Below are 134647 nucleotides of genomic sequence, written 5' to 3'. Positions count from 1 at the left end.
TCGACGGCCGACGTTTGCCCTTGAGCTGGTGCAATCTGGCACGAACATCAAAAGAAGGGAAACGAATTGTTACGATGCTGGATGCGGCTTCTTATGTTTCAACTTCTATGCTCGACCTTTCCGATCATCATTCTGCACCAGACTTTACGGTCTTAAGCTTCTACAAGATATTCGGCTTTCCGGACGTGGGGGCTTTGGTCGTCAAGCGAGAATGTGCAGACGTTCTGATGAAACGAAGGTATTTCGGTGGAGGTACGGTGGACTCAGTTATCAGTGGACCGGAAGCTTGGCACGCTCTGAAGACACGGAGTATTCATCAACTCCTCGAGGACGGCACTCTCCCTATACACAACATACTCGCTCTAAACACTGCTATGAATACACATTCCCGACTGTTCGGCACTATGAACGATATATCGACACATACTTCTTACCTGTCCAAGAGACTGAAGCGCCGCCTGCGAGCACTTCGACATGGCAACGGGACGCCTGCGTGTGCAGTTTATTCAATCGAGCCGGAGCATCACAATGATGTCGGATGTGGGCCAATAGTAGCGTTCAATCTCAAGAACGAGCACGGTTCCTGGATTTCTCTTGCCGACTTTCAGAAACTAGCGAGCCTGCAGAACCTGCATCTCCGAACAGGCACTGTTTGCAACCCCGGAGGGTCGTCTGAAATACTCGGATTGTCATCTGCCCAAGTTAAGAAGAACTACGCGGACGGCTTTCGATGCGGAGACGACAACGATCTCATAAATGGCCAGCCAACGGGAGTCATTCGAGCCAGTCTTGGGGCGATGAGTACGGAGTCAGATGTCGACAGATTCATCAACTTCGTCCAAGAGTTTTACGTAACGAGGAGTGACATTACGGCAAAACCAGACGAGATTCGGTATGGTCAAGACATCACTACTGGCACCATACAAGACATAATTGTATACCCGATCAAGAGCTGCAAAGGCTTTCATATCCCGAAAAACATATCCTGGCAAGTGCGGCCTGAAGGACTCATGTGGGATAGAGAATGGTGCCTCGTGCATCGCGGCACTGGCCGAGCTTTGAGCCAGAAGAGGTACCCTCGCATGGCTTTACTACAGCCAAGTATCGATCTCAAAAATGGGACGTTGAGCGTTGTTTACTTGGGCTTCACACCTCACGGCACACCAGACTCTGTCTCAATCCCCCTGACGGAGGACTCAGACATGAGTGATTCACGAGGCCTGCTTGAATGGACGGTCTCCAGAGTATGTGGTGAGACTGTTAACGTGGAAAGATACATCTCTCATCATATCAGCGAGTTCTTCTCCAATGCACTTGATGTACCTTGCGACCTCGCTCGTTGCTCGCCCAAGATCTACAAAGCAGCTATGAGGCTAGGGAAAGTCCGTCGGCTCCCGAAAATGTGCCCTCAAAGCGCATGGGATCAGACATGGAGTGGCCCCTCGGCGCCTGCATGCACGACACTGGGGACGACTCAGCATAATACAAAAGGCCACCAAATTCTTCTTTCCAACGAAAGCCCAATACTGGCGGTCACAACATCCAGCCTTGAAGCTCTGAATGCCGCGATTCGAGCCAGCGGTGGTCGAGATGTATCAGCGGACGTGTTCCGTGCGAATATTGTCATTGCATCTTCACCAGAAGCATCCGCATACGCCGAGGATGGCTGGTCGGACATTCGAATCGGCAAGTTGAAATTCAGTGTTCTCGGCCCTTGTCAGAGATGTCACATGGTCTGCATCGACCCTGAGACAGGGGTCAAGGGCGCCGAGCCTTTTGTGTCACTTTCGAGGACAAGGCGATTTGATGGCAAGGTCTGGTTCGGCGTTCACATGACCATGGACCGGCATGTTACCACTGAGGATTCGTCGGAGGAAGCCCACGTAGTCAGCGTGGGACAACGCATTCTGGGTAACCCGGCAAAGTCTCCGAACTTGCCGGAGTTAACTTGAGAGAGCGTTGGTGCCACTTGTGGTCCTTGGAAAACCCCACGATCGGAACCTGTATCCGGATGCGATTGTCTGAATGTCTCGAAACTGATAAGAGTCAAAGATAGAGGCCGATAGTGCAACGCCAGCATTTTCGTGGCTACCAAGACTCAGGCTTCTGGGGTGGGTTCAAGAGTGGGGGATAAGAGTGGGAGCAAACACCGGTTGATGAGGTCTTAGGTTTCTCGCCTTGGGACGATCACACCCTGGCCTCAATTATTGGAGATTCTTCAGATGCAGGTAAATGTTTTGGTGATTGGCTCTTCAATCGCGGGGAAGTGCTGTGCATGTGACGCTGCAGCATCTATTCCTACGGGCACATATGGATGACAACACCTGCTTAGCGAAGCATGCATGCACCACGGCCTGTAGACCTCGACGGCACACCAAACTCCTCTATACGTTATTGTGGTATCCAAGAAAAGAGGAATAGTGCATACGACGCTACAAAGAACGACAATCAAAGATCTTGGGACTGGACGTCGAAGACAGCTTGTCATAAAACATTGAGGTTGCCTTCTCGTTCATGCAGGGCGAACCTCTTTAAGGAACCGAGCGTTTCGCCCCCTGATTATTCATATCTCCGGCTTAGGCTGGCGGAGCTTTCTTCCCGATACCCCTGGATCTGGTTGAGTAATGATATCGATTTCCAAGAGTGGGGGGCATCTAGCTTTCAGCACCCACTTCTGTGCCCCACCCTCAGGGTGAAATTTGGCGATAGCTTCAATTTTGAAGCTGCTTCTGACGGCTGATGCAAGTGTCAATGAAGAGTTGCTCACAGTGTATCATATGATCACTAGTCGCAATTACTTTACTTTCATCGAGTGATTATGAAGTTGCTGCTTAGCCCGGCCGGCTCTTAGGAAGCAGCGCCCTTGATCTTCAACTTGTCAATGAGATCGCTTTGAACATAGGTGTGAAAGCTCGGTGTTACCATTTTGAGCGTGGGATGCAGATGAGATTGTTGTGGCGAAAGACTTAGCTCAAGAGCTACCTGCCGACCCATCAGATCCCCCATTCTCCTCCTTATATACATCATACTTGTACGACGATCCGGGGTGGTCGCTCCGCAGCTCCTTCTGGCCCTGCCCATAAACCTTCTCTCTCGCAGTAAGCTGCACATTCTCCGCCGGCGCCTCGGGATACAGACCGCGACGTCGCAGTTCGGGAATGAGAAGATCAACAACATCCACAAAAGAGCCGGGCGTAGTGACGTATCCAATGTTGAACCCATCCAAGTCACCCTCGCGGATCCAGTGCTCCATGTCGTCCGCCACCTTCTCCGGACTACCGACCGAGACCGGGCCGAGGCCACCGATAGCCGCCCGCTCGGCAATCACGCGGGGCGTCCACTTCGGGACGTGCTCGCTTGTGGTCGTGAACGCGTCCAGGATACTCCGCACCTTGTGCGCCTCCAATGAGTCGGCCGCAGTGACCTCCTGGTCGACCGGGATCTTGGAGAGGTCGATACCTGTCCAGCCGCTGACCAGGACAAGACCTCCAACGACGGATGCGTACTTCTTGAGCTCTTCGTGCTTGGCCTTGGCTTCCTCGTCGGTACGGCCGACAATTGGGGTGAAAGTAGCGAAGAACTTCACAGATTGAGGGTCTCGGCCGAGAGCTGCAGCCCTGTCTCTGATCTCCTTGACCTTGGGCCTCAGAAGCTTGGGCGAGTGGGAGGATACGAAGATACCCTCGGCATGTGTTGCCGCAAACTCTGAGCCTGCTGCTGACGTGCCTGCCTGGAAGAGAAATGGGGTTCTTTGCGGCGAGGGATCGACAATGTGACGAGTATCAAGGTCGAAAAACTTTCCGTGGTGGTGAATCGTGCGGATCTTATCGGGGTCGGCATAGCTGTCGTTCTCGGGGTCTGGCGAGATGGCATCGTCTGCCCATGAACCCTCCCACAGCCTGAAGTTCTCAAATTAGTTGGGGGCCATCGTCAAAATTTCGCTGAACAAACATACTTGTAAAGAACGCGCAAGTACTCGTCCGCCTGTGCGTATCGCTCGTCGTGAGGGATCGGGCTGTCTAGACCAATGGCCTTGAACGCTGCCTTCTTCCATGAAGTCACAATGTTCCACCCAATGCGACCTCTAGTAAAGTGATCCAAGGTAGAGAACCTCTTCGCAAGTAGGAATGGCGGCTCGAATGAGGTTGATGCTGTGATGGCGAATGAAAGGTTCCTCGTCACGGCAGCCATGGCACTAATGGGCTATCATCTAGTCAGGAATTCCCTTTTTCACTTTCAGGAGTTGACATACGATTGTGGGATCCGTCATGGGCCATTGAGCCGCACGGCGAATGCAGTTGTCGAGACTTCCCTCGTACGTATCGTATCCGCCGTAGGTGTCGGCAAGGAAGAGCGAGTTGATGCCACCCCTCTCCAGGAGCTTCGCGAGTTCGATCCAATAGTTGAGGTCGCGCTTCGTCGCGGACTTATCTTCTGGGTTCTGCGATCCTCCCCGTCAGTCCATCGAATTCCTGAAAACCGTCAATCAGCTGCACTTACCTTCCATTGCCCGGGTGACAGGTGGCCAATGGTGGACATGTCAAAAGCATTCAGCAAAATCTGTTTCTTGCCCTCACCCTTAACGCCATTCTCGCCATTGGTTGCGCTGTGAATCGGGACTGAAGTCATTTTCACCCGCTTTCTCTCCGGTGATTCAGACATTGGTTCAACCTCTCGTCAATCAGCAACGAAACTGTCTAGGTCTCATCCCAGTCCCCAAACCCGCGGGGCTTGAAGGCGCCTTTATCATCTCTTCATGATCCTGAAGTCGCTTCCTTGGCCGGACGGCGCGCGATGCATGGAACTGGATAAAAATCCCACATTTCGTCATCGCCGTTGTCGCCCGCCGCGTGGGACTCGCGCGGGATATTATCTGCAAGAATCTCCAATTGCGACGGCCCCAAATGCAGGGCGAGGCTCTGGCGTGATTGCAGGTGTGGATGGTGCCATGAGCACACACCAAACGGATTCGAAGCAGTTACGTTTAGAGCCCAGTCTTCGGTCGGCTATTTTAGTTCCTGGCGGGCGTTAAACCCGTTTAAATTGGCGAGCCATGCGATATCTTATTCAACAAGCCGGAGGGATCCCGACGCTTGCCTTGCTGTGGCGGGGATACCGCAGGTCGAGACTTGTCGATGAGCGGGTCGCAACTGCGTTGAATGTCACGATAATTGGCTTCAACACTCAGCTAATAGGGTATAGTAATGAAGACGATTTTCACTTGAGCATCTCATGTCTGATGGGTTGATGAGCCGACCGGCTGCGGAAGACGGGAGGCCCCCGCTATTGACGGTACCGCCGACATCTAGGTTTCGCCATCACCCGACTGTGGACTCATCGTGACAAGGACTTTGCAAGTAGGATAATTGTGAAAAACACACAAGTCATATTGATCGCGTATATGAGTGAACATAAGTCAGGTTACGAGCTGGAAGTCTTTCCCAGGTGAGACTTAAAGGGAAAGACCTGATCAAGCCCGAGCGATTATGGTTCGTTCACTCATGGCTGCGACATACTCTCAGCCAGATTTTTGTTGAAAGGGAAATAAAGCATCATCGGCTACCATCGGAACAATATCTATATTTGCGATTCTTCTCAACCTTCTTGGCCATAACTCTGCAGAAACTTGAATATGATATTTTTCAATGGCGTATGCCGTGCGACCATAGCCCCCACGCCTTCCAAGGATCACCGTCTTCTTCCAGGGAAGACATGTTAGTCGCTTCTATCATCCCTGCCACTGACCACAACAGGTGGTCTCTTTCCATCCTCTACCGTGGCCCCGTCGTCGCTGTGAGTGTCAGGGAAGCCTGTGGAATTCTCGACCTGGGGGCTGTTCAAGTTAGTTGATGATCAGATGTTGGCGCTTCGCTGACTACTTACTCTCGTCTCTTGACATATAATCGCAGAATGTGCGTCGCAATGATGAGCAAAATAGAGGAACCGAGTGTGAACGCGAAACCTTTGCGGTAGCGCGGTGCCTCGACTGTGGGAAACACCAGCAGTGGGGTCCACGCGGTTGATGACTGCGAGATGGCGTTGATGAGCACCAGAGTAAACGATCGTTCTGCGGGCGATGCGCGCAACTGCGTGTTAACCCAACCATGAAGAACGCTCGACATCGCGACTGAGGAGTAGATGGTCGAGAAGGCGAACCACTTCGCAAGCTCGGGGACATCCCAGATTGTCAGAATGATCAGGCCGATACTGTTCCAGGAGATCGACATCGTTATCGCCCAAGCCGGGCCCATGACGAGGTCGGAAGCGAAGCAGACAAAGAGGGTATAGAATATCCCCAACGCGGGTGCGATGGTACCAAGTTCGTTCACCTTGGCCGCGGAATACCGCGCAAGACTCTTGATCCAGAGCAAGAAGCTGCCGGAACTGGTGTGGATGCCCGCGTTCCAGAAGAGCACGTCGACAATGACGATGCCCCAGAATTGCGGCGATAGGATAATCTTCTTAAGAGCTGGAAACTTGAACCTCCCGTGGGACGCGTGGCCTGCGCGCTTCAGTCTCTCGACGCTGAGTTCGATGTTTTCTCTCTTCAACACCAGACGGTTGGGCTGCTCCGGTGTGCCGGGTATCACGAAGTAGCCCAGCACGCCAATCGGGATGGTGATGAGGGCGCAGATGATGTACATCCAGCGCCAGCCTGCAAGGCCGTTCACGCCATCCAGACGGGCTGATGCACCTGCTTGAATCAAGCCTGCGGTAAGCGTGCCCAAGGAGAGACCGACGTAGAAGATGCCTCCGCGCCGGGCGATCTCGTCACCACGGTACCACGAACCTGCCACCAGTCAGTTTTCCCTTGCAATGAATCTGCTTTAAAGGGGTTCTTTGAAGGGGTTCTTGCCAAAGAGATAGTGCATAGCCGGGAAGAAAGCAGCCTGTATCATGTCAGACGGTCCGAGATGGGTCACAGGCTCAACTCAAACTGACCTCAAACCATCCAACAAGGAAGCGGTATGCAGCCAGCTCAGCGAAACCAGTAACGCGGAACTGAAGAAGCGTGAAGACGCCCCAGCAGATATCAAGACACGGTATCAACCAGTGCATTGGGATGTAGGTAAGCAGGAACATGATCGGGATCTGTCCCGTGACGGCGCCGATGATGTAGAAGGTCTGGAGCTGGACAAGCTCATTGCCCTTGAACCCAAGATCTTCTTTGAGACCTGCGACGTAGGCATTGTCTTCTACTGTTAGATTCTGCTATCGAATGTAAAGCTTTGAGATATTGAACATACTCAAGTTTGACTGATCGATGTACCTGTGTTGCAGTTAGCACATCGCCATTCATCGAGGCCAAGGTAGGCACACTCACTTGATCCAGTAGCTGAGCACAGCGTAAGGCACGATCAAAAGATCCAATTTGCCAATGAGCTTTCGCTCCTCGGGCGTGTCGGTGTCGGCATACCACTGGATGTGCCACCACTTGCGGCGCGCTTGAACAACCATGGCGGACGTCGATGAACGGGGTCTTGCTCGGCAGTGAGCAAACAAAATGCCCGAATAGTAAATGGTTCTGCGAACTTCCTAATCCTACCAAGACATACATGAACTCGCAGGACCCTCCATCCTTTAGTATCATCCCATCATCCCATCACCTTACCACCGCATCCCATGTCCAAAATCTCTTTCCTATCCCTTGTCGTCGGGTTGCGTGCGCGCGAACGCCACAAGTTCTAATGGAACCAGACTTGCAATCAGGCCCGACTCGTCGCCCACGCGAAACAAGACCTTGGCGCGGGAGACGCAGCGCAGGTCCAACACACAGAAGACGGCCAGAAGAACCCGAGAGACGGGGACATCAGGGGGAGAGAGACTACTGCGTAATAGCACCGCACAGAACTCAGATCTGGAGGGGGCGGGAGTCATCCGCACGCAGGCGAGAATCTTCAAGCTCGTCTTTGGGCAGTCCATTGCACCATCCCAGGGCACATTGATGTGACACCCAGACCAGCTGTGACAGGCTGCGCTCCCGAGGCGATGCGTCCTGGCATTTCGATAAAGCGACGCATCCCTGTCCAAGATCCGCTTACACATGCCAAGCTCCAAAGCCCCAAATCCTCTCGCCGGATTGGAGACCCTTTTTTCCCTCGTTGTAACTTCCAAAAAGATGCGGATCCGACGCGCCGGACGGAAACTTCAAACGGGGCCCCGAGGTGTCTTGGGAGAGGTCCGATCTATGGAAACGTTCTGACAGGGGGTAGGGGAGACGAAGCTATTCCCCAAGAAAGTGGGGATATGGCGTGCTCCCCAACATTCGCGCACCTCATCTCCAGCGCGGCAACCCGCGAAGATAATACCCGCCCTCCTCGGCAGCGGGGTTGGAGGGATCCATTGGCAAAGCTTCCGTGGTGGAGTGGGTTCATTCGCTCTCGGGGTGAATAAGCTGGCTGCGTCGAGATAACAATGGCTTAGCTGTGATAGGACGACGGCGGCTGAGGCTGGGTTGTGCCGTCGAGGAGGTGCGCGAAAGCCCGCTTCATGTGTGTGTAACGCGTTCGAGGGCATCTCTGACGTGATTCCGATGGCCGGGCCGGCGAGGGGTCGGAGGGGTCGTCGGTCAAAATGGTGGCTTTCTCAAATGGGACAGCGATTCAGTGAAGCTGTCTTGGACTTGGTGAAAGCTAAGCATCACATCTCAGTGCCAATTTCTGGAGTCTAGACTGCCATCATGGGTGACTATCACACTGAGAACACGACACCACCAAACGAGGCCAATGGCTTTGACAAGACCAAGGGTGCCGTGCCCGAGACACCAGCCAAGCAAACACTCATCGACAGGACAGTCGACGCGCTGCTCACGCCGCCAAAGTCGGTCTATGAAGATGTTTCGCTTGAGCTTCCTGACAGATATATCGACGAGCCACGGTCTCTGCGCGTAACCGTCATTGGCGCAGGCCTCTCTGGAGTTCTCGCTGGCATCTTGCTGCCTGCTAAGGTCCCTGGCGTTAAGCTCACAATATTTGAAAAGAACGCCGACGTGGTATGTCTAATGGATGTTCTTATCAACTCTGAATTACTAACAGATTATCTCAGGGAGGCACTTGGTTCGAGAACGTGTATCCCGGCGTGCGCTGCGACGTGCCCGCCCACGTCTACCAAGCAACCTTCGACCCAAACACCCAATGGACAGAGCAATTCGCGCAGGGCGCGGAGATCCGCGACTACTGGAAGGGCCTGTCGAGAAAGTACGACGTCTACAAGTACCTCCAGCTCTCCCAGCAGGTCGAGGGTCTGAACTGGGTCGACTCCCAAGCCGTATGGCAAATCACCGTCCGCGACCTCAAGACGGACGCGATCCGCATAGAAGAGGCCGACTTCGTTCTCACAGCCATCGGCCGCTTCAACGCCTGGAAGCTCCCAAACTACCCCGGCATCCACGACTTCAAGGGCGTCCTCCGCCACGCCTCCAACTGGGACCCCAGCTTCGAACCCCGCGATAAGAAGGTCGCCGTCATTGGCAACGGCGCCAGCGGCATCCAGCTCACGTCAAACCTGCACAAGGTCGTCTCGCGGCTGGACCACTATGCCCGCAACAAGACCTGGATCACGGCCTCCTTCGCCGGCGACGAGACCTCCATCGAGCCCATCCCCGTTTCCGAAGATCTGCGCGCCAAGTTCCGCGAGGACCCGGAGGCGTACCTCGCGTACCGCAAGGACATGGAGAGCAAGTACTTCCGCCACTTCACCGGCTGGCTCAAGGGGTCTGCCGACAACGAGGAGGCGCGCGAGAAGTTCCGCACGTTCATGAACGACCGGCTGGCTAAGAAGCCTGAGCTCATCGACGCCCTCATCCCCGACTTCAGCCCGCACTGCCGCCGGTTGACACCGGGCCCGGGGTACCTGGAGGCCATCACCGCCGAGAAGACAAACTACATCCAGACCCCCATCCGGCGGTTCACCGAGACGGGCATCGAGACGGAAGACGGCACGCACCGCGAGGTCGACGCCATCTTCTGCGCAACAGGCGCCAACGTCGACATGGTCCCGCCCTTCCCCATCACCGCGCGCGGCGAGGACCTGTCCAAGCTGTGGCGGTCCGACGGCAAGTACGGCTTCCCCTACACGTACCTCGGCTCCGCCACCCCGGGGTTCCCGAACCTGCTCTTCATCCACGGGCCCAACGGCTCGGGGCGCTCCGGGACGGTCCCGCACAACGTGGAGAACCAGATCACGTACTTCGCGCGGATCCTGCGCAAGTCGGCGCGCGAGGGCATCAAGTCGCTGCAGGTGTCGAAGCGGGCGGCGGACTGGTTCACAGAGTACTCGGACGCGTTCTTCGCGACGACGGTGCTCTCGGAGAACTGCAGCTCGTGGTACAACAGCGGCAAGCCGGGCTCGCGGGTGCACGGGCTGTGGCCGGGGTCGGCGTCGCTGGCGACGATTGTGCAGCGGGAGCCGCGGTGGGAGGACTTTGAGTATGAGTACCTTGGGGATGCGGAGAACCCGTTCTTGTGGTACTTTGGGAAGGGGTGCACGAAGAAGGAGCTGGATGAGAATGCTGATGTGACGCCGTATTTGAAGGCTGGGGTTGTTGATCCGAAGGATGTGCATGAGAGTTGGCATACTGTTCCATAGATGACAGTCATCGAATGGCATTCTGAAATGAGTAAAGATGAAATCATGAGCTTTTTGATATTTTTGAATATCACTCTCTTAGTCAAGGTCACGTTCTACCAGATGGCGATAATCCTCGTCTTCCAGAGGTAAGCCGTCTCAAGGACCTGCTACCATATTTCGATCTCAACGACAGGTAACCCGAAAGAATATCTCGGTCATACCTCCCAATGTGACTTCATCGATCATCTCACGTCGCTGACCCGAGGCTATGGTTCTTCGAGGCAATGACATGCCAAGACCTCACATCAAACCCTGACACTATGCCCATCATCCAAACCACCATCACATCTTCCGGAAGCTCTTCCACGTGCGCTCGAGACAGTTTTCTAGCCCCCGAATCGTCCCACAGCTCTGGTTCAACGCTTGTTCAAGTTGGGGGTGATACTCCGGCACGGTGCATCAGTGCGCCGGCGACGGAATGGCGTGCTGTCCCCGGCTGATTTCGCAACCCCCCAACGCCGAGCGAACCCCCGTCGCCGGAAATTTTAGACTGCAAACCTGGACGCAGGTTAGCTTCAAACGCGCAGTTATTGGATCAGCGCTTTGTCAAAGAGGCCGAGGAGACAAGAAGCACAGGAAAAAAAAGTTTGTTCTGGACCCTGTCTGACAGGGCCATCTGTTCGCCTGTCCGGCACATGGTGAAGAACCCTGGAACGATGTCTCGCAATGACATCCATCCCTGCATGGTTTCTGATGTGCTTGCGGTGAATGATAAGACGAAGGATTCCCGTTCCCGTGGGTCTTGGTCCATCATTGTAGACGGAAGTCAAACTTGGGCTGTAGCCATCATCAGCATCAAAGCGTGTCTGTCTTTTTTCCAACATTGGTTCACGACACTCAGTCAAGATGGCTGAATACGCAGACGCCAGCAAGGGCGATGTCATCCCTCCAAAGGAGGAGAGACACCCAGGTATGCTCAACTCTGAGGCTTCTCAATTGGCTCGATTACACGCTGACATGCGGCGGAACAGTAAAATGGTACCGCTCAACCTTCTACAACATGACGATCCTCGGCCTCTGCAACCTCGCCGCGCCCGGCATCTGGGGCGCCATGAACTCCCTCGGCGCAGGCGGCGCCGCCTCGCCCAAGGTGGTCAACGCCGCCAACGCGCTGACTTTCTGCCTCATGGTCGTTTCGTGCTACTTCTCGTCCGTCCTTGTAAAATATATCGGCATCAAGGGAGCCTTGATCTTTGGAACGTACGTCTCTTAGCTTCTCAGATTCGCATTACACGGTCACTCTGTCGGATTTCATCTCGACTAACACTGCGAACAACAGCATGGGCTACGCCCCCTTCGCCGCCGGCCTCTACACCAACAACCGCTACGGCGTCGAGTGGCTCATGCTCCTCGGCGCCGCCCTCTGCGGTATGTCTTGGCAGATACTTTGCGTGAGGTACTGAGACTGACTGAACTCCAGGTATATCTGCTGGCGTTTTTTGGGCCGCGGAGGCCGCAATCGCGATCGCCTACCCGGAGCCCTGGAACCGCGGCAAGGCCCTCGGCTACTGGCTGACCTACCGCCTCTGCGGACAGATCCTCGGCGGCGCCATCAACCTGGGCCTGAACGCCGACAACGACCAGGCCGGCAAGGTCTCGTACACCGTCTTCATCGTCTTCATCGCCATCCAGGCCGCCGGCCCGTTTGTCGGGCTGCTGCTGAACAAGCCGGACCAGGTGCAGCGGCAGGACGGGCGCAAGGTCAGCCTGGAGATTGTGGAGAACCCGTGGTTCGAGATCCAGGCGACGACGCGGAGCTTTTTCAATGTCAAGTTTCTGCTGGTGGTGCTGTGGATTGGGCAGGCGGTGTTTTCGGAGGCGGTGTTTTTCACGTATCTTGCGAGTAAGTGCGCCGTGAGTATGGATGGGTGGATGAGTGCTGACGTTTTGAAGCTTGGTTCTCGGTCCGCTCTCGTGCGTTGGGATCTTTCCTGTCCGGCATCGTGGCCGTCATCTCCGGCAACCTCCTTGGTGTAAGTAACCCCTCCCGTCCTGCTTTCTACGCCTTTAGTTGCTAATGATATCTCGTCCTGCAGCACTGGCTCGATCGCGCTCAAATCTCCCTCAAAACCCGCACCCGCACCACCTTCTGGGGCCTCGTCGTGACCCAAGGCGCCTGGTGGACCTGGGCCACGATCCTCGCGACGCGCTACCGCACCACGCGCCCGACGCATGATTGGGCAGACGGCGACTTCGGCGCCGCCTTCGCCGTCTACATCTTCCTCACGATCGGCTTCCAGCTGAACTACCTCTTCCTCTACTTCATCGTCACGAACCTCGCGAAGGGCGAGGAGGAGGTGATCCGGTACGCGTCGCTGCTGAGAGGCACCGAGAGCGCGTGGCAGGCGGTGAGCTACGGGCTCACGAGCCTGACGCTGTTTGGCGAGGTGGGCGGGATCTACTTCAACTTTGCGCTGTGGGCGATGGCGATTGGGCCGGCGTGGCTTGTGTTGAAGCATTTTGGAACTGGGGAGAGGGGGGTGGAGGAGGTGGGTGGGAGTGGTGTTGTGGAGAGCGAGGATGGGGATTCGCAGACGAAGCATTAGATGCGGAGGGTCAATAGGTTCATCGTGGTAGATCCAGATTTTCAGTGTTGTGCTGTGAAGCTATTCACAGCTTGGCTGTTAAGATTATAATTCAATTATCGTTGCACGTAATCACATAATGCTGGGCCTCATCACATCGTAAACATGGAAGCTCCTCCAAGTCGGCACTGAGCGCATGTGAGATTCAACAAGCGACGACATTATCCAGAGCATCATGCACCAGCGTATCCACAGCGCCGGGACACATGCCATCCAGGATCGCAATCATCTCCAAACCTTCAGCATCGCATTCGACCAAAGCCAGCGCTTCCAATTACCCCTCACAGAACCCCACACCCTGCGGTCCTCCGTCGTCCGCAGAACGCGTCCCTCCGGGTGGTAGCATTGCAATTCGCGACGCTCCGGTTGGGCCAGCTCGCCTTCGGGGCTAACATGACGTGATGGCCTCACGTTGAAACCTTGAGCTCCATTACACGCGGTCGCGGCGTGCGGAGTGGGGGCCGCGAGCTCTTATTGCTTGACCGGCTGGCTGCTTAACGGCTAAAATGGCAAAGTCGTACGGCAATGCAGTAAACATGCATCGAGATAAGAAGATTGCCCTCGCTGAAGATCTATCCGAGGTTGTTCAGTGTGGGGTCCGCGTCTTGCGCCACCGCGCCGTCCGGTGGTGTCATCGCCCCGGCTCCACGGTGCCGGACCCACGCCGAACATCGGGAGGGGCAGCGCTATGCGTTGGAGAAGTTGCCCCGAATGCGCGTCACAACCGGCTGAGGGCACCTTGATTACCCCGCGCTCGCGTCGCTGGTGGGAAGAAGACGGTCTCCGAGAATTTTTGCGGTTGAGGAAAATATTTACCCTTTTCCAGTTGTTGTCCCGCTTGGAAAATCTGTTGTTTTTGAAGATTCACGATACCGAAGCACGTGAGAGACGCGAGACGAGAGAAGCAATCATGGCCGACGCGAACGGAACAAAGCCGAAGACGAGCTTGGTGCTCAATGCCTTCGTTGAGATGTGTAAGTCCCCAATTCATTGCTGTAAGCTGGGTGACAATCGAAGAAGCTGACCAGGACGCAACACAGGCAGTGGACATCAGTCCCCTGGACTCTGGAGACATCCCGACGACGAGTCCTGGCGATTTAACGAGATCAGCCACTGGGTCGAGCTGGCGAAGCTTCTCGAGGAAGCCAAGTTTCACGGCATCTTCATCGCAGACGTTCTCGGTAAGACGCGCTTGCTCTACCTCGGTTTGCTCAACGCGACGGCTGACATCTGGGAGGCGGCTACGACGTGTATTCGCAGTCGCTTGACCCTGCAAAGATCTCCGGCGCGCAATGGCCCGTCAACGAGCCTCTTGCCCCCATTGCAGCCATGGCTGCTGTGACCAAGAGCATCGGCTTCGGAGTGACGGTGTCGACGACGTACGAGCAGCCATACCACTTGGCTAGGCGTCTGTCCACGGTTGATCACCTCAGTGGTGGGCGGTAGGCCCCCCTATCATGAATTATGAAGTTAAGAAGCTAACACGATGTCAGTCTTGGATGGAACGTAAGTTTAAGCCGAAGAAGGAGGACACCGAGGAAACAAGCTGACCAAGACAGATCGTGACGAGCTACCTCGATTCCGCAGCCAAGAACATGGGCCTCGCCCAACAACCCCAGGTAAGCCGCCACCGACTGCTCTCAACACCGTCAAACATACTCACAAACCCAGCATGACGACAGATACGCCCAAGCCGAGGAGTACATTAAGGTCATGTACAAGCTCTTCGAGTCCTCATGGCGCGACGACGCCGTCAAGCTCGACCGCGCGAAAGGCATCTACACCCAGCCCGACCTCGTGCGCAAGATCAACCACGAAGGGCGCTTCTTCAACGTCCCCGGCCCTCACATCGTGCAGCCCTCGCCGCAACGCACGCCGCTCCTCCTGCAGGCCGGCACGTCCAAGGCGGGCAAGCAGTTCGCGGCGCAGCACGCCGAAGCCATCTTCGTGTCGGCGCACGCGCCGGCGGTGTGCGCGAAGAGCATCGCCGAGATCCGCGAGCTCGCGCGCACGGAGTACGGCCGCGACGGCAACAGCATCAAAGTGCTGGCGCTGGTGACGCCGATCCTGGGCGCGACGGAGGCGGAGGCGCAGGCGAAGCTGGCGGAGTACCGCAAGTACGCGTCGCACGAGGGCGCGCTGGCGCTGTTTGGCGGGTGGACGGGGATGGATTTGAGCAAGTACGGCGACGAGGAGGAGCTGCGCGAGGTGGAGAGCAATGCGGTGCGATCGACGGTCGAGGGCTACGCGCGGTTCTCGCCGGGTACGGCGAAGTGGACGAAGCATACCATTGCGGAGCATGTTAGCGTTGGTGGTAACGGACCAATCTTTGTCGGCACGGCGGCGCAGGTTGCGGACGGGTTGGAGACGTGGATTGCGGAGGCCGATGTGGATGGCTTCAACTTTGTGAGTGGACTTGATGTCTTGGATGAGATGAGTGCTGACAGCGATTGCAGGCGTATGCGCTCTTCCCCCAGTCGTTCAAAGACATCATCGACCTGCTTCTTCCGGAGCTGCGCCGTCGCGGGCTGTTCTGGGATGACTATGCCGTTCCGGGCGGCACGTACAGAGAGAACTTTTACCGCAAAAAGGGACAGTCGGGACCGTTGGATGAGCACGTTGCTTCGTCGTACCGGTGGAAGGCTGGTGTGTCGGCGGAGGAGGCCAAGATTCCCGAGTAAAGTGTCTGGCTAGGGCAGCATGAGAAAGAGAGAAAATAAAATGAAGCTATTCACAAGACCAAAATGGCAAGATCGTGTCTCTTTCCAGGTCATGGAAGTGTGGGGGCCCAAATGGCATTCTTGCGTTATGACTGGATGCTCGAGCGGGAAGGGTGGACCTCGCAGGTACGTACCGTTGGCTAAAGCCGAGATTCGTCCGGCCGAGCTGTGCCGAAGGAAGAGCTCGCATCTACGGAAGTTTGGGACGGGCTCCATTTTACTTTGCGGCGTCGTTTCGATGGGCCCCGGTTAAGTCATGGTGACCACGCCTAGCATTCGGTGGAGATGGCCTTCAAAGATAAGAGGCTCCCTATGATTTCGCGATGCAGAGATGAGCAGACTGTCAGTAATAAGTAAATAATCCAAAGGCCAATTCCAAAGAGTGGAAAATCTCCTGACGGCCTCAGCCCAGAATTGCTTGGAATAAAGCGGAATTGCGCGCTGCTGATTGGCCAATTGCTGTCGGGTGCTCGTCTGTCGGCTCTCACCGAAGGAAGGTTTCCAGTGGTGCGGTGCCTGGCTCAGCGTGCTACGAAGCTGCCCTGCGGCGTCCCTCACCCGCTGTGCCTTACTCCAGTGACACCTAAATTCAGTCAATTCACGGCCTAGCGGGCATGCGGCTGTCTGGGCAGGGGTGTTACCGACCGTTGCCGAGCCGCCTGGCCACTCAGCCCACGCATCCCACGCTGCCAGCACCCTGTTGGCCGCCTTACCTAAGCCGCGCTTTGCCCAATCGGGGAGCTATCGCTATCAAAAGCCATAGCTTCCCTGGCCGCAGCTGCGTCATTCCCCACCGAGGGGCTCAAGGAGTGACCTGATCTTCCACAGTCCATCTTTTTTTTCTCTTTGGCTCGTCCTCAAGGTCTGGACTGGAGCCTCTCCTGTGGCCCAAGACGCGAGAAATAGCCCGGATATAAAATCTACCTGGAGCCCACTTTCTCTCCTCAAAAGTCACCCCATCGTGTCTTCTTTCCCTTGACCGGTGTGCTTGTTTGTTGTACTCTCCCCCATCATCTCCCCTCCTCTCCCCGGGCTTTGACCCTCTGAGAACCTCTCCTCTCCACTCCTCTCATCGTCCTCGTCTTCGCCAGACTTCACGCTCCAAAATGGCGTCGCCAGTTGCTTCGGCCGCCCTCAAGGCCCGCGTTCGCCGCCCGACCATGCTGAACAAGCTCACCCGTCCTCAGGACCTGCTCCAGCACTTCCCCAACGGCGCCTACATCGGCTGGTCCGGCTTCACCGGCGTCGGCTACCCCAAGAAGATGCCCACCTTCCTCGCCGACCACGTCGAGCAGAACAACCTGCAGGGCAAGATGAAGTACAGCCTCTTCGTCGGCGCCTCCTCCGGCGCGGAGACCGAGAACCGCTGGGCCGGCCTCGACATGATTGACCGCCGCAGCCCCCACCAGGTCGGCAAGGCCATCTCCAAGGGCATCAACGAGGGCCGCATCAACTTCTTCGACAAGCACCTGTCCCAGTTCCCCGTCGACCTCGTCTACGGCTTCTACACAAAGGACCGCCCCAACAAGGGCATCGACGTTGCCATCGTCGAGGCCACCGACATCAAGGAGGACGGCAGCATCGTCCCCGGCGCCTCCGTCGGCGCCACCCCCGAGCTCGTCCAGCTCGCCGACAAGATCATCATCGAGGTCAACACCTCCCTCCCCAGCTTCGAGGGCCTCCACGACATCACCATGACCGACCTGCCCCCGCGCCGCAAGCCCTACCTCATCATGGGCGTCGAGGACCGCATCGGCACCACCTCCATCCCCATCGACCCCGAGAAGGTCGTCGGCATCATCGAGTCCGACTACCAGGACCAGACCTCCCCCAACACCCCCGAGGACGCCAGCTCCCAGGCCATCGCCCGCCACCTCATCGAGTTCTTCGAGCACGAGGTCAAGCACGGCCGCCTGCCCAAGAACCTCCTCCCCCTGCAGTCCGGCATCGGCAACATCGCCAACGCCGTCATCGGCGGCCTCAAGGACTCCAACTTCTGGAACCTCAAGGTCTGGACCGAGGTCATCCAGGACACCTTCCTCGACCTCTTCGACTCGGGCCACCTCGACTTCGCCACCGCCACCTCCGTCCGCTTCTCCCCCGACGGCTTCAAGCGCTTCTACGACAACTGGGAGTCCTACCACGACAAGCTCCTCCTGCGCTCCCAGCAGGTCTCCAACTCCCCCGAGATCATCCGCCGCCTCGGCGTCATCGGCATGAACACCCCCGTCGAGGTCGACATCTACGCCCACGCAAACAGCACCTGCGTCATGGGCTCCCGCATGCTCAACGGCCTCGGCGGCAGCGCCGACTTCCTCCGCAACGCAAAGTACAGCATCATGCACACCCCGTCCACCCGCCCCTCTAAGACCGACCCCCACGGCGTCTCCTGCATCGTGCCCATGTGCACCCACATCGACCAGACCGAGCACGACCTCGACGTCATCGTCACCGAGCAAGGGCTCGCCGACGTCCGCGGCCTCAGCCCCCGCGAGCGCGCCCGCCTCATCATCAAGAAGTGCGCCCACCCCGTCTACCAGCCCATCCTGCAGAGCTACTTCGACAAGGCCGAGTTCGAGTGCCTGCGCAAGGGCATGGGCCACGAGCCCCACCTGCTCTTCAACTCGTTCGACCTCCACCGCGCCCTGGTCGAGGAGGGCAGCATGCAGAAGGTCAAGAGCTTCTAGACGAGACCCGAGACTAAACAAATGAGAGAGTGATACTAAAAAGAGATTTACACGTGGTTGAGACTTGGCATTGGCGCATTCAGGGGCGGCGGGCTGGCGCGGTCCTGCGATTTCGGAGCATAGACATCATAGCTTTTGTGGTTTTTTACTTTTGTTGATAGAGAAATGATACCTCGCTGGATAATGCTACAACACACACTTTTCTTCCCAAGTTTATTCCCGAGCGCCAAGGTGTCACGGTCCACGATGTATCCACCGCCTTCCTACCAAACCCACCGTTTCCGACGAGCTACCCACCCTCCCGAGTCACGCTCTCGGATTTCAGATAGACGGAGGTCGAATCGCCGGAGGGATGGGATGTTCGGGCGGCGTCCGAAGGGTTGGTGGCTGCTCCGGCCGCCGATAGCGTGCGGCGATACGACGGGCGATAGGGTGATACGGCGAGAGAGGTCTGGGCGTTTTAGGGGGGCCTGGTGCGGTATTTGTGGTCTCGCCAATCGCGAAAATTGGGAGCCCACAGTGAGGCTTAAAAATGGGTGAGGGTGATAGGGCCGAGCCTTGGCGGTGTTGGGAATCGGGTCTTTGGGTATCGCGGTAGGTTGTCGTCGCTATCGGCGAGGGCCTCTCGGCTTTCGAGAGAAGCTTTCGAGAGAAAATGGCGCAGGCGTTGGGCGCGCCGGAGGGGAAGTCGGAGATGCAGGACTCGTGCACCGGTCCGCATGACGTTGCCACCCATGCCCGAACATAAGAACGGCGTTCCGTTTGAAAGAGGCATCCCCGTCGCTCTGCTCTCCCGGTAAGCCGGCCCGGCGCATCGGAGTGGGGCCGGTTCGAAAGCGATAATGCCCCGTCGCTGGGGCAAAGTCCGGTCAGTTCTGAAATAGGGATAAAAGCGTATATCTTGTTGTGATGAAAGAAAGAGCTGGACCGATGATAATTTTCGACTTGGCTGTGAATGAAGCACATCTAAAGTCAATGGCGTCCGCAAAGCCGTTCGCAAGTGCATTTTTTGGACAGGTCCAATGCAGTGGCCGAGGCGAAGCCTGACGAGTTGCCTGGTTCATCCCATGAGACAAGTGTTGGCAGCCTGATGGCAGCCTCGTTGACCGTATGTAATCGCTTGCTCCAGAAATGGCTCTCTTCCGCCCTTGGTACATATGCTATTGGACACATCCACTTGAGGGATCAGGCTCGCAGGAGCTGAACGGAGCTGGATCGAGAGAAGGTGTCCAGGATCACGATTGCCGCCAATGAGGCTTCCTGCAAAAGTGATCCCTAGATGCAGCTGATGTTCATGGTGTTCTGACGGAGTCGTTGATTGGGTGAATGAACACGGTACGATATGTGCCAAGGTGATTTGTACAACCTGAGTGTTCAGCAAGGGGCGAAAGGCCAGCCACGCGGGTTCAGCGAGGCTTCGAATATCGTAATTGAAATTGATGACTGGCTTGGGTCTGCTGGACCAGCTGTATGTCTCGCTTGTTATGGCGTGTTCGTTTGGCGCTTGGCGTCGAGGTTTTATGTATTTTAGTAAAAGCCATCCAACATCCAAGCCAGAGCCTTTTCTGCGAATCCACTGTTCGCAACGTCTTCCACTAACTTCTGCGCCAATTATCGTCTTCAACTGACATTGAATTCAATCCACACGACGCTAGTATGGCTGTGGGCTTCCGATTTTATCATTCCCTCCTCGGGGTGTACCTCATCTTCATCGCCCGTGTCCAGGCGGCTAGCGACGGTAGCAATACGCCGGATGAGGAGATGGCCGGTTGGAGGGAGGTCCCTACTAGTCGAGGCACACTCAACCTAGTCTGGAGTTGCATTATCACCATATTCGCCTGCACTTGGACGGTTACACATCTTAACCTGCCGGGCCCCAACGATACTGCAATACGGAAGTTTATTCGTCGGCTCAAATGGATGTCGATTAACATCATGTTCCCCGAGTTCATTCTTTCCAAGGCCATCTGCGATCTCCGACAGGCCCTTGATGAACTCCGACAATTCGGGCAGACTTTACCCAACATTACAGACAGCACAACATGGTCTGCCCACCTTGGAACTTTGAGATCTGGTGAACGTACATCTCAGATATTGGTTGATCGCATGCGGTATTGGGAGGTTGAATACCCACCCTGCTACAAAATACTCTAAAGAGTGCTTGGCCTCAAGGTTCCAGAGCCATCAGATGTTGAAAGGGGAGATTCGGGTAAGTCTGGACTGATTAAAAAAGGCTCTGTAACTCAGCATGGCGACCCCAGTTCTTCGACAAGTGGCGTTGCCAACGCGAAACCTACTGGATCGATCGAGATGCAAGATCTCAGCCGGCCCAATGACAATAGTTCGAATGCCAAAAGCCCAGCCCCGGAAGCTCCACAGTCCCAGCACGACGCTAACAGTCCTACTGGAGACCACTTACGCTCGGAGCCCTCCATTGAGAATGCACCTCAGAAATGGACGATTTCTCACTCATACTATACCCAGATGGGCGGTATCATGATCCCGTCAGACTACACCTCGGATACTGTGCGCTACGAAGTTCTCACTGCAACAAAACTCACTCCACAATATCAATGGGATGAGGACCATCCCCTCAAGCGATTGGAACTGAGTGAACAGGATATCCAAGACAAGAGCAAAGCGGGCTGGTTACTTAAGAGTCTTGCCATCCTTCAGATTGTATGGCTCGTTCTCAATGTGATCGTTCGCGGCGTTACAGGTTTGGCTGTTACTCAGCTCGAGATTGCCACTGCTGCGTTCGCTCTCATGGCAGTTTTGACTTACTTGGCCAGCTGGTGGAAACCCAAGGATATCTCCGAGCCTACCTACACCCGTCATTCGTCCACGGGTGAGTGGAAATCTACGCCTCAGATGGTACAGCCTTCGCTATGGTTCAAATCACCCGCCACGGCAGCCAATTCAGAGGTGTCTAAAAGATTACACAGTGGAGAGCGGGTTCCGAACGACGTTGCATGGATGGGAGGTCGCACGTCCCTGATGACGTCTTTCTTAGCCGTTTCGTCTCTACTTTTTGGTGGAATTCATTGCTTGGCTTGGAATTTCGAGTTCCCATCTCGAACAGAACTCATCCTTTGGAGAAGCGCATGTGTCGTTGCTGCCATATTGCCTACAATCACACTGGGTGTTAGCACTTTGCTAAGCCATCTGTCGGCCAAGCGTTTCAACACACAACGCCAGAGGATTCTTGTTGCGGCGTTCAATGGCCTACCTATGAGGTCATCAGCATGGTGGGATGCTCTCTTGGATCCTGGAGTTGACGGTTTGACTCGCCACAACTTTCAGTCACGCTCAATCCCAGATGTGGCAAGGGAATGGAATAAGCGATTCAGAGGAGGAGTTTCAGCTCACCTTAAAGGCCCCTTCTTCGGTTTGTTTCTTTATGCCTTCATAAATATTCGGAAGTCTTATGAGAAAGCTCTCCGGTCCAGGGAGCTTGATAGAGCCGATCTGGAGGCTTGGCTTTCAGGATGTACAAACTTCAAGCGATATTGGAGATTGTTGGGGGAAGCTCGAAACGAGTGGTATAAGATCGAAGCTGAGGTCAGCCACTTGCACTACAACAGCATTGCGAACCAAAAGGAGCCGTCCTATACCGATAGACTATGGTCTGTGATTGATGTCGCCGAAACAAGGTTGGACAGAGAACTTTCGCAGTTGGAGAATGGGATATCAAAGACATCAAAGGTTCTCTCAATTACGAGTTATATGGTTTACTCAGTTGCCCGTCTGCTGATTATGGTTCAACTCTTCACAAGCCTAAGATCCACACCGGCAGATGTGTATGAAGTGACCCCATGGGTCAACCTCCTACCCAAAATATCTTAATGGACCCGCATGGCGTAACTTCAATACGGGGACTGCATCGGGCGTGAGACAGCCTTTGTTGGAAAGGAAGGGAAAACAGCAGAGGTTCAAAAATCTTAATTACATGCAATTGGGCAGATCCAGGAGTCTAATTCAGCTGCTTGTCATTGCATGAACACAATGAAAATCCAGCTTGTCTTTGGCTCCGGGAACATTGAATTCCCTTCGATGTATAATAGCTCGGGCAGGCAGCGTGCACGATCCGGCCTTCAATAATATCCCCATGTGCAACGACTGATTGGTCGTCTTGGCGGTGTCACTGATATCGTAGGGCTCTCCGCTGTCAGCTTCCTGTTAGCTGTTGCTTTGCTCTTTTCAGCCGATCAAAATCTACCTCCCTTAAGCTTTCATGGTAGCGAGGCTTCAAGATGAACTGTGAGCCAGCGAGGTCTCAGGCACGACAGCCACAAAATGGTAGCAATTGGCTTTGATATATGTCTACGGCGAAACATGTTTTAAATCAGCCCAATGCAATTCTTTAATTCTTCGAAAGCATCAGAGATACCTATCAACTTTGTTTACCAACAACGAAACTCTGGGCACAGCTTGTTCGTGCTTAAGCGTCCTGGAATGATATGACTTAGAGACTACCACAACGACGATAAGGGCAAGAGAAGGATGGTTGGAATGACGGCTTTCACGCAAGTTGACCTTTTGATCTCAGAACACATCTTCCGCTTACCAAAGGTCCTCTGGACTGTCATGTAGATCTTGATACACCTGACCTAAGGGACTGGGCCACTGCCTGTATCCCAGAGGAACTGGCGACCGGGACACTCCAGATTTCATGTGACTATTCCATTATTGCCTTGATAACCATAACATACTCCGACACGATGCATTCAGAAATCATAGACAGTAGACAGAGATGAAAGACGCAGAGAAAGGTGCAGTCCATTTAAACATTACCTGATGCGTCCGTCGGATTCTTGTTAGCGCGTCCTCGAGCCAGCCTCTTGCGGAAACTTTTGTTCGCTTCATCAATTCTATCTCGGCTCCCTTTATTCAACAAGTAAAGTGAATAAGGATCTCGACCTTTCACATGCCCGTTGGCGGCATGAAGAAATGGCAGAGGCACAACGACTAGGCGATGATGTGAGAATCCCACAGTTGACAGAAATGCAGAGACACTTACAGATTACTACCAGAGACCACCAAGGTGCTTCCAGAAACGAATTCACATCCAAGGCAAACAGAGAGCTGAGGAACGAAAGGGGTAACTGGCAGCCTAGTTTAGTGATGAAATCGAAAGACAGCAAAAGTGCGTGTAATGATAAACAGGAGACTTACAAAGAAGACAGTTACAAGAGTAAACACCATTACTCTTTTGCCCTGTTCCGCAGCCTCCTTTGCCTGCAGGTTCCCAATCTCGCTCTCGTAGATTGTGATTGTTGTATTCAACTACGGATCATACATATTAGCAATTGCTACCATCAGTGTCGTACGTTTTGGACATACAGCCTCTTCGGTTTTCTTGGCAAGCCTATCGAGCTCTTCGATATCGTTTGCAACGTACTTGGCTGTCTCATCCTCATCCCAATCGACGCTGTTAGCGAAGGCGATACCTGGAACGATACCATTCAAGCCTAGCTGCATCATTTGTTGATACTCGGGCACGATACCATTCAAGCCTAGCTGCACCTTCTGTTGATATTCGACAATGGTTCTGAGAATGTTCAGCTCGTCGCGGACGTCTTTGATTTCGAACAGAAGCCTGGCGGCTTTCATCGTATCTGTTTCGAAACTGGGGAGGCGTGTGTTGTTGGGGTCTTGCCGCTTCGACCCTAACGTCTCATGTTTCTGGTATTTCGAGCTGCTTTGCTGACCAGTCAGATTACGGAATAAATCCGCTTCTTATCTTCCCTGCATGACTAGTTAATAAACAAATTCCAGCCTCATTACACTTGGTGCCACGAACAATGTCATTGATAGAATCGGAAAACATTTGACGAATTGGCCGTTCTGGCCGCTCCAGGTCCCCAGAATGCTTGCCGTCAACACCCTGCTGCTGGCTTGCATCTTTTCGTTGTTTCCTGTACGCTCCGATGCACCATTCGACAATGACTTTGCTCAACTCGGTAGGAGTGCGTGGTCCACTGTCGGGGTTCTTCTCAGCTCGATCGGCTAGATTTCCAAGGATGTGTTCGACAAATGCGTTGTTTCCTACTTGGACGTTCTCCTCCGAATCTGCAAAAGAAGTGGATGTAATCAACCACTCTTTATCCGTTGTTAACGTAATCCTGTATTCAATCAATTGTTACTTTTACAACTCACTCTCGTTAATAGTCCAAGCCCATAGCTGGTTCACTCGGAGGACTTTCCAAGATACTTGTTTGTCTAAACCCTTCCGATACAAGTACTTGGTGATTACTTGATTTTCGTTTCGCAAATCCCTGTCTTCTTGAGATGCTGCATCACCCATCGCGAAATGATAGTAGTGCTCGTCCAGCGTAGGCGAAAAATGCACTGGAGGGGCTATAGGTTTCGTCCCAGAACCGGACACATTGGCGGTGGGTTTGGCCTGGTTGTCGACGGCAGGGGATCTGTGGGTTGCTGTAGTGATTGCATCGCCATTGGTGTTGAGTCTAATGGCGGCGTCGTTCAGCCTAGTGGCAGCAGCGTTGAGTTTGCTCGCAGCAGCGTTAAGTATGTTTGCGGCAGTAGCCCGTGTTTTGATCGCGCTAGGTGTAGAGCCAGTGACCTTGCTTTGAGCACCCTCAACAGGTGGTCTTTTGTAGCTTCCCACTGCTAAGAATGGCATCTGATCATGGCATTAGACGCTTGTTCGGGGGGTGGAGGGGATCGAGACACTGTCTTCTTACATAAAGTGCCGAAGCCGTAGAATCAGAGACGCCATTCTGTCCGTCTTTGTGTTCATCATCCCACCCCACACTATCTGCTTCGGTCGCCGCTGGCGAACCTTTTATTTTTGGCTTCTTGACATATCGAGGCTGCATGTATCGTGAAGGGGATGTTTTGTCGGGGACTTGGACCCCACTAGTGCGCAAAAAGGAAGCAATTTGATCATCTTCCTTGTTGACATCTAAGTTGTCGGATTGGTTAGGGTTCAAGATCTTGTTCATGGTGTCCTATGCATAGAGAACGATCATCAGTATTAGATGTTGTATCTTAGACCCGAGAAGTGGAAGTCAAAACCCATTTCTGAAACGCTTACAATCATCCAAGTCATCTTTTGTCGGTCAGTTCAGGGAATGCAGCACAAAATTGAGTAGATTACTTACGTTGGTTGCTGGGAGATGGATCCATGTGAAATTGCTTTCTGTCTCAGAAGCCCGGAGTTGGCTGAATGCTTTCGTGTGGTGAGATGTCGGTTCGGATTTTTTGATCTCGTCGATTGTATCGCTTATTGTCTTGATAGGCGAAGATCCGTAGACAGTCTCAGCTACACTTCGAAACTTCGTGTATCTACTGAACTGAGAATTGTCCCGGCAGATGGAGATGACAGCCGCTTGAAAGTCCGCCCGGCTTCCCTGCATTTCGTCTACCAGCTTTGAAACCTTGAGAGGATCTCTGACTCTTCGCGTCTTCTCAACATAGCTATAGTCAAGAAGATCCTCCATCTGGTCGAGGATCCTGAATCTTCTTTCTGTGTCGGTTTGGGTCTTTGCGTTGTGTTGACCTTGGGTGCCGCTTTGTTTCGTCGCGCTTGATTTCTTCGTCTCATTCTTCCTAACTTGTTGAGGAGGGCTTGGTTCTTTCAACGTGCTCGAGACCTCATTTTGGAGCTCTTTCCTGCGATTGGCAATCAGCCTTTTACCATCCTCCTTCGCCTCCTTCGCGATAATTTTACACGCCCAAAGTACTCGAGGCAATTCATGATGTATGGCTAGCTCAACCAGACTGCATTCCGTGCCGGATTTGCGGCCCTTTGGGATTCCCAAATCCGAAAGAATGTCTTTGGCAGTATCTTGACAATCTTCTCGTGATGCAAGGAAGCAGAGGAGATTTTCTCTGTCATTTCCGTCTTCTCTTAGTCTTTTGACTATAGCTTCTAAGAAATTGCGAAGCGGTGTCTCTGAAAGATTGTTGCTGGATTCATTATCGAGACTGTCCTCGAGTGCTGTCTGGCCTCCAATGTTTCGCAGGAGGAGGATATCTTTAGGCGCCTTGCCGATGACCAGCTGCGCCATTTGGCGGATTTCGTGTTCGTCTGGAAATCTTCTAGGCGAACGGATGATGTAATGAAGTGCCGTTCGACCATAATAGTCTCTCGCATCAAAATCGAGATCAGGTGTTGCATTAAGGAACTTGTCCAATGATGAACGGGCTCTGAAAGCGGTTTCTGGCACGACATCACACAGCGCCATAAGAACTGTCATTCTGGTGTTGTCTGCTTGATTGACGAGTTTTTCCTGAGTTTGGTCGTCATTTGTACCGATGTGATTGAGAAGGTTGTCGAAAATGTGGAAGAAGTTATTTTTTACAGCCGTCATCAACGGCGTCCAACCAACAACATCCGGGATACCAATATCCGCCCCCATCTCCACTAAGACATTGACCGCGTTGTAGCTACCAAAGTAAGTGGCGACATTGAGTGGGGTCCAAGATTCATTTCCCTCTTGTTCATTGAGACATCCAGGGGCATTTTGGAACAAAAGTCGGAATATCTCTGGGTTTGAATCTTCTCGGCTCGCACAATGCATGGGACACCACCCAGCCGTGTCTCTGCAATCAGCTGAAGCTCCGCTGTCCAATAAGAGTCTCGCTATCTCAACATTGCCTTCATTGCAAGCTGTGTGAAGAGGACGCGCGCTGCTACCGATGTTGGCATCAGCGCCGCAGTCGATAAGCCGCTTGGCAACCTTCGGGAAATTTCGCTCGACAGCCATATGCAAAGGTGTAAGGTGAGGGGGCTCCGAAGACTGAATGTTGATCATGCCCTTCCATTCACTACCCAGCTTTTCGAGTTTTGGCGAACTATCGTCGTCCAAACCGAGGTCTTTCAGGGCGCGATGCAGGGCTGTTTCCTCGTGTGGAGGGTCCGTGTCATCTATCACTTCTTTCTCGTCTTCTGACGATGGTGTGACGGGTCGGGTCTCGCCAATGGGCTCTTCAAGTGGAACCGTTGGAGGGGCATTCTGAGCACTCTTCTCGCCCGTGGTCCCTTCACGTTGATCAGTTGAAGGGGCATCTTGGGCATTCTCGTCGCCCGTGGCCTCTTCACGTTGAACAGATGGAGGGGTATCCCGGGAATCCTCGTCCAGTGGCTGGCTGTTTGAGTCCTCAGCCGCAGCACTGGGAACCGGTTGGTCGCTCATGTTAGCGTCAAGGATTGATCTGAAAGTCGTTCGCAAATGTGGTGTCTGGTGTCGGGACAGCCAGCGATTGAGGTTGTGAATCTCTTGAAAAGAAAATGAGCAAGAAACCAATATCTAGCCAAGGTAATCGACAAAGGAAGTTGGAAGTTTTGACAGCCTAAATTGATTACTGTCAAGGGGTAAACAGAAAATCAGGCTCCCAGACCCTTGCCCAATTTTCGTCCCGTTCGGGACGCAGGATAAGTGTTTCGTGGTTTTATTGGTCGCCTGATTCTTCGATGCTACTTGACATCCCGTGAAAGGTCAGCGCATATGCAGGCTACAGGAAGTGGCAAGGGCAAAGGCTGGATTCTCGGCCCCGTATTCTATTCTAGGGAATTGATGTATTGCTTGCTCACAGAGTCAGCCTACATATATGCACGCATATTCAAATACGGAAGCAGGCTGGGCGCAGCCAAGACCTCATCTCCGATAAGACAGATTTCTCGGAAACTGATTGCATCCTCGCAGTAAATTATTCTTTCGGTCTACAAGTGAAACGTTGCACTCAAATCCAAGTGTGTGTGTACCTAGTCCAAGGAAGTCTGCACCGGCCGAAGAACATTCGTATGCTCCTTTTGGGCTTACTGCGATTCAAGGTTGCGTTAGGATAGTGTCGTAGTACTTATTTTTGAACAATTTCTTCCAGAGCGTCAACTGCCTGCTTCGGACCATCATGCTTTTCAAAATCAGCCCGAATTATATCAGCGGCCTTGCGGTATCTCTCATCTCGAATGACCTTAGCCACCGCATCCCTGATAGCTTTCATACTCGGCGTATCTGTGCCCAGATCGATCCCGGCCCCGCTCCAAGCAACCCTAGAACTGACATCCGCCTTGTCCTCCGTCCGGCCGGCGCAGACCAACGGGACTCCGCAATTTAAGGCTACGAGAACCCCGTTGTAGCCTGCGTTTGTGACCATCACGCCGACGTGTGGTAGGAGCTTTGCGTGAGGTACGAATGATGCCACTCGCGCATTCCTGGGTAACGAAGATACTGGCAAGGCTTTTTCCGCGTCTGGCGTGGTGGCGATGACTAGCAGATCAGAGCGGTCGCGTAGAGCTGCGAGTGTCGGGAGTATGAGGTTTGTTGCGGTGGTAGCCCAGGTTCCTTGCGTGACATGAACGACTTTCTCTTTCGGATGTGCCAGCATCTCATTCCACCAGATCGGCGGGGAAGTAAATGATTCTTCGTTGAATAGGGGGAGTAGCGGTCCAACCCACTTGATGGATGGATGAAAGTCGCGAGGGAATTCGAAGGCAGGTGTTGTTGGCATAATGTGCAGGACATCAGACCTTGTCGTGTCATAAAATCCCGTCGGCGGAAGGGGAGGAAGATCAAGTTTGGCCCGGTGCGTGTTCAATATTGCTGTGAGCTTCGGATACAATAGCCAAGTTGCGACTTTGTGAGCCACCGAATTCACCCACCGCCCGAAAATGGTTGAAGGCGGCTGCCATCCGGTGCCCCAGGGCGGGACTTCGGGGTCGAATGTGACGAGCGGATTGATCCCCAACGTCGCGTATGGAGTTCCGGTAAGATCGCGAAAGCAGCGCGCACCGTATGCTGTCAGATCCACCAGGATGATGTCTGCCGGGAAGGTCAATAAAACCTCCCGGTAGGCAGCAACTTGATCCGGAATGCGATCGAGAAAGAGCTTCCGCAGCGTCGAAACCACAGCGGCAAGGCCTGACGTTCCCGCATCTGGCACCAACACACGTTCGTCATGACGCGCGAGAGCTGGAGGAGAGGGGATGAAGGTTGCGCCGGTTGGGCGGACGAGGTGTTCGTGAGATGCGGATGTGAGCCACGCGACGGTGTGGCCGCGGCGGATTAGGGCGAGGGCGATTGGCTGCATCGGATGGATGTGGCCCGCGAAGGGCATCGTCGCGATGAGAACCTTCATCTTTGAAAGCCTGCGTCTCGACCGCTTTTTCGATGCCAATTATCGTGAGTCTTACTCCATGAAAGGAGTTAAGGCAGGTCGGAAAGTTGAAGTTCAGCGTACGATGTCCCCGGATTCGCCGGTCAACCGTGGGGAGACAGAGTTACATTGCTAAAATTAGACTCTCAAATAAGGTTAAATGAGCGAAACTTGACAAGCATTGGACCATCTGCTGGTAAAACGCCTGCTTACTCAGTCCCGTGAACTTAGAAGACCTGGAAATAACCATTTGACCGATATATGAAGGTTCCGGGTCGTCGCTTTGCCGTATGGCCAGCGATTCATTGGGGGCGGGCTGTTGTCAGTTGTGCCTCACCGAACAACACGAGGGTGTTGATGCCCCACCGGGGCTTACCGAGCTCACCGAGTCCGAAGGATCTCACACCGAAGGATAGCGCTTCCTTCAACGCAATGGTGTCCTTTGTCTGTGCAGACACAAATGCCAAGGCTCATTCATCCTGTTGGTCCCAAATTGTGTGGTTGCCTAGAGAGGTGCAGGGGTTGTTTCGGTCGCTTGCTCAATCAAGGTCGTCGATGTTGAGATTTCGCAACGTCAAGTCAACACGTCTCTCAATTACAGCCCACCATTAGGCATGTTAGTGATGGGAAACCGTGTCATTTCATCACTGCTACATATATGGTTCCACCATAGAATGCGCGAGTTGCAATTTTCCTCCTTCGCTACGACATAGTCTGGGTAGCCCAGGCAGCGTCATCACGTCGCCATCATGCACTCAACCTTCCGCAGATTACTCACCTTTGCCGTCTTCTTCCTCGCCGCATCATCCGCCGCATCATTGACCGAGCGACCGCCCTTCAAATGCCCCACATACATTGACACCGTCGTACCCTCAGGCCAGACCGATTGGTACGGTAAACGCGAGCCTGGCGACCCCTTCCTCGACTCCATGAGCGAAGTCCACAACGCCCTCACCAAGTGCTCATCAATCAGAAGTCTGAAACTCCGCGTCACGAGTCTGGGATGTTCCGAACATCCTGACCGATACAATTTCCCACTCGAGCACCCTTCGGGCTCACGCTACCCTTCGACACTCGAGTCTCTGGATTTGGAAGGTTACGCTTTCAATGACAGGCCATGGGAGGAGGTACGAAACCTGCATAGATGGGGCAATACGTTCGATAGGTATGCAGACTGGATCTATGAAGGAAAGGCGTGGGCATGGTTGAAGGGTCTTTCCATGTCGGAAGCGCAAAAAAACATGACGAACCTTGACCTCTGGCTTGAGGCAATGGACTTCTCCCAAATCAAGCATCTGGCAATCAGAGACGGTCAGACACCAAATGTTACGACTCTCGTCCCGCACCTCAAATCTCTGAATTCCTTCTCGACGTATGGCTCTTGGGCTAAGGAGTTGATCGCCGCCCTCCCGCGAAATTCCCTCAAACATCTCTCCTGGAAAAACAGCGGCCAGACGGGGGCTTCTGTCGAAACACTCCTCCGCCACCACGCAGAGTCCCTGACAAGTCTCGACTGGCATGAGCCTGAGAGCACATATCGACAGCGGAAAGTGATGAGTCCCGCTCAGCTGACCGCCTTGGGCGCCATGCTTCCCAACCTCAAGTCCCTCACCATCGACATCAACCAGAACAGAACATGGCCCGTGGACCACCTCGAAGCCATCGCCACCAAATTTCCCAACCTCGAAAACGCGACAATCTTCTTCGAGATGGCGAGCGAATGCCGCCGACAACTCGATATTGAAAAGATGGGGCTGGGGAGATTGCATGAGATGATGGTGATGGAGGATCAGTCCGACTGCAGCAAGGGTACGATTTCCAATGCGGAGCCTGCACTGGGTATCTACAGCGCCGGCTGGCCGTTCGAGTTCTTGGTGAAGAAGAACGGCGGCGGGAAGTTGAAGAGGGTGAATTTCTACGCCGGAAGCTGGGAGAGGGGCTGGGATGGAGCCATGCTTATCGGCGAGGATTGGTTGGATGATCGCCGGGCATTCGTCGCTTGCGAGGTAATCGAAGGCGACGGTAGTGTGGTTGATGATGTCGGTGGTGGGCTCAAAGTTGAGAAGCAGGATCAACTGCTAGTTTGCCAGAATGATTGGACGAAGAGGTACAAGGTAGTGTCTGAGGTGAAGAAACGGAGGACCACGTGGGAAACTGAGAGATACGCGGAGGAGAACGAAGACATCATGGAGAGGGCCTGGCGCATGGGACTATGAGACAGCAGCGTGCAAGAACATTTCATTAAAATTGGACCCTGACACTCAGGCAGTCAGAGCCTCTCGCCGCTTAAACTCGTTCACCCAGCTCCCGATGCCCACCGAAGCAAACACCGAGCTCCATCGTGGTCCGTCGCCGAAGCAAATGTAGTTCTGCGCCAACCAAGTGATAAGAGCCCGCAGCATCACCGCATCCTCCTTCGTCCCCTTCCCATCAATGACAGCCTGGAACCTAGCCTTTTGGCTCTCATCCATCACGTCAAGAACAGAGTTCGCGACCTCTTCGGGGCGTTTCCACCATTTACTCGGCTGCCCCTGCTTGTCGTAGTCCTCCTTGATGCGCTTGAAAAGGCCGCTCATGGCGTTGCGCTCGAACTGCTCAGTGAGCTTTCGATACATGAAACCCTTCTCTTTGTAATCGACCCTCGCTTGTGCTAGAGACAAGAGGAACTGACGATCCCGGAGATGCTCGGAGTGGTTGAACATGCGGTCGAGGTGTCTTGTGGATAGAGGTTCCGAGCGGGAGTTCCACAGATCGATGGTGTAGTTCATGGTCGCCCAGAAGATGCAACCTGCAAGGGTGTTCATGCGGCTTCCCAAGTACGGGATGATGTCTGCGGGCGGCTCCAGTATGCGGACCAATCGGTCCGGGTCGAGCCAGAGGCCGTAGTCTAGGCGAGGGCTCACACGACGATCAGGGACGAGAGAGGATGCTAGCCGGGGGTCGATTCGGATAACTTTCTCAAGGGCGGGGTCCGGCGGCGAGGTTTGCTCTATGGACTGCATGATATGCGGATCACCTTGGTCCGGAGAAGTCTCCGGCTCTTCCGTTGTGATACCCGCAATCTCGCGGGCTTCTGACATGGCGGCTCTCAGGTCATCCGATAGTGCCCCCTGCCGGCGAAGAATCCTATCGATATTCCCAATGACATCTTTCAACTTCTTGTTTTCATCTTGGAGCTTCTGGACTTTGGACGCATGACGCTTGCGATATTCGCGCTGAGCGAGAACACCGCGCTCACGTCTGGTCTTCTTGTTGATGAATTAGTAATCCAGCCAGATGGTGATTTCGGACTCGGTAGGGTCTCACGTTGGTATCGGATGGGCTCATGTTGATTTTTTCGCTGTCTCAACAAGTCGCAAAGCCAAACAATTGAGGTCTTAGACAGAGAAAAGACCTCAACGTTATCGGGATAAAGCAAACGTTGTGGTGAGGGAAGAACTTGGGTCTTCAGTGGTGATTGACAGGTTTGATTAATCAGCCAATAACGTTATCGACTTTGTCTGACACAGTCCAAGCACAGTGCACTGACTGTACGCCCTTCACCTTCATTGGAGCGTGATCGTGATACCGACTTTCTTTCAACTACCTGCAACGAGATTATGGCCACAAACACGACGCATACTCGGGATACTTCCCCGGCGTCCCATAAATCTGACTCAACTCATCGCTCAACATCTGCGGCCCCTTCAGGAACCCTTCCTTCTCCTCCGAGAAAATGTGCCTCTTCAGCGCCACGTTCCAAGCAAAGCTCGAGTGCCCCACGCCTCCAAACTGCGCCGCGCCCAACATGACCAGAAAGTCGATCATGCCCTTCTGATCCCACGTCAACGCATCCAGCATCTTGCGGTTCTTCCCCATCAGCAGGTTTTGCTTCGTCACGACCCGCACCCCGCGCGGCTCCGCATCTGCCTCAACCATGTCCACCTGCGTCTCATTGTCGGACGCGACGTACATGACCGACAGGTCCCACCGGCCCGCCTGGTCGAAGAAGGCGTCCGTCTGCTTGCTGTACTCGGACCACTCCCACGTCGGATCCGCCGAGTTCCAGCTATCGAGCGCGTCCTTCTCGGTGCGCAGGTGCGCGCCGAAGAAGTGCCGGTCGATGCTGAGGATCGTGGCGGTCGCAAGCTGCCGCACGTCCGCGCGGAACTTGAGGATGTTGCCGAATGTCGTCGCGAAGAGCTCGCCGTCGCTGTTGATCGGGAACGTGAGGTACGACCGCCCGAGATCCACCATCATCGGACCCTCGGTGGGCAGCCCCGTCGGCGCGATGTCGGTGGTGTTGTCGATGTCGTCGAGCCAGCGGTGCAGCTGCGCCTGCCACCTTTCCGGGTGCTCGATGCCTGTGCTGGGGATGTTGTCCTCGTCGACGAGGGATTCCGGGAAGAGCCCGAGGGACCATGTGCGCGCGGGGCCGAGGGATTCGTAGACCTCGTCCGTGTCGTTGTAGAGCCGCAGCTGCGGGCACGAGAGGTGCAGCGAGTCGATGAAATGTTGCCTGTCGAAGAGGTACTCCATCTCCTGCCGCCGCCCCGTCCGGATGTGAGAGATGTCGGAGTCGTTGCGCTTGAAGATGCGCGGCATGACCAGCGAGCCCCCGGCCAGCATCGTGTATCGCACGCAGTTCAGGATCGAGTTGCGGATGCTCCCGATCCCGCCGACGTTGTTGTCGCATGTGAACACGACCTGCATCGCCTTCCCCGCATCCCACTCAGTCTTGTCGCAAACCGCCCGAATGACCTCCGAATTGACCGGCTCAAAGTCGAAGATGTCCTGATGCGACATGCGCGGGATCCACGGCACAATGCTCGAATCCATACCAACGCGGTCGAGGCGCAGCTGCTCACGGAACACCCATATGAACAGGAAAAAGACGCCTACCGCGGCGGCATTGGTGAAGCGGCCGAAGCGCCGCGCCGGGTACACTCCGATGATGCCCATGTTGTGGTTGGCGAGCGTAGGGCTGCGACTGAAGCGGCCTCTCGAGCGAATCCCCATGGCGAAAACAGAGAAAGGAAAACGAAGGACTGCGGGTGAGGGTGAATGAATTTTTAGAGTTTTCCCACGCGGGAGGGTTCATCCCTTATGTGCCAACGCTGCATTCCAGAGCATCGCAGAGGGGTTGTGGCCGGGCCCCCCTTTCATGACTAGACAAGACGCGTTTGGTGGTATCTTTTCGCGTGTATTTAAATGAGGATGGAAGGTTAGCTCAGTTGTCACCGTCGTAGATCCCACCGTCACATCAATAGTTCGGCCCAAGGCGGAAGCTAAATCAGGCCGCTCGGATGCTGCGTGGTTCGGCATCCCCACCCGCGCACGGATGGCTCTTCAGGAGAAATTCGGAAGATGGAAGCAAAGAAAAAGAATGTCCATGGTTGAGTTTTTCGAGGAGTTTCTTTTTGGAATGCAAAGTGTAGGTGTGGTCACCGGAATGTCACCCCTTGCATGCATTTGGAGCTGGTCTCGCCGCTGAGGACCGATCGCCAGGGGTAGGGATCTTGAAATGCGGGGGCCGTTCCGGGGTGTTCCAAGACTGTTCGTCGCAACGAGGAATCCGCAGGAAAACGGTCGCATTTATCCCTTTTGTCCCATAAATGCTGTCGAACCAGTTCGCACCTGATTCTCAGAGCCATTTCGCTCATGATCGCAAATGTCATCGGCCGAATAGTCAGCCGCTTCACCCAGCCATCTTACGAGTGACTCGTAAGCCAGATTAACAAACGGAACCCCTTTCGTAAGCGCGGAAGCTAGAGACATGCTGCGTAAGCATTTCTAGCGGCTAACGTTGCGCCCCTGAGCCGGCCGGCCTGATCCCAAGCCGGATAACGTTATCGGCGGAATGGGGCCGGGTCGGGTGCTTGGCGTCTCCTGAAGTGGAGTCGGCGCAACATCGACCGGATCCCGTCTTCCAACGTTATCGGACCATCGTGTCTTGCCATGTTCGTAATGGGATTTGCTTTGCAATCCACGAAGCAATCCATCAGCCGTTGAAAGGATTACATGATTTTGTAAAGAGGATAACGGTGTTGTCAAGCTGCCGATGTTATTTCTATCAACCTGTCTTTCGGCGATGGGCAACAAAGACAGGATTAAAGACGTTGTATCTGCTCGTCGTTCTCAACAAAGTAACAACATGAAAACCCACGAACTGCCTTGACTAAAAGCAATTGAAACAATACGAGTCATGTCTTTCCCATCTCCCACAAAGACGTACCACCAGAAGCCCTACGCGGATATCTCCCCTTTCCTCCCATCCCTCTCGACCGCAGGCAAACACGCCTTCATCTCTGGTGGCGGCGCAGGCATTGGAGCTTCCATAGCTCAGTCTCTCGCCAAGTCCAACATCGCGACTCTCGGTCTCCTTGGTCGCAGCACCGCCTCTCTTGAGACCACCAAGTCCGCCATCGAAGCTCTCAACCCCTCCGTCAAAGTCCATCTCTACGCCGCCGACATCACCTCCGTCGAAGCCACGCACTCCGCCCTGCAGTCCTTCCACGATGCCATCAACTCCAAGATTGACATCCTGGTCGCCAACGCAGGCTACATGTCCGACCTCAAAACCATCCCAGACTCCGACGCTACCGACTGGTGGCGCGCCTTCGAAGTTACCGTCAAGGGCAACTTCAACCTCCTGCGCGCATTCCACCCGCTCGCCGCCCCCAACGCCAGCGTAATCCACATCTCGACTGCCGCGATCCACCTGCCGTACATGCCCGGCTTCTCCTCCTACCGCGCGTCCAAGAGCGCCGCGACCAAGATGTTTGAGTACTTCCACGACGAAAACCCCGGCATGTTCGTCCTGCAGGTGCACCCGGGTCTGATTGGCGGCACCGCCATGTCGGAGAAGTTTGCGCCGCGCGTGGAGGAGCTGGGGCTGGTGTACGACGACATTGCGCTGCCGGGCGACTTTGTGGTCTGGGCGGTGAGCGAGGAGGCTAGATTCCTGAATGGGCGGTTCGTGCATGCGAACTGGGATGTGGAAGAGTTGAAGGCGATGAGGGGAGAGTTGGAGAGGGATGCGCAGAAGTTTACGATTGGGTTGCAGGGCTGGCTTTAGGAAACCACTCCCGCAGTTGCTTCGGACTGGATGTTGTCGGTCTGGATGTTGTAGCGGCAGCCTTTCAGCCGGGTGTGGTGGGTCAGCTCAACTACGACTTCCTATATAGTAGCAGTAGTGACTGCAGCTGGCAGTCTCCCACAGGATGGGAGCCAAGTATAATCGACCGCCTTAGCCGAGCGGGTTAATACAACCGAGCAGGAAATCTTTCGTATGGGTGCGAACCTCACAAGTTCGAGTCCTGAGCTTTTGCTATTTTTAAAGCACTTTTCTCGCTTCATTTCTTCCGCCGATCTGTCGTTCTGCCTCTTGCATTCGACTTGAACGTCCATTGATGAGGGAAGTGTACTGATATAAATACGTTACGATTCTTTTGAGCTGATCGCAACCTCTTGCATACAAGTCTTAAAATCCTGCGACCTGGGTATGGCCGTGCCTTCTGCCTTTTAGATGAAAATCCATTTCGCTTCCTGCTCGCGGTGTCAAATGTAACGCAACGTAAGGTACCCTGCCAGTCCAAGCCCGCCTTCCACCCTCTTACGATTCACAATCCTCCGCTACCGTTGTCCCGTGTCCCTCGTCACCACTCCTCCATCACGACACTCGCTCTCGCCTAAAGTCCCCTCCCTTTCCCATCACCACACAATGGCTCGAGTAGGCGCACGAAAGCGCAAGCGCGAACAAGAGCGCGGGAGGCCCTTGCAGCAGCAACCTATTATTAACAATGACGGCGGGAACAAGGAAGACGGCGGCGACAGCAACGAAGACAAGGGCGACGGCGAAGACGGAAATATCAGCTGCGGCCTCAAGGCCTCTGGTAGTAACAACGGAGAGCATCCTGCGAAGCGATTCAAGGTCCAAGATGGCGCCGACTTCGACAACCTAATTGCTGACGTCGTGGGCCCTTGAGGTGATAATTGTGTTGAATTAGTAAAACTGGGTGCACCTAACCGACACTTTCAATATGGTCGCGAAGACCGCAGGACCTTCCCGTTCTCACGAGCATTCCACGCAAGAGCGACCGCAGTAGCCTAGCGGTATAAAATATAGAGCATGAAAATCTTTCGTAAGGACTCAAACCTCGCAAGTTCGAGTCCTAAGCTTTTGTTTCTTCTGTTTTTCCTCATTTTACTTAAACCTTTAACATAAGAGTAACTAGTAGTATATTCCTTCTCTAATAATACTTAGCTTTGCTTCTAAGTCTAGAATTCTAATGAAACGCTTATTTACTTAGGTTAGTAGGTATTTAACATCTTTTTACGCCTAAGTGAGCTGCAGCTATAAAGAAAATATCTGCTCCTCTTTTAATTGTCTAAAGCCTAGGTGAAGTGAAGTTAGGGAAGTCAGGGAGGTAGGAAGCGCTAAGCCCCACCCTCTCCTTTTGTTCCTCACTCCGTTTTCCCACCTTCTTCTAACATTTGTCTAGACCGTCAGTCTTCCCGCTTTCCACGATTTTGATATCACGTCCTTCTTGCCCGACATTACCGCACAATTCTTACGCGTAGTTTACTATGCAATGCATTCATTGCCAGGCCATGTCTTGAGGAAAGTCATAGAAGCAAAGCGAAACTATGCAAGGAAGCCGCGGCAGAAGCAAGAGCTTAACAGTGTTAGAAGTCATTACAACATTAACGTAGAATAATGGGAAGAGGTTTACTATCAGACAATGTGGATGCTGAAGTCACAGTCCAGCGAAACTCCCGGAGTGAAACCCGGCGTCTGCTGCCGCCGCCGTTACCACTACCCGCGCCCACTCTCCTTTCTCTTCTTTTCCCACACTGCGTCCACCAATTGCTGAAGGGGCACAGACGTGCATGGAGCTGAGCCTGGTATTTGTCTCCCGTGGCGTAAACGGATCTTGTTCCCTCCGCTTCAGTGCCTTCGCCTGCACGTCAGGAGCTCGACCCAGACCAGATACAGGGTCAGTGACAGAACTCGGGTCCCAGAGCGCAGGCCGTTAGCTTGATGTATTACAAGGCGCATTACAGAAATATCATCTGCACATTTAATATTCTAGAGACATGTTTGTTTTGTATTTGCATTTGTGCAATCCACGTCTGCGACTGTGTTGAACGATCCAGTGGTCAGAGGGGAGCATGTGTGGTGGGTCACCACCTTTGTTCCTATATAGTTGGAACAACTGCGGTGGTCTCCCGTTCCAGGGTCTGACCCAACGAGCAGAGTCTTGCACCTAGTCTGCGAGCACCGCAGTAGCCGAGCGGTTCTAAACAACCAGGTAGAAATCCGCTTTCGTAAGGGCTCGAACCTCGCAAGTTCGAGTCCCGAGCTTTTGCTCTTTTTTTTAAAATCTTACCTTGTTCTGTGTACTACTCCCTTCCCATCCTAGAATCCCGTCACCTCTGATAATACCTTTTTGGTGACAAAGTTGATCACCTGGCTATCGTGGCACGCAGGCTATGCGTGTTGAAGCGTGCTGCGTGACCGATAGTTGCAGGCTCATGTGAAAATCCTGTTCCTACCTCATTTGTCTGCAGGCCAGGCGAAAGCAAGTAACTTGGGAAGGCATGATACGCCAAGCCCCACCCATTCCTTCCTCCTCGTCTTCACCTCTGCCTTTTGACCAACTGCAGCTCATTACGCCAGTACCTTGCCGAGGTCGTCTGCTTCTTCTTTTCCCCTTCTGCCTCACCTCCCCAAACCATCGCACCATCCCGACCACAACCGCCGCCCCCAACGTTCCTTCCGCATCCCAAGATGGCTGGACCAAACCAACGAAAGCGAAAGCGCGATCGTCAGAGGCGCTTGCAGCAGCAGCAGATCATTGACGACAGCAAGAGTGACGACAAGAGCGATGTCAAGAATGACGGCAAGAACGATGACAAGAACGACAGCAAGAGCGGCAGCAAGAACGACAGCAAGAAAGAAGGCGGCGAGTACAAGCAGGACCGCTATGGCAAGGACGATGACGATATCGCAGGACATTCATCGAAGCGTCTCAAGTCTCAGCATCCCAACGACCACGACAGCTCACAAATCTCCTTCACAACCTCACCCGCATCGGATGCCCCTGCCACAAAGGCAGTCAAGAATTGGACCCCCATCACTACAAACCCTGCCGGCGCGGAGATCAACGCCAAAGATTATTGGCTGTACCGGCAACTAGGCCATCAAACTGGTTCACTTGACCTTCGGTCCATCCAGCACCAGACCCCAGATCGCACATCAATTTCTTCCACCGCCGGCTTCGAAGTGGTGACGTCTTACAATTGGCTGAACAAGAATACGATCATGGTTCCTGGTCAGCATCTCACTTCTCACCTACCTTAACGCCTTCGCTGACCTTTTCAGGGGCCGCTCCCGCCTTGATTCAGCGCAACCTTCCACTCCAGATAAATCCCGACAAGGGCACCTACCATATCGATATCAATGCTTTTATGAATTCGAACATGCCCTTTGAACCGATGTTCAGGGCTATTGAGGCCGACGTTTCCCCTCCAACGTTTCGCTCGGTGGATGTGGTCGTGAACCGGAACAGCTTGAGACAATTGTTCGATTTCGTCAAGGGCGGGAAGAAGGACTCATTCAGGGTCCAGTTACACATGGTCAGAAACACACTCTTCATCACCCGCCAAGAGAAGAACAACCAATACAGCATGGGCTATCGGAAGTTCTACTCTTTCGGTCACTCGTTCGAGGAGGAATTTACGGAGCACGCCAAGGACATGAAGGGCAGCCTCTCGCACCATCGCGCAATTCGATACCAGTTCGGTGACCTCAGCCTCGTCGTTCGCCATGAGGTCGACGCAGCCCAGCCCGCTCCGGCCGCTTCGCCTACGCTTTCCGGGGATTCGACAGCTGTGGAGGCAAAGGTTGTGAAGGAAGTCGACGTCTCATCAGTCAATGATGCCCGCGAATTTGAGCCCGCTCGCGACCACAGATCCTTCATCGGCACTAGCAAGAAGAAAAGACAGAAGACTACAGTTTTACAGTGTGGCACCGGAAACCCTCCTTCCGATCTGGTCGAGATGAAAGCGAGACCTAAATTGAGGCTGTCTGAAGTCATCGACCAGATGTGGTTCGGAAGGACAATGCACCTCGTCAACGGCATCCATAAAGGCGGCGAGTTTTCGGCAATCAAGCGTGTCAACTGCGAGCCTCTCTTCCAGCAATGGGAGCAACAGCGTCAGAATGATCTCTCAAGGTTCGAGAGTCTGCTTTCCTTACTTCGACGAGAAGTCAGTGCCGGGAAGGGCAACAGTCTGGTCGCTGTCTGTCGACAAGATAATAATTCGGTTCTTGAGTTCTGGACATCAAGCTTTCCGGAGACGCCCCTTCTCAGTGAGCTGATTGACAAATTTTGGTCAACTGAGACAAGAGACGCAGTAGAAAAAGTCGTCTCAGACCCAATGAGTCTGATTCATCAAGATTTGGAAGTTGAACTAGGCAAGAGCGCTGTGTCGGATGAAAGCACCAAGATTGATGATACCCCAAAGGTATGCCAGCTGCAGCCAAAGCGGAGACGGCGTCTACCTTGGCAGCGTGTCTAAGCGTAGGAAGGTCAAGTGGCGGAAACAGGATGCGGGAGTTGCTGTGATAAAGGCAAAGTGACGGCCGCGAGTAGGGAAGAATCTGCTTGTCACAATTTGACGACGCCAGGTGTAATTAGTCAAGGATAGAATACTACAAATGCGGTACAACAAGGATTCCTTTGGCTGTGTTCTCCATTGTGTTTCATGTTTTATACATGGTCCGCGTTCTTTCAATGCTCCTTGCCCGCTTTGTCCTGCTCCTATTCTTCCAGTCTTGTTCATATTGAGGAATGAACAAGGATACTCATCGTAAGGGCAAAGACTTTTCATAATGCCAAATACTTGACACAGTTCTCACCGGCGGTTCTACAAGAATCATGCCCACTCAAGTTGTCTCGCTGAAGCAAAATCCGGATGAGCCTTAGCAAACTCCTCCCAAGTAGTCAGGGGATCCTCCACGAGCTGACGCGTCCATTCAAGAGATTCTCCGCCATAGTACCCAAACTCGTCCAGCAGGCGCATGTTCTGATGCATCTCGTCAATGACATACTCCGGGCTATTCTGAGCCTTCATGGCACCGCGGAACTGGTCCTCTGAAAGCTGGTAGTAGCGAGCCGTCTTGCCGCTCTCGGGAAACACCCGCTTGAACCCGTCCACGATCTCCTGACCCGTCATATACGCAGTCGCACCCAGAATACGCTTTCCGAGGACTTCCTTCTCATGTAAAACTGCTCCCTTGATGTACTTGCCCGTATCGCCGGTGTAGTACATGGGGAAGATGGCGGTGGGAGGGATGGGGAGAGCGAATATCCAAGCGCCGTCCTCCGCTGATGGCCGGAACATGCCACCAGGGATGTTGGACATGTAGAAACCCGGCAGGAAAAAAGTTGCCGTGATGCCGAGCTCCCGAATGTACTCTTCCACGATGGCCTTGCTGTCAAAATGGTAAAGGTCAGACAGCACGCCGATGGAAAGCTTCTTGATGTTGAGCTGCGAGCTCCAGATGAGGAACTTTACGTTCGTTTCCTGTTGGTATCAGCATCACCGTCCGTTTCGTGTAAGTATCCTGTTGCTTGTACCTTTGAAGCGTCGGCAATGTTCTTGCCCTGCTGGATCTCCACCTGCATGTCCAGCGACTCCCAGTAGTTGGTCACGGCGAACACGGCGTATGAACCCTTGAAAGCCTTCACGAGTGAATCTTTGTTGTTCAGATCCGCCTTTGTCATGGTCAGCAATTCGATGCATCGCTGCAATGTCTCGAGACGGCTGCTTTACCGAAACCATCTCGACTCCCAAACCCGACAGGCGCTGAGAGGCTTCCTTGCTGGTGTCGCGAGTGACGCCGCGGACCGTCCAGTCGCAATTCAGCTTGGGGTCGTTGAGGAAGGTCTCAACAACTGAGCCTCCCTGCTTTCCGGTGGCACCAAGAACAGTGATGATCTTCTTTTGCGACATGATTCCGTTTCTCTTTGCTGCTGTGGTTTGAAGATTGCCAACATTGGTTTCCCTCTTCCGTTGCTCGTTGGTTTTATAATCCCCGCGACCTACCAACCACTCACTGCAGTACTAACCATCTTGACAAATCCATATCAGATTAGTCACAGCCCATGTCAAGGGCAGACTTCGTGTTGGTTGATGTCGGCGATACGATTACACCGGAGCGAACTTTCTGACGTCACCGGAGAGCGAAATGGCCGACTGTGGGGCACTCGGACCCCGAACAGTGCCGTCCGTTGAGGTGCCGGCCCGGACATCAGGCCTGCCGACCATCCGGCTTGAACTTGGAGAAAAGCAAAATGTCGGGAGACATAGACGCCGATCACGGGATACAATGCAGCTTATTGCCGACGGCTCCAGATTCGACCTCGGATTATCGAGCTACGAACTGGGAGAGCTGAGAGCTCGGCGCCGTGTTGGAGATGTGCGCTTCCTGTGATAAGGCAGTACATCCGTTTAATATGGATACAAAGCCGAGACTTCGTGTATATAAGGTAGCAAGGTGTCTATGGAATACAAGACGATTGATAGTAGGAAGATCAGAAGAGTGCTGGTCGTCACAGTCTAGATCAGCGAAGTCATCCCCCCCCTTCTAGATATGGCATTCGATAAGAAGATCGTTCTTGTGACTGGAGGTACGTCGTTGAATCTTGTTAATGGACTAAATTCTGACATATGCAGGCAACACTGGCCTCGGTCTTGAGGTGGTCAAGGCCCTTTACGCATCCCCCTGGCCTCATCAAATCATCATCGGCTGCCGCACCGTCGTCAAGGGTGAGAATGCTACCGCGAGCCTCATTGGCCAGATCTCTGAGAGCAACTCTCATCTGAGCACTGTCCAACTTGATATATCCGAAGACTCATCCATCGAGACCGCGGTCCAGGACATCAAGTCCCGATTTGGTCGGCTGGACGTGTTGGTCAACAACGCCGGCGTCCTCCACGATGCCGACATTGCTGCCGGAAAGATGAGCATCCGCGAGGGCTTCAACGCCAGCTGGGATGTGAACGTCACGGGGACGCATGTTCTGACTACTCAAGCTATGCCTTTGCTCCTCAAGTCGCCCGACCCGCGTCTCATATTTATCACCAGCGGGACCAGCTCCTTGACCGAGAGCGGGCTGGTCAATGTTCCGGTCCCCAAGCTCCGGGCGCTCAATGCCAGTCCGTCGAAGGGCTGGCCCAAGAACACCCCGGAGGCAATCCCGCTGTATCGATCGGTGAAGACGGGGCTGAACATGCTCATGCGTGAGTGGCATCGGACTCTTCTGAATGATGGGGTCAAGGTCTGGGGTATCAACCCAGGCTATGTAGCCACAGGTATTGGTGGTGTTGGCGCAGAAGAGATGAAGAAGGTTAGGAAGCTTCGTGCACTTTTCCAAGGGAGCCTACTAACGGTGCGGTAGATGGGCGCAAGAGACCCGGCCGAAGCTGGAAGATTCATCAAGGATGTGGTCGAGGGTAGCAGAGACGAAGATGTTGGGAAAGTCGTCAGGGCCAATGGGGTCCAACCGTGGTAGACGACATTAGTACGCGTTTTGGGAGGTGCAGATGCATTCAGACGATCGAGATTGTGTTTTGAAGAGACCTCTGCGAGATTCAATAAACATAGATGATTTATTCTCGTGATATTTCAACATCGTGGACGTTCTGCGTGCACCCCCTGGAAATCTCTATTGACTGACGGAATATATACGGCCTGAGACTTCCGAAATCCAGATCATCAACACACTATATCACTGATTCGTCAGTGACTTTGCAACGGCGCCACGAAGTAGCATCCCTGGGAGCAAACCTTGCTTTTTCGACTTGTTCCCTCCTTACTTGCCGTCCGAGCCAAGGGGTCAATACACCAGTATCGGGCCTACATTTGAGAGTGGCACTCCATAATCCGGCCCTTTTCCGGGTTGTCTCAGCCACGTCAACGGTCAGCATCCCGGGTGTCGGTTACTTGGTTCAGCCTCCATACACCGATTCTGAGTGCACCGCCGTAGCTAGGGCTGTGAACTGAATTCTGGTGGCTGCAAAATCTCCACAGCCGTTTGAAGAACGTCTGCTTAAGGTCAATTCCTTTGCCAAGAGGGGCCTTGCGACTGCCGAGCGACATTCCCTCGCCGATAAGACATGACTTGGGCTAATGCTGTCTCGGCCGTTTATCAAGATAGCATTGCCAGGCAAGAGGCCCTTCGCAATTTTTTCAACCGATCTGTGACATATAACTTCGTGCTCGCACCGTAACTCGACAAGCCATTCTATTTCAAGTCTCCTTGTCATCAGTTCCCCTTTCGTTGGCCATCATCCCATCCGACGTTTTCTTTCAGTATTGTTCCAATGAGATCAACCATCATCTTCTTCGCAGCCTTGGCGGCGTTCGCTATTGCGGCTCCGGCTGGAAACAAAGTACCAAGGCAAACCGGCGAAAGCACCAGCGAGCCAGATGTCTGCGAAGGAGACTCGGGAGCTGAGCTCTGCACCTTGGGCACCCCACTTTGCTGCCGTACTGATGCGGACGGCCTCACCACCATGGACTGTGCTCCTCGTAAGCTCGCAACTCACTTCATCATCTTACACTTGCGCCATGGACTAATTGCCGAGTATAGCTACCTCGAATCTCACAACCGTGCCTGACACGTCTTCTCTGACCGCTCTCAACACGGCTTGCCTCATTCATGGTTCACGTCGGCCAAGATGCTGCACACTCAATGTGGTATGAGTTATCATTTAATTGTCCGGTCTCACGAATGTGCACTGACTGTGGCAATAACCAGGCTGGCCAGGCTACTTTTTGTCAGGACCTTACTTCACCGGCGTGAACAAACGTTCAATGTTGAGACCACCCGGTAGTGTGTCGATGTGGGAAAACATCTTTTCCGATTTTGTTTTCCTCAGGGGCGGTCGCAATCATTTCTACCGGAGGCTGAAAGAAAAAAAAATGAATCATATGATTAGGGCATTTGCATATATGGATGTGTCATTAGGCCGAAAATAATACTAGTAATGGAGAATCGAATATGTACACTTCTGCATGCAATTGTTCCTACCAACTTGCGTGTACCCACCACTTTCTGCAGCCATCCAATGGCGCTTCCCATGAGCTATCAGGCAAAGCCTCTTGCATGGAAATTGCTCGGTCTTTGTATCTCCTCCGTTTAGGTGCGTGCGTAGACACAGTCATAATCCTTATTCGCCTTCCTGCTCGAGTATCAGTACTCCATGCGACACGTAAAACGGCCTTGTGAGTGACTTACGGAATGCAAACGGGGAAGTTACTGCTCGGGCACTATATGAAAACTCGTAACAATGGATCACTACGCTCAAAGGTTCATGAGCTGCTTACACGCTTGCCGCACCACATCTCGCATCCACCTGCCTGATTGTCGTCACATCCTCCCTTCAACTGTTATTGAACGTTGTGGTTAGTTGCCTGATGATTTTCGCTGAATTGAAGATCAGCGTGAGTACAGGGAAGGGGCTGACCTGGTCGTTTGAGGGCGTTCCGCACTTGACGAAAGCAGCTGCGGCGCCGGCAAACATGAGAATGGTGAACTTCATTGTGAGTAGTATCTGTGTAGATGGAAGTGATGAACAGTCTGTCACGGGAGTAAGTAGTTGGATTTCAGTTCGTTGGGAAGCTATAAATCCGTCCTTTATAGTAAACACTTGCCTCGCCAGATGCTCGAACTTAGAGTAGGGGGAACCGAGTGCGTGAGTAAGAAGTATCCACGGCAATATCAACAAACGAATTGTGCGTTCAGGAAATTGATGTCCAATTTCAAAAGTAGGTCGATTCGTGTGTGGGAGCCGATCCTGTCAAGACTCAACTACACGAGTATCCTTTGCACCCTTGCTCATTGGTTGCGCGTCAGGGTGATTGATAGGCTCCCTTCGCAAGTCATGACTCTTGAACCATGAACATGGGCATAGATCATTCTGGTTTTCTTGGTGTTTGAACATATGGTCGAAGTCGCGGCTTAGACTTTGGCCAATGTTCGTAAGTCAGCCATTCACTCCGATATTCTGTGTACTCGAGTGAACTCCGTTATCACCGCATTTGGTTGTGTCTGCCTAGAGATTTGTATTATGGTGTGAATCTAGTTGGCGTTTGTCGGTCGACGCGGTAGTCCATGGGCGGCATGGTTCTAACAGACGTTCCTCCATAACAGTCAAGCTGTCAATTAGGTTTACATCCTTCTGAGAAATTAGCCAAGTGGCATAGTGCGAAGGTGGTCGGATGCTGAAAGCCCTGGCAAACCGATTTCGGGAACTCACGTTCCCACGCGGCCACATATGTCGGTATCGAATGGGTCTTACGGTACTGGTCACGAGATGCAATCCCTGGATTGGGCTTTGGTCTATCACGAGTCATGGATCCGACTGTGGTCTACCATGGAGTCCTCTATCAGAGTTTGGCATCGACTGGGGCAGCCCTTTTCACGCTGATTAGACGGCCTAGAAGTTCACCGCTGCTGCTACTGCAAGGGTATGTGGGGAATGGCTTGACAAAGTGCTTGGAAACATGACCGAGAGCCTCGGGAACCTCGCTGAGTCCGAAGTAAGTACGACGGCCTCGGAATCGAGCCTCAGAAGCACTGGCATATGGCCCATAAGTAGCATCGTCGACTGTGAGAGAAGAATCAACTTCAATCTGGATTTTGCCGGATTTTGCCTCTCGGTCCACCGCTCAAGGAAGTGCTATCATTGACTCCGTAGTTTGGCAGGTCGCCCAAAGTCCAAGAGTATTCTACTGAAACTTACTGGGACAATTGTCACTAATTTGTGTTCAGTAGTAGCATGTGAACTCATCACAGATGTCAATTCCACGCATATGCTGTAAAGTACTACTGAGGTTGAGTCACCTCCTATGCAGTAGTAAAAATACGGCTGCAAGACAGTCAGAGCCTACGGGACGAACTCTGACACTGCTCTCAGAAACGTCATGGCCATAGTGAGACTAGTATAGGTTCCGCTTTTGGAGGCGGAAGCCATCGATGTCATGGACATTGTCTCGTCGGTGAACTAGCTCATTTCGATTTAACTCGTCTCTGTCCCCGCCATTCGCAGATTACCCTTTCGGAGTGGTTGAAAGAGTATTTTGCCTCCTATTTTCTAAACCCCAGCACAAAACTTAGATCTCCGCTAAGAGCGGCCAGGAACTGTGTTAGATTCCCGACGATGTGTTCCCCGCCAGTCTGTCCTCTCCTGCAGAAGGACAGCATGGCTGGCAGCTATACGACGGATTTCGAACAGCTTCTTTCTATAACCTTGTTAAGCCCCTGTCGAAACGAAACCATCCCATATGCTCGCGCTCGGAGAGGCTGGTCATATATCTTTGCCACCGTCAATCCAGGATGTCACACGGATAGAATATGTCCATTTGGAGTCGCAAACAGTGTGGTGATCTCCTTAGAAGTCATTGGGCAATGTCGAACAACACAAGAGTAATGTAAATCGAATTAAGCCGGTAGATGTGCTTGTGGTTGACGTCGCACGTGTAAGGACATGGGTGGGCCACTCCATGTAACAAACGTGTCACGACGAAATTGAACCGCCATGGTCGCCAACCACGACGCATATTCGTCAACAGGTGCGGCGGGAACATAGTGTTTATGCCTGCCTCAATCCGTTGTTGACTTTCTTCCTTCGGGGACGTCGTGGACTCACGTCCTGTGGCGTTGAAACAGTTCGCGCTATCAAACAAAACAGAGTCTTCCCGCCGAAATATTTCACTGTGAGCGTGTACCAGCGAGAGTATCTATATGTGTAGTGGTGGCATGCTGGGCGAGTTGACATGGTCGTTTCGTGGAGGGCTTGCGTCATAGCTTCGAAGTCAGGGCCTTTGTCCTTGCAATTTTCAAATTCAGTCGTCGCGATCTAGTGTTAGTCCACTGTAAGCTTGCAAAATGAAGTTTGGTAGAAGATGGATGATCACTAGCGGCATCGGAGAAGATCACATGGTGTCATCTATGTCACGACGTTAAGTACATGGAACCGGGGCTCTGACGATTGCAATCTTTGTTGTGCCCTAATCCAGAAGCCATGTATGTTTTGCCCGGGTGCGGCGGTGATGCAAGAAACCGGGTCTAGTTCCATGTGCTTTCCGGCAGGCAATCGCAGTCATGTTCATTGTGTGGATGAGTTGATGTTGGATTAATAAGATCAATAATATCCAGAGTTCAGCCACGACGACTCTGAGGCGTTCTTCGGATGAAAATCAACAAAGTAAACCGCTCCATGAGCGTTTCAAAGCAAAGGCCCTTTAATCTCGGCGACGAATTCCGTTATGTGGGTACTCGGCTCGGCTGTAGCCAAGGAGCATACCGCAACGGAGTGGACGCTGGCTGTGGGGCCGGACGAAATCGGCCGGAGGATCACGTTCACGGACCCCATACTGAGGACTCCTGCTGTCAGATTACCATATTTGGACATCAATGATGTTGAAATAAACTCGGAGAGCACTTTCCGCGCTTTCTTTTCCATCATCACAGGCCGCCCTGACACCTTAAATCTTCCTCCTGACACATGCGGACTTATCCCGGCAAAAGAAGAGCTGTGGGGGTCGCCATCCGCTTTGTTGATGTCGCCATCGCACCCTTGTAAGCACGTCGCGATGTCGGCCCCAAGCCGACCCCATCAATTCCACGTTTTTTTAAGCGTTTTCCACCCAAAGCCCGCCGGTCATCCACGCCGCCGGCCCAACACCGCGGTCTTCTTCAGGGATGGAAGACATTGGCCAGGCGCGCCGCCCAGGATTGTCTCATAGCGATTTCCAATAACGTCACGCAAACCAAACCTTTCACAGGCATCCCGAAGCGCTGGCGACCAATCCCGCACCGAGCCGGTATCTAATGGGGAGCGGAGCCCGATGCGGAGAAAAAATAAGATGGGATGCTACAGCGCGGACGTTGGCCGTCCAGACCCTTGGTTTTGGGGACTGATGAGTGAAAAATGAGTGCATGCCGGAAGATCATTTGGGTGTTGTAGGGTGGAATAAATAAGAGTGTTCCGGGCCACCTCCATGTGTCCCCGTTTCCCGTACTTGCATGAACTCATCCGCTCCGTCGGGACGAAGGAGCTGAATCGCCATGTCGACCGATCTTGCGAAGCAGCCTGAGGAGGGCGATCACGAGGTTCAGGATGTTCAGCCTACGAAACCCATGTCGCGGTTCACCCGTTGGTACCGCAGCCCGTTATTCAACGTCATCCTCGTTGGTCTGATCTCGTTCACTCAGCCCGGTATCTGGAACGCTCTAAATAGTAGGTGGACGCTTCAAATTTGGGTATGTTGGGTATGATCATCCACTGACGATACTATCTAGGTACTGGCGCTGGAGGTCAACAAGAGCCATACCTGGTCAACGGCTCCAATGCGCTCACATTCGGCATTATGGTGTTTGGCTGCTCTATCTTTGCCATCCTAGCCAACAAGATTGGCCTCAAGAATGTTCTTATCATCGGTACTCTTGGCTATGCGCCTTACTCGGCATCGATGTATGTCAACAACCGTTACGGCGTTGAGTGGTTTGTCTTGTTTGGAGGTGCAACCTGTGAGATATTTTACTATATACTTCCTTAACTATATAAATAGCTAGCTAATAGTCGCTTTTAATTAGGTGGAGTGGGCGCCTCGGCTCTTTGGGCCGCAGAAGGTGCAATGGCCCTTGGATACGCCGATATCAAGGATCGAGGAAAATTCAGTGAGTCTCTGTTGTTTCGAAGATGTGATATAGCTGCTGACTGTCATACAGCCGGTATCTGGCTTGGTCTCCGTGAGCTTGGGCAGCTCATCGGCGCGTCGATCCAACTCTCACTGAACTCCAAGAACGGCCAGCGGGGAAAGGTCGGATACTCCACCTACCTTGTCCTGATTGCGCTCCAGTGTCTTGGACTTCCCCTCGCCTTGCTCGTATCGCCCCCCGAAAAGGTTATCCATCGCGATGGAAGAAGGGTGGCTGACCCTGCTCAGAAGAAGGCAGTCATGGGAGAGTTCCGCAAGTGGTGGGGTTTGATGAAAAAGAAGGAATTCTTCCTTCTCATCCCTATTCTCATCGGTTTCAACTGGAACAGCACCTACCAGGGCATATACCTCACCAAGTATTTCTCCGTTCGCGCCAGAACCCTCGGTGCTCTGACTTCTGGCATCGCTGCATCGGCTGCAAACATGTTCTGGGGATGGTTCTACGACCTCAAGTGCTTCAGCCGTCCTCAGCTTGCCAAGATCACCTGGGCAATTTTCTCAGTCATCATGCTGGCGCTCTTTGCCTGGCAAACGGCCAATGAGAAGTTGTACGAGGATACCGTGCCAAAGGTGACCCTGGACTGGGCTTCGCCTGGCTTCGGACGGGGTTTTGCTGTCAACGTCCTCTTCCGGTAAGTCTTGATGGCTTTCTATATCCTTAGGGAAACACATGCTAAACAAGGTACTAGCTTCATGAACGAGTCTCATTATATGTTTGTCTACTGGATCATGGGCACCTTCTTTGATGACATTGAGACGTTGACTCTGGGCGTTGGTCTCGTCAGGTCATTCGAGTCCATTGGTTCGTGTTTGGCATTTGGAATTGGCGCCGTCAAGGTTTCTCCCATGGTCAACTTGGTTGTTGCCTTCGTCATGTTCGTCATCTGCGTTCCAACGACCTCCTGGGCTGTCTTACTGGTTCCTGAGCGCCCCGTGAACCACAGAAAGATCGACTATGACAACTCGTCCGTCGATTCGCCCGGTAAAACTGTCGACCCCGTGGTCGTGTCTACTGCGGCAGCCGCCGCGGACGGGCCTCGCAATGTGTAGACGTACTTTAGCATGGTCGGCTTTGCTTTCTTTGTTTCTTCATTCTAGCTCAATCGTGAACCCCTGGAAATACAATATTCCTATCATTTTATGGTATCACATTCGTGTGATATTCCCATCATCACGAGTTCGCTGTGTACGTCGCTAGTGTCTCAGACTGAAGTCAATTCTGGAGTCTCTAACCCCCATTGTGATCCAAAGTAATGGATAAGTTCGCCTGAGTAGAATATCATAAATATTGACCGAGAATAAAATGCCGTCCATCATCCCTCGTAGCTGAGCCCATGTGGCTCTCAAATAGAAGCCTCCAACAGATTCCTCAAAAAGTTCTCATCCTTGAATGGCACATTGGCCGAGCCGAAATTGGTATTGTTGAGCGCAGTTTGCATTGGTGCCGGCATGGCATCCCAGTCGAGAACAGGATACTTGGTGCCGGTGGTGTCGGTGAACTGAAGCTCGTGGTTCATCAAGTCCTGAGTGAAGTATTCCACCTTGATGCTGTCGCCATCTCTCTGGGGGTTGTTGGACAGCTTGAAATCGCCGTGGCCAGAAGCCGCACCGCCGACGATAGCAGGGCTGGTGAGGTTTGCGTTGTTCAGCCAGACAACAATGCTCTCCCAGTCATGCCTATGGGATCCGACAGGCACCCCGTCGTTGGGCATGTCCTTGGGGAAGTACCAAGCGTACATGATGGCGAACTTGCCATTGAGCGTCGTTCCTCTGGCGTACGTCTGTCCTTTCGAAGTATCCTTGCAACCTCCAGTAGAACTGCCCGTCGGCTTCAACCCGCCGCTGTCATTGATGTTAGTCCGGTATATTAACTGTGCCAAGCTACGTTTGAAACCGACCTTGTGTCACCTGCGTCATTGACAGCGGTGTAAGGCTGGCATCCGTGGGCAATGTGCAGAGTTGGGTTGAATCTCTCAATCGCCTTGCCAACGGGATTGTCTTGGACTTTCTGGGCGCTGGGACTGAGTTCGTCGTGACCGACTTCCCCGCGACGGCCCAGATTGCTTCTCGCAGGCGCACTGAAAGCACCGCTGGCCAGGGCGAAGATCGTGAACAGAACGTCGGATCGCATCGTGGATGGTTCGAAAAATGACTCGCTAAATTTCGTGTTAGCAGAGTCCTAGTGCGATCCTCAGGTCAAAGCATCATAGGTGCACTTACTAAAAATGAGTGGACGAAAAGAAGCAAAGTCTCGATCACTAAGAAGACCTGCTTCCTTCAAATCGATGAAAGATGGCGAATGAAAGTGAAAGTTGAAGAGAGAATGAAAGCTAGTGAAGATAAGGCTGGGAGTGATGGATTGAAGCCGGGAAGAGCCTGTCTTTTAAAACTTGTCTGCAACATCACAGCCTGTGTTCATCCTTGCGAGGATCACTGCAGAATAGAAGCCTGTCAGTGTCATCAGATGACACTTCGACTTAAGCCTTACGGATTTCGGAAACTGCTCGGGTCCGGAAGCAGGGGTTTTGAGAGTCAAGATGGGGCCAGCGTGCCATCAAGGGGGCACTCAATCTGGTGATTGATCCTGCAGATAATCATCCAGCTCGTCGATAACAGGCTTAAACTTGGAAACCTCCTGAGGCTGAATTTAGCTATCTCCCCCAGATCCACTCATAGCCACGTTTCCGCACTGGTTATTCGCTCGCTTGAGCGGTTCGCCTCTGAAAGTTTGCGTGCTGCAGAACTGAGCCGAGGAATTTCATCTAATCGAAAATGCGAAGGGTGGGCCCGTGAGCTCGACTGAGTCAGTCCAGGGTCACAACCAACGTTTTCCGAGACTGACAAGCCTGATTCTACCACCCATTTTGGTCTACCTTGCTCGGTTTTGGCCCGCAAGCTATTTATTCATAACGAGTGCATAGGCAAGTGCTCAATTGGGAGCACAAAGTGATCCGAGTTGTCCGCGCCAAGGGGGGCCTAACCCGCTGAATAAGCGTCGTTTTCGCGTGGCTTTCATCAAGATAACGTGGAAAATCACCCTCTGTCCGCAATCGGGGAATCATCGGCTTTCAAATCATGGCTATAAATAATGACAAGCTGGGGCTGGGGCGGAAAAGTCGGAGTCGGACCCCAGAAGGTGCTTCGTAGATAAGTGCTCTGAGTCCTCCATATTAACGAGCACCGTTTATAAAGCATTGCATATGGCAACATCAAGGTCAATACGAGAATCTCTTGTTTCTTCGGTCATATGTATGAAGTAGCGAGGAATTCTGGATTCCTCATGAACACCAGACGTGTGCAAGTTCGCGAGTAGGACAATCGCGTATTGACAAGTATCGAGACAATCTAAGCACGACTCAGCGATCTATTCCGCCACACTAACCGCCGACTCAAGCGACCTCTGCGAATCCGAGCTGCTTTTCATACGCCGCAGCCCCCTCCCCGATCGCCTGAATTAACGTATAGCTCCCCGAGTTGTTAAACTCTTGAACACCGTTGAGCAAGTAGAGTGGGGTCATGTTCCCGTCTTCACTAAAGTACAGCTTCGGTCTCTCTCGCCTGTAATAATCGAGCTTCTCTCCGTCAGTAAACTCAACAGTGGTGTTGTATGCCAGAGTGTTGTTGTTGTAGGTCCATGGGCCTTCCCATTTCCGTGCAAAGGCATGCGCGCCAACACGCGGTCCCTTTCTTCCCTCGGCGATGTCGATCATGTGATGCACGAGGATGTGCCAATGCCCACGTTTGTCTCTCCAGAGGAACGGATCCTCGCTTCGTTCCGTGTTGCGGGGCTCCACTACTAATTCATGCGGAGCAGAAAAGTTATCGGCATGATAGATGTTATTCTTTTCGACTGCAAGCAAGATTTCTTTGGTGGGGTTTTTGGGCGACCACAGCGGCCAAGGAGCCGGATTTGTGACATTAATAACTTGCGGTATCGGCTCTGTCCACTCCTTCAAGTCTGGTGAACTCGAGACCGAAATAGTATTGTTCCACTTTTGTGACCGACAGACGTCACCAACTTCATAATCCCTTCCAATGAAGTAGATCAAGTACTTCTCATCTGCTGGACTCCAAATCGTCGTTGGGTTATGATGGAAAGTCCCAAATAGTGTTTGCGCGTAGTTGTATGGACCTCTAGGGCCGGTGCGCGATTCGGCTCTGATGACTGTACTGAAAGGTCTCCAACCCGCGAGTCCACAGCCGTGAGACATCTGGGACGTGACTAGATGGAACAGATTCTCGTCGGAGCGGTCATGAATGATATGTCCACCCCATGAAGAGTTGCCTGCGCCTTCCTTGTAGAAGTCTGTGCCAGTCGCATTCGTGTGGTTGTAACCCGTCCATCGCTCTACGGGTTGGAGGTCCAATTCGCTGCAATCTGCTGACCGCCATCCTGGGTCGCAAGCGCATGATCCTCCCCAGGAACAAATCCCATTCAAACTGCAGTCTTCATCAGTTTTGCAACCCGTTGCATGGGAGAGCAGAATGAGGAGGGGCAAAGCAAAGACATGAAGCTGAGAAAACCTCATGGCGCATAGCGTGCAGTAGATATCGGCGTCTAATCTATCGATGCAGTTGTACGGGGTTTGATCTGGTGCAAAGCGAGGATGAGAAGAGCTGTTTAAATCTCATCTCGCCATGAGATTTCCCGAAATTCGCCGCCTTCGAGATGATCTCCAGCGGAGGAATTGGAGTCCTCGAATCTGAGTTCACTTACTCCGCGCGACCCCACGAAAAGATCCCCGCCAAGCCAGCCATTTACTGCATCTCTACCCCGCACTTTGAACAATATTTGAAGGCTTCTAGTTGTTAGTTGTTAAAGATGTCCATCTAAGGAATTGGGAAGACTTCATCGCTTTTTGAATTACATGGGTTGTCAATTATTCGGACAAGGTTGCGCTCATGTCGCAAGAGAACTAATACGTCGGTCGAACAGAGTAATGACAATGCCAAAATCAGCAACAGTTTGTCCCGGCCCAGCAACTTCAATGTAGCTACATGTTAGTAGTGACGAGAACCCAACGATGAGAGCTTAGTGATATCACGAAGGGTGTCAAGACCCGAATTTCAATACCAGCCCGCCCTCCTGAGCCTAGCCAACTTTGAGAGTAATCAGTGCCTTAATGATTGATCCAAGATTCGAGTCACGTGAAAGTGACATGCTGACCATTCCCTTGATCTTACAGGCCCGCCCGCCAGGGGTTTCGAGGCAAGTGGCGTCACTTTCAGTCAAGGCTGCAACTTGCCAAGGGTGAAGTTTTGACAGTTACAGAGGATCACGGCGCCGATGGCCCAATCCAAATGTCGCTTAAGCACACCGCAGCTTCCCGTTAGAATGGGGAAGCTTCCCAGAAGAGTCTTGGACTGCGAAGTCCAATTCCAGAATCGTTCCACGGTCTGGAGGCGTCATCGGTGTTGGTCCAGCCCAAAAGGGGTCAAAGTGGTACGTACCTAACACGAATACGAGACGAAGACCACAATGGGTTCACCAACACCGTAGCAGACCAGAAGCAATCAAACAATAAGTGAAAGTAGTACGATAGAGATCTCGCTTTTGGAAGCCATGATATGAGAAGAAGATTTAAAGGTGCTCTGTCTCCCGACCATTTTTGCATTGGCTCTCTTGCCTTCCAGCCCCTGCTCCCCCTGCAAATCCCTCCCTAGCCACCGCCGCCACACCCGAGCCCACGCCAAAATGATGGAAGGCATAGAACTTCCGAGGCCGTCGACCATGAGCCCTCTCGTTGTCTATGGCCTTGCTGGACTAGCAGTCTCCATGATCGTCAGTATCTGCCGTCAGCTCTTCTTCCAGAACAAATCATTACCACCGACCGTCTTCCATTGGATACCCTACGTTGGAAATGCAGTGTCATACGGCATGGACCCTGTGGCTTTCTTCGAGAAATACCGCGCTAAGGTACGTTTCTCGATAGAGGACACGGGTAGCGTTGGTTTCCGTTAGCTAACCATAATGAAGTATGGTGATGTCTTCACATTCACCCTCTTCGGCAGGAAAATCACATGCTTCCTTGGGATCGAGGGCAACGACTTCATCCTCAACGGCAAGCTCCAAGACATCAGCGCCGAGGAGATCTATGGCCCACTCACGACCCCAGTATTCGGTAGCGACGTCGTCTACGATTGTCCGAACTCGAAGCTCATGGAACAGAAGAAGTTTGTCAAATTCGGTCTGACACAGAAGGCACTCGAGTCGCACGTGCCCTTGATTGAGAAGGAGGTTCTGGACTACATCAAGACTGCCCCCGCATTCAAGGGTCCATCTGGGGTTGTCGACATTTCTGGTGCCATTTCTGAGATTACCCTTCTCACGGCGGCGCGCTCCCTCCAGGGTAAAGAGGTACGACAGAAGCTTTCTGCCGAATTTGCCAAGTTGTACCACGACCTTGATATGGTAAGAATCACACATTCTCAGAAGACCGCCTCTTTCTAACAGCAGTTTCCTTCTAGGGCTTCACTCCGGTCAACTTCCTCTTTCCTTGGTTGCCTCTACCCCGAAACCGTCGCCGAGACGCTGCCCACAAGAAGATGCGAGCGATATACGAGGACATCATTCAGAGACGTCGCAAGAACGGTGATACTGAAGACGATATGATTACGAACTTCATGAACTCGAGCTACAAGAACGGCACCCCGGTCCCCGACAAAGAGATCGCGCACATGATGATCACGCTTCTCATGGGAGGTCAGCATTCTTCGTCCTCAGCAGCCGGTTGGATCATGCTTCGTCTCGCGGCACACCCTAAGATCGCCGAGGAACTCTACGAGGAGCAAGTCCAGAACCTTGCTCAAGGCAAGAAAGAGAACTTGGCCCCCCTTCAGTATTCGGACCTGGACAAGCTCCCGCTTCTACACAATGTCGTCAAGGAAACCCTCCGCCTTCATGGCTCCATCCACTCTATCCTCCGCAAAGTCAAGAACCATCTCACCATTCCCGGCACCCCGTACGTCGTCGGCACTGACCAAGTGCTCCTGGCTTCACCAATGGTAACGGCAACGAGCAACGAGTTCTTCACAGATGCCAAGAGCTGGAACCCTCACCGTTGGGACGATCATCAAGAAGTTGAACATGCTGGTGACGCTGTGGACTATGGGTATGGTCTCGTGAACAAGGGCACCAGAAGCCCCTACATCCCCTTCGGAGCTGGAAGACATCGCTGCATTGGCGAGAAGTTTGCGTATCTCAACTTAGGTGTCATTGTTGGCACACTCATCCGCAACTTCAAACTGTCAACCATGGATGGCAAAGAAGGCGTGGTGCCTCCTACGGATAACACCTCCATGTTCGCGCGCCCTCCTCAACCATCACCCATCAGGTGGACCCGACGTGATTGAAACGAAACAATCTGATGGCGACATGAACCGTGCATTTTCTTCTCCTTTAGACAGCGATAAAACAAATAGAAGTAATTATAATTCCATTGCCCAAACGAATATGTCACAAGGCGCTCTGAATGACATTTTGTGATCGTGGGGTGATGATTCATTTGCATGGGTATCAAGAATGACACTGTTAAAATTGCATCTCCCCAGAAATCATGTCATCGTACCCCCTGTCCGTCATTGCTGCCACTAATCGCGCAGCATCTCAGCGCACTGTAGAGGCCACAACCCACAGCGAAGTCTAAGGGTCCCCAGGGTGCAATGGTGATCCGCCAAGTCAGTGGAGAGCTCCCGGCGAATTGGGACCTGTGAGTGCACATAAGATGGGAGGTTCCGAGGGAATCTGATGAACATCGAACCATTCAACTTCAGGGGCCAGACCCTGCAGCTCCACTCTGCAGCTGAACAAGCAACTGAACCGGGGATCTGATCGTGCGGAGATTCAAATTGAGGTGGCCAGATCCGACAACATCATGCGTCTCTAGCTCTTGCAACCAAATATGAGGTAAAGATCAATGTTGAGCGCTTGCCCACAGAGTTCAACGCGTCGCATGTGAGCGCGTCTCTCATATCAAAAGGATACGAATACGGACACGGACTGTGGATCCTGAGCCGGGTGGAGCGCCGGTTTTATGGACCATGATCCTACGGGCAACAAACGGGAGCTATTGCGCCTAGATTCGCTGCGGAAAGATCTTTTGTATCCAATCGATTGGTCGTGAGAATACGATTGGCGAAAAAGGGCAAACGTATTTCCTTCCCTTGTCGTAAGCACTAGTGATTTTGGGCGAAGGCCGGGGCAAGTGCATCACATCACATGGTCTCAGCCATCTGGGGACACAGAGTGACAAACTCTTGGTTCTGACTGGCCGGGAAGGGAGCCTGACGCTGGAATACCAAAGCCACGCGGTGCAGCCTTTTGATCATCCGCAAAACTCTTTCAACTCAAAGTGGAAATCACTTCCGTTGCCAGCATGAATTCTCCAAGGACTGGCACGGCCAGTGATTTCAAGCTTGCACCCGGGCTTCGATATGAGCACTCTGCTGGAGAGAACGCCGTCATTCACCTGCATCAGCTATGTAGCCCCTGCGCCAAGTTTACCACCACAAGTCCCCTTCTTCGGACTCTCGCTCGGCGGGGCCGCATCAGGATCCTTGCCTCCGAGATTGCCCATGTTGGAACGCCTTTTGAATTGAAAGCCGGTTACTCGAGCGGTTGCCATCTATGTGCACTTTTGTGGGACCGCGTTGCAGCACATCTGTTGGATCCGGCAAGGTCAGCAAGATCCATGGATTACAGCACTCCAGTAGCAGTGATACTCGAGGCCCGCGATGATGAGAAGGAGTATGCTATTGAGGTCCAAAAGGGAACGGACTGGAAAAGAAAAGCTTGGTGGGCAGTGGCCCCCCTGCCTTACTTGTTAGTCGCCCTTTCGACCGGTTTACATTCGTTTCTGACCAGCTTTAGGTCAGACAAGGGCTACATCAAATTGAAGACTACAGCCTTGGGCAGCGAAATAGCCAGTTATTTATACATCCATCGACGTGCGAGTGAGTATATCGTCTAAGTGTCAGAACTCGAATGGTCAGCCGCTGACGACATCTTCAGGTCCAGACTTGAACATCGACTCCCTTCGCCATAACTCAGTTTCGCTCTCTTCGCGCAATAACGTCAATTTTGAAGCGATCAAGAAGTGGCAAATAGGTTGTACTGAGCACCATTCTGCATGTCGCCAATTTCCGAGCGTTGTTTCCCCGACAAATCAGGCACCCTCAAGGTTACTAAACGTCAGTGGAGAAAACGTGCGTCTTGAATGTGATGTCGGAGTCACGACACCTGGGCTGGAATACACAACTCTCAGTCACATGTGGGGACCCGATCCCTCTTTGTGCCCACAGTTGCTGGTGTCGACCATCGATTCGTTCATGCTGAGTATTTCCATGCACGATCTACCTAAGAAATATGTTGACGCCATTGAAGTCACACGGGCCCTGGGGTTCCAATACATTTGGATAGACTCTCTCTGCATCATCCAAGACTCAAAGGAAGACTGGCAAAGAGAAGCCGTCAAGATGGCGGCAGTGTACGGGCGATCCAGCTGCAATATTTCCTACACCTTCCCCCCTGCATCAGAGTCATCAAACAATCATCTGCGGGATCCCAGGGTACATTTGCCTTGTCACACCCGTCTACCCTGTAAGTCTGGGCTGGAGACCTCCAAAGCGCCTGAAGATCTAGTGATCCAGCATACGCCTGGATACATACGACCTGCTTGGCTACCAACAAACTACAAGTCCGTGTGGCCACTCCTTTCGAGAGGATGGGTTTTCCAAGAACGACTTCTTTGTCCCCGGACAGTATATTACGGCCAAGATCGACTGATTTGGGAGTGTTGCAATGGGATTGAGGACGAATTCTACGGGCCCCTGGCGACACTTTCTGGGTCAAAAGTGCATTTCTATCGCATAATCACCCGTCTGACCGATTTCTTGAGAGGCGGTCGAGAGCTTCAACGTCAAACTGGCAGTTCGGAAGCCACCATTGGTGAAACGGATACTACCACCGGCGAAATGCGATGGGCTTTCCTGATTCGAGACTATCGCGCAGGAGACCTCACGAAAGAGACAGACCGTGGGATCGCTTTTGCTGGCATTGCTCGCGCGATTCAAGCCAAGGCTAATGTCACATACCTAGCTGGTCTCTGGAAGGAGTTTCTTGAGTATGACCTGCTATGGTCGGTGAGTTCTGTCCCAGTCAACGTCACGGACTATGAACGCGTCAGAAAGGAGTCAGAGCCAGCGCCAAGTTGGTCCTGGTTCTCTATCCCAACATACAAAACGGCTCTCGGAAACGATATTCTAGATTTTCCCTTTCGAACAACGATGCAAACATACCGACATTTCTCGATATATAACGCGAAGACAGTCTCATATTGTCATCCCGACGGCTCAGCAAATCCCGACTCACTACTATACAAATTTACTGGCATGACTTTGGCCATCAGGGCAAAGCGCATTCCTTGCACGCTCGAGTGGAGAGACGCCCCGAAACTACTGTATGTGCTGCCGTTGGGGGATTACAAGTGGGCGTTGGGCATGAAGAATGTCTGGCTGAAAGCAAGTCAACAATGGATTCGGTCCAAGTGCCTAAAATATGCACACGATGATCCTCTTCTTAAGGAAGAAGATCAGCTCCCTCAAGATGCTTGCATGATACTGACTGTGGAACAAGCATTCTACACGGATCAGTCTGCCACACAACATGCATATAGCCTGGAGCGACAGAAAAAAGGGGATATTCCGGACTCTTGGAATCTTACTTATCAATACGCAGGCATCGTGGTCGTACCAGTAGACTCGACAGATGCTCAGGAATTGGTACGTTGGCGACGTATCGGTGTTTTCATCTTCAGTGACGACATTGAAGAGGAGGGCTTTACGACACCATTCGACGAGTATGAGGCTACGGAAGAAGATCTTGTCTTGATCTAAGTTTTCAGTCTTGCAATTGTTCCAGAGGTCTTGCTAGATTCTTTTCGATGTGGAACAAGAATTGTCTATTGTGATTGCATGATTTATAAACTGAGGCTGTTTTGTTACTTCTTGAGTTTCAAAGCTGGCTAGTTAACTAGGTCTTCGGCAGTGGTTGCTGACATTTCTGGTTAACCAAGCGTAAATGTATCTAGACACAATAGCTTGGGAAATCCAAACACCAGTCCAAGAGATTCGCTAATGATATCCACGAGTCACATCTCACATTGGCTAGGTCTTATTGCTATTGTTTCAAATCATGCCTGGGCCCCGGCATTTGATTTGTAGATCTTTAAGTAACGACTGTGTACGAATGCATGAGGTACAAACGATGCAAACATGAAGAAGTTGAAACATGAAAAATGGAGAAGGGTTTCTTCCCGTAGCCTGACCCCTGATATTCCCCGACATGCCCCTCAAGACATATTCGGGACGGGCATTGACTGTGAGAATACTGCTATCATCGCCAAACTGATACCAGTAGAGCTTAGATCCACACACATCCGCTGCCCTCCTGACCACAGACCATCTGTGTATCGAGATGATTGGTTAGGCATTGTTTCGTGAGTATTATGCAAAACAACTAGAATACTTACGGCGTTGGGGGCTCCGCCAGGGCAGGTCCAGAGGTCGCAGGCAGAGATTTGGCCACTGCAGCGGCAGTTGGTCTGTCCAACAACCTGGCCGCCGTTGCAGGCAGGAAGAATCTGGCCGCAGTCGACACGAGCTTCGAGATCACGACTCTCGACCCAGCCGTTAGGCATGGCGATGGCGCCTGCGGCGAAGATGGCAAGAACGGGAATGGTGAAGAACTGCATTTTGGTGGGTTGAGTAGAGTGTGAATGGGGAATAGTTGCAGAGGAAATGTGATATCGGTGTTGTGGATGATCTTGTAGATGTTGTGAGTGAGCTGGAGATGGAAGTCAGAATTGCAAGTGGCTTCTTCACCTTTTTATACTTTTTTGTCCTCGTACATTCCGCCTTGATACATCATTGAGAACGTTTCTCAGCAACACCTTCGCAAGCCGTTTCTCCCATTGCCTTCTTGCCTGGCTACTCTACTTCATGTTACCTTACAAACTCCCCCTTCAACGTCTGGTACTATTCCGTGTATCTCAATTCCCCAACGGTACGGAAGCGCGCTCAGGTAATCCCGATTGGTCTGTTCGCTTCATCATTCACCGTGGCATAGCCTCAACTCGTGGTTGGATGAAGCTTGTGGGAATGGTGAGTCTCAGCCGTTTTGTGACGATCTTCTCATGCTGATCGGTGGACCTTTCGCCCGAGGTTGATGAGCGCTTGCGCAAAGTTAATGGTAAGACAAGCTATTCAAAGGATTGTTTCGAGTTTCACCAGCTGGCGGTTTCCAGTTCCTTTCGGTATTCCTACCACTATACCATGATACCATGCAGGCTGGCTGTTGGAATTGAAGAAAGGGATGGAAGTAACAATTGTGGGTATGAAAAGTGACAACATCGGGGATCAGCATGACAACATCCGCAATCGTTCACACTCAGCCTACAGCAAACCGCGGCAGCCCACTCATTTGGCATAAGGATCCATGCCTGATCAACGAAAAGATGAGTCCGAACTCTGGAGCCGAGATATCCGAAAGTCGTGGAGCACAACTCAGTCTCCGAGCTGGGGCTGCTTAAATCCACGTTATTCCAGCCCCTGTGGAGTCTAGTAAGTCTTCGCAATAGACATTGTCCTGATGTCAAGTACCATTGCCCGTAGTCCCCCGCTTCCAAAATCTGTGAAATACACGCCGGGAATAACAAGAACCCCTACCCGTTATTGTTCTTCCGCGATACTGCGCAACAAGGTTGCTTTCTGGCATTACATTGGAGAGCAAACCGCTAGCACCTATCGTCGATTTACATCTTAGCGGAGTCTTACTGGAGAATTCATGCACTTGACGAGGTGGCGCGAGTTGGAACTGTCTTACCACCCCCTCATTGTCTCACGAGGGAGCATCCTTCAAGTTCCACTTTTGCGCCCCAAAGAGGCACAGCTTCGCTTATTTGAAGACACCGCAATAAGTATTCAACACCGACTTCCTTCACCATTCCCATACAATGTGCTACTAGAGACGAGTGTGATCAGTTTAATGCTCTAGTTTCCAACCTACAGATGTGCATCAAAGTGAATGGACTAGTTCTCGGACACTACACCTATAGCCGGCTACAGAAGCACATGTAGGCAAAGGCCTCGTCCAAAATTAGTGTTCTGTGCGTTCAGGTACCACAATTATATGATGTCGATGACAAGAGCAGAAATATGAATCCGAGCTTACCAGCCGCAGCCTGTATCAAGTGAGACGTTTTTGCCTAGGTCGACGCCAAGGCCTATCGGAAGAAAACGCGCGGGTGAGGCTGGCGGGAGGTCCCGGTGAGGCGAATTGCGTATTGGGTGCAAATCCAGCATTTAGGGGTAAAGATCGACATGCCCACTCTTAAAAAGTCCGAGATGACCAGTGCTAATGCGCAACCGAAACTTGACACTCGAAAGGGATGATTTCGCGGTGTTAGGCATCTAGACATGTCGCTACTGAAATCATTAGTCAACCGCTAGACTAAACGTACCGCCCGAGGCTCGGCATTCGAACAGCGGCGATGTCCTCTTCACGAAGCTGCCTTATGCCGTAAGTCTCCTCAAAAGCCCTCCTTGTCAACAGGGCTGAGTAAGACGTGGCCGTACCTTGCTTGCCGGCCACAACACCCTCTCTCCCTAGGGTGTTCAGAGCCAAGTCTTGCATTCCAACAACATTGGCTGATATTTCTCGTCCTGCGTCAAGACTAAGCTGCTAGTTGTCAAACGCCGCGGGAGTGGCTGCGAAAACACGCTATGACTGCGGGCTGACAATTGCGGATGTGACTTGCAGCATCATCGCCACCATTGGAGGATCACATGGCGTTCAGCTTCTGAGCCCCCATCATATTTGCCGACATCGAATAAGACCTCTTAGTTAAGACAATGACGTCTATTTCTCTCTCGTGATTTGGAAATTCCTTCGCATGACAGTGGTTTTCTAAACATGCAATGTACGGGAATCACCGAAAACTTGCCCTTCTCGCCAATGAAGGCGCAGCCAGCCCACGCTGCTGTGCTTATGCCAAGATGCCTTGTCGGTCGCCTATTGACTGCAAGTGTATGTGGTGACGTTATTCAGGATTTGTACTCCGAGAAGGAGCAACGGGTCGGTGGTATCAGCAAATGGAGTTCCTTGAGAGATCAAGTGAAATCCAGGGGGTATGCTAGGCGGACCGAATGACACTTTGGTATAAAGAAACGCCCTGTGCAACTAAAGATAATGAGAAAGTAGTATACTGGACATCAGCAACACGAAACCGCCTAATCATGTTGAACCTCCTTGCAATCTCATTCCAGCGGCAATCTGCCGCTGTGTTTTTGGCGCTCTGCGCTTTTCTTCTCTTTGCCGATTGTACCTCAGCCGTCAAGATCAGAGATGGCGCGGATCCAACTGTGATGAAGAGCGGGGATACCTACTACTCGGCTGAATCTGCAGGTGGCATCTATGTTCGAGCTGCATCCTCGCTCGAAGGCCTTGGCGCGTCCGATGTTCGACGCGAGCTAGTCTGGTCCGACACGAAGAACATGGGCGCTATCTGGGCCCCCGAGATCACAACTGATCTTGGTCGAACCTACATCCACTTCTCTGCCGGAGTAGACGCTGCCCATCGCATGTACGTGATCAGTGCCGACTCGCCTCTTGGGGAGTACTCGGCCGAGACCAAGCTTGCCCTGCCCGACGACCAGTGGGCTATCGACGGAACGTTCTTCGTTTTCGAAGGACTAGGATACTTCGTCTGGTCCGGCTGGAAGAGTGAGGCGGAGAACTCAGAACAGAACCTGTACATCTGCCGCATGGACAGTCCTTCTCAGCCTATCGGCCAGCGGTACATCATCTCACAGCCGAGAGAATCTTGGGAACAAGGCGACAGCCCACTCATCAACGAAGGTCCCGAGGCAATTGTTGACCCAAACGGCCAGCTACACATCGTCTACTCTGCCAACGGTAGCTGGAACAACAAATACTGCCTCGCAGACCTTCGACTGCGGAAGGGTGGTGACCCTACGTATGTGTGGGATTGGTATAAGTCCAACGGTTGCCTGTTCGGTTCTCATCAGAACAGAATGATGAACGGTTGGGATGCAACTTTGTACATCGATGGACCTGGACATCACACGTTCGCACTTCCCAACGGCGACGTCAACGATAGCCCTGGGGGCACAAGCCGCATTCCATTCGTGTTTCACGGCGTGGAGAAGGGTACAACTTACAGCTGGGATAATCGTGATTGGTTTACCGGCAGCTACGTCTGGTGGAGTAACACCGCTTACACTCGAGCGAACGTGCCGGGAGATACAAGTAACACGGGGTACAGCTTCAAGTTCTTTGAGTAGGGGGACAAACTTCTGGACGTCTTTCTCATTTGGAAGTTCGTATCATACTGCGCGTCTGGAGGCCTGTATCTATTCCAATGACATACGTAATAAGAAGTCTTTGTCTGAATCGCCTTGCACAGGAAGTGGAACTGGTTTACACATTCGCTTGTAAAGACGAGTTGCTAGAAGCATCAGTCATACATATGAGCCTACCGACCGAGTCTGACCCGCAAGTAGTTTTTATGCCCTGGCGTAACAGACTAGTGTCATGCGGACCAGGTGGAGCCGATACCATCATTAAAGACGAGTATTGCTTGCCAGTCAAGGCTTGGATAGCTTGGAAAAGAGGTCTGAATATGGATGAAAGATCATTAAACACTATCGTCAGCTGTCTGGCATGTCACCACACAGAGCGTCCAATGTGTTGGTCTTGTTGGGACCTCGCCGAGTGATGAGCATTAACGCGACTTTCGAATTAGCGCAACATTCTATGGCTGGATCAATTCATGCTGCTGGCTGTCTACGAAGTTGACTACTATTAATCAGGAGGGTCGCCTTTACAGGTAGGCTTAGATCAAGAAGGAATCAGGGTGGTCGTTGAAGAACTGCATGGCCTCCACGCGGTAGTCATCCTTAACAATTTCCGGTCCGCTCTCCTTGAAGTTGTAGGTCTCCAGTCCCTCCTCAGAGTATCTCGGCCAATCAGCAAGATCCAAACCGTGGTTGTTGGGGCTCAGGGTACGGATGAAGGAGATGGCGGTCGCTTGGTAAGCATTGGTGTTCTTGCTAAGGCCGTACGGCAAACCTGCGAACATGTAAAACCAGACATCGAAGGCATGGAACGAGCCGAGCACAGGCAGGTGAGTCAGGACACCGAGATCAGGCAGCAGGCCGGCGGAAGGAATGCTGACATCGGTTACGTAGTTCCAGACGGTCTGCTCGGAGGTGTTGTAGTGTGCCAGCAGGTTGCGGCGCTGCGCCTGGAAGCTGAAGTCGCCCACCACTGCGGCCAGACGCTTGAAGTTGGGGGTCACGGCGTTGAGAACGCCCGAGTCGAAGGGGGAGCCCTGGGTGATATCCGCTGGGTAGAGCTCCATGAGCTTGGCCATCTCAGCGTCGGAAGCCCTGGGCCACCAGATGTCCTTGAAGTACTTGGCGAAGTCCTCGTCGGTAAGGGTCTCAAGTTGAGCGAGAAGAGAGAAAAGGGTCCCCTCATCACGCATGTCGCCGGTGACCAGAGGAACGGAGGCCATCTTGCCAGCAGCAGCCAGGCGATGGGGAGAGTCCTTGAGATGCTTACCGTCGGGACGGATGGTCCAAGTCGAGGCCAGGGATCGAGGTCCGAGAACTAGTCAGGAATCAGAGTCAGCCGAATGTTATCAGTTTGTAATACTGAAAGTTCACTTACGCATGCCCTCGTCGTTGACGGAAGCCATGATGTCGTCAAAGTCGGCGACCTTCAAGCAGGCAATCTTATCGGTGGCGTTGGTGCATCCTGTTCTCTCAACCATGTTGTCGAAGAAGGGCTGAGCACGCTCAGCGCTTTCGACCATGACAGGGCCACCAGACAGGGCCATCGCACCGCGGAAAAGATCAGTGGCGCCCTCTCCCTCATCCCACAGCAGATGGGCGACGACGGACCAGCTACCAGCCGACTCGCCCATGATGACAACCTGGTCCGGGTCACCACCGAAGTCCGCAATATGCTTCTGAACCCATTGCATAGCAACTCTTTGATCCTCGAGACCTACAAGTATACTGTTAGCACATTATGAATCAAAGTGGCCTTCTGGTACTGACCGAGGTTGAGAAGTCCGGCCTCCTCCATCTCCTTGGACGCGGAGAAACCGAAGGCGTTGAGACGGTAGTTGGCTGACACACCAATGATAGGCTGGTTGAGGCTGACAGAGGTGCGGACCAGTCCACCGATGTTGTAGTTCGGCACGGCACCTCGGATCACATCCGTCTCACTGGTGGCAGTAAAGGGGCTGCCGACCTCGTATCCACCACCGTGAATCCAAATCACCACGGGTAGCTTGTCTCCCTTCTTGGCGTCGACAGGCGCTTGCACATTGATGAGAAGGCAGTCCTCGCTGCGGGTTTGTCCGATGGTATCGAAGACTGTGTCAGCCAGGGCACCGACGATGGGGCCGATTGCCGTGCCGGTCTTGCCCAAGATGAGACTGCTGGACGAGTTCATGGACAGAATTGAGCCCGTCGTCTTCTGCGGGCAGATGGGACCGTAGCTGCTGCCATCGAACTCGCCCAACTGCTCGGTGTAGAGCTGAGAGTGCTCGAAGCGGCCAGCTGAGGCGAAAGGAATGCCTTGGAAATGTTAGTTTCTCCGTCTGAGATATTCAGCATGCGTGTCCAGGTCCCGTTGCAACGCACCTAGGAACTCCTTGATGTTGCCATTGATCCGGCCAGTGATGTTGGCGTAGTCAATCTCCACCTTGGGGCTGAATGCATCACGGGCAGAAATTGGCTTCGCAGAGGCAAAAGCGGAGTTTGAGGCCGCGAGTAGGGCTGCAAGGCCCGCCCACTTAGATGCCATATTAATTAGTTGTGTAAAGAAATTGTTAAGGAGTGTAATTGGGAGTTGATGTCTCAACTCGCCAGTTGGATACAATGATGCAGAGATGGAAGCAAGGAAGTGAGGCTCTACTCAGCCAAGAGTGATGTTGGTACATATACGATGGGAGGGAACTCTCTGCGCCAAGGGGTACAATCGATAGTCTCAAAGGATGTCATCTGGAAATCTATCCACCGACTATGCCGGCCGCTCCGGACCCTCTCAAGTCAATCATGATCGTCAATCAATGTGCCAAAGAAGCTGTCACAGGACGGAATGTCTTCCGTGGGGAGACCCTTTTGCTTCCACTTGAGCATAGCGTTGAGATTCTGGCATGCACAGCTAGTCATGTCTGGGCTCAAATGGAAGTATTCGGTAGCGATCGGCCGCCAAGGCCCCTTGACCAAGGGTCATAAACGTGGCAGTCATTTCGACACCTGGTCGTATTTCGTCGAGAGTGGGCACCCAAGACCAGGATTTCGACATCGACAGCAAACGGGGTTCGCTAGTTTCGAACTCACTCGGGGGAAAGGACGCGCCCGTGCCTCGGACCACGTGGAAACATGAGCCCCGGGCTGGGGATAAACACTCTGGAGGGTTAATTATGTTGGGATTCCTCCTTCCTTATGGAGGATTAATCGTTGTTGAGCTGAAACTCCCGCAAGCTAGTATCCAACTAAACTTACTCGTGAACATCAGCGAGTTTGGATCTAGCGTCCGTCAAGACAGCATGTGAACGTAAAGTATAAATACAATGATTATATGGCGTAGTTAAGCCCCCTAGACGTGCTGTCGCACCTTTCGCTCCTCCTCCCAAGTAACATCTCTCTGGACCACGATCGTGTCCATGGGCACATCGTCGCTCGCCTCTTCACGCTTGGGGCTTTTTGCTCCAGACACCGAGTACCTCATGCCACTGCCGTGGTGCAGGTACTCCTCCGAATCGTTGCCTGTGCTCAGGCGTTCGTGGTTTGCGGAGCGCTTGAAGTTGTGATGGACTCCAGGTCGCGAACCTCCGGCACCGCCAGTGCCACCGAAAGCAGGATTCGACGAAATTTGGTTGGACTTCTGATCACGAGTTGACCAGGGAGTGCCGTAACGCATCTTGCGATAGACGGGCACGAGAGTAACTGCACAGGCGCCAATGATGGCGACGTAGATCTCCACGACGGTGGCAGTCCACATGAGAGCGTATTGCTCTGTTCCGCGGAGTCAGCAAACCGGTCAACAAAATGGAGAGAAAAGGGTCCTTACGGGTCATGTCCGTCACACCGATGGAGTAAAGAGAGGCCAGAGATCCGAAGCGGACGAAACTGGCAATTACGACGCTGTTTTGAATGCTTCGTCAGTACCATGCCGTGGATCAGTTTTTCCGGGGTCTACTCACAGGCTGCCAAGAGCGAAAACACAGCAGATGCCCACTCTCTTGCTCGAGCTGACCTGCAGCTTCATGGTCTCGTGAATCGGCAGCACCAAGGTCAAGATATCGATGAGACTGTTGGCGATGGAGTTGCCCACGAAATACAGAATCAAGTCAATGCATGTTCCAGCGCCTGGGTTGGTCGTCTGCTCCCATGTGTACGACAGTGGACGGCACTGCAGGCAGTTGGTGATGAAAATGGCGACGCCCCAGCCGATGCATGCCGCTGACAAAGCGTAGATACCCTTCTTCATGAATGGCGTTGGGAACACGCGCCAGTAGAAGGCCAGCAGAGAAAGTTTGATCAAAGGCGAGGAAAAGCCGTAGCAGAACTCAGCGGCGACAACACACTACAAATCCGTTAGCCTCCAGTCAGAATTCTTCGCGTCCATCGGGATATCAACCGCGGACCTTCAGAAATGTGATCAACTGCATCGGGTTCTCCGCCATCACCACCACGATGCTCCGACCTAGACCTCCATTGACCGTCGCCTCAACAGTGATGGCACAGAACGCGTGGTTCACTATCAAACTGGCCAGCGCCAGCCAGTCGTCAAGGCCCCATCCTACTCCCGTGAGCTTTCGCGCCCAGAATCGTCCAGCGCAGGTAACGGTGGCTATCACCGCGAGGACGATGTTGATGACGATGATGGCAGTGTCCGTATGATCGTTGGACGCTGTCGTCGGCGTTGTTGTCGTTGTCGAAGCCATGTTGTCTTTATGTCCAGGCTGACCCGAGCCGCAGCCAGTCAACAAAAACACGATATAATCCGACTGTTGTCGTGCGTCACAAAACGCCAGCAAGAAAGCAAAAGAGCAGAGTGTCTGCTCATTTGGTGGGGGAGAACCAAGTTAATAACCACATATCCACATCCCGCTGACTGACAGAATGGTCACAGAATGCGTAGAACCATCAGAATACGGCAGATCCTGCAGTGTTTGTGGTCTGAGCGGTTCCTGATCCGGCCGGCCGGGAGTTGTTCCTGAGTCCTAAGGTGGCATTCGTGGAGACGACGGTGCAGGGAAGACGTTTCAACAGATTCATCGTAGTGCCGGGCGTGAGTGTACGTGACATGTCATGTAAAGACGTAACCGTGCCTGCCATTGGTTCAGCGATCAGATCCAACCACGAAAAGCCTTCCCGTTCTAGCCCATGAACCGTACCCACCCATCATCTGTGCCGGCATCAGGATCCCTGCTTGCCGGTGAAGAATCGACTACATGCCGGCGCAGGGGCATCGGCTTGGCAGGCGTGCAAATGCGAGTCATGTGACATCCACTCTACATACTACTAGACTCCATTCCGAACCCCAAGAGTCCACAGACACCAAAGTTTGTCCTATCAAGCGGTCCGAAAACTCCAGGTTTTCGTACAGGAGTTGTTTGGCCGAGATTGTGCTGTGACAAGAACGGCATCGGGGCGGGGTTGACAGACGACGAGGTGGATGTGTCGATCCCAAAGCCTCGAACCTAGATGCCGGTATGCAGCCGCGAAGTCAGGAGAACGAACATCCCATCGCCGCCCGCGGAAATGAGACACAAGCAGAACTTTTCACAGCGTTGCAAAGTCTCCGCCGAGCTGCCTCCTGAGATCGGAATAGGAAAGGCGAGTACCGTTTGTGACACGATCTGCCGCTGTAGGTGATAAGCGGCTACCCTTTCCACTTGATCCTTTTGATGAGCCTTTTCAGGAGGTTTCCCCTTTTGTGATCCTGGTGATCGCCATATTCGCATCGACTTTCCTTCACTTCTAGAAAAATTCCGATACGTTACCCAAGACATTCACACCGAGTTTTTCGCGGTAGCCACATCGCGATCCTTCAAGATGGCCGGCACCAAAGGCGAGAGCTTCCCGATCCTCTCATACCAGCCTCTACGCATATTCTACCAGCTTTTCGGCGCCCTCTTTATCCTCCTCTTCTGTCTTCCTGTCTGGTGTGTCCAGGCCGCAATTCCGGCATGCCGCCCTCACCCAAAATGGGGCTTCAAGCAGGCTCTCATGGCACGTCTTACACGCAACATTGTTGACCTGTACTCAAACGTGGGAATCACCGAGACGCACACCCTCAAGCCGGGCAAGGAAGGCGACCGCTTTCAGACCGCTGAGCCTTTCTCCTCAGAGCACTACCGCGGACCTCTGGCCTCGAACCCCGATGTCAAGCCTACCACTGTAGGTGGCACGTGGTTCCCCGAGAAGCCTGATGTTGAAAAAGGCTTTGGCGGCGTCGTGGTCCTGCAGATTCACGGTGGCGCCTTCGTTCTGGGCGATGGCCGCACAGGCTACTGCGGCTTCATGGCTAACACACTGATCGACAAGGCCGGCGTCGACGCCGTCTTCGCGCCGCAGTACCGTCTGTCCGGCTACGGTAGCGCGGGTTCCGCGGCTAACCCTTTCCCCGCCGCCCTGCAGGACGTTATCACCAGCTACTTGTACCTGACCCAAACTCTCGGCATCCCTTCTCAGCGCATTGTGCTCTGCGGCGACAGTGCCGGCGGCAACTTGGTGATCGGTCTACTCCGCTACCTCGACACCTTCGGCCGGGACTTTGGAATCTCTGCCCCGAGTTGCGCCGTTCTGATCGCTCCGTGGGTCAACCCGCTCGCCAGTTTGGGGCCGGACTCGGTCTACAAGCAACACGAGCACTGGAGCACCGACTACCTTCCCGTCTCTTTCCTACGCTGGGGCGCCAAGGTGTACTCGTCCGGTGTGGCTGAAGAGACCCTGCCGTACGTCACCCCTCTTGGCAACCCTTGGAAGACTCAGGTCCCCGTCTTCGTTACCATGGGCGAGGCAGAGATCCTTGAGACGGACGGCACTACATGGTGCCGCCAGATGCAAGAGGCTGGAGGCAATTTGGAGGTGTCCTACGAGGAGCATGCCGTCCACGACACGCTGTTGATGGGTGCCATTATTGGCTGGGAGGAGAGTGCGCAGGTTGTGGCCACGAGAATCGGGGAGTTTGTTGCCAAGGTCCAGAAGGTGACAGACTTGTAAGCCGGTTGTTCGGAGTAAAGAGGGGCAGAGTTGATCCATCACCCTCACAAAAAGTGTATACTAGTGTAATTTTTCTATGTACATGATGATTGGCAGTATCCGATAGACGTAAAATAGGCTCAGCGTTAATTGTTTCTCACATTCGATATTATCTGACCATCTGATGTGATGTAATGACTCGGGACCGTCGTACGATGAACTCAATACCACCTCAGGTTACAGTGATCACGATCGGTTTAGATTCCTGCGAAGAAATCGACGGATTTTGAGAGAATTTACAAGTTGAAGAGAATCATGAGTTTGTCATTAATTAAAGATATCTACAAGAACTTTGAGGCGCTGAAAATGACCCCTGAAAGCATCCTAAATGCGCAGGGAATCGCCAATCTCGTTGAGATAGGTGATGGCCTCCTCGCGATAATCATCAGCCACAACATCAGCGCCACTCTCGCTCCACAGCATCGTTGACTTGCTAGACGAGTCATACTGCGGCCAAGTGGGCACATCGGTCATGTCATGCTTGTTGGGGTCCAAGTTGTTTACAAACGAAATCAGGGTGCCCATCAGATGGCGCGAGTTGTTGCTGGGCAGCGCACCGAAGAAGTTGAGCACCACATCGCTGGCGTGGAAGCTGCCCAGGTACGGGACCGCCTCCAATGCATCAGAGTCGGCGTAGTCGGCCTCGGTAATCTCTCCCAAGGTCGCCGTGCCGGCCAAAACCGATGCGGGCAGAGCCTGCTCGATAAGGTAGTTCCACTTGTTGCCCGGAGCGGCGCTCATCAGCTGGCGACGCTGGGACTCAAAGCTGTAGTCGCCAGTGATGGCGGAGATACGCTTGAACTGAGTGTACAGAGCGTTGTTGTCGCCAGTGCCGAAAGGCGAGCCGGCCGTCTGGTTGTCGGGGTACAGAGTCAGGATCTGCTCGAGCTGGGCCTCAGTAGCGTTGGGCCACCAGGTCTTGAGGAAGTAGTCCATAACATCGTCGTCGGTGGTGGTGTTGGCGGCGTTGATCAGAGAGAACAAAGTGCCTTCGTCGCGCATGTCACTGGAGAAGTAGTCAGCATCATTGCACAGATGACTTGGCATCACAACTTACCCCCAAAGCAGAGGAACGTCGGCAATAGCTCCCGCGCTGACAAGCTTGTCCGGGCTGTCAGTGAAAACATCACCATCAGGGCGGATAGTCCATGATGAGGCCAAGCTGTTGTAGCCCAGGAAGTACGGCACTGTCTGCATGTGTGCGTAGATTTCGCTGTACTCGACCTCCCGCAGGCACGCAACCTTATCCGTGGCACTGCTGCAACCGACGTAGCTGACGAGGGAGTCAAAGGTGCTCTGCTGCCTCTCGGGGCCATCGACCTTCAACGGGCCTCCCGAGCTGCCGACGGCGGCTCGGAAGAGTCCCTCGTTGTCGCCGCCGTTGGCCACCAGGTGAGCGGCCACTGACCAACTGCCCGCGCTCTCGCCCCAGATGGTGACCTTGTCGGCGTCTCCGCCGAAGGAACCAATATGCTTGTTCAGCCAGCGCAGAGCGTTCCTCTGGTCTTCGAAGCCCAGGTTGAGCAGGCCAGCAGCCGCCAACTCCTCAGAGGCACTGAAGCCAAAGTGGTTCAAGCGGTAGTTGATGGAGGCCACAATAATGGGCTGGCCCATAGCGATACTACGCTCGACAATGTTGGTGGCCTGGTAGATCACTCCCGGGTTCTCGACATCGGCCTCCAGCAGCGAACCCCCCGCGCCCGCCTCGAAGCCACCGCCGTGGATCCACAGGAGAACAGGCAGGCCGGCAGTGCTGCTGGTGTTTTGCGGCACATGGATGTTGATCGAGAGGCAGTCTTCGCCCTGCGTGAGGGTGGACTGCGACAGAGCAGCAACGAGGACGCCAGACAAACTGCCTAGCGGTAGCACGGACGGGTCGATGGATGAGGGGAGCTCATGCTGCGGGCAGACGACGCCGTACTCTGAGACATTCTGCACGCCGGAGACGGACGTCTCGGCCAGTACCGAGTGGTTGAACCGGGCTGCTGTAGCATATGAAATGCCTAGAAAGTATCACAATTAGCATGCGGGGTTGAGAGGAGACGGGGAGCAGATCTTACCTAGATAGTTTGAGGTTCTGGTGTTGTCGTCGTTCTTGCCCTGAAACTGGGCATAGGAGGTGCTCACAATGGGGGAAGCGTCTCCGACGAAAAGAGTGGCGCCGGTGACGATCTGCGTTGTCGCATGGCAAAGGCCCAGGGCCGAGGCAAGGACTGCAAGTTGCTGGAGCATTGTAAAGAATGGACGTCTGCGATCGACAGACAAGAGAGTTTGGCGGGCGGATGAGGAGCCTAGACCATACTGGCGTTCGTTCTAGGGCGTCTCAAATATATTTGTGTACTTTTGAGCTAACCTCCCTGACTTCCCAGGCCTCCCGATCAAATGGCAGAGTGGCAATATGCCTACGTGAGAGACTATCGTAAACCCGCTGCGGATACTTGGACGGAATGATCACATATTCCGGCCAGAAGGAACCTTTTCTGGGCATCACTCCACGACCGTCTGAGCGGCCCCTCCGCATCCATTATTGAAAATTAGAATATCATCGCGACTTTATGCGCGAAATCTGAGTTGTGTACACGGCCACGCGGCAGTGAAGAAATATTGAAATGTGCGGTGGAGTGTATAAACATTCAGAGTGGGATCGCGGCAAGGTGTAACGAATATTTAATAACGCGCCGGTGGGATACCCTTGGATGTGCGCTATCCTCCGATTGTGCAACGGGTGGAAGCGTTCGTTGTCTGACTCGTGTGAACTGGATCGTGCGACTCATGTCCAATCGCAGTATGGTGGCATGCCGGGCCGGCGTTCGGGTGCGGAAACGGGCTTATCAGGTCCGCAAGCACGTGGCGGAGTAAAATGCCCTTCAACCCCTGGCCACAACAACAGGAATTTTTGAAACTGGCCGAACAGCTTCGTCTTGATGGCTTCGCTTGGAATACTTCAGCATATTTTTCTTCGAAAAGTGTCTGTGCCCTTGATCGAAAATCCCAGTGCTAAAAAATGGTTGGCATTTGTGTATGGCGATGCTAGCTGTTCATTTTTCAAAAGATACTGAGTGGCAGCTGAAGACGATGTCAAAGCAAGTCGAGAAGCGGCATCGTGAAAGCCGGACTAATTTGACGATAACCCTGTCCTCCGAGATCGCCCCGCAGAGCTACCACCGATTCAGAGGCCGGGAACTTGAAGACCCCAAGCGGGTTAAATAAATGGCAGGCGCCAAGATTAGATGCCGGGGTATCTATTGCCTCCCGTGCGGTGCACCGCCAGCCTACGTAACCTTAAGGGGTAGTGACGTCTTGGGAAACGATATCGCGAGAACTAATGTTGTTTCACCAAGAACCTGTCAACTTGGTTTTTGACATGGAACAGACGTGGTAGACCTTGTCACACAACGAGGCTCGACGAAGTGATGAAACCTTGAAAAGGGGTACAGTACCAGTTCCAGGTTCAAGGTTCTCACATCTTGCTCTGTAATGGACTTGAACAAACTGCCATACTTGTGCTCCAGTGGATGCAGGGACCATCACTTGGGTCCCTCACAGTGACAAATTCAGACATTAGAGGATGGCGAAGTATGCGCTTGGCGTGTCCTGTCTCAGATTTCTCGAAGCAAGGTATCATGGCTTCCTCGTGACTGTTTGAATGGGAAAACAGGATGTCAGCCAGAATGCCGCGTGATGACACAAACACCCCACAAAATTCGCTACTGTGCAATCTTACTGATTTCTCGGGTGAACATGTCTTTCATTTTTCCCGATGCAAGGCTTTGGTTGGGCTGACCTCCTGTTGAGTCTATACATGAGTTGGCAGTAGCTTTCCAGGATAGTAGAGTCTTCTAAATACGACTTGGTTGTACGAATGGTTCAGGACTATTGAAGTCTTCCATGCTCCAGACATGGCGCATCGAAATATTTGATTTGTTCCAGACTGGAGGAATATGCTTTGCCGCACACTAACCGAGAACACAAAACCCGCATTGGTGATTGAAAGTTGACCACCTGTTGTCTCTGAAATTGACCTCTCGATTACAGCGGACAAGGAAGCTGCAACACTTTTTACCGTCCACAGAATCAAGACGAAGTGCGAAATATCTTGAATCGTTGAAGTAGATAGCGACTCAACGTCCACTGATTGCGTTCTCACGCAGCTTGCTTCCCACTGCCCTTGCCATTGTCGTCGGTCTTGAAGCAGCAGAAGAACTTCTTTCCAGTCACGCAAGAATGACCTCCTCCCTTATCATCTTGCCCCTCCTTTTTCCATCCGTCGGGACATTTTGCATCGCAGAATGGGGCTTCGCCAAACCACTGGCATATCTCAGCCCGAGGTACCAATGAGATGTCGGGTTGTAAGTCTATAATTCTGGTCAGAGAGATTCCAGAAGTCAAAGTTCTGCATCTATGTGGCTTTTTAAACAAGCTAAGTCGAACTATTTCTATCCACGCGCGACTCGCTAGGAAACTTATGAAACTTACGGACTGGAGTGGCCGACGTTGTCAGCGCCAAAGCCGTCAACACGAGAATTTCGAGGCGCTTCATTTGTGTATGTATTGCGTTGCAGGTGTCGAGAGGTGAAAAGGTTACCGATATCTGTCCGCAATTTTGACAAGCGGACGCATGGCTTATTTAAATTCGACTGCGTTGAAGCTGAAAACCACGCATCGTGAGGTCGGGATGACGATGAGTGAGCAGTAGCACGTGCGACACGTTTGACTTCTCATGCAAGTCACCCACAGTAATGACTCTCGGAAGCCGGATCGCTCTCATTTCCAACCAATTTGTTGAGACTGTGCTTCTGTCGATGGGACGGCTCCTGACAACCAAGCTCACCCCTGCCATTGGAAAAGCTTGACCACACCAAAAGCGACTACCATACCGAACTATGGAGATTCATACCATATTTCGTCCAATCATTCAATATGTGCTGATATTCTCAGCTGGCATGATAGCACCAGCTGGGCGCCTTGCATCAGTCTGATGGCTATGAAGAAGACGTGCAAGGCGCCGAAGGAGTTGCTTACGAGATAAATGGACAGATAGAACCAGCCGCGGCAACGTGCCTGTCGAACGAGACAAGAAGTCTGCCTCACCTTGGACTTTGAGTAGTTAAGTAACACCTGGGCATATCGGTGAAAATGGTATGAGGTCTTCCCAAAATCTCCTGTGAAGAAAGTCTTACTTTCTCTGTCCCGACAACTGAAAGCTTCAGCACGAATAATCCGACGATAGGAAGGCACCTAGATACTATAAGTGCTTCTACTATGGGTACTTCAAGAATGCGATGGCTCTTCCTAGAGAAAGCCCGTGTTGCGTGGGCTTTTGATCAAGAGGCAATATCACGCTAACAGCATCCAATGTTTCGGCAGCGACCTGCACAAATTTGTTTGGTGACTCCTCAGTACAACATTGACGCGTAATTAATACCCCAGGGTCCTGTTATTTGTGCTGTATCTGCCACAGTTCTACTAGCCGACGAAGCGATTCCTTCCCGTGTTTTTTTGAGCTAGAGGAGTATAAGAGAATCATGGGGACGTCTAAATCTTGGATTCTCGAAGCGACAAAATCAAAGCTACTGGGAATTCGTTCCTGATTTCCTCAGAGAGGGTCGCAACGTTTCGTTTCATGCAGATCTGAGCCCCTCTGCAGGGCAGCTCTCGGCAGCCATGTTCGATCCTGGTGACCACAGGCATGCTTTCATCAATGTCTGCGTTTTATTCAATTTCATACGTGGATAGCGGAGCAAAAGGACTGTGGACGAGACGAAACTGCAAGTCATAGTATGGGGAGTTTGCCACGCGTACCACCTAGGGAACTGAAACCTGGTGCCTGAAGTAGCGGCGGATCGACGCAGTATCAACTGCAGAGGAATGCTCAATTTGCTGTATCGATAAATCCGGAGACATCACAGTCAACGTGGAGGGCTTTTATGCGAAGCCAATCACAAATAGCGTTGTGGGATGGCACCAATCTATCGCAGCATATTTAACTAGCTACAGCACATGCTAAGTTTGAAATTCTTCAAGGGAAATACGCGCCGAATTAGTTCCACTCAGTTTGATGACTTCACATGCACGTGTATGGGGTTGCCTATCGAGCATGCAATGTCTCACGTTCGGGGTGAATTGTTAATGGGGGCAAGCCAATGATTATTACAAAGCTTCTCACGTTCTCCTTCTGTAGAACACCATCCGGACGGGAACGATACAAGACTATGTAGGAGATCAGCGAAGACTGGCCAATCGGCGGTGGCATCAAATTGACTTATCCAGGGTCTATAGCGTGCTTTGAAGTCTTTCGAAGATTCATTCTAGACATCAACGCAGCCATTGCAGTGATTTCTAATAGAACACGCAACCACCCTTTCCATTTCGCCAAACCTTGCTTGGAAAAAGACACGTATCATCTTTTGCACCTCTCTTTCTACATAGAGAGATGCAGCCTCAAGTGACCCTAGGAATGGGTTCTAGAAGCGAGCTGTCAAATCCGACTTTGACACAACTGACTTGCTGGCTGCGGGAATCCACCAATTGGAAGATGGTCGGGAACCTCAGTAGAAGCTTCAACACTTGCGAAGCTTTCCTTCCATACGTAAGAGTCGATGAGAACTATGCATGAGGCGTGTTAGAGACTGTGTCGACTTAATGGAAAGGTAAGGTAAGTATCCTTGGCGGAATACCCCCGAAGCAGAATTTAAGACGAACACACATGTCTTTGTGATGAAGAAATAAGCACACCGTAGCACAAACGGCATCTTTTCTACACAGACTTCCCGAGCTCCTGTCGGAACTTCATTTACAAGTTAATTCAATAAGAGGCGAATGCTCGACGCGATTATCCCTTGTTCGGAAAGGGGGGAAGAGCATACCTTTATACTGTTTTGTTGCCTGATACAGTTGGCCAAGCTTCCTTCGCAGTAGACATACTGACCATCAGAGCTTCTTGGGCCATTCGAAAGGCACCAAACGATTTGGAATCTGAAATATAAATGACCAATGTACTTTGAAATGTTTCCTCAGCTCATCAACAGTACGCGGACAATGACGCCTTTCACTTGAACGGTTCGGAGTTGCTGAATGAACCACCAGTGGCCATCTCTTGGCTCCTCCGTTCTCGGTAGATTCAGAATCCGACACCGCGGTGTAAATCCACATCTAGAATGCCGACATTGAATGCTTCAGAGACTATGGCGAAGGAAAACGAGGGAATACTATTCATTCATATGACCACAGTCACCCGAACGTACCGCAACCAGCCGTGCCTTGCTCAAGCTTTGGCAGACTTATTTGTTACCAGCGAACTTTGCCTCCGATCTTTTGACAAGAACCTAAATCAAACATTCATTTGTCCCGAATCCATGACGTCCAAGACCGGCTTGCGTCTTTATACACAAATAATGGTCTTTCTCCGGGCGGTTGCAATACATCAGTCTTACTCCGCCGTACGGTGTTGTCGAGGGACGATGCCCTCGAGAAGCGACCCCGTGTATCGTACCTTCCTCCGACTATTAAAGTCGATTGTTAACTTTATTCTCTTACGCGAACCAGAAAATCCAACAAATTGTCGTCCATGCTTTCAATATGACAGGCAACAGTGATGAGCACATCATCACGATGTCGACAGTCACAGGACTAATCTACCAGCAGAAGCCAAAATGTGTCCATCTCCAACGTAATGCGTGAGAATATCTCCCGGTCGGACTCCAGAGATGCTGGAAAGGGGACGAGAAACGTGAAAAAGGCAGTAAACCAGATGGCGCGGACTGCGAAATATGTACATTCTTACCGGTGTGGCTAACGACCAGACATAGGTACACATTCGGGAGTTTGCGTCGACTCGAAAACGTGGCGAAAGCTCTGTTGATTGCTCGTTGTGAGAGTCATCATAGTCTCGGTCTTGCTTTAAATAGGTTGCCCGTGATGTATGCTGACTTTAGTTTCAAGCTGGTCAGCTTGACTTTGAGAAGTCCTTGGGGAGGCTGCCGCATACTGCCGTATGACGAGTGCATGAGCAACTCACAAGACAATGTTTGAACATCGAAAAGATTGGTGATTACAAGTACCTAAAAAGCTTGTATCTACAGTATACCCTTCCCAGTCATACATCGTAATCATCATTCCCATATGTACCCAAAAGTCATTACCCTTTTTATCTTTTCCCCATAAACCCAATAATCCAATCATCATAAAACACAGAGGGCATTGGAGCCAGCCAAAGCCCTTGACAACAATAAAACAACAAACAAATAAAGAAACAGGCGAGGCAGGCAACTCTGCTAGCAGGCACCGTACCTTACACCCCTCTTACCAAGCTCCTTCCGTCCAACAGGGTCCTCGGGCATAATCCACCCTCTCGCCCTCTTGGCCTCCCTCTTCTCCGCCAACTGCGGCTTCGGCATCCACTCATCCCTCGGCAGCGCCTTCCTCCTCGTCCCCTCCGCGGGCGCACCAATCTCCGCCTTCCAGTGCGCGACACCAAGCCCGCTCGCCTGCGGCGCATCATCCCCGGCCATCATGCACAGGCCCCAGAGCGCAAGGCACGCCGTCAGCGGCACGTCGCCATCCTCCTCAGCCGCTGACGCGCCGAGCGGCACGGAGGAGACCTCGAGGAAGCCAAAGTTGGGCACGGCGTCGGGGCCGTTGCGGACGACCACGAGCTCGATCTCGGTGAGGATGAAGCCGTAGCGGCAGCTGTGCTCGCGCATGGCGTGGTGCAGCGCGGCGAGGCCGCGGAGGTACTCGACGCGCTTGATGGCGCCCTCGACGCGCATGCCGGTGTTGAAGCGGTCGAAGGAGCGCACGAGGCCGACGACGCGGGCGGTGGGCTTGCCGCCGAAGATGGCGGCTGCGGAGGCGGGTTCGCCGGCGGGGGAGGCGGTGAAGAGCAGCTCTGAAGATTGCTTGCCTGAAGAAGAAGAGGAGGAGGAGAGGTGCATGGGGCGAGTGCTGGAGATGGCCAGCGCGGCGTTGAGCTTGGGGAGGTAGTGCGAGGCGTAGATGGCGTGCAGGGCGGCCTCGGTCTCGGGGTGGCGGGCGGCGGGGGCCGGGTGGGGGAGTAGGGGCGCCGGGACGGGGCAGTTGAGGAGGGAGGCGGCGCCGGGGAGGGAGAGCACGGTGGAGAGGTTGAAGGCGGTCCAGGGGCGGATCTGGCGGACGTCCCACCAGAAGTGCTTCGTGTTGGGGTCGCGGAGGGGGAAGGAGATGGTGCGGACGAGGGACGGGGCCGGGTTGGGGCCGGTGAGGTAGGACATGAGGGTGGTGCTGGGGGTCGGGTCCGGGGTGGAGGCGATGCTCAGCGGGGAGGGCGCGCGCGGGGCGGCGGTGTAGGAGGGGAACATGTAGGCCTCGGTGGTGGGGAGGGCGGCGGGCTGCGGCGCCGGGGAGGCGGCAGCGGGAACGTATGCGGGCATCTGGCGGTAGGTCGGGAAGCCGTACTTCTCGAGGGCGGGGGCGTCCAGGCTGCAGGTCGAGGCGCGGCGGGAGTGCATGTCGTCGGCGAAGATGACGGGGGAGCAGAGGAGCGAGGAGGTGGAGGGCTCCTCGGGCTGGCTGACGAAGGAGGACGGCATGTTCCAGGTGAGGCTCTCCGGGTTGGTGTAGCTCCGAGCGTGGGTGGGGCGGAATGCGGCAGCAGCGGCGGCGGTGACGACGCTACGGCGCGGGGCCGGAGCCGGGGTGTGGGGCTTCGGGGATATCCTGGCGCGCTTAGCGGGGGGCGACTCGATGGCCTGGTCCTGGGAGCGGATCTTGGGGAGCAGCAGGGGCCCGTGCTGCCGGATGGGCGGGGACGCGCGGGACGGGGTCGTCATGCGAGTGCTCACGGAGTCCGGGGTGGACTCGGCGGTGGAGACGTAGGAGTAGACGGAGCCGTTTGAGCGGGAGCGGGCGTGGCCACCGGCAAAGTGTGTTGTTGTCGTTGTCGGCTGGGGCTGCTGGTAGGGAAGGTCGTAGGGGAAGGAGTCGAAGGAGAAGCTTGGCGGTGTTGCGGGTTCGCACGAGGGGAAGACGAAGTCGAAGGACATGTTGTCCGCTGCCAGACTGGGGGGAGCGTCAGGATGGGTGTAAGTGAGCGAGGCGGGCGGGGGAGTTGCATACGAGGACATTGCGAATGTGGCTTCAGTTGTTTGTCTTTGCGACGGGACACGATTATGGAATTATCGGGGAGTGTTTCGTGAGAGGGGAGGAGGCCAGCTCCAGAGTCTTTGAGATGTTGTTCTTGTGGCGAGCAAAAAATAATGCAGAGCAGGTTTGCCGTGAAGCAGGGGGAGATGAGCCGGGGCCGCGTTCAACAAGACCACAGTATCCGCAAGACCACAGTATCCGAGATCTAACGTGTATTTTGATTTCCTCTTCTTGAGTTCCAACAGATTTGATTGATTGAGAGCAGTCGCATAAACAAACAATAATAGGAGACGAGTTTTAGAAAATGGAGAGATGGAGAAGGAGGAGGAGATGGAACGAGGATGAGGATGAAGAGAGAAGGGCCAACGAAAGGGAACAGTAGGCGCGGGGAGGGGAGGGCATCTTTATCCTCGCGGGTGAGGCTCGCTCGCAGCCCAATGGATCTGGGAATGGCGATGCGGTGCGCGACTTTGACGACCCGCGCGGCCACCGCTGGGCCTGCTGAACCATTGACGAGGGCGTGTGCTGGTGGTCGACGGGACTGGGAATGGGTCTGGTACAACGCAGCGATGGGGGTGGGCTGCGCATGCCCGGCTTGGTGTTCCCGGGGTCCCATGGACGGATCGTGGGCCGAGACCTGGACGACTACGTCTCTTGTCTTGTGCTTACCGACATACGACGACCGGGGGGGAACGTAAAGAGCAGCAATAGAGAGATACGTATTGGGTCGTGTATTTTCCTCTTCTCGTGCGTAGCATCAGAAGAGACGACGAGAATGACATGGGGTGTGGGAGCAGATCAGCCACGAGCGAACGACGGTCTGCTGGACGATGGAGCTACTGCAGCTTCTCTTCTGCACTAAGAAAGGTCCCACCAAGGCGTTGAGAGAGCAAAAAATCTGAAACACGGGGTGGGAGGCTGCAAAGTCCATCATCTGCATGGCTGCTGCAGTCGAACAAAGAGAGACGTTCGTCGGCCGCGTATCAGGGCATCGAGACGGCCTGGCTTGAGGTCACTCACTGCGGTTTCTTGGTTGGGAGGTGGAGACCCCGTTGAGGCGGAGCTCTGCATCCGACACTGTTTACACTGTCTTTGATCGAGTTGATGTAATGCAAAGTGACCGTTTAAACGGCAATATCAAGACACTGTACAGCATCGACCACTCACCGTCCACAACAGCGTCTTCCGTCGTCTGCCCCCCCCCCCTGCACAGCGGCTATGACTCATTTTTAGACACATGGCACCGACTAGCCCGGCCGTGCATTAGCTCTCTGCTCAACCTCTTGGCGCCTTTCTGTCTCTCTCTCTCCACTATCAAAAAGATGGAGCTGCCTTAGCTTCCCCCACACAGACGAGAAACAGGGGTGGCAGACTGGACGAACACAACATCAACAAATGACGACACGGACGAACCTAGACGCGGTAGCGATGCGTGTAGTAAGCCGTGGACCGTGGACCGTCATCCGACGCGATGTCATGCGTCGCCGTGACATGCGATGCGATGCGCTCAGATGCGGTTGCGCTCCCTTCAGCGTCCGCCGCGTCGAGGAACAGCCGCAGCACCCCCGCGTGTCACTCGCGAGGGCATTCCCAACTCGTCTTTCCTGTCCGTCCCGTGTGTGCTCTGTCTGCCAGCGCACCTCGCAGTCCTTCTCCCATCCCCTTCAACACTTCCTCTCTCCCGTCCTCGCCCGCCTCATTTCCTTCCGCCTCACCTGACATCCGCGCCCTCGACCGATTCCAGGGCACACCAGCAATTAACAAAAAATACACGAGGGAAAGAAAAGGCCAGGCGGCTCCCAAGATTGCCAGGCGCCTGTCGCATTTCCTTCCGAGACAGCATCTATGCGCAGCGGGGCGTCGGCTGTTTCTTTTCCCTGCCCGCAATCTAAAACAGCCGCTTGCTAACCGCCCGGGCGGCTACACAGCACCCGATCCTCGGCGGCGGCCCTGGCTGGAAGTGGACGGTGGTGGTCCCACGGCGGACGGCGCTTACACCAGAGCATAGTGGAACGAAGAAGTGTTAAGCGGGGGTGGTCTCACGACAGTCAGCAGGTCCATCGGTCAGCACTCTCACCATCATCTGAAAGACAGAGAGAGGCAGCCTTCCAGCCGCCCGGCGTCTCACTCTGTAACACCCTCAGCCTTCACGACCCGACCCCAAAGACGGCCCCGAAGTCGGCCCCTCGACGATGAAGCTGACGATCATGTGCGCCTGCCTCGTTCCCCTCAATGCATCCGCTTCGTCATCGGAAGACGACATAGCCGCGCAAGTCTCACTCTCACTCTCACCGAAGGCCTACCTCACCCGCCTCCGCAATGTCTAAGCCTCACCAAACAACCGCCCTCTGCAACGCTGAACCACAAAAGCCTTGTCTTGAATGAATTGAAAAGAATCGTCATCCGCGGGCCTTCATACAGTGCGGCGGCAAGCACCGTCTCCCAGATCCCTTCCCAGCCCGATGATTCGCACCTCGCACCCATACCATCTCGGCAATCGTCGTCCCATTCAACGGGGGATGGGAGCACCGTGACCTTTTCCTACTGACCACAAACCCCACAAGCCTCTCTCTTCATCCTCCCCCCGGCCGTTGCACAGCCGCACAAGGCGCTTAACCTCCCTCCTGCCTCCCCTCCTCTTCCATCTTCAAGCGCCTCATCCTCGGTTTCCTCCCTCTCTCTTTCTCTCTCGCTTCCCTCAGGTACGTACCACCTCACAACGCCCCCACCTCTTCCCGTGGCCCGTGCCCCTTCCCGTCCAAGTCAAATCCCTTCCAGCCAATCAAAACCCTCCCCCCCAACGCGCCGCCCAATCTCGACGCGCCGCAGATCCGCCCTCCGCCCAATCGGGAAGCACCACCACCCCAAGACCCGTGTCGCGACCGCTCCATTGGCCCAGCCGTCCTCCCGGGATGTTTCACGACCGCCTTTTTGTTTCTCGATCCAATGGTCCCCCGGGCCCTGTCTTCTTCCCTCTCTCTCTTCCTGAACATGCATGATGACCTTTTGCCCACTTTTGCAATCGTTGCATATTAGTGTAACCATCTACCTAGCTAGTATAGCTAGACAAGGAAAAATGAGTCACAAAGCGTTGGCCGTCAAGTGGGGAAGAAGATGTCGCTTCCAAGAACACTACCCATGGCTGATCTTCGCAAGAAAAAAAAAGTGCCACGCCCACCCCCGGCAGTTCGGGTTCGGTGCTGCCCTACACCTACACCAAAAAAACGCCTGGGCTCGGAGCATGCCCGGTCTGCCCGGAAAAATCGGGGTGGTTGGGTCCTCATCAACTCACCTGCCCGTCTTCTACCTTCACCGTGGTGAGTATCCAAAGGAAAAAGCCGGAAAAGGACACCATGGCAATTACGCTCGGCTTCCCATCGACAATACGGTCAAGCCCTACACGAACTCTTACCCCCGTCCGCTTCAGGTTCTTGAATCATATGAACCGGGACCCAGCGGCCAACACACACCGACATACAGTCATCATCACCAAGGAAAAGAATTTTCAAACAAGGGACCATGTAAGTCACGACACGTGGAAAGAATTCAGGGCATCCATCGGATACACTTTCCAAAGAGAAAAAAAAAATATTCTGGGTTGTTTGTGGTCTGTAGTATCCATCGTCTATTCTGTGTGTCCCAGGAAAACGGGCCACCCTCGTCCGCCGAACCCACCGTCTAGTTTAAACCCACGCCAAGGACGCCAGAAGGGTATCCATCATAAAGGAGAGAGGGAAAGGGAAAAAAAAAAAAGAGGACACACGCACAAGACGGAATCGAACAAGTGGTCTACTTGCTACATCGAGAGAGACGCAAAAGAGGAAAAAAAAAAAGTTTCGTTTCGAGTGTTTGATGGGAAAACTCGGGACGTGTGTGGTCTTGTCTCATGCAAGGTGAGGTGAGGTGGCCCCATTCATCCCACACACACCTACACACCCAGCGCCGGCCGTGTCTTTCTCCAAGTGTTGCTGCTGCTGCCGCAACGTAGTCCCGAGGTGGTCATCCGTCCCACCCGTCACCCAGTCACAGCCACCCGATGCCCCCAGACGCGTCGCATTTCCCATACCACGCGTCGCTCTTGGTGTTGAGGTTTGCTCCAACGACCGACGTGTATGCACATCATCCCAGGCAGCCCGCAGACCATACCAAAGCAGACAGCCGAACATGGAACCGGGGGCGAGGCTAAAATCCTGCTACTGCATTCGCCACCGCCTCGTCGCCCGCTCCCAGCCTGCTGCTACTGCTGCCGACTCCATTGCTGTTGCCGGCTGATGCTGCTGTTGCTGCTGCACCCGCGCTGCTGGCTCCCTCGCCCGCATCCACCATCCTTCCCATCCCCATGCCGTCGTGCGTCGATTGACTCATACTCGACTGCCCTGAAACAACCTCCGCCATTGTCGCAAGTTCCGCCTTGCCTTCCCTCAGCCGGCGCAGAGCCCTCATCATCCCGTCGAGCCGGAGTCTTTCTTGGATCACCATTCCCTTGGCGAATTCCTTGATCGCCCGTCGCCCCATCTTCTCGTGCAGGTCCTGCCATCCGGCAAGTTCCCCGGCCACTACTTGCTGGTGGTACCGGAGCTCTCGACCGAGATCGTCTACTTGCTCCTGTGACTGTCGCGCCTTCTCCTCGCGTTCCTCGTTGAGTCGCTGTCGCGTGTCGTCGAGTAGTCCCAGTGGCCACCGTGTCGATCGGTTGAGCGAGTTATAGTTTCGCTCCACTGCCTTGCGGGCGGTCGAGATTTGCGTGATGAGCGCCGGTGGCCGCGCCAGCGCTGACAGGAGGCCTTGGATCGTCGATTGCGATGCGAGAAATGTGGAGTGGAAGATGGCGTAAGGGTTGGATTGCATCGGCGTGACGGTGCGTACGTATGATTCCAATGCGGTGATGTATGCCAGTGGCAGGAACGGCAGCGTTGATACGGCGCGGTGCAGAAGAGCTGCTGCATCATGAAGGTCTGGAAGCGTTAGCAGGTGAACATTCAATTGACGAGGCGGGGCTTACCTGATGCAACGATCCCGATGGCGTTGACTCTTCTGGCCACGCTCTTGGTGGAATAGTTGACGCTCCGCACCATCTCTCTGGCGTGGTCGACAAACTGCTCGACCTCCCGCACATCCTTCACAGGTTCGTACTCTTCCCGCACCTTCTCAGCACGTGTTTCCGCCTTCAGATTGCTTCTCTGCTCCATCATACCCAGCTGGATATCGGGTACGAGGAAGAACTCCCACAGCATCTCGTGCGTAGCGAATGTGGGGTGCTGGAGCATGATTTTGAGGAACCAGTCGGTCCTAGTCTGGATGTCCCGCAAGACTGCTCTCGACGGCTTCGACGGGATCTGGAACGGCGACCGCACCCCGGCTACGGCGGGTATCCACGACGCCGGGTTCTCAAGCGCGAGGAGATTGCCGAGATGCTCGAAATCGGAGAGGTTGCGGCGGCTAGTCGTGACAGTGTAGCTCATGTGGTCGGCGGGGGCGGCCGATTTCAAGACCAAGCGAATGGTCGCATCTTCAACAAAAAAGGCCCTTACGACACCGGTGATACGGGCATCCGCCGCAGGGGGCATGCTAAACAGTGCCAAGTCGTCAATCTTATTTCGAATGTCGTCGTCTTTGGCCAGCTCGACGGCCGTCAGGCTCCGGAGCTCTCGGGCTGCAACGTCGACTCGTGCATCCACATACAACGTCCTCACCATGTCCAGCCGGCCATACTTGCTGGCGACCATCAACGGCGTAAACTTCTTTTCATTGGTTGCGTTGACGTCAACATCGCATTGCTGAAGAACCCTGGCTGCGAGATGGGGATCGTTCACAATGTGAAGCAGCGTATTCCCCTTGCCATCCACATGGTTGTCAATGTGGAGCGGAAGGCCGTCACCCTGGGCTTCCGTGGCCGCGTCAAGGCCGGCATCCACCATTTCATGGTAATGCACATGGTCATAGGAGCGACACAACGCAAAAAGTGGCGTCTGGCCGTTCTTGTCTTTTTGCCGCCAGGGAACTAATTTCCCTATGCGAGATATGAGGAACGGCGCGTGGAACAAGTAATGCGCGCAGCTGCGCCCCCAAATGTCCTGTTGCGCGAGGTATTCCCTTAGGCGCTCTTTTGTCGCGGCCGCCATGACAAAGTTGAGGATGGTGTTAATCATCTCCGCGTGACCTAGTTGAACAGCGGCGCTTAACAGTGTCGTATCTTCATTGTTGATGTCGTCGAGAATCATCTTTGGCGGGTAGTACTCGTCTAGCGACAGCAGGTATTTGAGAACCTCGGGTCTCTCGTTCTGCACGGCCATCATCAGAAGTGACTCGCCAAACGAATTGTGTGTCTGCGACAAGCGATCAATAGAAATATCGCCTTCCAGCACGCTGCCGATGGTCCCATTGCTTGTCGCTCTGGAGTGGTAAGAAATCTCGGATCCGCTGGACATGCTTCTTGTGTCCATAGCTACTCGCTTCACTTTTCGGGGCGCGGGAGGCAGGGGGAAGTCAAGGTCTGTATCGCTGTCCTCGACTTGGAACGGGAATACGTGGCTCAGGCCGGAGCCAGAGGAGAAGCGATCGGATGCTGTGGCCGCCGTGGAAGATCGCCTGGACGCAGAACCATTCGTGTAGCTCCACGTGCCTGACGGCCGGCGACTTGACACCGGGGAGTCATAGATATCATCGTCGACAATCGCATTTGAGTCCGGCTCCATGATCCGTTTGACTCCATCCATCGTGCCGTTGCACACGGCATCCCAAAGCGACTTGTTTCGCTTGCTGGCTCTTCTCAGTCCCGATGAATCGAGAGCAAGGTAGGCCAAGACGGCTTCGAAAGTGCTCAGGGCGTAACCCATTTCGCCATTGTCGACGTCGTCAATGAAGATGAATTGGCGAATGTAGATCAGACGTGCATGCAAATGCCTGACTTGAGCCCGAATAACCACAAACAGGAGTAGCGACACAAGAGTGTCAGCATTGACGGTCAGGGTAGGCTTCTCTGATGAAGAAGCCGCTTGCGCCCGGGAGAGGTCCGTCAGATGAGTGACGGCCTTGATGGTCGACAGCAACAGGTCAAGCATCTCTTGTGGGCTCAGGGCGACAGCCATCTTTTTGAACTCCTCCACGGCAAGACCGAGTTGTATCGTCAGCTCGTGCTTCCCGCGCCAGCCGCCTTCAATGACAATGCCCAGCTGCGACAAGTCGATGAACTCCATCTGCCGGATCTTGGCCTCCAATTCGAGATCATACGGCCGCTTCATTGCGCTGAGGCGTGGGAACAAGAGGTGGTGCACGTTTTCGGTAACGTATCGTTCGATGAGCCTCTCAACCCGAGGTCCAGTCAAATCCGTCGTCGCACCAAGCATTGAGAGCTGTTGCTTGTCGACCCCTTGGAACAAATCAATGGCCGCCGTCACCGCAGTCTCGAGAGAAGCCCTCATAACGTCCTCATCGTCCTCTGCGTAGAAATTCTCCGCCACTGGCAGCCCATTGGGTATGCTGTTGGGTCTTCTGGCAGCGTTCATGCTATTGGAGCGCGCATTTTTCATGGCAGTCGCAATTAGCCCCTCGGGCTCGGGGTCGGGTATGCGCATCGCCGAGGGGGGCGGCGGCAGCGGTCGCTCGAAGACGGTCGTGAACTCGCGGAACAGCTTCTCCAACCCGGGTTGCATTTGTCGCGCAATGATCGGAAAGTGATTGAGCAGGTCGTGGAAGCTCTTGATGTCCTTCTTGCGGGGCAGCATTGCGCCCTCGCCTTCCATTGCTGCCGATCGACTCCGCTCCAGAGCCTGTATTCTCGCAATGCCCTCGATCAGCACGGCAGGCACAATCTTGATCTCGTCCCATACTCCCACGAGAGGTCGGGAGATGTAATATATCAGCCATTGGCGGGGCTCGAGCAGGTCGGGATACCATGTCGCGTCGTTGAGCAGTTGAGCCTGGGCAAGGGACTTGAAGCCTAAGTCGCACACGTCAGCTGATGTCTTTGATGGGCTGTCTGGTCAGCAGGATGGGCGCACCCTTATTACTGTAGACGTGCGTATCCTTAATGACGACTGTGCGGCCGTTGATGGTCTGGTACTGCTTCGCCTTCCCCCTCAGCTCCCGTAAGTTTTGTGCAACATCCTTGCCACCGGCGGCACCGGCGGTGTTGGAGGCGGGTATGCGCAAGACGTGGCTAGCTAGGAAGTCCTCAGAGGTGATGACCTCGTGGAAGGTCGAGCCGCTCTCGGACTCGCGCGAGGTAAGGAGCACATCGGTGGTCGGGACCAGGAGGATGTGGTGATGGACCGGCGTGCACTGTGACGGCAGGGAGCTTCGGAAGAAGGCAGCGAGGAATGGATTTAGGGGTTGCATTCATTCGACTGGCGCTGGACGTTCTCGACCAGCTCACCCGGCCGGGAAGCCAGGATTGCAAGAGGGGAGGAGGAGAGGAAGAGGACGAGATAGAGCGGATGGCGATCGGGTTGACGGCGGGTCGGAGGCACGGAGGTGCCGGGGTCGAAGCTGAGCAGGAGGATCGGATCGGCGGAGGTTCAAGGCGAGGTACGTCGGAAGTGACTGTGTCGGCGGTAGTGCGGGTGCGCGGAGAGGGCTGTCGGTGCCAATGTGATGCAGGATCGCGGGTGTCGTGTGTGGTCGAAAACAAGGAGGCAGTCCGTGTCGCTGTGGTGTTGAGTGTCGTTCCGTGATGACGAAGGCAGGCAGGCGTGGCAGGCTAGGGAATGCAGGCTGGTGGTGCTGGTGATCGCGATTCCCCTGGACAGATAGCCAGCAGTGAAGCAGCATGGAAGGTGTGGAAGCTGATGTGGGCCAGGCACTGACCTCATCCAGGTCCCGCTCCCACTGGACGCCGCTGCCAGGGGGACACCTGGCTGCTGCTGCTGGCCGCCAATGGCCTGCCGTCTCGGCGCTGAAGAGCTTCGCTGCCCAGTACCACTTTCTCCACTATTCCGGGGGCTTTGGCCCTTCTGATTTGACAGCTGAGCCTGGGCGGAATGCGGAGGAAAAGATATCCGAGCAGGACACTGGAGAGCCGCCTGCCTGGCCCGGCCTTAACCTTATCTTATCTGCTCCACTGCACAGGACGAACATCACAGGCAGTGGCAGTTGGCCGAACAGGCAGCCAGCGAGCCGCCTTGCCAGTTTGGGCCACCAGCCACATTGCTGCCTTTGAAGCCTCCAATCTCCTCTTCCTGAGAACGCCCCTGTTCACGAACCCTTCAATCGGAGTCTCTTTCTGTTGGTGGCCAAGCCGAGCTGAGCAGCCAATTCGTTCAATAATTGCCCAGTTCGTTGGCGAGGTCGTCTGATGGGCCTTCTTTTGGCACACGAATGGTGCTGCTCTCATGCAGGAGGCCGTCCACACAAGGGGCTGTAGACACATGATGGAGGAGCGATCGCAGCCTGCTTTCTCGTCACTCTTCCTATTATAATTAGTGAAGACACTCGTTTCCTTCATATGCAGCATACATCCTCCACATCTTACTCAATTGTGCGTCGGCAATTAGTGTGGTCTATCCATCACATATCTCCTCCAATACCACCTAGCATCAATCTATTCTAAATACCCACGTCATTTGTACGCCTAGCTTGCAGTCTATCTCAAGCTCATTTCGTCTCTTCCAGCTCAATCAAGCACCTGCTATCCACAAGAGCTTCCTAGCCTCATACGCCACATGGCTTCCTCCCCTGAGATGGAGGCGTCAGCCTCCACAACGGCAAGCGAGACTTCTTCAACTGCAACCCAAACAACTGCAGCCCACAGCTGTCTGCCATTCTCACCTTCACGACATGACCACCCGGAGATCTACCAGGCTCTCGAGGATATCCCTCGATATCTCTTCCGGGTCCATGCAGCCAGCACGGCTGGCGAAACCACGGTCGAGCATGTCCTTTCAAAGGCGGCAACACTGGGTAAGACTGGTGCTACCAAAGACATATTCTCCATGCCAGTCCGAGAAGCTGCAGAGATGCTCAACTGTCACCTGCGTAACTGGCCCCGTGACAGCGACAACCTCATGTCCTGGTCCAGCTCGCTCCTCTTTGCACTCCAATACGCTCTCTACCGCAACATTAAGCCCAACCCCGATAACCTCTCAGATATCCAAGTATTCGTGCTAGACACCTCGGGCCTCCCGCCAGGGGCATTCATCCCGGATACCGCTCTCTTGAATGTCTACGCCGGCAAGGATTCGCACAGAGAGTACAATCTCTCCAAAATACGACACCTCCGCCGGAACACCTCGTACAACTTTGGAGAGTACTTGTGTCAAGGGTCCCTGTCCATAGAAGGCCACTCGATCTCCGCCAGCCTGCAGGACATCATAGGCCACGGCCTATTCAAGCTGTGTCCTGAGATGCAGGAGCCGAACGAGAAGCCAGAGCTGGCCAAGAGAGTCTGCAAGCTGCGGACAGATTGCTTCGCGGTCACAACCTCTGCAACCCGGCTCGAGGTTCGCACGGCATTGAGCCTTGCGATCGGTTGTTTCGGGGACGAGTGGGCGTTGCCGATGATGGCTGCCCTACTATCATTCCGCAGGCGGCGTCGTAACGACTCGGTGATCATTGACGCTTTCAAGGCTAATTTCTCAGGTAATTTATCATCCTATGGAATAGTTAGACATATCAGGGAGTGAGATGGACCCGGCTGACACAAGCACAGGCAAAGAGATGCTGCGACATGACCTGGGAGCTCTCAAGTCCTTCTCGCACGAGAAACTCCCCGAGGTCTACCAGTTTGAGAAGATCATTCAAGATATCCACAGTGACCAGTGCACAAGAGCACTAGACTCGGTCATAGCTTCAACAATGAAGCTCTCTCGTGAGTCTCCTGCTACAAGTCCCTACCATTCAATGACTAAATGCTCGCAGTTTCGTCTCAGTCACCTGCGACACCGGCGAAGTTTGTACCGCTGATCAACTACATTGATATTGATGAGGATGAAATATGGGATGTGTGATGTGTGATATCCTGCACCCATATCAGAACACTATTCACATTAACCGACACTATTATATACGCTTTAGAGTATCTAGAACGAAAGCATCACGGGGAAAAAACGTGATATCGTGAGTAAAGTTATATATCATAGAAAATAATTATAACATCTAATCTAAAGGTGACATTTATTAAGAAAGGTTCTTACTTGACGATATATGCTAACAACCTTGGGCGTGACGCGACGTTTATAACTCACGAACGAGAGGTACAAAAATGAAAAGTAAAAAAATAAACCCGTTTGATTGTTCTCTGTCAATCGCGGTGAGGATTTGAGCCTCACGCGGGGGTCGAACCCGCAACCTTGAGATTAAGAGTCTCACGCTCTACCGATTGAGCTAGCAAGGCGGGTCTACTGTGATGGCGACAGGGGCCAGTTCCGGCGTCCATGGTGGCGCATGCCTCTGCGCTGGAGGTGTTCCAGTGCCCAGGGCGCTGAAGTTGCGGCATTGTGCACTGAAGCGAGCGCTGAAAAATCGCAGCAGAGTGCCATCGAATCGTTCCAGTGTAAGTGGTCTATTTTGTACAAAGGATAGCTCTCTGCGATCGAAAACGCCCTCCAGCCGGTATTTGTTCTTCGCGTACAACGAACAAAAGAAAATTCCCTGCCAGGGCCCCTAGAACTGATGAATCTGGTCCTTGCGATACCCCAACTCCTGCAAAATCCCAGGCACAGTCCTCTTCCCAACCAGCGCCGCCTCCATCGCCGGCGGGCCGCACACAAACACCTTGGTCTCCGCCGTCTTCGGCACCGGCGCGACCTCCTCCAGCAGCTGCTTCGTCACATAGCCCTTGCGGTACGGCGACCCGGCCACGGGGTTGCTCACCGTATACACCGCCCTGAAGCGCCCGGGGAACTCCCTCTCAAACTCCTCAAACTCCTTCTTCAGGAGCACGTCCTGGTCCGAGTTGACGCCGAAGACGAGAGTGATGGCCGTCTTGTCCTGCGGGTTGCGCAGGATACCCTGCGCGAGCTGGTAGATGGGCGTGATGCCTGCGCCGCCGGCGATGAGCGTGACGTGCGGGTAGCTGTTGGGCTTCCACTGGTGGCCCTTGAGCGCGGCCGCGAAGAGCAGCTTCTGGCCCGGCGCGAGGGAGTGCAGGTGCGTGCTCTGCTTGCCGTCGGGGTACTTCTTCACCATGAGCTCGAGGTAACCGGCGTCGTCTGCGAAGTGAGGCGGTGTGTGAGCAATGAACAGCCTAGTTTGGTCGGATGATGAGGCGGTTAGTCTTACCTAGTGGTTGGACGGGCGTGTATGGTCTCGCGACGGGGAACCATCTTCCTTCTGGCCATGACATTGTCAAGACGGCAGCTGTGATCTTCTTAGTCGCAAAGACTCATTCATCCTTGATGCGATTGACACTCACATGTTAATGATAGCCCGCTTACAGCATCCCTCTGCGGCAGCTTGAACCGCAGCTTCTTCGTGTTGTGGTTCACCTGCTCAGAGCTCTCCAACGGCAGCGACACAAAAGCCGGACCAGCTCCAAACACCTTTGGCGGCGCCCCTGATTCCGCCGCTGCGTTCCCGATCATCATCTTGGAGAAGATGCCCAGACCAATGCCCCCTGCCGCGACGGTGGCCGCGATTGTTGCGGGGCGGAACCGCCGTACCGTTACTGATGCCATGACTTGCTTGCTGTATGAATCCAAGAATCTAATGCCGCTGCGAGATTTGTGTGTCGTTCGTTGCCTGTACACACGATGTCTGATAAATGTTTCTAACAAGAGGAACCTTTTTGAAGACGACTGTCAATTATTTAAACCGACGTCACTGCTCAGCCTGCTGAGCTGAGTCGGGCACGCCCGGGACCGAGACAGTGTGGATTCTGAGGTGATTGTGGGGCCCTGTAAGCCGGGCAGCTCGGTCATCCCCAAAATGTCCGGACCCGATCGGTGCTTGTAGGCTCCGATTGGCGACGTTTCTGCGGGTTAATAAGGGGCTGAAAGTCCAGGTTATTCATATTGATCGCTGCAAAAGGCCGAAAGCGAGGACAATTATATTAAACGGACGTTTTCGCTGTCCATATGGGGCGTATATCATCCAGCACCTGCACCGCGTTCCAACCTGCATCCTGCATCTGCATGCATCAATTGACAACGGCATACTGTGCTCAATTTTGCACTGTCAACGCGGAAGACCGGATGGACTCTTTGGACTCTTGGAACGAAACAGCGGGAAAAGTGATGTGTGTGCTGTTGTCCCATCCCGCCGGGGAGCGTGCCGGCGGACCGCCCGCTAATCCCGCGAGGTATTCGTCTACGGCACAGCAAAGGCACCTCTGCTGTCAAGGGTGTTAGGCCACATACAATCTTACGAGCGCAGTTTTTCCTTACTGAGATGAGCAAGGGAGAAAGCTGCTGCCTGGCATATTCCTCCTGTAGCCTGAGGCAATGATGGGCGTTGTTCCCGGCAGCATTCCATCGGCACGCGCCTCCGCCGCATATGATTCGCCAAGACATTGCCGGGCAGATGTTTGAGTTTGTTGGGGGGGTGGTGGAGCGGCGCAACCAACATCACCGGACCTCTGTAGCATTCAGACGACAACTCACTCTCGTTGACCAACCAGATCCACGGTTTTAGTCACCTTTCCCCCATCGACGTTGGACAGCCAGCACGTCGGTGTTCGGTGCATCTATCGCCATGCAGGAATACGCTGTAAGATCGCGCCAGCCACCCGCGGCTTCAAGCCTCCAGGCATAGGACAGCTGAGCCAACATCGTGCTAGATGACGGAGTATAGCCAGAATGCTCAGCCGCATTTTAATCTATTGAGGATATTGGGCGGCTGGGGCAATGTCAAGTTTGTCAACCCCCGCTTCGGGCCGCACCTAGTCCACGCTTCTCTTACTTTACTGTTTCTGTGATCTCTAACTGTTGATAGTGGCCCAGGTCTCTTGTAAGGACCCCCATCTCAATAATCACCATTCATCATTGACCATTGGCAACAGCATGCTACGTAGCATGCTAGCAGGCACAGCCACCGCCGCCTTCGTCGGCCTCGCCGCGTCCTTCGTCGGCGCCAGCATCTGGGGCACCGCCGGGCTGCCTTTTATCATCGGTTCATCACTCGGCTTCGTCCTCGGCAGCACAAGATGGTACGTCGCCGCTTCGCAGGAAGCGCTGCTCCAGCTGGACAAGTACCCGTCGATCCTGCGCCTTCATCTCGTATCCAACTTCCCCTGGAAACCGGAGCTCGGCAGGCTGGGGGTCGAGTGGTACACCGCCCGCCGCTTCGGTTCTAACTGGCAGATGAAGAGCATGCTCATCGCCGCGTGGCTGACTGCCCAGCCAGCGCTGGACGAGATTCGCAGTCGGAGGGAGACGGAGCTTGTGGAGGCGTACTCAAGACAGCGAATTCTTGAGAGGGTTAGCTCGAGTGAGCGGGAAGATCAAGACGATGGAGGGGAATCATAGTCAGCTCGATGATAGCCCGATTGCATGGCACAATCGAATTGATCAACTATCAACTAACATCGGGATAATGATCTCGGCCTTCACGCAAGATATCACCGAGCCGGAGCTCAGCTCACAGCTTGAAACAGCTTGCCAGCTTCCCAAGGCACAGCTCCAGCTCAAACAGCTTCAGATAGCTCCGCCCCAAAGCTTGTTGCCTGCGATCGGTTCCCCCAAAGCCCTTCCGCCCGTTCAGTCAGCGGGTCCAAACCTGTGAGCTGAGCTCTAGTATCGCTGAACTTTCTTCGCGCATGGCATTTCGGTACCCCAACTTCGGAAAGAGGTGGGGGGTTTGGCAACTTGTGACGATAAACCTTGACCGGGTTGGTTGAAATGTTTACCATTCAAGCTTTCGCACCACCCCCTCCACGGAGGAATAGGGGGGTTCGCAGCCATGCTTCTTGGCATGCTCAAAGTCCTTTCACTTGAAGTCTTTCGATCTACTGCAGGTACTGTCTTTCAAAGCAGCTTGAAGGAAGTAAGTATGCTCTAGAGAGCACAGCTAGTAGGTGTCGTCTTCCAGAAGCGCGCATGGAAAGGCTCATGGCGGTCGTCGAATGTATTGACATGCCGCACAGATCAGTTTGTATTTGACATCCTGGTCATGCTTGCAATGCTGCTAGCAGTCTGTCCCCCGGATCCCCATCTCTGCCAGACGTCATGCAACGCTCGTGCCAGCCTCCCGTTTTCGTATGGCCACTGCAAGACCTATCTGAGCCCTAGTCGCCCGTCCATCACCAAGCAGCGACCCTGCTGTATCTGCAGTCGATGATGCGCAAGATAATGATCTGGAATGACATCTGTCTCTGATTTCACGGAGCTCCGTGAACATTATCAGCTACATGGATTACCTAGGTCGCGCAGTCAGTCCCTTCCACCCATTGAAAATGCTCGCACGGCTTGCGTGTGAATGCTCGGATGGGGGTGGGGTCGCAGCACAGACGGTATGGACATGGCGGCATGAATACCAGGGCACAACCAATGCCAACCTGCGTATTTCCAATATACCAAGCTTTCTTCCAGAACAGGCTTCCCGCTCGGGATCAACCGTGTCATCCTCGCAGGGTAAACACGTCCTCTTCGTAGGGCTTCGCGTTTAGAAACTCCACTGAAGCTGCGCCAGTCTGTGTGTTTCCTGAGGGGTTGGCTCCTTAAAGGCATAACGCAAGAGGGTGTTGTGAACGTCATTTCCTGTACGTATCCGGTCTTCATCACCCGTGTCTCGTTCTCCAAAACCCAAACAGACTTTCGGTTCAGGCTACCCCCGGCCCTTCTCCAATCTGACAAGCGGACGTGCGCCCCTCCATCATCTCAACTGCCATCCGGACGTCCAGAACGGACCAGCCAAAAGGGCATGTGTTGCGGTCAGCTTGAACATGGGTCGACCATGCGTGAAACCAGGCAAGTTAAGTTCTTGTTCGCTTTCCAGAAGGAGAAGCATTTCGCCATACGCATTGTCAACATTGCGTTGATGATCTGACGCCGAAGATATGGGATCATGTCGGACTCTCGAGCACCATTCATACTTATAAAGAACTTGAAGACCCTTACGGATCGCTCTTCGTGTCTGCTGACTTGTTTTCAAGAAACAAATTACTGACGCAACAACGCTTGACTAAACCACCCTGAACCAATACCATCGTCGCTCATCATGTCTGGTCCACCAAGTCTCGGCCCCACGCGTATCATTCTCGACGTCACAGGTGATGTTCCGGATTGGAAAGAGGAGTACAAGAAGTTCCTGCTGTCGGTGAAGGATTCCGATGGCTACTTCCGCTACCGCTGGGGACCCTGGAAGGAAGATCCAAGCAAGCTGGAGATTCTTGCAAGTTCGTGAATTTGGTCATCCAGATGTGGTTTCCGCCGACTTACTGATTTCACAGCCTGGGCTCCTCTCGAGAACCGCGCCGCTTTCGGCAAGTCTGAACACCACCAGAAGGCCATCGAGGCGCTGAAGCCCGTCATCGCCGGGCCCATGCCCACGAAGTGTCCTCGCTTCGACCTGGACGTACGCACATTCGTGCCCCCGCCCCCGCAGCTGATCAACAGTCCCATCTGCGAGGTCATCACCATCCGCAACTGCACCGGCAACCGTGAGGCGATGGCGGAGACGCTCAAGAAGGCGGAGACACTGCCTGGGTGCCATGCTGCTCACTCGGGTATTGGTGCGACAGACACTCCCGATCACGGAACCGTGTGGATTGGATTCGTTGGTTGGAGAGACTATGAGTCGAGCAAGGAGGCGGATAAGTCCATCTACACTCCTGATGGCGTTGGAAATATCGAGAGGCACCACATCAACTTCAACTTCCCCATCAAGGGATTTTCTGTTACGAACCCCGGTAGATAAAGTAGCATCGGTAGCGGATGTTGGGTTGAGGATGAGGTGTAGCTGATTCTATTCAATGGCATTCGCATTTCCAACGAAGATGATTTCATGACATATGAGGCTGCCCCAAAACTGCATGATTAATCCATTCCTGCACGAGTAAGTGAAGAGGAAGGGACATATCGGTATTCGAAAATTTCTGCCCAGTGGCACCGCGAAAAGGAGTTGCAAGCAAGCGTGAAGCAAAACTTATCCAGATGTGATGTCAGAAATCGATTGCCAACTTCGAATCTCCCCGTGACGCAAGGACTGACTCGAGAAGAGATTTGCGGCTACATAGTCAAGTATAGTAATCGCTTTGCCATCTGTCATCACATTTGGCAGGATCATCACAAGATAATCCTAGGCTGATACTTGAACGGCTTCAAAAACCGATAGTAGACCCAAGAAGGCGGCGCCACATTTCACTGACCATTCAAAATCTGTTGAAGTCCCATTCTTGGTAACGCGGCGTTACGTAGCAAGGGCTTACCCCGTAGTGAAACCAAATAGGCCGAATACGGCAGTTGAACAGGTGAGATGAACAATGCTTCCAACGTCTCTTGTGCTTTTACTATCGATGGCATGAGAGTCTAATGAAGAATGAACTTGACACCATATCCCATGTGTGCCGCTAATACCAATGTCCAGCATCGAGTCAACAGCAGGCTTAGGACTCCTCGGGCTCAGCGTCAACAGTCCAGTTGTAACCACCATCGGCGTCCGGCTTGACGTCCCACAGGCAGTATCGTGGTGTCCTCATGCTGTAGAAGTGAAAGAATTAGCGATAACTGTCTCTGAGCGAGCTTTAATGTCCAAACTTACCTCCAAAGCCAGTTGGCCATACACATGTTCTTGCAGTTCCTGGCAAGTAGGGAGACGTGATACTTGTGCGGCGTGTCAGCGAACCGCCTGAGGGCAGCTTCAGATGCCTCGTTAACCGCCGCGACCTCGCGTTCCAGTCTAGCGACAGCCCCATCAATGCCCTTCTGGGCATTGCCATGTGACAGTAGCACGACAAGATTCTCCACAAAGCCTTCCTTGATTTCCTTGCGCAAGCTCACGATGTCATTGACAACCCAGACAACAGCGACAGCCGCTCGGTAAAGCTCGCGCATCTCCTCGGACTCCATGACCTCTTCGGGTAGGCTGATACCGTTAGCAAATTCGAGGTTCACCGCAACCTGCATGATGCAGGAAGACGCTTCGCGGTAGCCGAGATATTCTTCAAGAGTGGGGATGCGGCCCGCGTAGCGGTTGAGAGCCTCCTGTCGGTAACCGTCCAGAGTCGCGATCGCCTCCTTGGCAATGCGCGCACGGTACGGACGGTTGTCACTGTAGGACTTGCAGACGGCTTGTGCGTATTCGTCAAATGAGACAACAGCGTCGTGGTCCTTGTATTGCAAAGGGGCGGTTTCCGTGGTGTTGGCAACATTGAGGCTACGCTCAACAAAGTCGCGGCAGTCCGCCAACATGACGTGCAGGGACGCGAAGTCAAATTTGTGCACGAGCGAGTACTGGTCGAGCATGTCGTCGATGATGAACATCCACGCCTGGAAAGAGGTGAGAGCCTCGATGCGGTCGCATGAGGCGTACGGGTACCAGCCGGCCAACTGAGATGAGAGCATGGCCTTGGTTAGGCGCATGCGAACAGTGTCGTTGACAGCATGTCTAAATTAAGCGTGTTAGTTGGGTTCGTCTTGTTTCTCATGATGAAATTGAGTGCTTACGTCTCAATAATCTGAAGAATCTTTGAGTTGACGGCTTCTAAGTGCATGCTCTGGTCCTTGGGCCAGTCTGCCATCATTTTCCCGAGATCTGGGATACGGACATTCTGCCCATGAAGTTGCCATAAGATCTGCTCGCGAGTCCGACCTTGGCTCTTCTGCGCTGGAGACTTCCTCCCAGAGTTACTCCTCTCAGAGTGTCGAGACAGAGCAGGGTGGAGAGAAACCGGTGCGGGTGCGACTGAAGATGACATGATGATGTAGTGAACGGTTGTAAAGATGAGACTGAAGTGATGATGAGTTGCTGTAGGTGTTGAAGGATAACAGCTGTCAAATAAGTATACTGCGTGCAGCAAACTTTCTCAAAGAGCATGTGGGAGCAAGTCACTCTATATACGGCGGGTATTCTTGGCCTCGCCTTACACAGTAACTCTGTACGAGCGAATCGCGACAACGCGAGGACGGACTTACACGCTTCCATTCGCCTATATTTGCCTTTGACGGTTTGCACAAGTTCGTCTCCTGCGGCGAATATATCCAATCCTGAACTGACTAGTGTGCGCCGACCAATACGAAAAACGCTTCACCTGCCTCATTCAGGGACGGCCTTGGGTCTAGGACCGCTAAACCGGCGGCTTGCCGTCGGGAAACCTAGAACACATCTGTCACTCAATCCCGAATGCTTGGACGGGCTGCCTCGGGGAAGGGTACATGTGAAGCACGATGGAACTCTACGAGCTAAAATCAGAACATCTTCAATGTGACATGTAAGCGGAGTCCGAAGGGCGGCGCGTGAGGCTTCAATTGATCGTGCGGCATGGCAGTGGGGCCGTGGCGGGCTGGAGGGCAGGCGTGGAGGTTGCGGATCCAGTCCATCGGCCAGACTGAACTGAAGACAATCTTTCCCACCTGCCCCAGGTTTACATGTTGTTAAAGCACACCATCTCTATGGACACCACTTCAATGGCGCCACCACTTGGATACTCACCATCTTCACGATATTAAGATTGAAGTTTTGAAGCCTATTTGGGTGACCAAGTCGTTCAATGTGAGTGCCAAGGCGTAGGTCTGACGTATCTAGCCGATGCCAACCCTCCTTTAGCTCGTTTCAAGCACCACTAAAGTTAGTAAGATGAGGGCAAAGGTAACTGCGACGTTGGGCAAAGTTGCCAGTCAAGCGGCGTTAAGGACCAGCTCCATGCGAAGGCTATTTGGAAATGAACGAGGCCAGCGGATTTTCGTTTGACGACACACGCCTTGCAATATCGCCGGCCGCATTTGATTAGCTCCCTCGCGAAAGACCCATATCAGACGCGACTTGATTTGAGACTGCTCGAAGGTATATGACTGACGATATCAGTTGTTATTGGCCTAACCACCTTATCTTGTGCGGGCAAGTTCATCCGCGGCCTTCCGTGGGCAGCCGACGGGAGACCAGCTCATAGGGATGGGTGTCCAAGGTGATCGGTTTTCCAAACACTAGACGGCTGCGCGGTTACTGCCGTGCGGTTGGCGAAGCCAATCAAAATAGTAGCAGCGGGCTAATGCCGGATGGTTCGCTCTATGGTCAAAACGCCCTCGGAAACTTCGGATGTCTTTGTATTGTATGTATGGCGGCTCAGGGGCCAAAGCTACAAGGTTTAAGTTGAAAGGTTCCCCATCCTCGCTCTTGCAGTTTCAATGAGAAGTAAATTTCCCAGGCGCGGACACTGCGCAGGAGGGTGTAGACTTTGATGTACACCATCCCCCTTACGCGAGCTGAAGAAGCGAATTGAAATGAAAAGAGACGAGATAAACGGTAACACAAATTATAGCCTTCAAGTATTCCAAGAACATGCCAAGAACATGAGGGGTGCACTAGATGACTTGAAAGTTGGGGGAACTCCGATACATTGACGCATTAGTACATGCCAACTTAGACTCTCGCACCTTGCAACACAACACCCTAACGACTAGCCCGATGACTTGCATATGGCAACCACACAACTCCAACTACGGTATCACTGCTATTATTTGTTGATGTCCGTAGAATAGACAGTGTGCGGAAACTCCACCCGCCCCGATTGGCATTTCGGAACGGAGTCTGGTGCATTTTGCTTCGGAGGAAGTAACGACAGCAAGACATGCCTAGCCTGGCAAAAGTTGATATTGACATGTCGTTTGTCCGAAGAAGCCGTTCATTCGACTAAGTGACCATATATATACACATGGCTTGAGAGCACTATAGGAGTAGGTGCTGTCACATCAAACCTACTGCTTATTCTAATAGCTACTGTTGTCAACGTCATTTCCTTGTATTCCTTCTTCACACAACCGCAAGATTCATTGAGACCGCAATCATGACAACCGCTCAAGTGCCTCCTAACCTTACCCAAGGTCACTTCTGGATGGGCTCCAAGAAGGGCGCTGCCAATGGCGGTGCCAACGGGTCTAGCCAAGATGTGGACACGCCAAAGTTCCTCCCCCCGAACATGACGCAGGCGTCATTTGACAAGTTCGCTAAGAAGGTCATTGATGTGGTCGGCGAGGACAATTTTCAAGTAATCACACCAGAGATGGATCTGGACGGCTACGAAGATGACGACTTTGGCCGCAACTGCCGGACACATGACTACTACCGCTCATTTGATGATGAGCAGGAGCTGGTTGGATCTGCACTTTGCCATCCTCGAACGGTCCAAGATATTCAAGCAATCCTCGCAGCAGCCAACGAGCACAAGATGCCACTGTGGCCCATTAGCACTGGCAGGAACCTTGCTTACGGAGGATCTGCACCCAGAGTACGTTATCATGGTCAATTTGGTTTGGTATATTGGTTTGCCGCGTTCTTGGCCCCATCGGAGTTATGTGGCATGCCTTCATGAATCTCAAGTTAATCTCATCTCATAGGTCCCTGGCTCACTTGTCATGGTTTTGAGCACGCACATGAACCGCATCCTTCACGTCGATACCACCGCATGCGTGTGCATCGTCGAGCCCGGTGTGACTTTCATGCAGATGAGTGATTATCTCAAGGAGCACAACCTCATCGACAGGATCCGTGTCGACTCATCTGGACTCGGATGGGGCTCCATGATTGGTAATGCCCTAGATCGCGGCGGAGGAGCTTCTTTGTACGGTGATCGCTGGGGAAAGCACAGCGGTATGGAAGTCGTTTTGCCTAATGGCGAAGTCGTCAGAATGGGCATGGGTGCTGTTCAGAGTCCAGAGGGTCGCAAGCAGGCCGCCGAAGGTGTTCACCCCGCCGACCAGGCGCTCAATGAGTGCTTCGCACTATTCCCGTACGGCTGGGGTCCGATGAACGATGGTATCTTCTCGCAGGGTAACAGTGGCATTGTTACGAAGATGGGCTTCTGGGTAAGCATCCCGGGCCCGCGAACTCGTGAGCTCTCAATGGTGCTAACACCACACAGTTGATGCCGGCGCCCCAAGGCATGACCCCCTTCTCCATAACCTTCGAGAAGGAATCAGATCTCAAGGCACTGGTTGATTGTATTCAGCCCCTCGACTTGGTAAGGTTGTCTTGCGTTTGCGAGAATTGATCTCATCTAACAACGTATCAGAACGGCACCTTACAAAGCTCGGTCAGTCTGCGCAATCTTACTCTTGAAGCTGCACACTACGGCCCCCGTTCCAGCTACACCAATGCTTCTCACAAGGAGGTCATCCCGGAGGAGGACTTTGAGAAGATGGCTAAGAAGCTCAACACTGGTCGCTGGCGCTACATCGGTGCGGTCTTTGGCTCTGACAAGGTCCGCGAGGCACTCATTGAGGACATCAAGCGTGAGATGACCAAGGTTCCTGGTAGCAAGTGGGCTACCCTTGATGAGAACCCCGATGAGCAGAACCTTGTCCGTGTGCGTGCCACATATCTGCAGGGCATCTCATCGATGGGTGAGTTTGCCTGGATGAAGCAGTGGCTACCAAACTGCTCCGTCATCATGGTGGCCGCTATCTCCAGATTGGAAGGCAGCGCCGTCTGGGACCAATACTCGCGGGCCAAGGAGTTGTTCGCCAAGGCTGGTATCGACTACATCAGCCATTACGTGGCTTACTTCCGTACTATGCGTAAGTCTGTCTTGAAAAAGATTTTCTGCAATGACTGCTGACACGAATTCAGATAACGTCTGCATCATTCCCTACGATCGCAAGGACAAGGATATGCGAGGTCGCGCCCAGTGGCTGGCTCGTACTTTGTTGAAGGAGTGGAAGGATAATGGCTGGAGCGTGTTCCGAACTCACGTCGGACTCATGGACCAAGTTGCCGATACATACGACTTCAACAAAGGTGCGCTGTGGAAGATGCACGAGGAGATCCACGATAACCTCGACCCCAACGGCATCCTAGCCCCTGGAAGAGGTGGTGTCTGGCCCAAGTCCTACAACAAGGACGAGTGGATGATGGGCAAGAAGTACATCGGTTAGAAGAAGGTTTCAGCATCTGATTTAGGCGTAAAGCAGTTGCATTGACAAGACTGCCGTATGAGTTCTTCAATTGATGTGTGTTTCTGTCATTGAAATTGTTTGGTCTACTTTGACATTTGGAATGCTCAACGCTTGCAGCTGCTACCAAAGTCTGGTTGTATTTGTGGTAAAGAGCTATACGCGAGACGTGATCCAGGTGACTATTCCATCCGCCGATTCATCGTGGCATGGAAAGAATAGTTTGACAAAGACGAGAGTCAGCCACTCAGACTGTACGGTATCTAGACTACATACATCCCTGCCGACATCGAGTGCACATGAGTTTAGTTCAACGTCTTGCACGTTCAAAGAATGCCCTGATACCGGTAACGGTAACCCAGCCGATGACGACGACAGTTACGGCCAGCCGGATCTCCCTCGCGAGCCCGGCAGTGTTCGGGGAGAATTGAATGAGGTGGAGATGCTTGATAGCGCCGGAATGCGCCGACTGGAGTGCAAATTGCTCCATCTACACATTGTCAATTATTCTGATCAAGTCCATGAAGTTTCAGCAGGCCACATACCTTCGTGTTGGATGAGGTTGTTGACGAGAGAGCTGAATATGCTGGAGGTTGGAAGGGTGAGGGAGAATTCTTTGGTGGAGATGATGGATTACGTCAACGAATCATAGCGTGCCGCTTGCGGGAAAGTCCAACACAACATATTGACCGGAATTGAGCTCCACATCATCCAATGCTAGAGACGACAAGAACTTGGAAAGGACAACGAAACGATAAAACAAATTGGTTTCAAGTGGTGAGAGTAATTGCTTATAAAAAGGTTGGATCGTAATATTCTATTTGAAGATGTAAATACATGGAAGCCGATCAACCATCACAAGTTACCTTCCATTATGCGAAGTGGATCGATGTGCAAGACGGAGACCGGCGGAGAAATCTCATTGTCTACTGGGAATTGCGAAGTCGTTCCAGGACGAACAAACAAATATGACTCTGAGTCTGATCTCTTCGTATCATTTGCGACTGGATGATTTTCAAGTGTCATGCCAAAAGATCGTCACATAGCCTGTTGATGAAGACCGATTAACGGGAGTACTGATTGACGCAAGTGTGGATTTTGAATGTAAGAATTGCTACTTCGTCTGCGGTGATTACGGCGGCTTGAGCTTCTCATTACAACATGCATGCCCAGCACGCAATGCATCATGCAAGAGCGCAGGAAGCCAAAGTTGGAAGGTGATTTCGTCTGTGCTCTGATTATCTTGGCAATATTTTAACCGCCTGGCGATGCAACCTCGCAGGCCTGACTATGTCGTAGTAGTGCTGACGGGTGAGGATCCTACTGCTACGATAGTCAAATAGTCGAAGCCATTTCTTCACTTATGGATTAAACCGATTCGGATTACAAGTCCTTCACCTCAGGGATGGCCTCCTGTCCTGTGGTGCGAGGTTTGGATCAATCCCGCTTGCCACGTCAGACACAGCTTTGCGGCATGCAACTCACCCCGGTCTCCCAAGACCAGAACCCGTATTTCTGGTGTGATCACACCCTAAACAAGGAAGGTTGACCACATTGGTGACAGTGCAACCCTTCTTGCGCAATCTAGGCTACTGCATCCCAATGTAGCGACTTATGAAGGTATTGATAGCGAGCTCTTGGGCATGACTGTGGTACATAAATATCATGATCTGCTGCTTGCTAGGATTTGACAAGTTTTTACTTGAGCCACTACTCCTTTCTCCAGAATTCTTCGCAAATTGTAACCTCGAAATGGTGCTTGCGCGCCAACTATGCACTTGTCTGCTTGTCGGGCTCGTGGCCGGCCAACAGTCCCAAGATAACGCCGATCCGATCGCCGTCCGATTCGCCAAGAGCTACATTGTGGAATTCGCGGATGTATGTCTATTCAGCACCCAATAAATCCAGAAAAACTCTTGACATTATGAAAGGGCAAATCAAGTCGACTGAGCTCACTTTCTTCAACGGGAGGAGTTAAAATAGTGAAGCAATATGACAGCGAGATCTTCACGGGAGCAAGTGTGGAAACCGCAGATCTCACTCTTGAAAGTCTTTTGGAACTTCCTGAAATTGTCAACGCCTGGCCAAATAATATCGTGAGCTTAGAACCACTGATACAGGAAGAAAATACCCTGCAAGCGGTGCCTGCGGTCGCCCATGTCGTCACTGGAGTCGACAAGGTGCATGAGAAGGGAATCTATGGCAACGGAGTAAAGATTGGAGTCGTGGACACAGGAATTTGGTACAATCACAATGCTGTAAGTTTGACGATGTTCTGGAGCTTCCTTACAGTATACTAATGGATCTTGTGGTAGCTCGGCGGTGGCTTTGGGGAGGGCTTCAAGGTTGCTGGAGGGTACGACTTCGTTGGTGATCAGTGTATGGGCCCCTCGCAATTGTTTAAATGAGGCCATAAAGTTAAAAAGATTGCACAGATTGGCCATTTGTTGGCTATGAGAAAGAGCCCGACGAAGATCCATTGGACCTGCTCGGACACGGCACTCATGTGGCCGGTATCATTGCTGGCAAGACAGAAGAGTGAGTAGTGTTCAATCAGGAGATTGAAATTCGCCGAATATGTCTAATACCACGATCAGCTTCGTTGGAGTAGCTCCCGACGCCACTCTTTACGCCTACAAGGTCATGTCTCGTCAGGTGAGTTATACCCTGGGTCTGTTTCAGCGCACTTGACTGAGCAGTATGCAGGGCTCTACCGATGCGGCCACTCTCATCGAATCGTTTCTAGCAGCATTCAACGATGGGGTAGGTTACAACTCGCCAGAATACGACTCTCGCACTTGAAGCTAATTCTTTGGAAGGTTGATATCATCACCTCAAGCATAGGAGGCTCAAGCGGCTGGGCTGAAGAGGCCTGGGCCGTAGTTGCATCTCGCCTGGTCGAACAAGGCATCGTCGTGACCATCTCAGCTGCAAACTCCGGGTCCATAGGGCCGTTCTACGGCAGCAGTGGCTCGTCGGGCAAGAATGTCCTCGCAATTGCGTCGGCTGATGCTCCGGCTGTCAACACTACTCGCGCGTCCTCTTTCACCTCTTGGGGCTTGCTGAATGATCTTAGCGTTAAGCCCGACATCACAGCTCCCGGTGGCTCGATCTACAGCACTTACCTTGACAACGGATGGACTGTCATGTCGGGGACTAGCATGAGCTGTCCATACGTTGCAGGCGTCGCTGCACTCTACATAAGTGCTTTCGGAGGCCGGGAAGTGCATGGGAAAGATTTTGCATTGAATCTGGGCAAACAAATCATTGCCAGCGGAAATGTGCTCGCTTACCACGACGGGGCATACACCGACCTCCCGGCACCGGTGCCTCAGGTAGGCAATGGTCTCGTTGATGCTTTCAAGCTACTTCACTCCAATACGACACTGGATTTCGATCCCATCGCTTTGAACGACACAGTCAATTTCAGAGGGGACCATACGATTACTGTCAGTAACCGGGGCTCTGATGATGTCACGTATCATACATCTCTTCAGGATGCCTATGGGGTTGAAACATTGCTGCTGGATACCGCCAATGGCGACAAGACAGTGCGACGCTTGTCAGATTTGGCGCCCCGAAAGCTCGAAGTTGACGTCAGCTTACCCGAGGATTTCACGCTCAAGCCAGGAGAAGAGAAAGCCATACCGTAAGTGAATCTAAATTCCCGAATCAACATGGGGCTTGCGTTAACGAAACATTGAAAGATTGAACTTCAAGAACCCCGAGTCTCATGAATGGGATTCGTCTGTCTTACCCCTTTACAGTGGAAAGATCTTGATCTCGGGAGACAACGGTGACGAGCTCTCCGTACCCTACGCAGGTCAGGCTTCGTGGTGATAGACTATGCAAGCATACTCACTGAACTCTCATCTCAGGTGTTGGAGCCGACCTCAAGAAAGAATTAAATCCTTTATTTCGGAACGGATTCCCATATGTTGTCTCCGGAGAACCGGCTCAGATTGTGAAAAAAGCGTAAGGCTGCCCGTAACTAGATGAAGCCTGATAAGAGCTGATACCTCTTTAGCTTCACTTTCAACCTAACACTCGGAGTTCAAGACTTCCCGAAGATTTTCCATAACATTATTTGGGGAACCCGTCAGCTTAGATGGGATGTAAGTTTAGAAGTATCGGTATGGTCTCTGTGTAGATGCTCACACAGACGCTAGATATTCGAGGACGGATGGACCGAAAGTGATTGGACATTTCCTCTAGTCGCTGGCGAGAATGGGTACATAGGATCGGGCGCATATTGGGCAGGCTCCGGCCAAGCGCCATTCTTTGACCCGAGCCGATGGGACCCCGACGACACACTATCGTATCCAAAGGTTGAACAGCCCCGGGGCAGCGGCAACTCCGAAAATTGGTGGTTTGGAAAGCTTGCGAATGGCAGTCAGATTGCATTGGGTAATTACACGTGAGTCACATTTGTCACCACCTTGTTCTTTTGCAGAAGAGACTCACACACGACTTTGGCAGACTTCGGTATGCCGCTCTCAAGCCTTTTGGTGATCCCGGCCAGTCTGAGGATTGGGCTACTTTCACGACACCTTTGGGGGTCCTTGGACAGTATTGAAATAGATGGGTATATGTGACAGGCACACGCGTAGTTGATGAAGGGATGGTTGCCAGTATATAATACCGCAGTGTTATATGGTGTCCTACATATGTCCCAAACTGACCAGCGACGTTTACCCCTAAGTGAGAATAATTCGGCGACAGATGCCGTTTTAATGCTGCCCGAATTGTTCTTCCTTTCGCATTTGCAACAACGAAATGGGGTCGATCACAGCAGGAAATTCTAGGAGCTCAACTGCATGTGAATGTGATTCAACCTGAACTAGTATCTCAGGCTCCTGAATGATCTGGAGATTGTATCGCGTGTACTTTTGAGCAACCTTTTGCCAATCGTGTATGATGCTGGGTTCCACATGCAGATTCCAGGTTCCTTTCCAACTAACAGAGGTTGAATCGGATTCCGCACAGTAAATGAATTTGCATGCTTCACTCTGAACGCTGTTCCACAGCGTCATAGTATGGAGACAAGGAATTGATAGCGTAGCTGCAGCAGAACTCTTCAAAGTGCTTGCTATTACATCGGGGTGACTAGTTTGTGTGAGCTTTCTTGTTGTAAGACAAAGGAGACTCAAATGTTCCCAAACCCACTCTTGCTGACATGACTTAAAGAAGTCGTTCGAGTCAATCAAGAATGCAACTGAGAGCTTCTCGAAGTCGAGGCTCCTCTTCGCAAAGATACAACCAAGAATTGGCAACTCGGATCGCCAAACGCCAGACGTGAGAGGTTTCAACCAACGGTGCGCCTTCAAGATGCATTTGTCTGTGTTCTCGAAGATTGCGACGCGCTTGGGTGATCGTGGCAAATGATACTTGATGGTATCGAGATCTGAGGAGTCAAGAATTAGTACTTATCCACTAGAAATTAATAATAGCTGTCCAAACTTACAGCTGTCATAGAAGCCTTCTAACATCACTAACGATCTCTGCCAGGGTTCATAGACCACTGATTGTAACCGCGGAAGCCTATTGAATAGATATCCTAGAGCTTTGGGATCAATCTGTCTTCGGCACTGTCGACGGAATATGAACTTGGTAACTGCCTTTACCAGAGGGACGTCGTCCTGGGAAGAGAAAGACAACGGTCGCAGTCCAAAGATCCTTTGACACTCTCCAAAGGTAGATGCATCAATCTGGCGACCATTCACCCAGCCGTGGTTGGCGTCATCCTATGGATTGTGAGCATTGACAGTGAGCCAATCCTGAACAGAGCTGCTCGAATGAAGCTCCTCATTTTCACCGTGACCCCCAAAGTAAAGGTTCTTGAAGCGATGCTGCCTGTCGCTCGGAGACTGGATGCTCAATTCCAGTAACAACTCGGCTCCTTCAACAAGCGGCCACTAAGCAAGTATAGAAAACAATCTCCCGATTGTGTTTCTAACAAAGTTTCGGTTGTATTCCATTTCTGTGCTGGTTTCCATGCGGCCACAATCTCGACATGTATACTCCGGCAACTCAATATTAAGCCAAACCTGTCTGGTTAGCTTTGCTTGTCTGGGGCCGACGATGGTTTGCATTTCGTCCAAACACCGCACCCCCAGTTACAGTCGACGGAAGCTTTCCTTTTCCAGAATTTTCTGCCATTCCTTATTCAGTGAAACGCAGGCACCCCAGCCGGATGTTTGTTGCGTAAGAAACTCAAGAATTAACTGTCGGAGCTCCAGTGGAAGAGACGTCCAATGTGTTGGTTGTATGGCGCCTGTGCTTCCAGACACGAAGGCCGGATTGAGAGACGAAACCATCTCCACTGGCGCAAAAAGTTCTCGAGGATTTATCGGCACTTGAGGTTTCACACGATGGAAACACTGAGTGATCAGAGCAATTGAAAACAGGGACGAAGGTTTCAAATCTTCTAGGGGGACTATAAAAAGAAAATTTCTACTTTGCTAGGTCATCAGTGCCGAAAAGAGAACCTTGGCAGGTTTTGTTGCCACTCACGACCTGTGTGGTTGAGCTTCAACCTCTGTAGTTAGTACGATAGTTAGCTGCCTTTTCAATTGGAGGAGATGCCAATTTACGAGGTTTATGATGCTTCATTTTCTAGTCCTGCATTCAAGGGAGCTTCAGAGCTTGACAACCTGGTCTACTTTCGCGCTTGCATACACCGACTCCAAAATGCGCAAGACCTCTCTGGCCTGAAGTGCGGATACTGGAACCATGTCCTCATTCCCAGACCAGACTGCCTCCGCAAATCCTTGGTACAGAGCGCCATAGTTTTGGCTACGCACAGAGGGCCGACTGAGCTCTTCAATTGTGCCGTCCTTGCGGACGATAACCAGCCGCCCCTCACTGCCCGCCCTCTCAATACCAAAGTTTGAACTTGTTGGTAGCAGACCAGATTCTAGTTGAGCTTCTTGTGGATCCATGCCATCTTTCTTGTAAGATGCCTTGGTGCCACGGATCCAAAAGCGGCGTTGTGGTGACTCAACGCTCATGTCGCTGATTCGTATGTTGACAATCATGCCATCTGCATAATTCAGTTGCGCATGGACGCTATCAGGGTGCATAAGATCTAGGCATCCCCGTTTCTGGTTCAAAAGGCGTCCATAGACTGAGCTTGGTAAGCCAAACAGGGTGTAAGCCTGGTCGATCAGGTGTGAACCAAGATCAAACAGAGCACCGCCTCCCTCGGTCGTGCTCAGCTGTCCTCTCCAAGACTCTGCGGACTCTGGCCGATAGTAGTCGAAGTGGCTGTCGATCTCATGAATCCGACCAAAGGCACCATCTTGAACAAGCTTCTGGACGGTGAGGAAGTCGCTGTCAAATCGCCTGTTTTGGTACACGCAAATAAGCCGGCCAACTTCTGAAGCTAATCTCATGAGATTGTCTGCATCTTCGAGCCTTGAGATGAACGGCTTCTCAACCAAGATATGCTTCCGGGCTTTGAGGCACAGCTTAGCTAGGTCGTAATGTGTGTTCGGTGGAGTCGTGATAACGACCATATCGCATGATGAATCCTCGACAAGCTGTTCGGCAGAAATATAGTGTTTGACTTCGGGATGGTCAGTAGGAGCTGAGGATTGAGGAGTTGGGTGCCGTTGGACTATCGCCTGCAATTCAAGCGACGGCAAAGTTCGAATGAACGGGATGTGAAATACTTTGGCGGCGAATCTACCGCAAGTCAGCGTCCTTGCTCGCAGCTTGCTAAGGTCTTGTTTCCCATGGTGCAGGGCAGAAATACCCATATCCAACGACGCCGACGCGCAATGTCTTGTCAGCCAAAGATGAGAAATCCATCATGTTCCTTATGGTGCAAACACCGCAAATTTGGTCTCCTGTCAATAGGGATGGTTTTGACGGAAGGCAATTGTCTTGTCGTTTCTTCCAGCGTCTTACAGAATGGCCTGATGAACAACCTACGGCGATCTGTGGGACTTAGGCCTGAAGGCCATGATTATGAATGATGCGATCGGAAAATATTTCCTATCACGGCGAACACAAAACGAGCAAGTTGGCTTTTCATTACGGGATGTTTGGCTAACCGGTTGGCCTTGGTGAGACGCACCCCTGAGTGGGGACGGAGGCACTTCACAATGCTCATGCCTGGCAAGTTTGTTGACACGGCCACATTTCAATAACAGTAGTCGCCGATTGATATCCTATTCCGGGTTCTTTCTCATACTCGGTACGGCCAAAGAGTCTGCTCGGGCTTTGATTCTGGGCATACCGCATATTTCCGGTTGAAGTAGGAACAGCGGCATAGGGCGCCGGCTAAGGCGTACTCATATACGAAGGCTTAGGTGGGGGTAGGCGTGCTGGAGTGCCGATCTAGGGCCAGGAATGTTCCGATCTGGCTTGCGTTCTTCGCTCGAGTGCTACCTCTTGACCTGCATAGGAGGATCGTGTCATTAAGGGTTCATGCTCCTCAGCTTTCCGAGTACTAAACTGGATAGTGTCTCCGACAGCCAAGGTGAAGAAGCATTTACCATTCATGGGAATAGAAAGGAATACTTCTAATTTACCTGGCTAAGAACCATAACTTCCCTTCAATTTTCAATATAGTTATTGCAGTGCATACTGCCTAAAGGGATTTGGCGTTGTGACATCGTGAGGCTGGAGTTAATAGAAGACAGAAAGAATGAAGCTGCCTGCAACAATAAGTACCATGAGGAGAGAAGGCTAGGCACAAGTTCAACACGCCAGATAAAATCGGAAATTCAATAAGATTAGCTCTCTATCTGAGTGGACAACTTTGTCAAAACTCAAGAGATATTTTTAGCTAGTACACCCATGCTGCGTGAATGATTCTACTTGTGGCAAAATTGGGTGGTTGTATTTAAATATTGACTTAAGATCGACTGCAACTGAGCATGATCCATACGTTTGCCTAGTCTATCGAACAAGACCTTCTTCCCCGTCCTCATAGATTCTTGCAGAGCCACACCAATCTTCACAACTACTACAGCAGACTGAAGGTCGATCAGAGGCTGCCCACCATGAAGGATACTAGCCGTGAAGTTAATCGCTTGGACGACGAAAGCATCGTGAAACCGCTCCCAATAGTCTTGAGGCATCTCGTGGAAGATGCCCCCGTTTTGGTAGAGTTGCACCTTATTGATGCTCGGTTGTTGGTTCACCACGAGTTTGCCCTTGGTGCCGATAATCTCAGTGGAGTCTTCTGCACCACCCGACATTGTCCGAGATGCAAATAGTGACACCATCCCACCATCATGAAATTCCAAAGTGCCAATTGCGTTGTCTGCGTCCTTGAAATTCCGGAGTTGCGGGTAACATGCGACAGTTCCAATGGCGTGAACCGATTTGATCTTGGAATCTTTCCCAAAGAACCAAACCGCAAGGTCAATATCGTGGATGCTGGCGTCAGGAAATATTCCTCCAGAGACCTCAGCATACGACACAAACCCGCCGGTCGGATCAAAGACGTCGCAACTCTGGCACCTCATTATGATAGGTTTGCCTATGAGTCCTTGCTGTACCTTATGGTAGGCATCTCTGTATGAATCATCAGAGCGACGGGAAAACCCACACACGACCTTAAGGTCAGGTTGCTCTGCAGCAGTATCTACCACAGACTGACACTAATTCGAAAGTAAATATTGGCAAGGCCGTCTTGTTGTTGAGGAACTCTTACCTCTTCCACGTTTGTTGACAGCGGCTTCTCGCAGAGCACGTGCTTTCCAGCCATTATGGCCTGCTTAGACTGAGGCGCGTGTGCCGATGTCGCTGAGGCAATGCATACAGCATTCAAGCTTTTATGATCAAGCATGTCCTCATACTTTTCATATACTCCAACCCCATGTGGCGAAAGATTCAAATTCGCCCATTCCCTTTCGCCAGAATCTGGGCTGGACACCGCAACTAGTTGCGCTCGTGGCACTTGTTGCAAGAATATGAGAGCGTGCCGTTTTCCCATACGAACGAGGCCTGCAACGCCGACATGGAGCCGACGAGGTGTCATGGTTCATCCAACGCGGTGAGAGGAAGGGGTTGGAAGATGAAGCTAAAGTGTAGGTCTAGAGAAAGATACAATAGGTACAGATATCAACTAACACATTTATATTCTAAAGTTTTTGAGAAGCTCGGGTGTACATGCAGTTGAGTATATTTCCATGGATGTATCTGCAGACTGGGGTCCCGACATGTGGGGGGCAATGCCTTCCTCAAGTCGACACCGGATAAGCTGCAGCATCATCGTGCCAATCTAGGTGTTCCCAAAGGAATCCCGCGGGATTTATTACTCGCTTAACGCCATACTTGACGTCGTACAAGACCTGGATGAACAATGAAGTATCCTTTCCCGAAAGACCGTCGGCATTTTTAGCTGCATTCCGCTTTCCCCGCCTTCCGCAAGAGACCGACTACAGGATCGTCGTTGTGACCCCCACGTATACTCCGGCGAAAGGTTACCTCTTTCATCGAGCAATAATGTCAGCTGAGACAGCCCATGGATGACTGGCCCGGCGTCTCTGGGGTCTTCATGCACATTGGCAGCCAAGATGTTTTGCCGTTCGTTGTTCGGGATTTTCCCCGCGTTCTCCCCATCTTTTCCCCAGATCCAGACTTGCGAGTCAAGAAACTGCTGGCCGCTGATAGGCTAGTAATTTTACTGGCCGCACGTCAAGACAATCGACTTCAAGGAGTTATAAACCGAGGCGGTGATTGCTTTTAGGTACTTATATGCTTGAATCCCCATGAACACTTCCACGTCTCCTATTGAGCGACTCCAATAATAAAGTTGTTCTTAGCTGTCATTCCTCCATAACACTCATCTCCATTTCAGTCTTGTTTAAGGTGCTATTCAGGGAACAACACGATGCATCTTGCAGGCTCGTCACACAACTCTCCCACTAAGAAACCAGGGGAAGAATCCACCTTCGCCGCGGAGCATAAAGAAGATGTGGCTGAGATATTCGACGAGGTCATATCATATGGACCGCCTGGTAAGTATTATTGTGTCATCAATGGTCAACAGCTGGGGACTGACGACTTCCAAGGCTTCAAGGGCGTATTCGCATCTCGATTTGTCACTTACTGTGCTGCGTTTGCGGCCCTCGGAGGGTTCTTGTTTGGCTATGACCAAGGCGGCAAGTGATAGAAATCAGCAAAGTACTTTTCGCTTCTATTAACCGACCACTCATAGTTATCTCTGTGACACTTGTAATGAGAGAGTTCCTGGATCGCTTTCCCGAGGTGTCAGATGATGCAGCAGGTTCAGGTTTCAAGAAGGGCCTGATGACTGCTATGATTCCGCTTGCTGCTTTTATCGGAGCTCTCAATATGGGCTGGCTTGCCGACTGGATCTCTCGAAAACGATCCCTGATGGTTGCCGTAGTCATATTTATTGTAGGATCCTCGATTCAGACCGCAGCGATCAACTACGATATGCTCACTGCCGGGCGCTTCTTTGGCGGAGTCGGGATTGGAATGTAAGTTTCAAGAGATAGTGTTGCAAAGTTCTAAGCTAATTCTGTCACAAAAAGGCTTTCGATGGTTGTGCCTGTCTATATCTCCGAGATCTCACCTCCAGATATTCGCGGAACACTTCTGGTTTTCGAAGAACTGTCAATTGTCGTGGGAATTATTCTCGCCTTTTGGATCACGGTAAGTGGATTGTTGCACTTTCCGTTTCAGATAGCCAAGATTATTAACTGAGTTCTAGTACGCGACCAAAGACATTCCGAATCATTGGTCATGGCAGTGTCCCTTCCTCATTCAAATCATCCCTGGAGTTTTGTTGGGCATTGGTGCGATCTTTCTGCCATACTCGCCCCGGTGGCTTGCCTCCAAAGATCGACACGAGGAGTCACTGGCTACATTAGCCAGACTCAGAGGTCTCCCGCAAGAAGACCCCAGTGTCCGCCGGGAATGGATCGACATCGTTGCCGAAGCTCGTTTCCAAGCCATGGTATTGAAAGAGCGGCACCCAACGCTTACAGCAAGCCCGGCTATTTCAGATAAGATCAAACTGGAGATTGTGTCCTGGACAGACTGCTTCAAAACCGGATGTTGGCGCCGTACTCATGTCGGAGTTGGCATTCAAGCATGGCAACAATGGGTTGGAATCAATGCGCTCATATACTACAGCCCCACGTTGTTTGCAACTATGGGTCTAGACTATAACATGCAGCTTCTCATGTCTGGCGCTCTGAACTGCGTCCAGGTCATGGGAGTTCTGAGCAGTCTTTGGACACTGGACCGATTCGGAAGAAGGAACATCCTCCTGCTTGGTAGCGTCTGTATGTGCCTCTCCCATGTAGTCATCGCCATCCTTGTGGGGAAGTTTCCCCACGATTGGCCGAGCTATGTTACAGAGGGTTGGGTCAGCGTGGCGTTCTTGTTTGCGTTCATGCTGAGCTTCGGCTTCTCATGGGTAAGTTCAGCTTTAGCCTCAGACCCTTCATGTTATACAACAATGACTGATGAAGACACAGGGACCAATTCCATGGGCATTGCCGTCTGGAGTCTTCCCCTCTTCTCTCCGAGTCAAAGGCGTTGCGATTTCGACTTGCGGTAGTAAGTTGGACCATACAGCAATCACTCTGATACCTGTCTACTGACATATATGAAGGCTGGCTATAGAATTTTATCATAGGTCTCATTACGCCTCCCTTGATTAAGGGAACTGGAGTGCGATACTTGCGACAGTATCTTGCTGCTTGCAATCTCACTCTTCCGGCATCCTACGAGGCCTTGATCATTTGACGACGAGTCAGATGTTTGGTGAGCTATCCACGAGTCATCCCCCGTCACCCAGCTTCGGAAGCCGAAAGAGCGCATCGGGCCGTGGTCTGATTGACCGAGATGACCCTAAGCAGAAGCCATCCTGGGCTTTATTCGAGCACCCGGACTTAATCGTCAAAAGCTGACACTTTTGGAGATTGCATAAATACTTCGTCCTAGTCTCGGGCAGAATTCCGCAGTTCTAGTCTGGGTCAACGTGGACAAAGTTGAGGGCCGCTGCGAATCAGGAGACGAAAACCTTCGAGAGTAGTCTCTGTCACAGCGTCCAAAGTGTGCCCCCTCGTGTATTGTCAAGAACGACTGGTGCTTGGCTCTTTCCACTTACGGACAGCGTCCTCGTGGAAATGGTTTAGACCATTGTAGCATCGGGGAATATGTGTCTCCCAAGCACACCCAGGTCCCAGCGTCATAAACAAGATGGCTGCAATGTCATTGCCGATCCATCACTTAACCCACTTCCCGTGGATAGGAAACAATGATCATCCATGATACCCCGACTTCTTGGCGACTCTAAATGACTCTATGGGGCACCGGTGAAACCCGGGACAATCTTTTGGATGATCTAGAACATGGGCTGACACCCGGGGAACTTAAAGTGTGCAAAGCTTCGTGTGCGATCTGAGATCGTCCCAAATACGATTTGATTACCAAATCGGTGTAGGGCGCACATGAATCTGACTTCACGGACCCGGGGAATCAAGTCGGAGTACCATGCTCCGTTACCCAGCCGACCCGAAAACGAGCCGAACAGCTGCTATCCTTGACGATAGCTTGAGCTTCCTGTAATGGGTGTCATCTGCCCACACACAAGGACTTACTGCTCCAGACCTTGAAAGTGATGATGATGCCAACAAACCATTGGAACTTTCTGTAGTTATTTGCATAATCAACATTAATAAGGGGTATATGAAATACACGAGTCCGCTCATACGCTGAAACGCTCATACTATCTATGATCGACAACCAACATCGCTGGATCGTGTCACAGCTTTGGACAAAGAAAACGCTGGCTGTACTGATAGGGTGACCCCAGCAGATCGAATTGCCTCATACCTTCGGACAATGCGTGCCCGACCCAGCTCTCAAATACTTCCGACGCTATGAGCTCGTTCCTTGTCAATACTCTCAATCGACTGTGCCCTTCCGCCATGCTTCTTCGAACTCGGGTGACCGTCCATTTCGATCACAACCGTCGTTACGGTCTCCATCTGAATTCCTTCTGTTGCCCCGCGCCTCCGTAGTGACTCTTGGCTGATACTTCTGTGTGCGCCACTCCGACGGTGACCATCCCTCATCACGCCCCGTTCGCTTCCCCTGGGGAACAGCTTCCGTAGCCAACCGCCGGTGCCCTCATCCCCGTTTGACACGTGTTGGGGTTGACCGTCTCCGCCCTGGACCCAGACCATATTTCCGTACCTGCGGTTCGCTGGAGTACGCATGAACGCAAATGTTTCGATGCCAGTCTCCTCGTAGTCTGGCGAGGCGTTGAAGATAATGACGTGACGGGTCGTGGAAAAGAGAAGCACGTCAAGCCAGCCATTTGAGGCAATCATTGAGCCAGCCAGACAGAAGTACTCCAGGGAGACTGACCTGCCCGACATGGTTATGACACGACCCATGGCCAAGGGCGCAGTGCAAAGGATATAGATGATGGGGTAAATCAAGAAAGCCGGGTGGTGGCCGGCGCTGCTAGATGATGTGGCGGGGCCTTGCTGCCCAGACGAAGTTTTGGGACGACTAGGTTGAGATACTGTAGACATGGTGTGTGCATGACCGAGCTCGCGGCCACGGGTGGTCTTCGAGGCGGAGGAGTTGTTTGAGGAGGAGGGGAGCTGAAGGGAGGGGTCGGTGCGGCGGATGTGGTTGAAGATAAGGATGTAAAGGACCGCCGTGACGAAAAACGAGACGAACATCCAAAGGTAGTGGAGGTATAGACGCATGGCTTCATAACGGACGTTGACCCAGCACTGGAGTAGGAGTTAGTGGGAAGTTGACGGGATTGTGTTGATGATACATACCCAGGCAGCAGCGCGAACATAAAGACCTCCGTCATCGGCGCCATTGTTGGTGATGATTACACCCGCTACAGCCAGAGCGTAAACAAAGAACCAAACGAAGAAAATCATGCTGTAAAAGAGCCATGTCGGTAGCTTGTACTCTCTGACAACGGCCAAGTACGTATGGACAGCGATGGTGGTGATGAAGGCACTGGACGCCAGGTCGCCAGTAGAGATGAACCACCCTTGAGCCCAACAGGTCGAGGTCTCAACAATGATGCCATCCTTAGTCAACCAGGCTGCGTTCAGCAAGAATGCGAGGGCTTGTTGGATATCAGCCAACAGGAGGTTGTAGATGAGCACTAGAAACTGGTTGGGTGCGACCCGTTTTGTCTTGTTCTTCTTCCGGCTGCCGGCATAGACCGTATCCGGCAGACCCATCTCCTCCGCAAGGGCTGCATCCGGGTTCCGCTCCCCCGTCATATGCTCCGGCGTTTCGGAGGCTGGCGAAAGGTACCATGACACCAGTCGGTATGTCAGAACAAAGAAGAGCGCTGTCGTCGTGAGGAATGAGAGGAAGCCGAAGAAAGAAACAGCCGTCAGCCCGTGTCGGAGTACGCTGGGAAGTGGCGTCAGGGTCTGGCTGCTGGGGTCCATTGTGTTGGCGCGCGAGACAGGCGGCGTGTGTTCAACTCGTCGACAGCCGACTACCTTGGCGATGAACTTGACATCCAGACCAGTGGTTTGGATGATGACAGGCTTAGCTGTCGTGATATCGTGACACCGTCAACACCGGAGAATGACGAGTTCATCCCAAAAGCTACATCTGGGCAGAAAGTGGCTGCAAGCCAGATCATAAATGATCTCAGAGAGCGATGGTCCGGCCCAGAACCTAAGCCTACGGATACGGAGGCCAAGGTTGACGATCTTCGGGACCCTGTCCCTGGATGCAAAGTCCCTCACTTCTTAGTGGATGGAGAAAAGAAGGCAGGCCACCAAATTCATGATGGGATTTGGTTCTGCAGATGACTGACTAGCAGGGGATTTGAACCATGTCGGCATGGATGAGTTCCGTACGTAGCGCTCATGAGGAATCATATGGGAAGGGGTGTTGTGGGTCCCTTTTGCCCAAAAGAAGAGACAAACCCGTGAGATCGGTCGTCTTCCCCATCGCAGATAAACCCATGTGTAAAATCAAAGACAAGTGAAGGAAATGGGGGAAATGAGGGGCGATTTGCGTTCGCCCGTCTGGGGAAAGTGTCCCTGTGGGTGATGTTTCATCCGCAAATGTTAACCTCAACTGCCAGCTGCTGTAAGCTTTCCATGACATCCGTCACCCATGTTGTCATTTCAATCATCGCCAGTAAAGTCATTGCAAGGCGAACTACAAATACCACGTTGAGGCCGAGACTTCTTCAAAATAAGAAAGGATGGGCATTGCGGTCGCTCAACACGGCCGTAGAGGCTGGACTCTTCCACGGCCATCACTCACATCTCATTTCCCAAGGGATAATGAGTGAAGGCTTTGCTCAAGACAGGGCCCTGCCACGAGGGCTGGCTGAGCTAACGCTTGGCGAACTGATGCTAGCAACACTAGCCAAACCTTAGCTGAGCGCCACTGCACGCTGTGATTGGAGAATTTTACATCGTGGTCAGGGGCAGCTTTGCCCCCTTTGGAGTGTTGGGCGTCATGAGGAACCCGCCAGCATGAATCTGACATCGGACTGTTGCTCAAAGTCCCATAGTTAGGTTGTATTTATGGTGCGATGATCGAAAGCCTAGAATCTTTCTTGTGGGGTCATCACTGTTGCCTGTTGCTGTTGAATCCACTGTCTTTTACGCAATCGCGGACAGGGTTTTGTCTCCTCTTTACTGCGTCTTCAGCTCTGTTCCTGGAAGTCCACGTTGTGGGCTCTGACGCTAGGCCGAAGCTGGTCAGCTTTAACGAGAATGCGACGCGCCAGGCCTGGAATGTGGCGTCTAACAGTTTCTTAGCTCACCACGCGAGCTCGCAACCATCTGGTCTAGGCTGTTTCGGAATGTTCTTTCCTCGCTCATAGCATCGTCTTAGCACGAGTGAAAATCGCAATTTTCAACGTTGGAGCTAAGAGACGCAAGAAATTTCTGTGGTCGGATTACGAACATCTCGGCCGTTTTGCAGGCCTTCAACGTGTCTGACCGGGGATCTCTCCGAGGCTTGCGGCCATAGCTCCGGCTCTTCTGCTGTTGGCTTGTGTCAAACTGCCTATCAATCAGGCGGGTGGCGGCGCCACTTCACCGATCATCTCGCATTCTGCCGAAATGTCAAATCTGATCGATCAATGACTGCTGAAGAAAAAGAAACGCGGTGGGCTGTTGGTTGCTTCCAGGCTAGCCTCACTCATCATTCATTGCCCGCCATTTTCTCATACACAACCCAGCCCAGTCATAGATTTTGATGAGCAGCACGATCCATTCTGCTGTCTTCGTATGATTGGATCGTAAACGCAGGCAGTTGTCATGACTTCGAACCACCGGGCGGGCCGCTTACACGATCGATGAGAGTGGATCCATAATGTGGTGTTGGAGCCAGCTGAGAAGACGCAGTACGGCCGTAAGAGCCTCTTCTGCAACGCTGCATCCTTGAACAACAGGCCCTGAATCTTCAGCAACTCAGAAGTCGAATCATGTTTGCATCGTGAGCTTCGCCGTACTCCAGGATACCGGTAGATGCGACGCAGGTGCTAGCCTGGCACGGGCATATTTTCATGGCTCTCGATTGGGAGAGAGAAATTATCGCAAGGGGCCTCACTCAGATAGAAGAAGCACGGCGAATTGGTGACCGCTTCTTCCCCTGTAAAAGTCCCCTTAGCAAGGCGCTTGCAGGAACACGCAGGGCACGAGAGGCACACGCAGGGCAAAGCGAGCAGGCTTCGGCTCTTCGCAATCAAAGCTTAGACCGAGTTGCGTTAGCTCTGAGACTTTAGCGTCCAGCCGCACTGCAGGGGACGTACCCGACGGAACCGAATTCTGCTGCTCGCGATGCCGCCCACCAAGAGCTGTGCTGACGGGCAGAAAGTCTCCATCTAGGCCCGGGTCGGCCTGCTGTGCTCCGTCTCGGGATGCCGACCCGACTGCCCGCGCCGCAGACTTCCCCGCCGGGTTCACTTTCCCTCTCGACGGTCAAAAGTTTAAAAGACCTAAGATGCCGCCGGCAGATGCTCCGAACACTTGAGCAGAAATCCGAAGTTTTGTTAGACTTGGTCGCAGTCAAGCGGTCCGAGCTATCAGTTGCGCTTCTTAAGGGGTGTAGAGTTCGACGAGGACGAAAAGGGCAACAAGATGGACCATTTCCAAAAGGGTAAGTAGATTGACCACTTGGAAAATTCGAAACCACTCAGGTTCTCTACATGCAAAGCACGTGTTCAGTCTGTCGAGCCAATGTTTTGCGTCCAACTTAGCAGTCTGAAGTTTGGCACAGTCTCGCAGCTCAGACGACTGGGCGGTCGGTGACCTCCAGTCCCGTGGTTAAAGCTATGCAAGATAGGATCCCGCGTGGGGTTCAGAGCAGCGGGGGAACCAGCTTATATGATTTATGGCACCTGTGGTTTCAATTTTACTTTTGACAATCGTCATCAAAGCCATCACGTGTGTTCATGGTGGATTTTCTTAAGCTTGATGAATGCACTATTTCTATACGGTTCGACCCTGCTCTTGATCGTTCGGTAGAATGTATCTGTAAAAGCGCTCACGACTAAAGTCTCCGATGTCACAGAGGCTAGCTATCACACGCTTGCTAGTCAGACAGAGAGCTGACGTGCGCTCCCAACGAGATTCCAACCATGATCAATGACCTCAACGAACCGGTTAGGTCGGACATCTAAAACGGCATGGAATATCCGCGACAAGGGCATATGGGCATCAAAATTGCACTCAAAGTATGACTGGGAGGGGTAAAAGAGAGTATCGGGTCTCATGCCTGGTAGTATCGGGGCAGGCGAATGTTTTTTGACTCACCACGTGCTTGTCGATGTGTGAATTAGTCGACTGGGATGGCACAGGGTTTAAACTCCGCTAACTTTCGTAGGGCTGGACGAGATAGCTTAGAGAATCGAATGATCTTCAAGAGGGTGTCTAGAATGTGTGGTTGGGTGGGGTGCAGGACTGTAAAAAGGGCTTCCCCGTCACTCGACGATGTAAGGAGTACGGTGTTAGCGTGACGTATCCATGGGGATCCGATTTGCCGGCTTTCACGGTAGATGATTACCTTTGACCAAGACAGACTTCTCACTATTTTATCTGCTAGGGTATGCAGTATAATTGGGCCGGGCGGTCTGTCAGAGATCCCTTCTGGAATTCAGCCGGCCCGGGCTGAAAAAGGAAAGCTCGGGCTGAGGTTTCCCCAAGCTGAAAGTCTTGAGGCGTTGTGGCTGGCTTTCAAACTCAAACAGACCTCCAAACTTTGGCCACCAAGCCTGTGACCAAATCGGGTTATTTCTCCCGCGGTTGAATTGCTCGGCACGAAGTTTTGGGACGCTGGTGGTCCGATGTATTTCCAGAACATTCAGAACGACAGAGTTAAGATCGAGAAAGTCCGGATTGTGCTATTCGAGAGTGTTTGCATGAAGGAAAGGAATACGCAAGGTTGACAGCAACAAGTCTGAGCTTCATCGGCACTGTGCCGGATTTCCATTCTGCAACAGCAAATTTCTATGAGCACAGTGGCCTTTGAACACAGCTAGATAGTAATATCTCCGGACTTCGTGGCTTCACATACAGCCGGGTTACTCATCTTGTCCGCTCAGGGGGCTGAAGTGGCTGGGTTGCATTATTCAAGGATATGCTGCCATCCAGCTCGGATACTGAGACTGACAGCGAAGTTACGTTGGTACTGGTCGTTTGAATAAGGGTCGGGGTTGCGGATCACTCCTTTAGACTTCCCGTCTGTTATCTAAGCAAAAAGGGTTGGGGTTCGTAACCATGAACTTCTGAAGCGCAAATCATGCCCTGATGCCCCTAAGCATCGAAAGCATTTTGAAGACCCGGCAGGCAATAGCAAGTCTCTATTCATGATTCATTTTATACAATGAGATACATGTTCTTTGTTGCCGCTGAAGTTGTGATCACATCGAGGTACTCACGTAACGTCAGTCTAATACTGCGCTTGGGAAGGGGTTGGATTTGCTGCTCGGGAGAATCCGAGAATCGTGATATGCTGCAGCTCATAAAACCGGGAACCACCGAGGTGTGAGTTGGAATCCAGCCTTAAACTTATTACGAAGCCTCCTACCCGAGCAGAAAACCCTGTTTCGTGGCCACGACGCCGCTAAAAAGGGCCGTTGAAGTCTGAAAGGAATCCCTGCGGAGAGAAGGCCGCCCCCGCTTAGTTCAGCACACCACGAAAAGGGAGCTATGACAGTCTCGTATGAGATCAGCCCTATGGCTTTGTTTCGCCCCTCCCGCAACGCAGAGGCCCGATGGGTGCCTAGTCGAGCGTTCAACCGGGTGGGATAAAGTTTATCAAATACTGGAGATTCCCGAAAGGCTGGAAAGTTCAAGAGACGTGCGCACGAGCTTAAGGGTGTGCAAGCATTCGCTCAAAAGCTCGCTGGAAATCAGAGCGCGATCATCGCGTGGATACGCGGACTCCCACCATCGTGAGGGCATTGGCGAAACAGAATGGCTACCACACGAGGACGAGTCTTGGTGTTGCGACTCCAGAGTCATTTGTGACACCTCACACGTGTTGAGCTTAACGATTCATTATCAGCAGCTGTAGAATGGATATAGGGCAGAAATATTGCCAGCACCTCCGTCTTCACCGAGACTGATCCGCCTCCGTGGGAAGTAGCTGGCATAATCAGCATCAACCTATACTGCATGTCTTATGAAGCTTGCGCACCCATCGGCCCAATTCTTATTGGCAGCTCGCAAGCTACGGCAATGCAACACTCTGCCTGCCGGCAAAGCGACTCTTGCGGTTTGACCCTATTATTCTAGCTGTCAAAATGCCAATTACGCCTCGTCTGATAATGTGCCAGCCGGACGATGATAATGAGATCTGCCCAATGTGGAGTGCCCATCCGAACTCTCAACCAGACGAGCCGTTTTCGGCACCCCCCAGGCAGACCAAACGGGATCCCGAGTCGTTACGGGCGTCGTAGGGCGACCTAGCGCAAAAGCTTATATCAAGAGGGTTGGTGGTCTAGAATAGGCTTGTGGGCGGCCCCGAGGAACACACAGGGCAGAGCTGGGGATGGAAAGCTTCTGATCCTCTATCGGCTCCTCATGCCGAGATGCACTTACATATACCGTCCGTCTGGGCTGATATTCTTCAGTCGAAAAGGAGTTTGCTTCTCATCAGCATGACAGACCACTGATCACCCAGCTCCGGAGCCGATTCGACAGAAGTCTACAATTGGGGTGACTTCTATGTTGGTGGACCTGGACACCGATCCCACCGAGAATATTCTGAGATATGATGCTGCCAACGTCTGCTACGGCACATGGTAGTACGGCGGACACGCAATCGACGAAGGCTCAATTTGAGCAGGTTCTCAGCCTGATTATCACGACAATCCTAACCGCCTTTCTCGGGAACCTGTTGCGTAAGCAGTGCCTCTGCGGCGAAAACAGGATTGCGATCTGATTTATTGGGTGTAGGTCAAGAATGGTTCGCTGTCAAGTACTGGCGCCCTCTACCATGGGCAAGACAATGTGAGTTGGACGGCACAAAAAGGGCCGGGTTCATCGAAGCTAACAGTCCTGTAGTAATTCTTCTAATTTATCTGTCCGCATTTCTCTTTGTGTTTGCATCCTGGACAGTTCAGATTGTATTTGAAGCGGGGATTAGTATGAGCGCTATGGGTTGTTCCATGGCTGGAACACTGTGTCTAGGCGCTTACGTGGGAACAAAAGTGAGTCCATCTGCTACCTCTTATGAAGTGTCATCTAATAACTATTCAGGCAGTGAGTGACATGATTCAAGGCCAGTGTACCCAAATATTGACAATCGAGTCCCCCTAGCTTGTTTATCTCTTTACTGTTGAGAAAGCGGTACGTTGTCAGCTCTTTCCTCCACCTCTTTACTACTTGCTCATTCTTGCTCAGCATATCATCCGGGGAGCGACCAAGGCACGCCACAGATCTAAGCTGTACACATGCAACACTATTCTCATGCTAGGTATGGTTTTGACTCTTGAGATTTCATAAATTCAATCACCTAAATGTATTTGACGAACAGGTACATACGGCTTCATTACGATGTTCAATTTTCACTTGTAAGTACCAGCACCCCAACGCCAAAACAGATTCATCTTCAGTACTCACACCCTTTCCAGCCGCGCGTCATATTATGATTCAGCAAGCGACACATGCGTCATCGGCCTCGAGCGAGCAATCTTGATACCCATCATCGTTTTTGATGCTCTCGTCAACGTATGAAGCTTTTCTGCCCTTGGCCCCGCCCAACACCAAGCTTATGTACGCCCCGCAGATTTACCTCACCTCCCTCTTCCTGATCCCATTACTCAGTAAGTTGCTGCCCGGCAGACCCCCGCTTCAATACTTCCAAAGCTTACGCAATCAGAGTTGCATTCTATCCAAGCATCAATACTGAGGCCATGGACGATGGGCTCAAACCACAGGCATCCCCGGACCCCACCGAACGTCCGGCTTCGCAGGCTAGCCCTGCGCACTTTCCTTGGCGCTCTGCTCACCTTGACCGTCAGCTTGACGTAAGACTGCTCTCGAATATACCTCTCGCAAACTACTCACTGGTCTTGCAGGAACCTATCGGTGCTGGTCGCACTTGGCGGGGAAGTGGTATGGCTGTGTCTTGCATGTTGCAACACCGACAGTAAGTTGAAACGTCACGAAGTCTTAGACTTCCAAAAACTCAAAATCACTAACATCAACCAAGTTCTCATCACGGCATTTCTAATTCAATGGACCAACACAAGTCCGAAGAAAATCGCGAAGGAGACACCCAACGTTGAGGCTCAGCCCATGCCAGACTTGACGCCAGAGCTGAAAGATAGTTGAGGGGCATGTTACTACCTGAAGAAAACAGATTTTGGCACACGGTGAGGAGGCCTACTGACTGGGGGTAGACGGGTGGCCTCTGTACACAGGAGGGACGGCAACGGAAGACCTGCCGCAAGCGGCATCCAAATGTACATAGCATCGCCAAGCTGCAGAACGTGAGGCCAAGCGCAAGCATTAGCATTGAGCCAGCGAGGTCATCGATTGAAGCTTCCGTCACCAAATATATAAATTCTTCATCAATCTGGAAAAAAAGTAACTATTTCTCTACGTTCGTTGAACTCAAGGGGTTGTGGTTTCTTCAATATTAGAACACGCGAGATTCGTTGGGTACCAAGATGTAATTGCTTCGATTCAAAGTCTTCGCATCGTTATTATCCAGATGTCAAAACACCCAGAAAGGCGTTAAAGTTCTCTCTGATTTTTGTAATTGTGCCGACTAGATCGAACCCCCTATAATAGTTGTTTCGGAGTTGAATCAGGGGTAGGCCGTGAACCAGAGATAACAAGGATCTCAGCGAGATCTGGCCGATCCGAACACTTATGAGAGGCAACGTGGCGGATCGTACGATAAGGCAGAATCGGCGCGGTACAGGTCGAGCTTTACGTCGTATTAAGCGTCGTATGAGTCGCCCTTGGCCAGTCCAAGCGTCCCGCCCGTCGTCGTGGTACACCCTCGTCCTTGATCAACTAGGAAGGTCTCCACGAGAGGTGGGAATCCTTAGTTCCTGGGTCTGTTCTGGTTTCGAGAGCGTCTAATCACGCTGCACCCTATGAATAACTCTATGTACAGGTGACAGAAGCAAGAGGGGATCAGCGAAAGCTTGCACGGGGTATTGTTTTGCATCTCGGATAACTTGAATATGGTCATGTCATGCGTCTTTTTTGCTCATCAAAGATCACATCGTCTTGGGCAGTTCCTCTGAGATCGAGTCTCCCCGTGTCGGCGACAAGGGGAATGAGTCGTGAATTAGGGGTCTAAAGGACGTCAAGGCACCCTTCGTTAGATCGCCCAGGAAGCATTGACCAAAGCCTCGACATAGTGGAGTCTTTGCGACTGTGGAACATTTCATGTAGCTTGTTGTGAGCCAAGAACGGCATCTCCCGTGGTAGCCCTTGACCACGAAGGATGGTCACCCGGGCCGATTTGGTACGGGGGATTTGGGATTTCCTACCATTGCCTTCGGACGTGATGAAACCAAACGAACACCATGTCCCGTATGACTCACAGCATAGTCAAGGCTCTCTATGAGGAATCAGTAAAATGGTAGATGTATCGCTCAACGTACTATTAATCTGTCTCTAATCCTCATTTTGTGAACTGAAAGCTGTTGGGGGTATGCCTATCAAGTCGGCCAGTCAAACACGTGCTAGGGTCCTCAGGGTCAACCGCCTTTTCCTACCCATTATCAAATAAGCCGGTGTAGCATAGTCTACCTTACCCATACTCACGACGGGTTGAGAGCTTCGTGTATGTTACAAGCATAGATGCTTGTAAAACCTTTAGTTTCAATTCATGGACCGATGGAAGCATACGTAGATGGTGTGATTCACACCAGCAATCGAGGCTAATGGTGCCTCTTAGGCACGTAACTAAAGAATCGATGCACTAAAAACAAGACGCCTTTCTCAAATTGCCCTAAATGAGTCTAGTAGGCACCCTTGTCTCTGGTTGAAGATACTCCACGGTTATGCTAGATGGTTTCGACGAAACCATCTCCTACTTACGCATATCCTTGACAGAAAATATCATGGAACTCATCCAGAAGGTTCAAAAGATTCAGCGTACCTTTATCGGGTTCAATCTCAAAGACGCACCGTCTGGCCTTGATGAGTATCTAGGTACATAGGGATGCGAGGTGAGGTTACGTGGCGATCGAGCAATGCTCAACTTCAGCGTACAGTTGGCTGTTTAGTGCATAACGGCATCGCCAGCACCACGAGTTGACAGACGTTTGTAACACAACACTGGGCCGATCGAAAGCGAAACGCTAGCAATTCGGCTTCTTGCCTATGAATGTAGTATCGCTACCATTAAGAATGTAGTCAATCGAAAGTTACATATGTACTTACTCCAATCAAGATCTGTGGCTACGAACGTTGGGGTTGATGTGACAAAAGCATCACCGCTGAGGCTGGGCGGGCTCAGGCCCTCAGCATGCCCCTCACTGAACAGACTTTGAGACATGGAGCTGGCGACAACGAGGCGAATCAATGTGGAAGTCCCTGCCGAATTCCTCAATTTTGCCTCTGTTTCCCCATTCAAAAGGTATTTGCGTTTTGTAATGGTGATCGGTCCCGGAATAATGACGGCGCCTCTCTAAGGTGACCAGGTATTGCTCTCTCTCGGCCGCCAGCTTCCTCGGTCCCGTGCCGTTGCGGGGTAATAAGACAGGCGCCACCCTCATTCATTCCAGGGGGACCCCTCGCGATCAGTGACCTCTGCTGAGCATCTCAATCTCATCGAGAAGAGACGACAGCACCATCGATAGCATGCGTTTTCCAAAGCTCCCGGCGAGAGCCGCGCACATCCATCTTAACAATCCGTCTCGACGCAATGCCCTGAGCCTCGAGGTCCTCGAGGACCTCCGATCGCAGCTACTGACGAACCTAACTTCACCAAAATCAGGGCGTCTCATGACCCTGCCCCTATTCAAGCCAGGTATCCTCCACGAGCTGGAAAGAGTCAGCGAACGCGCAGCTCCGGACTCAACAGAAACTTCAGAACACAGCTGGCTCGTTGATGCCAACGCGTGGGCAGAAGAACGCGCAGCCCTGCCCAACGTCCTCGTGCTGCGCAGCTCAGGCCCGGTCTTCTCCTCCGGCCACGACCTCAAGCAACTCGCATCGCTCTCCCACGCCGAGGTCAAGGGCACCTTCGCCCTTTGCGCCGAAGTCATGTCTCTCATCCGCCACAGCCCTGCGCCGGTTGTCTGCCCGATCCAAGGCTTGGCAATCGCAGCGGGACTCCAGCTCGCCCTCTCCACGGACTACCCAATCGCCCTGTCCACGACCAGGTTTCAACTGCCCGGCGCAAGCATCGGGCTGCCGTGCACGAGCCCCGCCACGGCCGTGTCGCGCCGCATCCCACCGGCGCAGACCTACCGCATGCTTCTGACGGCTGAGGCGGTCACTGCCGACGTGATGCGGGATGCCGTGGACGTGGTCACGGAGCCTGAGCACGCAGAGTCAACTGACACGGCCGCTGCAGCGTTCGAGGGGCGTGTCGCGGAGGTGGTGGAGCGATTGGCGGGCTCGGCAGGTCAGCCGATGGCCTTGGGGAAATGGGCGTTCTGGACCCAGCTCGGCATCAACGGCAAGGAGCAGGACGGGAAAGGTGGTGATGGGTACGAGGATGCAGCGAGCTGGGCGGGGAGAGTCATGGCCTTGCATGCCAGGGCCGCTGATTCGAGAGAGGGTATCGCAGCCTTCACGGAGAAGCGGAAGCCGTCGTGGAAAACATGAGCTCCCACTCCCCGGGCCCTAGAGACCGAAAGCAACAAAAGGCCGGGTCACCCCGAGAGCTTTACCCCACCATCCCCGCTCCGCATCTCCACACCGATCGGCCGGTCCACCGGGCCCCGCACAAAATGAAAAATCTTCACACAAAAAAACAAGGAAAAAATAATGCTCGGGCACTCGCAACTCAGGATCCTGATTGACCAACGCGGGTCTCGAACCCGCAGCCTTCAGATCACTGATTCCAGTAGAAGTCTGACGCGCTACCATTGCGCCAGTCGGCCTGTTTCCTGAGTTGTTTGTTTCCAAGCTCCTGTGGGGATGCTGACAACCGCCTGCAAACAGTGACAAGAGGGTTACGCGCAGGAAACATTGACTCATTCACTCTTTCATACGCCCATTTCAAATTGTCATGCATTTATCTAACCAACTGCTGTCAAGAATGACTCATCTGCGCCTCCCTTCTTGTGTCTGGATGTATTTCCGGGACACATAATCCTTCCTACTAACCCATCAGTTTGATGCAACTACTTGCTGTGAGGATCAACGCCGTCCCAGATTTCGCGTGCTTGCATCCATGGCCATTTCAGGCACCAAAATTAGGCTTGAATTCGCAAAAGAAAGCACTGCAACTCATTTGAGTTCTGATACACCAGCGTAGCTACCAGTCAATGTTTCATTTGTCCGCATGGCAGGATAGCGCACTCCATGGCGTTGGTGCGACGCCCTCATCCCGCGCCAGCGACGCCACGAATCCAGCCCACTGGCACAATAGATGAGCAGGGAAATTGGGCGATCCAGGAGGATTCAGAACGCAACATTGGATTTTAGGAGTGATTCATGCGCAGACCGTGGCGGATATAAACCAAAGGCTGCCGCCAAGACAACTGACAGAACATTCCTCGACCAAGCCTTCCCAGCTCCTCAACTTCTCTTTCGTTCTATTTCCAACTCACCACATTCTTTTTCAACTTTGCTTCAAAATGCTGTTCAAGACCAGCTTCACGTTTTTCCTTCTCTCCTTCGTCGCAGCGCGATCGATCAAGGCCCCTCGTGCCGCTTACCCTTTCAACAACCTCGTCGCATACGGTGATGAGCTGTCCGACAATGGAAATGGCAGCTTCGCTCATGGCATCACCGGAGACCCAGCCAACGTTTATGGCTTCGGCACCTGGACCAACGGCCCGGTCGCCGTCTCGTACCTCGCGGATCTCCTCAAGGTCCCTATGACCGACTATGCCTTTGGCGGCTGCTGCGGCGGTGGCTCTTTCGGCGCGACGTTCGACAACGCCTACACCAAGTCGCCCGCCGGGGCAACAGATATGCTCGGCCAAATCTCGAACTACACTGGCACCGGCTCAAAGGGCATTGCTTCCTCTCTCCAGTTCTTATGGTTCGGAGAAAACGATCTCAGCATGCACACGGACGCCTTCTGGCTCGGCGATGCCAAGAATGCGCAATTCGCAACCGATGCCGCGGCGAAGATCACAGCCTCAGTCAAGGGCCTGCTCGACAAGGGTGCACCGTACGTCATGGTCGCCAACATATACCCCAAGCATCTTGCGCCGGTTACGCCAAAGTACCTCTGCGGTACCAACGCGGACTGCGTCAAGACCTGGGGCCAAGTCATCACCTCGGCCAATGCCGCTATCCAGAAGAGTCTGGGTCAGTTCGGGAAGAAGGTCATCTACTACGACGTCTTCAGCTACATGGTGCAGATCCTGAACAATTCGAAGGCCTACGGCTTCCCCAAGCCCTTGAACCTGTTTTGTGACGGTGATGAGACCGCGCAGTGGGACGACTGTATGGTCAAGGGCAATGCGAACCAGTACTTCTGGATGAACTTCATTCAGCCCACCACGGCTGGCCACAAGTTGATTGCTCAGGATATGAAGAAGACCATCGATGCTCATTTCGCTTAGGGTGAGTAAAGTTGCTGGTCTAGTTGAGTCTAGATGGTTATCACTTCACGAAAGTCTGTTTCTTTTGTGAGGCTGCGATTGGGGTCTTGAAGCCTCCGTTTTCTTTTATCTGTACATACTTAGTTGGACATTCTCCCGTATACAAACATTCTCTCCATTGCATATTGCCATAAGACCTCGTTTCATCGTCGATGTCAAACCTTGAGTCTTGTGGCGGAATTACCGTAGCCAGAATTCATGAGAATGAATACAAGGAAACCAAAGACAAGGAAATGGGCCAAGCGACCGCTGTTTAAAGCCGTTCAGTAACGAAATTCCTTAACCTCGATGCCTTCCGTAATCTTCATGACCTTCCTGATGTCATCAAATGTGACAGAGCGTCCATCCCTTCTTGCCATGATACCGGCGGTCTTGACAATGTTGCGTATTTTCCTGCCATCAACCTCGATGCGAGAGAGAGCCGCAAGATTCTCGTTAGAAAGG

General features: G+C 52.8%; 41 protein-coding genes and 2 non-coding genes across 43 annotated transcripts in view; 23 read left to right on the top strand and 20 right to left on the bottom strand.

The window, feature by feature from the left end:
• Positions 1 to 2971: 2971 nt before the first annotated feature.
• On the bottom strand, positions 2972 to 4629 carry COL26b_009632 (uncharacterized protein; the record flags this gene model as incomplete). The annotated part of the gene is made up of 4 exons (XM_053182354.1): positions 2972 to 3899; positions 3956 to 4203; positions 4253 to 4441; positions 4501 to 4629. 4 exons carry the CDS (start codon positions 4627 to 4629, stop codon positions 2972 to 2974), a joined length of 1494 nt encoding a protein of 497 aa, XP_053033734.1.
• Positions 4630 to 5715: 1086 nt separating this feature from the next.
• Positions 5716 to 7458, bottom strand: COL26b_009631 (uncharacterized protein; the record flags this gene model as incomplete). The annotated part of the gene is made up of 5 exons (XM_053182353.1): positions 5716 to 5833; positions 5884 to 6790; positions 6939 to 7199; positions 7248 to 7270; positions 7325 to 7458. 5 exons carry the CDS (start codon positions 7456 to 7458, stop codon positions 5716 to 5718), a joined length of 1443 nt encoding a protein of 480 aa, XP_053033733.1.
• Positions 7459 to 8680: 1222 nt separating this feature from the next.
• On the top strand, positions 8681 to 10587 carry COL26b_009630 (uncharacterized protein; the record flags this gene model as incomplete). Its single annotated transcript, XM_053182352.1, has 2 exons — positions 8681 to 8992; positions 9046 to 10587. 2 exons carry the CDS (start codon positions 8681 to 8683, stop codon positions 10585 to 10587), a joined length of 1854 nt encoding a protein of 617 aa, XP_053033732.1.
• Positions 10588 to 11475: 888 nt separating this feature from the next.
• On the top strand, positions 11476 to 13175 carry COL26b_009629 (uncharacterized protein; the record flags this gene model as incomplete). Its single annotated transcript, XM_053182351.1, has 6 exons — positions 11476 to 11539; positions 11601 to 11829; positions 11909 to 11997; positions 12050 to 12472; positions 12523 to 12602; positions 12666 to 13175. 6 exons carry the CDS (start codon positions 11476 to 11478, stop codon positions 13173 to 13175), a joined length of 1395 nt encoding a protein of 464 aa, XP_053033731.1.
• Positions 13176 to 14124: 949 nt separating this feature from the next.
• COL26b_009628 (uncharacterized protein) lies at positions 14125 to 15895 on the top strand (the record flags this gene model as incomplete). Its single annotated transcript, XM_053182350.1, has 7 exons — positions 14125 to 14188; positions 14255 to 14395; positions 14452 to 14656; positions 14708 to 14720; positions 14774 to 14833; positions 14886 to 15620; positions 15671 to 15895. The coding sequence occupies 7 exons, from the start codon at positions 14125 to 14127 to the stop codon at positions 15893 to 15895; spliced, it is 1443 nt and encodes a 480-aa protein (XP_053033730.1).
• A 1145-nt stretch (positions 15896 to 17040) lies between these two features.
• ACU8 (Acetyl-CoA hydrolase) lies at positions 17041 to 18621 on the top strand (the record flags this gene model as incomplete). The annotated part of the gene is made up of 1 exon (XM_053182349.1): positions 17041 to 18621. One exon carries the CDS (start codon positions 17041 to 17043, stop codon positions 18619 to 18621), a length of 1581 nt encoding a protein of 526 aa, XP_053033729.1.
• Positions 18622 to 21105: 2484 nt separating this feature from the next.
• On the top strand, positions 21106 to 21554 carry COL26b_009626 (uncharacterized protein; the record flags this gene model as incomplete). The annotated part of the gene is made up of 2 exons (XM_053182348.1): positions 21106 to 21469; positions 21502 to 21554. The coding sequence occupies 2 exons, from the start codon at positions 21106 to 21108 to the stop codon at positions 21552 to 21554; spliced, it is 417 nt and encodes a 138-aa protein (XP_053033728.1).
• A 1990-nt stretch (positions 21555 to 23544) lies between these two features.
• COL26b_009625 (uncharacterized protein) lies at positions 23545 to 24234 on the bottom strand (the record flags this gene model as incomplete). The annotated part of the gene is made up of 3 exons (XM_053182347.1): positions 23545 to 23589; positions 23797 to 23907; positions 23965 to 24234. 3 exons carry the CDS (start codon positions 24232 to 24234, stop codon positions 23545 to 23547), a joined length of 426 nt encoding a protein of 141 aa, XP_053033727.1.
• Positions 24235 to 30494: 6260 nt separating this feature from the next.
• Positions 30495 to 31961, top strand: COL26b_009624 (uncharacterized protein; the record flags this gene model as incomplete). The annotated part of the gene is made up of 1 exon (XM_053182346.1): positions 30495 to 31961. The coding sequence occupies one exon, from the start codon at positions 30495 to 30497 to the stop codon at positions 31959 to 31961; it is 1467 nt and encodes a 488-aa protein (XP_053033726.1).
• A 45-nt stretch (positions 31962 to 32006) lies between these two features.
• Positions 32007 to 34686, bottom strand: COL26b_009623 (uncharacterized protein; the record flags this gene model as incomplete). The annotated part of the gene is made up of 2 exons (XM_053182345.1): positions 32007 to 32985; positions 33368 to 34686. The coding sequence occupies 2 exons, from the start codon at positions 34684 to 34686 to the stop codon at positions 32007 to 32009; spliced, it is 2298 nt and encodes a 765-aa protein (XP_053033725.1).
• Positions 34687 to 35929: 1243 nt separating this feature from the next.
• Positions 35930 to 36802, top strand: COL26b_009622 (uncharacterized protein; the record flags this gene model as incomplete). The annotated part of the gene is made up of 1 exon (XM_053182344.1): positions 35930 to 36802. One exon carries the CDS (start codon positions 35930 to 35932, stop codon positions 36800 to 36802), a length of 873 nt encoding a protein of 290 aa, XP_053033724.1.
• A 645-nt stretch (positions 36803 to 37447) lies between these two features.
• COL26b_009621 (uncharacterized protein) lies at positions 37448 to 37711 on the top strand (the record flags this gene model as incomplete). The annotated part of the gene is made up of 1 exon (XM_053182343.1): positions 37448 to 37711. The coding sequence occupies one exon, from the start codon at positions 37448 to 37450 to the stop codon at positions 37709 to 37711; it is 264 nt and encodes an 87-aa protein (XP_053033723.1).
• Positions 37712 to 39517: 1806 nt separating this feature from the next.
• On the top strand, positions 39518 to 41173 carry COL26b_009620 (uncharacterized protein; the record flags this gene model as incomplete). Its single annotated transcript, XM_053182342.1, has 3 exons — positions 39518 to 40061; positions 40112 to 41031; positions 41165 to 41173. 3 exons carry the CDS (start codon positions 39518 to 39520, stop codon positions 41171 to 41173), a joined length of 1473 nt encoding a protein of 490 aa, XP_053033722.1.
• Positions 41174 to 41667: 494 nt separating this feature from the next.
• Positions 41668 to 42747, bottom strand: COL26b_009619 (uncharacterized protein; the record flags this gene model as incomplete). Its single annotated transcript, XM_053182341.1, has 3 exons — positions 41668 to 42318; positions 42372 to 42509; positions 42568 to 42747. 3 exons carry the CDS (start codon positions 42745 to 42747, stop codon positions 41668 to 41670), a joined length of 969 nt encoding a protein of 322 aa, XP_053033721.1.
• A 640-nt stretch (positions 42748 to 43387) lies between these two features.
• COL26b_009618 (uncharacterized protein) lies at positions 43388 to 44309 on the top strand (the record flags this gene model as incomplete). Its single annotated transcript, XM_053182340.1, has 3 exons — positions 43388 to 43424; positions 43471 to 44144; positions 44196 to 44309. 3 exons carry the CDS (start codon positions 43388 to 43390, stop codon positions 44307 to 44309), a joined length of 825 nt encoding a protein of 274 aa, XP_053033720.1.
• Positions 44310 to 49871: 5562 nt separating this feature from the next.
• On the top strand, positions 49872 to 51574 carry COL26b_009617 (uncharacterized protein; the record flags this gene model as incomplete). Its single annotated transcript, XM_053182339.1, has 5 exons — positions 49872 to 50043; positions 50106 to 50333; positions 50400 to 50483; positions 50535 to 51156; positions 51214 to 51574. The coding sequence occupies 5 exons, from the start codon at positions 49872 to 49874 to the stop codon at positions 51572 to 51574; spliced, it is 1467 nt and encodes a 488-aa protein (XP_053033719.1).
• Positions 51575 to 51867: 293 nt separating this feature from the next.
• On the bottom strand, positions 51868 to 52655 carry COL26b_009616 (uncharacterized protein; the record flags this gene model as incomplete). Its single annotated transcript, XM_053182338.1, has 2 exons — positions 51868 to 52366; positions 52423 to 52655. The coding sequence occupies 2 exons, from the start codon at positions 52653 to 52655 to the stop codon at positions 51868 to 51870; spliced, it is 732 nt and encodes a 243-aa protein (XP_053033718.1).
• A 3564-nt stretch (positions 52656 to 56219) lies between these two features.
• Positions 56220 to 57877, top strand: COL26b_009615 (uncharacterized protein; the record flags this gene model as incomplete). Its single annotated transcript, XM_053182337.1, has 3 exons — positions 56220 to 56441; positions 56502 to 56936; positions 56993 to 57877. The coding sequence occupies 3 exons, from the start codon at positions 56220 to 56222 to the stop codon at positions 57875 to 57877; spliced, it is 1542 nt and encodes a 513-aa protein (XP_053033717.1).
• Positions 57878 to 61943: 4066 nt separating this feature from the next.
• COL26b_009614 (uncharacterized protein) lies at positions 61944 to 62274 on the bottom strand (the record flags this gene model as incomplete). The annotated part of the gene is made up of 2 exons (XM_053182336.1): positions 61944 to 61985; positions 62053 to 62274. The coding sequence occupies 2 exons, from the start codon at positions 62272 to 62274 to the stop codon at positions 61944 to 61946; spliced, it is 264 nt and encodes an 87-aa protein (XP_053033716.1).
• A 2542-nt stretch (positions 62275 to 64816) lies between these two features.
• COL26b_009613 (uncharacterized protein) lies at positions 64817 to 65884 on the top strand (the record flags this gene model as incomplete). Its single annotated transcript, XM_053182335.1, has 1 exon — positions 64817 to 65884. One exon carries the CDS (start codon positions 64817 to 64819, stop codon positions 65882 to 65884), a length of 1068 nt encoding a protein of 355 aa, XP_053033715.1.
• Positions 65885 to 66435: 551 nt separating this feature from the next.
• On the bottom strand, positions 66436 to 68420 carry COL26b_009612 (uncharacterized protein; the record flags this gene model as incomplete). Its single annotated transcript, XM_053182334.1, has 4 exons — positions 66436 to 67214; positions 67275 to 67613; positions 67667 to 68191; positions 68258 to 68420. The coding sequence occupies 4 exons, from the start codon at positions 68418 to 68420 to the stop codon at positions 66436 to 66438; spliced, it is 1806 nt and encodes a 601-aa protein (XP_053033714.1).
• A 798-nt stretch (positions 68421 to 69218) lies between these two features.
• Positions 69219 to 70569, bottom strand: COL26b_009611 (uncharacterized protein; the record flags this gene model as incomplete). The annotated part of the gene is made up of 4 exons (XM_053182333.1): positions 69219 to 69637; positions 69693 to 69766; positions 69826 to 70208; positions 70270 to 70569. 4 exons carry the CDS (start codon positions 70567 to 70569, stop codon positions 69219 to 69221), a joined length of 1176 nt encoding a protein of 391 aa, XP_053033713.1.
• A 1114-nt stretch (positions 70570 to 71683) lies between these two features.
• COL26b_009610 (uncharacterized protein) lies at positions 71684 to 72853 on the top strand (the record flags this gene model as incomplete). The annotated part of the gene is made up of 1 exon (XM_053182332.1): positions 71684 to 72853. The coding sequence occupies one exon, from the start codon at positions 71684 to 71686 to the stop codon at positions 72851 to 72853; it is 1170 nt and encodes a 389-aa protein (XP_053033712.1).
• A 363-nt stretch (positions 72854 to 73216) lies between these two features.
• COL26b_009609 (uncharacterized protein) lies at positions 73217 to 75124 on the bottom strand (the record flags this gene model as incomplete). The annotated part of the gene is made up of 3 exons (XM_053182331.1): positions 73217 to 73898; positions 73950 to 74895; positions 74953 to 75124. The coding sequence occupies 3 exons, from the start codon at positions 75122 to 75124 to the stop codon at positions 73217 to 73219; spliced, it is 1800 nt and encodes a 599-aa protein (XP_053033711.1).
• Positions 75125 to 81165: 6041 nt separating this feature from the next.
• On the bottom strand, positions 81166 to 82992 carry COL26b_009608 (uncharacterized protein; the record flags this gene model as incomplete). The annotated part of the gene is made up of 1 exon (XM_053182330.1): positions 81166 to 82992. One exon carries the CDS (start codon positions 82990 to 82992, stop codon positions 81166 to 81168), a length of 1827 nt encoding a protein of 608 aa, XP_053033710.1.
• A 4201-nt stretch (positions 82993 to 87193) lies between these two features.
• Positions 87194 to 91348, bottom strand: COL26b_009607 (uncharacterized protein; the record flags this gene model as incomplete). Its single annotated transcript, XM_053182329.1, has 3 exons — positions 87194 to 87966; positions 88014 to 90950; positions 91012 to 91348. The coding sequence occupies 3 exons, from the start codon at positions 91346 to 91348 to the stop codon at positions 87194 to 87196; spliced, it is 4047 nt and encodes a 1348-aa protein (XP_053033709.1).
• Positions 91349 to 92940: 1592 nt separating this feature from the next.
• Positions 92941 to 93954, top strand: COL26b_009606 (uncharacterized protein; the record flags this gene model as incomplete). Its single annotated transcript, XM_053182328.1, has 3 exons — positions 92941 to 93586; positions 93657 to 93815; positions 93866 to 93954. 3 exons carry the CDS (start codon positions 92941 to 92943, stop codon positions 93952 to 93954), a joined length of 894 nt encoding a protein of 297 aa, XP_053033708.1.
• A 313-nt stretch (positions 93955 to 94267) lies between these two features.
• COL26b_009605 lies at positions 94268 to 94340 on the bottom strand. The gene has a single exon. It is a non-coding gene; the product is annotated as a tRNA-Lys (tRNA).
• Positions 94341 to 94609: 269 nt separating this feature from the next.
• On the bottom strand, positions 94610 to 95622 carry COL26b_009604 (uncharacterized protein; the record flags this gene model as incomplete). The annotated part of the gene is made up of 2 exons (XM_053182327.1): positions 94610 to 95157; positions 95361 to 95622. 2 exons carry the CDS (start codon positions 95620 to 95622, stop codon positions 94610 to 94612), a joined length of 810 nt encoding a protein of 269 aa, XP_053033707.1.
• Positions 95623 to 96945: 1323 nt separating this feature from the next.
• On the top strand, positions 96946 to 97410 carry COL26b_009603 (uncharacterized protein; the record flags this gene model as incomplete). Its single annotated transcript, XM_053182326.1, has 1 exon — positions 96946 to 97410. The coding sequence occupies one exon, from the start codon at positions 96946 to 96948 to the stop codon at positions 97408 to 97410; it is 465 nt and encodes a 154-aa protein (XP_053033706.1).
• Positions 97411 to 99100: 1690 nt separating this feature from the next.
• Positions 99101 to 99799, top strand: COL26b_009602 (uncharacterized protein; the record flags this gene model as incomplete). Its single annotated transcript, XM_053182325.1, has 2 exons — positions 99101 to 99278; positions 99333 to 99799. The coding sequence occupies 2 exons, from the start codon at positions 99101 to 99103 to the stop codon at positions 99797 to 99799; spliced, it is 645 nt and encodes a 214-aa protein (XP_053033705.1).
• A 688-nt stretch (positions 99800 to 100487) lies between these two features.
• COL26b_009601 (uncharacterized protein) lies at positions 100488 to 101624 on the bottom strand (the record flags this gene model as incomplete). The annotated part of the gene is made up of 3 exons (XM_053182324.1): positions 100488 to 100581; positions 100643 to 101488; positions 101548 to 101624. 3 exons carry the CDS (start codon positions 101622 to 101624, stop codon positions 100488 to 100490), a joined length of 1017 nt encoding a protein of 338 aa, XP_053033704.1.
• Positions 101625 to 103883: 2259 nt separating this feature from the next.
• Positions 103884 to 105969, top strand: COL26b_009600 (uncharacterized protein; the record flags this gene model as incomplete). The annotated part of the gene is made up of 5 exons (XM_053182323.1): positions 103884 to 104324; positions 104434 to 104901; positions 104958 to 105056; positions 105108 to 105612; positions 105665 to 105969. 5 exons carry the CDS (start codon positions 103884 to 103886, stop codon positions 105967 to 105969), a joined length of 1818 nt encoding a protein of 605 aa, XP_053033703.1.
• A 1770-nt stretch (positions 105970 to 107739) lies between these two features.
• COL26b_009599 (uncharacterized protein) lies at positions 107740 to 109827 on the top strand (the record flags this gene model as incomplete). The annotated part of the gene is made up of 8 exons (XM_053182322.1): positions 107740 to 107865; positions 108108 to 108245; positions 108303 to 108366; positions 108423 to 108525; positions 108585 to 108642; positions 108694 to 108750; positions 108807 to 109636; positions 109755 to 109827. The coding sequence occupies 8 exons, from the start codon at positions 107740 to 107742 to the stop codon at positions 109825 to 109827; spliced, it is 1449 nt and encodes a 482-aa protein (XP_053033702.1).
• Positions 109828 to 112625: 2798 nt separating this feature from the next.
• COL26b_009598 (uncharacterized protein) lies at positions 112626 to 113504 on the bottom strand (the record flags this gene model as incomplete). Its single annotated transcript, XM_053182321.1, has 1 exon — positions 112626 to 113504. The coding sequence occupies one exon, from the start codon at positions 113502 to 113504 to the stop codon at positions 112626 to 112628; it is 879 nt and encodes a 292-aa protein (XP_053033701.1).
• A 1305-nt stretch (positions 113505 to 114809) lies between these two features.
• On the bottom strand, positions 114810 to 115196 carry COL26b_009597 (uncharacterized protein; the record flags this gene model as incomplete). Its single annotated transcript, XM_053182320.1, has 1 exon — positions 114810 to 115196. One exon carries the CDS (start codon positions 115194 to 115196, stop codon positions 114810 to 114812), a length of 387 nt encoding a protein of 128 aa, XP_053033700.1.
• Positions 115197 to 117300: 2104 nt separating this feature from the next.
• Positions 117301 to 117675, top strand: COL26b_009596 (uncharacterized protein; the record flags this gene model as incomplete). Its single annotated transcript, XM_053182319.1, has 3 exons — positions 117301 to 117449; positions 117504 to 117624; positions 117655 to 117675. 3 exons carry the CDS (start codon positions 117301 to 117303, stop codon positions 117673 to 117675), a joined length of 291 nt encoding a protein of 96 aa, XP_053033699.1.
• A 451-nt stretch (positions 117676 to 118126) lies between these two features.
• Positions 118127 to 118725, top strand: COL26b_009595 (uncharacterized protein; the record flags this gene model as incomplete). Its single annotated transcript, XM_053182318.1, has 2 exons — positions 118127 to 118259; positions 118616 to 118725. 2 exons carry the CDS (start codon positions 118127 to 118129, stop codon positions 118723 to 118725), a joined length of 243 nt encoding a protein of 80 aa, XP_053033698.1.
• A 1121-nt stretch (positions 118726 to 119846) lies between these two features.
• On the bottom strand, positions 119847 to 121418 carry COL26b_009594 (uncharacterized protein; the record flags this gene model as incomplete). The annotated part of the gene is made up of 2 exons (XM_053182317.1): positions 119847 to 120731; positions 120783 to 121418. The coding sequence occupies 2 exons, from the start codon at positions 121416 to 121418 to the stop codon at positions 119847 to 119849; spliced, it is 1521 nt and encodes a 506-aa protein (XP_053033697.1).
• A 9858-nt stretch (positions 121419 to 131276) lies between these two features.
• COL26b_009593 (uncharacterized protein) lies at positions 131277 to 132248 on the top strand (the record flags this gene model as incomplete). Its single annotated transcript, XM_053182316.1, has 1 exon — positions 131277 to 132248. The coding sequence occupies one exon, from the start codon at positions 131277 to 131279 to the stop codon at positions 132246 to 132248; it is 972 nt and encodes a 323-aa protein (XP_053033696.1).
• A 194-nt stretch (positions 132249 to 132442) lies between these two features.
• COL26b_009592 lies at positions 132443 to 132526 on the bottom strand. The gene has a single exon. It is a non-coding gene; the product is annotated as a tRNA-Arg (tRNA).
• Positions 132527 to 133225: 699 nt separating this feature from the next.
• Positions 133226 to 134164, top strand: COL26b_009591 (uncharacterized protein; the record flags this gene model as incomplete). The annotated part of the gene is made up of 1 exon (XM_053182315.1): positions 133226 to 134164. The coding sequence occupies one exon, from the start codon at positions 133226 to 133228 to the stop codon at positions 134162 to 134164; it is 939 nt and encodes a 312-aa protein (XP_053033695.1).
• A 302-nt stretch (positions 134165 to 134466) lies between these two features.
• COL26b_009590 (uncharacterized protein) overlaps positions 134467 to 134647 on the bottom strand; it is a gene marked incomplete at both ends in the record, with an annotated part of 2603 nt that continues 2422 nt past the window's right edge. Inside the window, one exon of the mRNA XM_053182314.1 lies at positions 134467 to 134647. This exon is cut by the window's right edge and continues 175 nt beyond it. Within this exon, the coding sequence (XP_053033694.1) occupies positions 134467 to 134647 (181 nt within the window).

The sequence above is a fragment of the Colletotrichum chrysophilum genome (genome assembly GCF_026319265.1).
Source record: "Colletotrichum chrysophilum strain AFK26 chromosome Unknown scaffold_94, whole genome shotgun sequence".
In the NCBI taxonomy this organism is placed as follows: Eukaryota; Fungi; Ascomycota; class Sordariomycetes; order Glomerellales; family Glomerellaceae; genus Colletotrichum; species Colletotrichum chrysophilum.
This window is presented reverse-complemented; position numbering and strand designations above follow the sequence as displayed.